Genomic DNA, 141,425 nt, shown 5'->3' on the forward strand with positions numbered 1-141,425 from the left:
ACTGATTCGTATTATTTAAAGAATAATTGACCTATTAATGTTAGATCATACACAAAATATTATAGCAAATATAATTAAATTAAATAAATAAATCTACCGGTCGAATAGAGGAACCGGTCGAATAAAGGGTACTTTACCTTATCATTTTAAGACAAACTATAATTAATGGTCATAATAACGTCGGCATTTGGTCATGTCACTTTCTTCCATTTTGACAGCCGTCAAATTAGTAGAAAGCTAGTCATCCTGATAACGTAGCATTGAAAACTTTATAGTTGCGTCATTCTGACCTAATTTTGTGCCAATGGTCGTGCAGTGCTTCTTGGGTAGGATTAAAATATTGTCGTTTTCATAGCTCGAATTCATCTGAGATCGAGAGGTAGTGCAGTCAAGCATTGGAAAGGTCTTCATTTCAACTACAACATTTCTCGAAAATCGGTTTAAGCGCCCCTATTGGTGGTAACAGAAAGTGACAATGTCTCTCGATGATCATTATTTGAACGCCGCTTATCGTCAAATTAGAAAATTCCAACTCGTCTCCATAGAAGTTCCATGGGACGTCCTGGAATTCTTTATAGGGTTGTATTTTTGCTCTTTCACCCCCTTTTCATTTCCCATCCAGTGCGTCCGCAGGCCCCGTTCCCGAGAGTCGCTGTGCAAAATTAATGCTTTTCAATAAATAAGTAAATACAGCAAACTGACAGTGGCACTTGAGGGTGGGCGTGGGCGGCGCATGAGGTCATCGGTGGGGTTACTGCAAGGGTTTGGGTTAAAGTTCCCTTTTTTTTGGGGGGTATGGTTTGGTGAGTGCGTAAGCATCAGAGAGGCAAACGCACGGAATGTGGGACAAAAGTGGCAGAAAAGAGAGAAAGGGAAAGAGCTTTCAAAGGGAAATTTATTATTCACCTTCTACTCTTCCCTGGGCAAAAGAGGTGCTTGGAAAATTTGGCAGAAGGAAGGGAATGATTTTGCCCGCATTTTGTCCGTCCATGAGCCACCAGCATGAAAATTCCTCGTTGGAACCATATTCGCTTCTGGAAAAAAAAGCTTGCGTTTTCCGCATTCTTGGCGCCTTTTTGCCAAACCCCAAACCCCACGCAAACTTTCACTTTCCTCTCGCTCACCCTGTGACAACCTCAACCCCTTGGGCTTTTGGGTGGGAGGATGATGGGGGTGAGGGGGAGTGAAAAAAGTGGAAGCCCCAGAGTTCTGTGGCATTTTTCTGCACTTTATCATCTTCTCTTCCGCCTGCAGAAGCAAGCATCTGCCCTCTCCTTCGCTCGCTTCGGACGTGCGCAGCAAAAGCTCCCGCAAAAGCCTCACTTTCCTTTTGGTCTTTCTAGCTCGCTGCTTCTCACCCGGGATCACTGCTAATGGAACTGAAGCAGGAACCCAAAACATTGAACATTAAAAGTATTTATCAGCTTTTAATGTTGGATTTAAATGGACATTGATCTTGAAACATTGCTGTTCTGAAAATTTAGAAGTGCCCTAGTCACTTGAATCGGAAATACTGAAAGTAGCAAGTGGGAATGAGAGTCAGCTTACTTATTCTCAAAGATCCTAGGTAAACCTATGACTTAAGCCATGGTACGGCTTAACGTAAAATTGATGAAAATGTAGAATTTTGATTCGAACTGCATTAAGATATCATTCGGCCATTCCAAATAGGATTAGGCCTTCAGTTCTTCAATGCAAATAACATTGTTACGATTATGAGGCAACCCTCATTTGACTCCAATTTATTACCGGTCATGATTTTCGGGAAAATTTTGTACAATGATCTATGAAATTTTGCCAAACTAACAAAGTACTTGTTATTTAGGATTTTGAGACCTATACGAGCTTCAGACTTAAGGCTTAGCCATATGGCTTAACTGCTCTAATTTCTTACCAAATACGATTTTTTGGAAAAATTTAACATAGAATTGGATTATTAAAGATAAATGACCTAATGAGCCCAAACAGAAGTAGATTTTGATTCTCCAATAGTGTCTTGGATAAAAGGTAAATGGAACTCTATTTGCACAAAAAGTCGTTGAAGTTCGAAGAATTCAAGTTCAATTTCGAATTTCCGTACTAAATATTCGAACAAGGTGGTGAAAATTTATGAAATATCACACTAAAAAGCTAGAAAAAGAGTTATTCACTGATTATGGAGTGATTAAATACTGAGGCAAGAACAGTAAACGTCGTTGTTTTCTTTTTTTTCTCACAATATTGTGAAGACCGTCACATTTTGACACTTGAGCTCTTCGAAATTCGAACAGGATGTAACTTCCGCCATCTTGCGAAAGTATTAAGAAGTAAGAAAGTCTCTTTTTTGGATCTTCAAATCGATTTTCGAATTTTTCAAGATGTACTTCTGTACGGAAAGAATAGGTTCTCAAAAAATAATAAATTTGCCCGCTATTTAGGATTTTGAGACCTTCGGGAACTGGGCTAAACCTCTAGTCTGAAGACCGCTCTACGGGAACTAGGCTAAACCTCTAGACTAGATTGACGGTCGATTTATGGCCAAAGGGAAGATGAGATAAACTCCCAGGCCCAGAAAAACACTTTATTTTATTTGGGGAATATTTTAAAAATTTGCGCTGTCTAAGACGTTGTATTTTCCTTATTTCAAAATGAACTTTATTGGTGAAAAACAGAAAAAAGTCAGAAGCATTAGACATTACCACTTTAGGTACTGACTACTGCCCTGAGTCTGCTGATGAATGTATCGTACGTTGACTAAACGTGAGTTTCCGAAATACGAGCCCATTCACGAAGAACGGTTGGCGTCAACTCATCGATAATTAGATATTACCTAGTCCTGATTTTGATCAACGAAATGCCCCTTTCAGAAAAATTTATAGGATTTGCATTCGGTGACTGACATTCGGTAAATGTGTGCTCGAAATGCACAGATCGTTGTTTTTTAGCCAATCTTGTTTCACGCGCGATGTCTGTGGCGGTACCGATTTTTTTTAAACTTCCAAAATATTCATCGATTTTTTTGTATGCCACCGGCTTCAGTGGTCTTTCCAAGATAATATTTCAATACAAATTTTGAATTCTGAAATTTTTTCGTTTAAATTCCATTAAAAATGCGTTTTTGACGAAAATTGTTTCCAAAGTGTAAAGGCTTTAATGCGGTCTTTAGATTTAACCTTTATGGTCTTTATAGCAGTTCCCAGTCGCGGTCCTACTGCATCCCAGTTTTACAGCCTACGTTGGTCGATCCTTCGACACTTCTAGAAGATATTCGTGTTCGATCTCAAGGCATTCCAAGGTAAAGTCCTGAAATTGATTCAGCCACCTTGTCCTAGGTCTACTCAGAGGTCGAGGTCTCCTCATGACCATGTCACATATAAGATTAATATTAAGAGTAATACTTTCTGAACTGTAGGATTGACAGAAAAAAGATAGCAATTGTTTTATCTTGCCTCTCTCTCGCATTTTCCCACTACTTACAAAATTGGCAGAAATACAATCGTTCGAAAACTGACCGAATCACAGTTGTCACGCACGCAAATTGTTCGAATTGCCTGTAATTCGAATCAGAAATCAATTAATACAAGCAATAAGATCTTACTCATCGTATTACTCCGCTACAGTGCATTCTTTCTAACACACGTATTTTACATTTGAAATTTTGCATACTATACACCTCTCTTTCCGTTTTCTCTTACTCTTAGTATTAATCTTATAGGTGACGCCACGGTCACAATGGCCTTGCATAGCTTTTCTAAATAAATAAAAAATTACCGAAATATTTTGTCGTTTTAGAAATTAGAGAAGTCAAGCCAAATAGCCTAACCGACTTTTTAATGGCTCCGCCACAGCTTTTTAGATCAGGAAAATTTTATGGAGTCAAAATTTACATTCCTTTCTTTCTTAAAAACTCTATATGTCTATCCTACTCTTTCGTACTCTTCTTCTTCTTCCTAACATCAAACCAAACTACATTTAGTTCAATCTAATTTTGGGTGAGAAAGAGTGGGATAGAGTTAGGCAAATCTTTTGAGAAACAAAGGGCTGCGAATTTCAATTCCATGAAATTTTATCGATCTGAAAGTTTTACCGGAGGCATATTGGGTCCGCTACATCTTTAAAATCAGGCATGAAGTCGAAATTCTCATCCCTTTCTTTCTTAAACCTATTGCATACGTCTATCTCACTCTTTTGCACTCTTCTTCTTCTTTTAAACGTTACAACAAATTCAATTTAGCTCAATAGAATTTGGAGTGATAAAGAAGGAGAACTTTTCTGATCTAGATCTTGAAGGTGTGCCGTAAGAATCATAATTGCTGTAAGCTTTCCAGAGTTACCCCGGTTCGATTGGATTTTGTGCACCCTCCACAACTCTATATCCAACTCAATATCCTACCTCTCAAGCTCCCTTAGAAACCATCTAGGAGATGGATTTTATTTATTGGGGAGGAGAGCTTTTGCCAACACACATACAAATTCCCCCATTAGAAAAAAAAATTCACGCAAATGCAAAAGCTCCGAAGGTGGCTGAAAGAAGCCGATCAGCCGTGTTATGGCCTTGCTGGTGAAAATGAGCAAAAGTGCGCTGAAATCATCTGTCTCTTTCCATCTAACATCTGAGAATGTGTAGTATGACATCATAATTACAATAATAGCGAAGAAGTGAAGAAAAAAGTCAAGAGGGGCTTTCACAAAAGCATCAGCAGCAGCAAAACGCAATTCGCCGAGCCATGTTGATTTTTTTTTTGCCATACGCGTTCCAAACCTAGGTACACTGCTAGCAACGGTGCGTCGATGCGTGAAGAAAAATCTCCCACCTTTTCGCCGATATGCTCACATATACAGGCTCAGGCGGAAACTTGAACTTCAAGGTTTTTCTTCATCCAATCGTATCCCCAAAAACGATAAGCTTCGATGACGCTGCGACACGTGCAACTAATGCCAATTTGTAACGTCTTGGGAAGAGTAGAGCGAGTAGAGAGCATTATGGTGAGAAACTGTTTTTACGGTGAGAAGAAATAAATGTAAAATGCTCTTGACAGATTATCAGGTAGGTGATAACGAAATTACTGAAGCAAAAATATATTCACATAGGTGTGCATGTCATAGGGAATTTCCCAGGTAAACAAGCGTAAAAGAGTTTCTTCCTGAAAAATGATCAGTTGCGAGGCAAAAATTTTGCAGTGTTTTATCAAAACAACCAAAGCAAAACCAAGTTGAATAGATGAACCAGGGACTAGCAAAAAAAAGCAAGCACCGAATTGAAATAGAGTGGGTTTTAGAGAAAAATTGCAATTGTATGCGTATGACGGGTGAAAAAAACAAGTTCTAATCAAATAAAATCTAACACATCTACGGAATGGTACGATCATAGCCGAAAAATTTTTGGGCAGCATATACGGACACATACATAGGGGGTTTGCGATGTATGGATTTTAGAGTGTTCATGGACATGGTGAGGCAGAGAAGAAGAAGAAAAGTGTTTGACTATGTTTTATGGTTATATGCAATTCATGCTGCTATTGCCGAAATGCCGATCTCAGCGGATAGACAGTCATCTCTGTCAGATTTGGCAATTTGGCGCTGCGAGCGTGAAGGGGATGACATGAGATGTGAAGGAGCAAGAGCATAAAAATCGAGAGCTTCTCTGGGAAACCATCGTATTATAACCATAGTAACCCTGTGCCGAAGCATTAGAAATGGTGTTGTGCATCTTTCTCTAACGCACCTCACCGATTGCCCTAATCGTCCAACACTTCCCCGTTTTTTGGGAATTCGTCTATCTCACTCTGACGCTGGCGCAAGTTTTTTATTTTTCTAGGCACTACTACACTGACGCCAGTAGGCTGCCAAAAAGGCCGAACAACAGCCACGATTCCGAAGAGTTGAAGCATCAAATTTCGGCAACTTGCACTTCATTCGGTGGGGGACTGCACACACATTCACATTCCATCTCTCTCTCACTCCTGCAAATCACTTGCCGAATTTTGCTGCACGCACACTCAGTCGCATTTGTCCAATACATGGCCATGCAGCCACACATACAACCACCCAAACCGAACTTCATCCAGCGAGAAGAGGATGATGAAAAAATTTGTGTTTTCGGCAATCGAAATTTTGGCCGTCTCATTTGTTCCCGTGGACGCATTTCGGTCCCGCACGCAATTTTCAGCAGTGCACACTCTATTGCCATCTCACTCTACTGTTAGCACTTTTTCGTCAATGATTAACCGGGCCACCGAAACGCAACTCTCCAAATTCATGTTTGTCTATTCGGCCCTAGCTTTTGGAGGTGCTCGGAGCGTGCACTCAAAAACAGTGCATTGCTAACTCAAAAATTACATCTTTTCAATCTTTTTCAAAACCCAAAAAAAACAACAAACAATTTTAAAAATTGACTAAATCCAAAAAAATCGAAACAATTTGCAAAAATAATTGAAAAAAAAACAAAACAAAAAATTAATTGTGGAAAATTTTTTGCGAAAACGAAAAATTGAATCAGTGAATTTTGTTTTGAAGAAAAAAAAATGTCACAGAACGAAAAACTTGTGCAAAAGACAGTTTTTTGAAGTTTGAAATCTCGGTGCATTTGCAAAATCAGTTTCTACGGGTAAAAAAAACGTTTAGGGGATTACCACCCACCACCTGACTGGATGCAATTGCAGTTTTTTTTTATTGTTTTAAAATTCCTTCAGTGATCAGCAGTTTGAAAAAGAAAGTTTGTGGTGATCAAATAATTTTATGTTTTTGCTGTGAGTCTTGTGCGGGAGTTTGGAAATAATACAATTTTTTTTATGACGTTTTTGGTGATTGGCGCAAAAAAGAAAAATTGCGGAACATTGGATTTCCTAACTCTGTGCAAGCCGGGAGAGGTTTTCGCGAGTTTAGGCGTGAAGAGAGTTATCTTTGGTGACAATTTCGCAATTTTATCGCGTTCTGCAGCAGGGGATCTGAGAAGATTCAAGTGAAATGATCTGTTTGATGAATTTGTGAGTAAAAGTGCTTGGAAATCCAACAAGGAAGGGTAAAATCGAGGAAAAGCCGAAGAAAAAAGAAACTGACAAGAACAAGAAATTGGTGTAGTTAATGACCTTAAAGTGGAAAAACTAAAAGGAGGAAGAAAAAAAGAGAAAATTGATTTTCTTGTCACTGTTTTTAAAGGCAAGGTGTTCGTGTTGATTGTGTTGCTTTGGGTAGGCCCATGCTGAATGGGCTGAATTGTGGGCGCCAGCGTTGAAAATTTGAGGAAAAAACTTTATCGATTCCTCGTAGAAACCTCATCTGCACAATTACATCCATATATTGCCTAGGAAGGAACATATAATCCTTGTGACAGTTGCAGCGGTGTATGTGGCAAGAGGTAGTAGCCAGGGCAACCCCTTGAGTTCCCAACCCGAAAGGGATGTATTGATTCCACTGCAATCGACTAATATTTTTTGGACATTCAAACCAAACGCTCCTTAACTTTCGGACAATGGAACTTTGGAAGTGAAATTTAAAAAAAACAAAAATTAAGTGAAAATCTAAATTTTTAAAACCAAAAAATACAAAAAAAAAAACAGTTTCGGACATAAAGTGCAAAAAAAAGTGAAGAGGCGCGTTTTTGGAAAGCAGTTTGTAACGGAATACAGGTAAGTCATAGAACAACCTACAACTCCCTACGTCTCCCCTGGAAGTGCCAAACCCTCACGTCGAGGGCGTGAGCTTTCAAAAGCTCTCTCTCTATCGGTTTTGGTCTCCCACACTGAAGTGGTCACCTCGAGACTCACACAGTATCTAACCAAGTGAATCTTCAATTTGACTACCTCGTAGCTCGGCTCTTGCCATCTACAATCTTGCGACACATTCGCTCTGTTTTTTTTTTATATATTTTTATTAACAATTAAATTACAGAGTAGAGGAAAAATGTTGAATTTTTCACAAGTGTTGTAGTTGCGAGAGGAAATTTTAGGCTGACGATGCTTATGTAGTCGAGTGGCCTTCCTCTAGTATCATGTGACACAGACACATACTCGCGAAAATGCTAAAGCGAAAAAGCCTTTTTTTTCAAAAGTGTAATATTGCTTTTGGAGCGCTGACGAATAAAATTGAGCAGCACCGACCAATAGAATTAGTATGGGAGAGAAAGAAAAAAACAGCATATTTTTTAGCCATAGTATTTGAATTAGAGATGGTGTGTGAATATCATTATAGCGCGCGTTTTTTCCGTGCTGGCATTTTTATATACAATTTGCTCAGTTTTTTTTTTGTTCGGTGGGGGCCCTCTCTTACACTCATGCGAAAAGTCAATTGCAGTATTGCGTATTTTGTATTTCGTGGGCAACAGAATGAAGAAAATTATTGGTACTGGTATTTATCGAACCTGAACTAATATTTTTTTTTAATCATATTTAACTCGGCAGAAGTTGATTTTTTTTTCAGCTAGTCTTTAGCTGTACCTCCACATGCCACCAAACACGTAATATTTTGGAAAGATGAAGTGGAAACTGCGATAGCGAGTTTCAGGGGCATTCGGTGTGCCATGTTGTAGTTGAGTGTATAATGTAGGAAACGCATTTGCGACAACTGCGGAATTTTCCAACTTACTGTAAAATCCTAAATCTGAAACAAATGCAATATGCTACAGAAATAATCAATGTAATTGCCGAGTAACATTGGAGAACAAAAAGTTCTAATTTCAATTACAACAGTCTGATGGGATACTACAGCAATTAGTCCGAAAATTATATTAGGAACGTCTGTTGCACTTTGTCACTTCCTAGAACTTCATCTACCATTTCCGTAAAGAATGCTGAGGTTAGAATTTCTTATGCTGAAAATCTATTGCAGTAATCAGTTGTTGTAGAATAAGTTTAAAGATTGTTGTAGTTACTGCAAAACCATCTTACTTAGGCTTAAAGCTTAGAAGAATCTTCAAATTTGAATCTTAGTTCTAAAAACACTCCTCTATCTGAAAAAAGTACTTACTCGGAATACTGGAAGAAACGATTCATATCACCGATTGATATTGATCAGGTTTGAAGATTGTTGTAGATACTGCAAAACCATCTGCCTTAGGCTTAAAGCTTAGAAGAATCTTTAAATTTGAATCTTTGTTCTAAAAACACTTCTCTATCTGAAAAAATACTTACTTGGAATACTGGAAAAATCGGTTCGTACAACCGATTGATGTTGATCAAGTTTGAAGATTGTTGTAGATACTGCAAAACCATCTGCCTTAGGTTTAAAGCTTAGAAGAATCTTTAAATTTGAATCTTAGTTCTAAAAACACTCTTCTATCTGGAAAAAATACTTACTCGGAATACTGGGAAAAATCGGTTCGTACAACCGATTGATGTTGATCAAGTTTGAAGATTGTTGTAGATACTGCACTTAGTTTTAAATGTTAGAGAATCTCCAATTTTTAGACTTAGTTCTGAAAGAAACTCTTCTGATTCTGAAAAAATACCTGCTGCAGTAGTACGTACAATAGGTTGTTGTTGATCAATGTTGAAAATTGTTGTAGATACTGCAAGACCATCTGCTTTGATCTTAAATGTAAGGCGAACCTTTAATTTTGAATCGTACTTCTGTAATAAGACTATTTTCATTTGATAAAAATACTGCAATTGCTCGTACAAGGGATTGTTGTTGATCAAGTTTCAAGATTGTTGTATATACGACAAGAGCATTATGCTTAGGTTGTATGCTTAGAAGAGTCCTTCCAATTTAAAGCTTAGTTCTAGAACAGATTCTCCTCAATCTTAAAAAAGCTATTGCAATTGTTTGTACATGATTGTTGATCAAGTTTCAAAATTGTTGTTGGTACAAAAATAGCGTTTGAGTTAGGTTTTGAGCTTAAGACAGTTTCTTCAGTCCTGAATCTTAGTTCTGAAATAAACACCTCTCATTCTGGAAAAAAAAACAACTGCTGTATTAAACACAATCGGTTGTTGTTAATCAAGTTTGAAAATTGTTGTAGATACTGCAAAACCATCTGCTTTGAGTTTAAACTTTAGGGAAACCTTCAATTTTGAGTCTCAGTCCTGAAATAGATACTTTTGATTCTGAAAAACTATTACTGTTTTTCCTACAGCAGATTGATGTGGATGAAGTTTAAAGATTGTTGTAGGTATAACAAAAGCGTTGGCCATAGATTTTGAGCTGAAGAGAGTCACTTTGATCTTGAATGTTAATCCTGAAATAAATTGTTCTCATTCTGAAAAAACTACTGCAGTTTTTCGTACAATCACGAGTTCAGTTGTTGTTGATGAAGTTGCAAGATCATCTACCTAAATGTTTAAAGATGAGGAAAACCCTAAATTTTTAAGCCTAGTTCTGAAATAGACTCTCCAAAATCCGAAAAAACTATTGCAATTGTTCGTGCAAATAGTTGTTGTTGATCAATGTTGAAGTTTGTTGTAGATACTGAAAGACTATTTGCTTCAGATTTAAAGTTTAAGAGAATTTTGAATCTTGAACCGTCGTTCTGAAATAGACTCTTCTCATTCAGGGCAACTACTGAAGTTCTTATTTCAAAAAGTTGTTCAGGATGTATAGTTTGTAAATTGTTGTAGACATAAACAATACAAGAAGAAGTTCCTTTTTCTGATTAAACTCTGAATGTAATGATTAGAGTCAAACTAGTTAGTTGGTTCTTATATTATATCCTTTCAAGGCGAAAACTTACTGGTGAGATCCATTTTTAACATCCAGTTGTGGATTCAGTTTAAAGAGTTAGAGTTTTTATTTTCAAGCTTGATTGATACTGAAACACTATAAAATCGGTTGATGTAGATCAGATATTCTTTGTAAATTGTTGTAGATAATTCATATATCGGATTTCCCTCTTTTGTTTTGTTTGCAAGCTTTTAAAGAACTTGTAATCTAGTTTTTTTTTAATCATTTGTTAGATTTTCAATCCCGAAACATTCAGAAGACATTCTAAAATTTGTTTGTTGTAAATTGTTGTAGACAAAACAAGATCCCACTCCTTTCGCTTACTTATTGTCAACCTTAAAGAACTTTCTAATCAAATATTTTCGGTCCTGGTGTTAAATCATTTTTTTCTTTAAACATATTAAAAAGTCCAATAACGAATTGTTGTTTTTATAGTTGATAAGTTGATGAGGGGATCCAAGATCTCATTATGTTTTGTTATTCGAAAGCCTATTGAAGAATGCCTTGCAACTGATTGTTGTTGATGTAGGTTATAAATTGTTGTAGGATAGTCTGAAAGAACAGCTGTAATGGATGTTATTATTCTTTCTAATTAATTTTCAGTCGTACTGAAGACTACGACAGCTCTCAAAGAAATTGTATAGTCAAAATTATGTTAAAATTTTCAGAATGAGAATTTGTTGTTGTCGTTCCCAAGATTGGTTGTGGTGATTTCTATCTTCGACTTTTGTTCAAAGAGGTAAAGAGTTGCCAACTTAGTTGTTGTTTAATCTAAAAACGATGAACTTTGAAATGCTGAGAGCAAGTTAAAGTGTTTCGTATGATAGGCTGTTGTGGACAAAGGTTGTTGATGTTGATTATTGTAGGAAAGCCATGGTCGTCTTAGGTCTAGCTTTTGATATATTTTAGAATGTAAGAAGAACTCAGAATTTAGTTTCTTTTAGTTCAGGTATTGAATCTTATCATAAAGCAAACACATTTGTTGTTGATGATAGAAATTGTAGGCTGTTGTCGTTCTAAGTTAGTTTTTTCTAGATTGAGTAGAACCTGAATCTAGTTAACCTAAACTCGGTGTTTGATCGAGCAAGTGAACATGTTGAACTTCTGGTTCGAGGCTCCTAGGAGTGAATGATAAGTTATTCTAGAGCTCCAAACAACAAGTTCAAGATCGCAGATAGCATAGATGATCTAACTTTAACATGCTCTTCAAATCTCTCTTCCAATTCTTGGATATTGATATTCGTTATAGACCGTTACACTGAGAGAAATCCGAAAAAGTTAAAATAACATTCCGGAAATGTTAATTTTACTCTGCAGTATTGATCCGAAATCGGTGTAAATATTACCCTTTTTAGGTGTATTAGGGGTTAAAGGTACCCTTCTTCATGCTAATTTTACCCTTAATAAGGTGTATAATTAACATTAAGAAATATTTTTACACCTAAAAGGTGTTAAATTTCTGAGGAAGAAATGTAAATCACACCCTCTTTTTTTTCTCAGTGTAACAAGATCAGTTGCATTAATTCGTACTAATTCGCTTCCTGGATCAGTTTAAATTATTAAATAATCCTTCAACAGCAATACTGTATCATCACCTTGAATACCTCTAATACTTTACTCACACACTCATAGCCAGTTTAGTATCTCTTACTGCAAAATTTCAATTTAGCCTCTCAGTGGTTTTTTATTCGAATGACGCAAAAATAGTGCCTTTTTGCAACACACTGCGCTATATATTGTCGCATTTGTCGAAAATGTGTTTTTTTCGTCACCTTATCAAATGGCGCTCAAATGTAATTCTCTCTCTACGTTCGCATTGATAACAGAATTGAAAATATTTAGTCCATTTGACACATATTTTATGGTATTTAGACACTGCAGGGTAGGGGTATTAGACGAGGGAGAGAATATGCGAAAATTCTCTGTGCGTGCCGCATAATGCATGAGCTTCATTGGAGCAGTGGAGGCGCCTAGTGGCTCACCCTCAAGAGGGCTTTTAAATGCCACACTGAAGCTTTTTCAGCACAAAATTTGCATAGCGAAAAGCACTTTGAAAGGGAGAAAAACATCGCTATCTCCCCACAAATGGAGCCAAAAATTTTTTTTTCGTGGAAAAAACACCAAAAAAAAACAAGATTTAACCATATGGGCTGGGCGCATTATCAGTTTTGCTGGAAATAAATAAAAAGGGGGAAGGAGTCAAAGTGCATTGCAGTATTTTATGTATTTCATGAGGGTTGGAGTGTGTGAGTTGATTTCTGTTTTTGGCATACAGAACCATTCTGGTAAAAGAGATATTTTCAAAAGAATTGCGACGCATTTATGAATCTCCCCTCGAATGATTCTCATGTCTATAGTTTTCTTCTGTCCAAAATTCACTTTATTCTTACCATCAGCCATTGTGTTAATTTCTTTCTGTTTTTTAACCCATGCACCTCTCATGGTCTTGGTCGATGAATGAGAAATTCTAAAGGGGGAAGTATTTTACTTTAAATTTTGAGATATTGCATTGAGAAATGTTACGATATGTGACTTTCATTCCCAAGTAGCATTTTCTTGCAGACAGAATTTCACTCGACTGAAAATGTAATTTTCTAGTAGAAAAAAATAACGGATAAGGTAAGGTGGGGTAATTTGGAACCATGTCTAATTTGGTACATTTGAGATTTCCTGGCAGTTTTAGATTGAAAAAGTAAGAAACAACAAAGAAGTACTCTCGAATTAAAGTCTTGCACTTCTTCGTGGTTTTCTTTTTCTCTTTGACCACCTAAAGCAGTGCGAAAATCTAAAATTCCAAAATAGACATCATTCGGAATTACCCCATCTTACCCTAATGGGTAATTTTTCCCACAATTTTACTTACCTTACTTACTTAGAAGTCCATTGTATATGCATTCCTCTATTAAAATAGGCCTTTCTTGCTTTGACCAAGTTAATTTATCCAGTGTCCGTCAAATTCTACTTTTCTGAGAAGTTTAGAATTAACTGTCAATATCTGTCAAGAGTTTAGAAATAGTCTGTTAAAATTTTCCAGAGTTAAAACTATTGAAATGTCTAGAATCAACAGCAAAAATATATGAAAGATTAGAATCAGCTGTCAAGAGGCAAGAAACTGTCGGCATGTTTAGAATCAAGAGTAAACTTCCTTGAAAATTTTTGTATCAAAGAGCAAAAGGAGTTTGTAATATGGGAGACCGGGGAGGTTTGGTACACTTTTTCATCCTTTTGACTTTTGAGGCATTATTTCAAAAAGCCAAGAAACTCTTTCATAATTTTCTATGACCCCACAGGTATTGATTTTGGTAAAAGGATTCGACTAAGCTTAGAAAATTAATGGGAGTTTTTAGGAAATCTATCGTTCTGTCCCTATCATCCCGATCCGAGACAAAGTAGGACAAAAACTGTGATGTTTGGGACATGGTTTTTTCTGGGATAGTTCAGTATTTCTAGCTATAATAAGCTTCAGCCCTGGGTCAAGTACTTCCTCCGGAACAATCTCATCCATATATTCCACTCTGAATCCTTTCAGTCGTCTCCCCAGAGACACTTCCCTAACACCATATACCAACTGGAAAACTTTATTGTCTTCCTCGTGCTTTTCAGTCTTCATACCACTTTCTTTTGTGCTGCTCTGTCAAATTTTGCCGAAGATTTTTTTGCCTGTCAAATCTGTCAAATTTTTTGGAAGAAAAAATGACTGTCAAAATTTTCGAACGGTTTAGAATTATATATCAAATTTCTAGAAAAATAAATCTACCGTCAACATTTTTGAAAAATCAAGAATCGACTTTGAAAAGTATGCAGGACTTTCGAATAACTTTTTTAACATTTTCTAAACCGGTTGTTTAGAATTCGAATTCGAGAATGTGGTATTCTTCGAAAGTAGAAAGTTATCCAATTACACAAATCTGGATGACGCAAATAATACAAAATTCTCAATATAATCTTTTAAAGGTTTAAAAGATTTATATCTTTATTTTTTAAAATGTTTAGAATTATCTGTCAAAATTTTTATACGGAAAAATTGTCAAAATTGAAATTTTCAGTGAATGAGGGCTTTTAAAATCACCTATTTATATTTTTTATGGTTTTATAGTCTGTTGTCATGAACTTCCACGTTTTTCCGCCTAATGTAAATGGCGACTACGGTGAAATTTCATTAAATCTGCCATCTCTATTTGTCAAAATAATTTAAAAGTTTAGAATTCGAATTTGATAATTCAGTATTTGATAATTAAGCATCTATTCAATTACGCAAATCTGAAGGTCGTAATTTATTCAAAAATTCTCTTTAAAATATTTTGCAAAGTTTCAAAGATTTTTTTTTTATTCAGCAAGATAACTTCGAAAGGTTTAGAACTATCTGTCAAATTTTCTAGAAGGAAAAATCTACTGTCAAAATGTTTAAAAAGTCTAGAAACGACTTTTTGAATGCAAGAAGATCTTTAGAATCGACTATTCGCATTTTTTTTTAAGGTTTTATGACCTGTAGCTAAAATCTTTGAAAAGTTTAGAATTCGAATTTGAGAATTCAGCATTTGAAGACGAGGAAGATACCTAATTACATAAATCTGGATGTCATAATTTATTCAAATTTCTCAATATAATCTTTCAAAGGTTTAAAAGATTTTTATCTTTATCTCGTAAAATGTTTAGAATTATCTTTCAAAATTTCTTGAAGGAAAAATCCACTGTCAAAATATTTGAAAGGGTTTAGAATAGACTATTCATATATATTTTTTAAGGTTTTATAGCCTGTAGGCAAAATCTTTGAAATGTTTAGAATTCTAATTTGACAATTCTGTGTTCCGAAAATAGAAAGATATCTAATTGCCTAATTCTGGGGGTCATGTTATGTCCGAAAATTCATTTTAAAATATTATTTAGGGTTAATCAGAGTTTTTAATTTAACAAGACAAATACTCTGATCCTTGGGTATAATATACTAATGCTTCTTGGGTACAATTTCACAAATTTTCAAATGTAAAATTTTATAAGGCTTGATATGGTTACAATTTCTCCTCATGTGTCCTTAAAAATCGTGATAAGCCCAAGCATTTCAATTGTGAACTAATTGAGCCAGTCATAACCTAAATCGTTACCAAATGCATTTTTCATGTTTCATTTCGGAATTACTTCTAGATGATCATGAAACCATGAGTTGAAGCATTCAAATCATTCGAATTGAGCATTTCGGGAAAAATATAATGATGATAAAGCCACTCATTTCAAGGTGAATTTTTTGGGCAATTACCGAGTGTGTAAGTATGTGTATGATTCCGCAGCCAGGAAAAAAGGGGGAATTTCTTATCTAGCCATTATTAGTGGCTCCATCGAAATCACCTACATTGCTGTATTATTCGGTTAATGTAGCTCTCTTCTGAGTGCATCACGAAAATTGTTGATCGCATAGAGACAATTTGATGATGGTGTTTTTTTTGTGTTGGCTCTTAAGAACCTTTTTTCGTGCATCATCTCAGAGCTTGGTAATTACGCAACAAAATGTATTTTCGGGAAGTCATAACAATAATCATGTTATTAGCCACAATTATACCAACTTGACTGTAAGATAGTATTTGTGGAATATGATTCTCAGTTCTTAGGTAGAAGAGTTTTTTTTTTAATGTAAAGGCTTAGTACGTTCATGAAGGCGAAAAAACGCATGGAAGTCACTCTAAGTACGTGCTCTAGCAGAAGGCAAATCATAAGGGCAAAAAATGCACAGACTTCCTGGTTTTCAGAAAAACTTGCACGTGTTCCTGTTGTTGTAACAGTTTCAGTGCCAAGTGCAAAGTTCTTGAAGAATTAAATTATATTTGTTTCACTTTTTTTTGTTTTTATCTAATTTATCATAATCCCTTTACTAAGTTCTGTGACTGAAATGGATACAAAATTTCAGTATAATACAAATACTAGGATTTCACAGTGATTTTATTTGTAAAAGACTTATTTAAACGCTTTTGCTACATTTTGTAAAAAAAAATACAAAGTTTTATTACAGAAAACACGTTTTTTTTCAGAATGCTTTGCTTTTTATTGCAATAGACTCAGAATTCACCAAAATAAGATTTTATTTATGGAATTGTTTGTTTTTAAACATTGAATTGTTATTATTGAAGCGTAGTATTCTAGTTAATTACTCTCCTTGTTGACTCAATGTTACATTTTACTGACATTTGTGTAACATATTCCATAATAGTTTGTTTTAAAATTGATTTTTTCATTCAAGTTTTTTTTGATAATCGAAAAATTATCGTCTTTTTACCCGTCTAGTTACAAGAATGCTTATTCTGAGTTTAATTTAGAAAAAATATTCCTTTTAACATCTTTTTAACCAACTGAATCTTTTTAAAATTTTGAAAAAACTATGTTATTTATCAATTTAACAAAACGGTTTCTTATATTTCATAAAGAAAATGGACGGGACGGTCTACCAAAATCGTTTTTTAATGCATTTAATATTCGTAATCTAAAAGTGTCAAAACGTGTAAATTCAAAGTTTGGGCCCGATCTGACGAGATAGAATTTCACCTAGGACCACAGAAGCTAGCTAAGATTGAAAAGAATCTCAGCTAAAAACATCGTTTTGTTAAACTTTTCCCGATACTCAGTTGGTCGTTGCGATTTCACAAAACCTTTCCTAAGGGAGTTTCGTTAAAATGTTTTAGTCTTGCTATTCCATAAATTTAATAAATAATAAAATGGTTTTTATATGAATACAGTTTTTTTTCAAATATTGTTTTCTAATGCGTTATCTTTTAAATGCTAACATTGAAAATTTATAGTTTTCGTTTTCGTTACATCCAAAATGCAAATACAAAATCTCGTTAAGATACTGAAAGGGACGAAATTATATAGAGAACAATGTGCAGATTAATTTCCAAAAAAAAAACAAAAAAAAAACGAAAAATTTCCCTTTTTCCCCAACAAGTGCGTATGCCATCAAGGAAGTAGATACGAAACTTTTAAGAATACAGATTTGTGGTTTTCGATATTTTGGCTCTACAAAGATTTCAACGTTCGGGACTTTGACATTTGGGATTTTGGCTTTTGGGATTCTAGCTTTTCGGGATTGTGACCCATTCAAGAATTTGGCTTTTCGAAATTGTGTCCCATTCGGGATTTTTACTTTCAAGATTTCGTGTTTTCGGGATTTCAGCTTTCGGGGTTTCAGGTTTTCAGGATTGTGACCCATTCTGGATTTTGACTTTCGGGATTTTGACTTTTGAAGCATTTAGCTTGCGGGATTTCGACTTTTCGAAATTGGTACTCATTCGGGATTTCAGGTTTTGAAGATTTTGGCTTTCGGGATTTCCGCTTTTCCGAGTTTTCGGGATTGTGACCCACCCATTCAAAATATTGGCTTCCAAGATTTCGGGTTTTCAAGATTTTGGCTTTTGGAATTTTGGCTTTACGGGATTATGACCCATTCGAGATTTAGGATTTCAAGATTTTGGCTTTCTATATTTTGACACTTTCAGGATTTCAGCATTTTAAGAATTTGGCTTACGGAATTTTGACTTTCCGATATTGTGACGATTGTGACCCATTCTGGATTCTGGCTCTCGGGATTTTGGCTTTTAAAGCATTTGGCTTGCGGCATTTCGACTTTTCGAGATAGTTACGCATTTGGGATTTTAGGTCTTGAAGATTTTGATTTTCGGGATTTCGGCTTTTCGGGATTTTGGCTTTCGGGGTTTCGAGTTTTCGGGATTGTGACCCACCCATTCAAGATATTGGCTTTCGAGATTTCGGCTTTTCAAGATTTTGGCTTTACGGGATTATGACCTATTTGAGATTTAGTATTTCGGGATTTTGATTTTCGTGATTGTGACCTATTCGGGACTTTGGTTTTCGGGGTTGGGACCCATTCGGGATTTTGGCTTTCGAGAAATTTTGACCGGGACTCATTAATATAATGTTTACTTTAAAATTACTACAATAAGTTCACTTTCAATTAAGAAAAATGATGTTTCATATGTATTAGCATTTTCATGCAAAGTTTATTAATCGATTGATTTTTAGAGTGGAGTACTCCTTTGACTTAAATTTTTTTTATTCAAATTTAAAGCTATTAGACTTAAATATTAGGTGATATTCTTAACAATCTCACCTCATATTTTTTATAAAAACGAAAAAAACTTAAAGGATATCGTTGGAAACTTGTACTTTTCTAATCCTATTTATAACTTAGGTGATTTTCTTATTTTTTCGATTGTTTAAATTTGTTTAATTTCTTTTATTGCTAAATACATTATGTCTTTTGACGTAGATCCAGTTTCCTAATTAAATTCCAAGTCCGCTCAAGATTGTTAAATTATATTCAATACTACCGTAGAACCGTAGATGTACTTTGGGTTTGCAGCCCTACTTTTCGTAAGCTTTTCTTTAATTCTGGCCCCTGAGGATGGTTTAAAGGTCATACTGATGTGCTAGAATTAGAGGAAGGCTTAGAAAACGCAGGGATGTAAAATCGCCCGCATCTACGATACCCTTGGACAAGTAATAGCCAGAGTTATTATCTTAGATCTCGCTTTACAAAAACGTTTTTGGATCTTCAAACTTTTTAGTTAAAAAGTTTTTGTTTTGTTAATCAGTAATTTGGTAATCGGTAAGATGGGGTAATACCGAATGTTTTTTATTTTGGAATTTTGAGATTTTCGCACTGCACTGTTTCAGATGGTCAAAGAGAAAAAGTCCTCACGAGGAAGTACAAGACCACAATACAAATTTGTTCCAAATTATCCCATCTTACCCTAATTACTTTTTTATTTATTTATTTTTTTTATTTTTTTTTTATAACGTTTAAGATTTATTGAGTATCATCTAACGATATTTAGTAAATGTAATTGCAATTTTTGCTTTTCTCAGTTGGAATAGGCACTCACTTACCTGTCCAAAACCATGTGAGATACTTTTGATCACCCCTTAGGTCATATATTTTAGAGGTTTATTTTGTTTCTCTCAACAATACAAAAGCAAGATTATATCCACCACAAACAAACTCTGTTGCAGGTGAGTGCGCATCAAAATTTCGGTGGATTCCACGATTTTTTTATTCTGCTTCTTTGTATCTTCCTAAAGAACACCTTCAGAGAGTAAACGTTTTTTCTCTTCTAAATGCGAATCTTCTAGAGAAACTTTTCTAATGATTGCACCGAGGAGGAATTTTTCCCGGGAAGGGTATGTTGTTCTTTTTGATCGGAAGCCCGGTTAAATCAAGAAAAAAACTTAGTATATTTTGCCATGTATTCGTGATTCATCAAAAACACCAAATGGAATCTGTTTCACGCAAATGTGAAGAAGAAAAAAAAAAAGGTTTTTTTTTCGGATAAAAGCCACTCGCAACATATTCTCAATGTCAAAGACGAAAATAATTAACACACGCGTGAAAATATAACCATATTCACACTGTATGCACAACGGTTATGCCATGGTGTTTGTGAAGATTTTGACGAAAAAAAAATGTTTAAATAAACGATTTTTATAAATAACGCTATTCATCGCCAATTCTCATTGGCGGAAGCGCATCATGACCGATGCAAATTTTTGGCGGGAGCCAAAAAAATGACTTTCTGCTTTGTCCCATTGCAGAGAATTTCATGTTAATTTTATTTTGATATTTGGTTTTTTAGCAATTTGGCATGACTTCTACATCGTCAGTGGTTTTGAAGACGTTTTTCGCGACTTCTTTTTTGCTAAGATATTTTTGTGTACTTGTATTGTTAAGTACACAATATTTTTTGGATTGAGGGTCCACTTGCATAATTTTAATGGTCATCACGTGATCGAGTAAGTCCCAATAACCCATTAAGGATCATCGTATGCTATGTTGCACGTTCAATTGTAACGCTTGGTAGATTTTTTTGTAAAATCAATAGCTAAGGTCAGGCTTAAAACGATGTCTTAAAACGAGTGTAAAAAAAATTGGAATGGTATTGTTCTTTTATGAGATGTACTGAAATTGTGGTCTCGAATTTAAATGATCTGTTAAGGACTTAAAGTTTTAACTTAAGCTAAGATTTACTTAAAGAGATTTTCGAAAGACTAAAAGTCTCTATCTCAAAATCGGTCTTCCCCCTGGTCTGAAGACCTTTGGGCTTTTTTCTCCAAATTTTAAATGGAACTGTACCTTACCATGATATAGCTTAGCTCAACAAACTAATTGTGAAGTTAAATTGCATAATGATAAGGCTCAATTCCATTTAAAAATAGGAGAAAAAAGCCTAATTTCTAAGCTGTCCCAATCCAAAGGTGCCCTACTTCCCCTATAGATTCAGTCCGGTTTCCAAAATTCGGAAAATCTTAAATAACAAGCTATTTTATAGGTTTCTCGGAATATAATCAATAATTTATCCTTAATATCCAAATCTATAAGCCAAAATCTTCCAATAAAATCCTGAGCGATTAAAGTTTTGAGAAGTTGAAACTTATAGTAGAGCCTTAGGTCTGAAGTCCGTATAACACTTAGGTCAGTAGACTTTCCAGAAAACACACAATCGGCACAATCAGTTAAGTCAATTCTCCGAAAAAGCTTAATTAAAATTTGAAACTAAATTATAAAATTATTACTAAACCTTGAAATTAATTAGAAATAATAAGAAATGGCAAAGCTTCCCAGCTTTGCGATGTGCTCAAACGTACGAGAGCGAGCAGGGATAGCTATCCGTGTATTATCTATCTGCATGCTTTTTGGGTGCATATCGCTTTACTACCGATCAAATTGATATATAAATTTAAAAGCCAATTCAGAAATAAGGAATTGCTTACGAAAAATTGGTTTCTTAAGCAATTGGTTTTAAAGTTGGTAACGGGTACTATACCGACTCATACCCGATTAAGTCAGGTGCAGTCGGGTTGGAAATTTCAATATCTTTAAAATAAAATTTGGATTTAAGCAAGTCGGTTGACAAATAGGCCCTCCAAAGTGGCTAAACTTTGATCTTCGAAAATTCGATATCGAAATGGTCTTCGAACACAAGTGTCCAAGGACGAAATATTCGCCTTGACTACCTCTAAAACATATTTCAAAATGAAGAAAATCGTGAGAGCCGTTTTCGAAATAAACCAAGTGGAGGGAGGCTTCTTTGAAGACCGAAAATCGATATTTCTTGCAATTTGGCCTCTAGCCGTGTCACAATTAATTATTAGTAGTAATAATAATTAATTGTGCTATAACTTGGTAGAATATATTGAACTTTTAAATTTAAATACTTTTGAGGGATGAAAACTGGAATGGTTTGACACTTTAGCGTTGAAATGAGACACAGGGAGCCCGAAATGCTTCAAATTCATTCAGGAATATAGTCCCTTGCTTGTTAAACCATTGGAGCTTAATCGTAAAGAGACTGAACTCTACTGAGTCTTAGAAGAAGTTAAAATAAATTATTGGTAAATTTAACTAAGAGCACTAAAACACAATTTTTCAAAGATGCACAAACTGAAATTAGGGGAACTGTATCAAATTTCGTCCAGCTTGAAATTTCGCCGACTTTCTTCATTTCTCAAATTTTCAAACATTGTTCGTAACATTATCACTTGACTAGCATTTTTTTCATTCTTTTGAAAAAAAAACATTTGTTCATAGATTTTCCTTTGGCAAACATTTACAAACAAATTACAAAATTTTACGGACATTTTTTGTGTGTTTATTTTGATCTTCAAACTTTTTAGTTAAAAAGTTTTTGTTTTGTTAATCAGTAATTTGGTAATCGGTAAGATGGAGTGAATGATGTTTATTTTGGAATTTTGAGATTTTCGCACTGTTTTTGATGGTCAAAGAGAAAAAGACCCCCACGACGAAGTGCAAGACTACAATCCAAACTTGTTTCAAATTACCCCATCTTACCCTAATTACTTTTTTATTTATTTTTTGTAATTTTCTTCTCAACGTTTAAGATTTATTTAAATTATTTATTTAGCTTGCAATTTCGCCCACTTTCTTCGTTTCGCAAAATTTCAAATATTGTTCGTAACATTATCACTTGAGTATTTTTTTCAATCTTTTGCAAACATTTGTTTATAGATTTTCCTTTGGCAAAAATTTACAAACAAATGTCAAAATTTTACGAATATCTTTTTGTGTGCTTATGAACATTTACAAACAAATGTTTGTTAAATAACAAAAAGTTTTCGTCAAATGATCATGATACGAACAATGTTTGAGAAAAAAGTACAAACTTTTACGAATTTGTTTATATCCAAGTCTCCAATGGGAATTCATTAACATTTACGAACATACATTTCAACCTAGAACTTTATCAACAGTACGGCTATTAATGTATAAGGTTCCCGTCTTTGTTATTTATTGTTTTTCCTCAGTCTCCGCAGATAGTAATTTAATAAATTGGTGATTTTGGTATCTATTTCTTTGTATGTTTTTAATTTTTTAAAGGATTTTCAGCATAGGATACTGGTCAAAATAGGCCTAAAGGTCTAAGACCTTGGTAAGGGGGGTTATGTAAGGGGGGAACAAGAAAAAGAACTTTATCAAACAAAAGCAACTGCCTGCAATATCACCACTTTACCCAATTCTTATGAGAAAATACCCCAAAAGACAGTATAATCATGGGTTAAAATTGCCAAATACCAAACCGACTGATTGAGTTAGAAGACAGTTCAACTGTCGCACCCTTCAATCCCTAAAATAGCTAATTAAAATAGGTCTTCCTCTTCAAATCCTCCAGCGAATAATTCTTTGATGCAATATTTTGCTGCCTTTGATGGTCCATGGAGCATAAGCTTTTGGTATCAACAAAGCCCATGGGAGGGATCTTCGGCATAGAAAACTTCCATTCCTTCAGTTTTTTGGGGATGAAAATTTTCTCATTAGAATAATTGTTCTCAGGGTGGATGGAGAATTGAAAGCAGTGCGGCATGAAAAGAGAAAATTGCATGTTTTCCATGGTGCGTGGTGAGAGAGCAATAGAAGCTCTGGGAGAAAGTGGAAGAAAAGAAACTTTCCCTTTTCACGACATGGTCCTTCGACCCACCCCATCTCAAAACCCATCACCCGCCGCTTTTGGCAAAAGGAGAGCATTTTTCGTGTAGCATCGATCGATAAGTAACATTCCACACTGACTGTATTTTATGGGTTTTCTTTCTCTCCTCGCATAGCTCCTTCCGCCTTTTGTTGCCACCCAAAAGCCACCCCATTGAATGTCTTTGTCGTGTGGTTGCACTGGAAATTTTTTCTCAGGAAATTCCTCATCCCTTTGGCTCGCCCTGTGACTTCTCTTACAGGGTTTTGGTGCAATTATTCCATGGTGGAATAATCGAAAGCACAATTGACAAAAAATGGCAAAGGAGCTTTTTCCACCCCCTCGGTCTCCCCCAAAAACATCTCGGTCAACAGGAAATTTTTCAGTTTGACGCAAAAAACTGAAAAATACTTCCCAGAACACCCCAGGGCCAAGTAATTACACCACCATCTAACACCCCCCGACCCATATATCGATCCACCGTTGAACGTTCTTCCAAAAAAAAAAAGAAAAGTCACAGAGACGCTACGGATATTTGCCGAAGAGGTGTCCCCATGGGCTGGGTAGGGTTTGAGGGGGAAAATGATTGAGGAGGAATAATGTGAAAATTGGCCGCTTCAAGGCCGATTGAACTTCATCGTCATCACTTTACAAACACATCTGGTAAATGAACGCACACCTTAAGAAGACACCAAAAAGGCATAAAAATGGGCCCGTAACACCTCTAACACACCTCAAAGGTAACCTCTCTAAAATGTATTTGTGCAATGAGGGACTCCTAAAATTGCTCTACGCACGGCGACGTCTTTTTATTTCTCATCTTTTAATACACACAATGTGCGTTAATGATGGTGAATGGGTTGTACATCGGGAAGCATTTTACGTGATCACTATCTCAAATTTCATCTGTAGAATTCTCAACTTGGCGGGCTAGTCATTTGACAGAATGCTGTACATTAAGGAATTTTGCGATCAGTGCCTTTAATTTTCCTTCGTTTTTCCTTGTGAAATTTATTTTGAGGTAGTGCTCTTGAACGCATATTTGGCAGGTACTGGGTTTCAAAGAACTCCATGTTTGATTAAAAACGGCCACTGCCGTCTTAGCGTTGATGACCTTACCTCCAGTTTAAAACGGGGTGCATGAAATATCTGTATCATCAAAAACGAGTTTATAAAATTGGAAGGAAAATGAAACGTCGAATAACTTTGAATTAGTTATTCTTTCCATATTTCAATTAGAAGTTTGACTTAATCACAGCGAACAGACTAGGCTTTTTTACATGGTCATTGCTTTTTTACGCCTTCATTGCTTTTTTACACATGGAAAAAATAATCGAAAAATTGCGGTACCAAACCAATTTTTCTACTAATTCGATATTTTTTACGCCTTATGAGACAATATTCTTTGAAAAGAAAATGATACATTAGTAAAATTTTTCGATTATTAGTACCTTGAGAAAAGAGCAAAGAGAAATTGACCGGTCAATTGCTTTTAGCTCTTAATTCGAGGTTTTTAGATTTGACAAATTTTACTAATAAATTATTTGCTTATTAAAGAATATTGTCTCAGAGAACGGAAAATCATCAAATTGGTACAAAAATTGGTTTAGTGCCTTAATTTTTTGAATATTTTTTCCACGTGTAAAAAAGCAATGACCATGTAGAAAAGCCCAGTCTGATCCCTGTGAATAGGTCATTCAATAAGTCAGTAGGATGATGTATATTTGGCGCACTGAAAAAATATTGAACTTGACTTGAATCAGCAGTATTCTAAATGATATGTGTCAAAATTTGACATCAAGCGAACCATATCAACTTTTAACTTACAACGGTTAGAAGTGAATAACTTATTTTTTCTTCAAGTCAATTAAAGGGAGTTAGCTAAGTTTACAAAGACGTCATATGACGTCGTATGATTAACATTTTTCATGATTGGGAATGAAGAAGTTCTACGCATTTGCCGCATTTGCCCAATTTGAACCAAAATCGAAAAACCAAAAATGATGCAGACTACTAAATTAAGTCTAGACTGGTCCTTCAGACACAATAATCGCAAGACCGGAAATCCAGGGAGATTTTCCAAAGAGATAACTTACCGGCTGGCGATTTTACTTAAATTACTGAAATTACTTAAATTACTGATCTAAAAGATAGCTTTGTGTCGCAAAGTTTTTGAAAGAGACCTTTTCGGACAAGATCATTAAAAACGTTATATTGACTTTTATCGTTGTTCTCTTGGTAAATAAAACCGAATTTGACCAAGAGAATTCTTTGGTATTTATTACTAATCATGTTGAGAGCCTCGTGTTGGAAACATCAGTCAATCTTTGGAGATTGTCCAGAAGCACCGATTTAGTTCCGATGAAAACCTGAAATACACGTAAAGGTATCTTCCTTGTTCCATTTTGTTTACTTATCCTATGGACTTATTTCTGATTATTTCTTTTAATTGTCTTGTCATTAACGTTCTTTGCGTTACTCATATCGTTGTTAAAATTTACGTGAAAGATATATTTCCGTATAACGAATTATTAAAATTATCTAGGATAGTATTTTTTCTTTTTTAATTCGCATCCTTTCTTCCACTTCAAAACCATGTTTTTTTTGGATTATTTCGAAAATGTCTCCTACGATTTTTTTCATTTTGGAATATGATTTGAGGGAGTGAAGGCGAATATTTCGTCCTTGGACACCTATGTTCCAAGACCATTTCAATATCGAATTTTCGAAGATCAAAATTTAATCTATTTGGAGGGCTTATTTTTCAACCGATTTGCTTAACACTATACCTACCAAAATCCGATAAAATTGACCGGTTTAAAAAACTTTTTAAAAGTTACACATATTTATACGGTATAATGTCATTATCAAACCTTTTTAATTTGTTAAAATATGCATGTAATATATTTTTCAGTGTTTAAATTTTTTTTTCTTCTTTTAAAAGAAAAAAATGTTGATATTCTACCGCACCGTGGTCTGTTTAGTATTATATATGGATTTTTTTTAAATATCTTGAAATTTCCGATCAGGCTGTATCGGACTTAAACGGTCATGAATCGGTAAAGTACCTATAAATGTATCTTTCTTGAATTTACTTTTTTATTTGTCCATATGCCTCTTATTCATACTAAAATATTCTAAAACCTACTTTTCTTAGGCAATTTCTTATTAGCTGCAACGCTTTGCCAAATTTTTAATCTAAATTATAAATTATCAAAAAACTCATTATTCTTTATTGTTCATGACCACTTTTATATGCATATATTGACTAGTCAAAATTTAAAAAATGCGAAAACCCACTATTTACCCTTGAAATGATATAACTTCAAAATATAAAAAGATTGCGTTGTGTTGCTTGCACGTTTTTGATCATTTTGAGTAACTTTTTTAAATGGGGCAACAAACTTTTGGCGGTTGAAAAAATATTAACTCTTGGAAAAATAAATTATTTTTATATGAAGTAAAATGAATTATTTATTAATAATAATAATAATTAATAATAATAACTTTATTCAACTTCGCATACCCCCCATACCATGCGTCCGCCGCCGTCTTAGCTTTGGTGACCAGCCTCCGAAGACAAACGGCGGAAATGCTTCATCATTGGCTGTATAAGCATTCTTTGGTTTACAAAGACGTTAGAAATATTTTGACTCATAATTTACCAATTATTTATTATTATTATGATTTTTTCTACCTGGTTTCCTGAACATACATGAGGCAAAAAACTTTTGACACCAACGTGCAAACCATAAACCCGATTTTTAGAAAAAAATTAAACATTAATTATTTCAATGATAACACTAAATTTTTCTTTATTTTCACTGTTACACAGTTTAAAAAAAATAAAACTTCGATGAAGAGGTATAAGAATTTTTGCAATGTACAGCCCTTCACAATAGACATTTCTGCTTTGAAATATTGTTTGAAAAGGAGATAGGAAATTTTTTTCCAAGGTTCCACATACCCAAAAAGCCCTCTGTTGACCATGAGGGACGCACCTCGGTGGCAATTTCATCGAAAATAGAGCTATTTGTGCAATATTCCATGAGGAATTCAAAAATCGTGCTATGGCCAAATAAAAACAAACAGCATATTGGACACCCTTAAGCAATATAGTGAAAATATTTGTCTCTCTCCCCTTTCCCATGGATGGATTCCTCTTAAACCATTGCGTACCCCTGAGAGAGATTTTCATCCCCCACAGAAAAAGAGCCCTCCACCAAACCCCCTTAGGATTTTCTCATCTCTTGGGGCAAAAGTGGAGAATTTATTTTAATTTGAGACGTAAAATGGCTGGTGAGGAATCAATAAATGTACAATTTATACCTACAATAATATTGTATATAGTGCCATGGAGAAAATTTCTGTTGGAGTTGCAGGAAAATTTTTGGGGGAATGGATTTTCCTCCTATTCTGCCACTCACAGAATTTTCCTCCTGTGCAAATTCCCATTCCCCCTTGCATCGTCCTCTTTTACTCTGGGCTGTCCCCTTACTATATTGAGTTTTTCGTGGGATTGTGTGTGAGTTCCTGGGAAAAGTCTCTATGTATTGCCATACCTTTTTCCCAAATATTTTCCATCTCACTCATACACATCCCTCAAGTTACAAAATTTCAGTGTAAATCCACCCGGTCACCCCTTTTTCCCTTTTACCATCTCTACAACACAACTCATGTACAGTCCTTTTTCCACGGAGACTAGAAGAGGCCTTTAGTCGCACGCATCCTGGAGGATGCTCTCCAAGTCCTTTGCCATTCATATAGCCACATCTATGTTGTATCACGAATTGTGCGTGTTTGTGCAGCACGCAAGGGAATATATTGCTTTACCATCTACTCCATAGCCTCATTTCTCGACATTCTCTCTCCCATACCTCCCCACAGCCCTACCCCCCATTGGGTGAGAAGTTTTCCTCAGCTTTTCCATCGATCTTACACCCTCTCTCTGTCGCACTAGGACTTTTCCCTTGCACAGAATCGCACACACAAACGCACTGCTGCTCTATAGAAAGTCGCCCAGTTTTTTTTTGCTGTTCCGGGATGGGCGGGGGAGGAGCAGCAAGGTGAGTTATTGATTAGTTTTTCTTTTTTTATGCCTTCCAACCAGGCCCAAAGGAGTGGAGAAAGTTAGGATCCAGGCAGGTGGTGCTTATATTACTAAACTTCAAAGTGTCCTTTAGTCTCCCATCAACTTTAGCATCTGCATTTGACAGATTTTCGTAAAATTAGGGTTTCCTGCCTTAGTATTTCCTTGAGAGATAAAGTATAACATTTCAAAGGTTTACAGCCTTTGTTTTCGATGTAATTGTTATCTGTAAGATTGTTGAATTCACATGAAATAGCTCAATATCAGCAACTGCGCTAACTGCATTTGCCTATTGTCTGCATTTGTTGCAAACTTCATACTTACCGTTGACAGGTTTCCTGAAAACTACCATTTGCCCTTCAAATGACATAACTTCAAAATATAAATGGATGGCATGATGTTGCTTGCAGGTATTTCACCATTTTGAGTAACTTTTTCAAACGGGGCAACAAACTTTTGGCGCATGAAAAATAATTGACTCTGGGAAACAATTGTACTTGACATGGAATAAATTTACTTACAGTAGAGCCCCGCTATAGGCCATCGCTCTATAGTCTACAATTTATCGACCGTTGATTTCAAAACACTGATTTTAAATTAGTTTATGTTTTTTAGTACGCGACATGCAATGTTGTCATAATTATTTTAAAATTTTTTTCAAACTTTATTGAGTAGTTGTGATAATTGTGATCCATAATGAAGAGAGCGAGGACAAGTACCACAATTGCAAAGAAAGTGGAAGCCGTCGAGCAATTTCGATACTAAAAGTTGTTGATAATTTTAAAAAATGACATGGACTATAGTGCGACCCAAGTGTCAAATCTGGAACCAAATATGGACTATAGCGGGGCTCTACTGTATCGTTTTTTAAATACATATTTTTTCTACAATATTTTTCACCTGCTTTCCTAAACATAGAAACTCGAATAGTTCAGTTGCATCAGTTATCAAAAATTCTTAACATTTAAGTATCTAAGTAATGTTTGCAGAATTAAATAATCCCACATTCTGTCCTAAAACAGTCGTACAAATTTGCGAAAAAAAATTATTTCGAGAAAAATGTTTGCTTTTGGGTAAAATCACAGAGAATGAAGGATCTCTTGAGATAAATGTTTAATGCTCTGCAAATACCTCGTGTTTGAACATATTTAAGATTTTTATCAATAACAAAATTATCCCTAGAAAGCATTCCTTAATCACAAAAGTACGATCTCTGATTTATTTGGATGGAAACAAACTACCCATTAAAAGGTTTCTCTATACTTTGAAATTTTACAGAGGAATTAACATAGACATAGTCGAATGAATAAATCAAATAATTTAAAATAATGCAAAGAAACATCTTATTTTAAGGATCACCTTAGATTTTAACTCGCCTTTGATAGGTTTCGTCGGTTTCATTATGTTTCTGCTCAATTGAAAGTAGTTGTACATTAAAAATATTCAGAATATTTAAATATATTTCCTGAAATTAAATGATGACTAATTGCCCTGATTTGTTTAGTTGAAAACTTCCGAGTTAGGGGGCAGGCTATGCAGCCATAGACAGGTTTCTTTATGCTTTAATTTTTTCCAGAATAATTAAATGAACTATTTTGAAGGTTTGCAATCCTTGTTTGTAGAGAAAAAAATCAAATATCCCAAATACTTCAAAATAAACGTTTTAATTGAAGATCCCACCCTAGGTTTTAGCTCACCTTTGATAGGTTTCATTACCCTTTCAGTTATCTGAAAGGAGTTTGACATCCAAAAATCCAGAATAATTAAATATACTTCCAAAATTAAGTAATAATTAATTGCCCTGATTTGTTTAGTTGAGAAATCTAGACCTAGAGGGTAACCTATGCAGCCATTAACAGGTTTCTTGATGCTTTAATATGTCAAAAATCAATTGAATGAAATTCTCATTTTAGAAAACGCATTTCGAAATGTGAAATAACAATCGCTTCCTGTTATTTCGTTTAACTTCAAATGCTTTACTGAAACTACTAGGGGAAACACTCATACTTTGAAGGGTTTCACGCTTCAAAAGTTCGAAAATCATTTCTAAATTTCCTTTCTAGCAAATTTATCTTTACATATTTATTCACATCCTGTTCTCTGCTGTCTGTTTAATTCTGAAACAATGAAAAAGTTTTGACACAACCTTTTTATTAAATAATAAAGAAGCCTTTGAAGGGTTTCTTAATTGTCTTTCTGAATTGTCTTTATTATAAAATGGCAACTTTAAGTAATAAAAAAAATCAATAATACTTTCTTCGGAAATGTATGGGCAAGTTCTAGAATGCCTAGTAGTTTTCTGATTAATTCGAATTATTAGATCTCCTACCTTAAACGATTAGAACAGTTTTGCGTATGGTACCACAAATCGACAAGTTTTCGATTAATTGACGACTTTACATATGATTTAATTTCTAAGGAAATTAAGTCAAAATACTTAAATCCGAAATATATGTATACCCTCATACTTTGCATTAGTTGGGAAATCCTAGGCCCTTACATGGGTACAACAGAGCCTTTGACGGGTTTCTATATTTTTTGCAAGATAATTTTGTAACAGGCGAGATTTTTAGAGCATTTTAAATTTGGGGTAGATGAATTTGGGCAATTGATCATCCAGAATCTAAAAATTTTTTAGTATCGCTATCTGTTCTGAAGTAGGAATCTAGGTGAACTTAAGACTTAAGCCGAGAGATTGCTTAATGTAATTATAATTAAAACAATGATTTGGTTCAAGCCAAGGAACGCCTTAGTTAGAGGGAAGGAATTTAGTTAAATCATTATTTAGGTTATAATTACGTCAATCCATCTTTCGGCTTAATCCGTAAGTGTGTCTAGGGCATTAAGTTTAAACCTGCTGTAACACTTGACGGGCTTCCTATCAGTATTTCAAAAGCTTCACATTTGGTTCCAATTTCACTAAGGGTTTCTCTGGTATTTCCCAAATGTTCAAGTAGTTTTTCACAAACTGAATCATCACAAGTTCCCCTACTTTAGTTGCTAATAGGAAGGACAGAGAATGTTATCGCTGACAAATAAATTGCCTCTATATATTCATGGCGGAAAACTGTGAAGGCATACCAAAATAGTATCGATGATAAAAATGATTGTTCGTCTAGAAATGTATTTTTCCTGGGGGGGATGAGAGGGCATGGAAAACAAGTGATGCAATTATTCATGAAAAATATGGCCTCTGGCGTCTCTTCCACCCACGTCAAAGTACGAAGCTATAAAATTTTCCTCGTTGCACTTTCACTTTCACTCGGGTAAGCTCTCGCTTTCACTCGGTGGCAACATCCCCTTTGGGTGGAAAATGCGCTCTTGAACTCGCTTATAGCATTGGGAAAATGCTGCTGGTCTCTTTCGCCCAAAATCCTTGTGGGGAGATGCTATATAATTTGCTTCCTTTCGCACACTGAAGCTCACTATTGCGTGGAGAAGAAAATAAATGGTTGGTTGCATTTGGTTTAGTTTGGAGGGTTGAAAATTTCACCAATACAGTTTGAATGCTCCACAAATACAGCGGAAATTGTTGGATTTTCCAGCTCCACTCATTGGTTGGATTTTCTGAGTATGAAAGAGGAGCTTTGCCACATGGTAGGGAGCTTTCATGCGCTATGCACATCTCTGTTGCTCTACCATCTTGCAAATGGGTTTCTAGGTGAAGCGAGGGATTTTCAATTCCATGGAAGTGATTCAGCGCAGCTGGCAGTTTTCCCTCCATACCGTAAATCAAGCCACTTTTTTTATCCCACAACCCCCTAGCTTTGGTAGCAATGCCATAAGCTTTTTCCGTTTTCTAACACTCAAAGAAAAAAAGCTCCTCTGCTGCCTTTCATGTGCAACCCCAGCTCAAGGAGGACCTCTTTCCAATTTGATGGAAAAATTAAAGAGAAAATTCTGTGTAAAATGCCTCATGAGATACAGAGGATTGTTGCGAAGGCCAACGCAATTAATACGATGCTCAGAGTCTCCAACGGCGAAAGCTCCGGAACCCCACTACCGACTCCTCACTGTATCAATAAGGGTTTGAGTTGATGAAGCTCTGAACTATGTAGCATGGGGGATGGGAAGGCTAGATTTATGTACAATTTGGGTGGCTGTACATCCACCCTTCGACCATCCAATGGCCCCATTCCATTGACGCCCTCTTGCTGGGAAATGCTATGGGAAAGTACATAAGCGCAGCCGGTAAGCTTTCACTTTCCCATGTAACTCTCGCTTTCAAAGAAAGGTGGGGGTTTGAGATGCGGGTGAAAACTTGGGCTTTTGACTCTATCTCTTTCACTCGTGCTAGTTGATGTTGAGGGGGTGGTTTGGATGAAAATTTTCCATTTTCCACGAGAGCGCATAAATATATGTGTTTTCTATATGCGCACAGGGTTGTACATATATCTCTGCTTCGGCTTTGTTTTCAATGATGGCATTTTGGTCCTTTCTCATTCACTCCCTCCTGACCGGATTCCCACCATCTCGGTCTGGTACATGAGTCCCCCCCCTGCCCTAAGTCTATGACTATTGTCAAGAGCGCAATTTTCTGAGCTTGGAATTCCAGGGAGGCCGAAGGAGTGGGTCATTCCAGGGTACACTCTTGCAGGAAGATGACGATAATGATGATGGCCGGCCTATACGATCTCTTCTGCTTTTGTCATTCCACTCTATAGCCCTACCCAGGGTGGGCCCTTGATGGATAGACCAAGGAAAATGCTGCAGTTGAATATCCGTATATTGTCCTTGGTTTTGGCCTTTTTTTCTTCTCCGTCTTGTCCCAGATGATAGGAAAAATTTAATAACACATCCTTCCGAAACATCTCCTTGGTAGTAACCCTGAGAGCTCCTTTTTTTTCTTTTATCCTCTGTGTAGATTGAAGACCATTCTAGGGGGTATTTTATGCTATAGGAGTGAGATTCTTGGTGGTAATATGAAAACAATATGCGTCGATATATTGATATTAGTAACAAAAAAGAAAATGCTTTCGTATTTCCCATGCGACATACCACATTATCCCTCTTGGTTCAGACATCATATCAAATGACCTTTTCCGTGACCTACGATACATTATGATAATCTATGGGGCTTTGTATCAGAGTGATGAAATTCATCTAAAATGTACATAATTGTCTCAAGGTACCTTTCTTCACTATGCCGCTGTCTTCAATCCCAGAAGGCGTTTTATTGAAGAAAATTCTGTTGTGACTGCAATGATTTTTATGGGAAATAATTAGAATGGGATATAGGGGGAAGTGGGGCACCTTTGAATATTTTTAAATAAAATTGAGCCTTATCTTATAATTTCACTTCGTCGGATTTTCCCCTAGATCGGTAGAGGGGCACCTCTGAATTGGAACACGTTTAAATTGAGCTTTTCCCCTCTTTTTAAATGAAGCCTTACTATAATGCAATTTAGATCCACTTATGATAAGGCTCAGTTCTACTTAAAACAGAAGAAAAAAGCCCAATTTCAAAGATGCCACAATCCAATTATGCCTCATTTACTCCATGGTAAATTTGCTACAAATGCTTTGAACACGGGCACATTGCAGTATATTGTCGGTAAAAAAATATTCTGCTTGAAATGTGCTGCAGTGTAGCCATCGTCTGCCATCATGTCAAAGTTGACAATACATTTCAAAAAGCGAAATTAAGTAATTGATTTTAAAGGACATCATTTCTAAGTGAAATTCTATTTTAAGTTTGGTACAAATGCCAAAAACAAGGACAAATTCTAGTAAAATGTAGGGGAGTGTAGTGCAATGTCACGGAACTGAACTTGATGAAACGAATATGAACTATATTCAAATAAATTATATTTCGTTAGGTACTCTTGAGTATTTGAAAGTATACGGCAGGAGTGAGCAAGAACTGTTCGAAACCGAATAAACGTCAAACTAAGTTTGCCCAGATAGCGTTTTGACCATATTGACGTACAATTTTGATTTGACGTTTGTTCGGTTTCCAAACGGTTTTCAAAAAGAAATTTTCTACGAAAATTGGCTAAAATGTATTGAAACCTGCTTGTATTTATGTCTATACTAGAAATTCATTTAAAGGCACTGACATAAGTGTATAATTTCATAGGGAATCCCTATAAAACGAATACTATATTACCATAAAAAATGCTATAAATACCAGAGGTAAGAACACTTGTTAGAAGACTGTTGTTGTTCACAATCCTTTAAAAAAAAACTTGATTTTAATAAAATTAAATTAAAAATCTAATATCTACAGTGCTTAAGTAAAAAAATAACTTTGCTATAATTTTATAGGAAGTATAATTTATATTAGAAAGCTTCTAAGATCACTATTTGAAATTTATTACTGCCTTTGAGATGCGAATATAAGGAACTTAGAAGATAATTTTTTTTAATACATTAGTAAAATTATTTTTAAATATAATAGCTTCAAAGAAAATGCTTTGGCAACGAGAACGAGACTATTTATTTAAAATTTGCTATAGATGCCATAAACGAAGACTCACTTCATAATCAAAAACTCTTTTCAAGAAGAGTCTAGTCGGTTTTGTCTTTGATTTTTCAAAATAAATTCTGAAGACCTTTTCCAAAATAGTAAGAAAAAACTATAAATTACTTTTGTGACGTTATAGGAAAGCACTGGGGATAAAATACTAGATTAATAATCTAAAATTTGCTATAAATGCTATTAACTTGGAATTATTTCAAATGGTTGCCGACAATAAGAAGCTTGGAGCCTAAACCGAAAAATCTATGCAGAAATTGATGAATTTCTCCTGAATTTTCCTACTATTTCCGGAATCTCCATATAGTTAACTATATAACGTTGGTTTTTTTTACAACAAGAAAATAGTATGCTTTAAATATTTAGCCAATGCAGTGTAATATTTGATTTTTCTCCATATATTCAGAATAACAATTTTCCGTAATCATTAAGAAAACTGTATTTACTTTAGAAATTTTATAGGAAAAAATTGAAGATTTATGACTCATTGATCATCTATAATTTGCTATAAATATCGGAAAAATGTCAAATCTCAAAATGGGTTACCGGTATGAAACTTCAGAAGATAGATTTACCTTGATTTTATATTTTAGGATTTAAAATAGCATTTTTGCCAATAAAACAGGTTCGTTATAGGAATTAAAAATCAAGAGTTTATGTATACTGTTTTCTGGGTATCGTGTGAACAGTAAAAAACAATCTTGCTATGCATTTTCCCAAAAGGCCAATTCTGAAAATTTTCCAGAAAAACTTGAATTTGCTATAACGGATTTATAGGAAATCATTAGTAAAAGATTTACGCAGATTTTCATATTAAATTTTGAGTCTGATGTAATTGTCAAATTCATGGACACATTGAATTATCTGGTTTGCACAATATTTGATAGAATTATTGAGGATCTAATACTACATTGATCATCTATAATTTGCCATAAATATCAAAAGTAATGTCAAATTTCAAAGAGTATTGCTGGTAAAAAGCTTATGGTGATCTAGATTTATTTTGGGTTTATTTTATACCACTTCTGCTAATGTATTTTGGAAATTGAATTTATTATGGTTATTTTATGGTTCTATAAATTAAAAATCGAGAGAATATGTATACTTCTCTCTGGGTATGGTTCGAATAGTAAAAAAAATAAACTTGTGTATAGCTATTGCAGTGCATTTTCTCAAAAGGCTAATTCAACTCATCAGCGAAATTTGAATTTGCTATAACGGCTTTATGGGAAATAATTAGGAAAAGATTTACTTATATTTCCATGGTGAATTTTGGTCTGCTATGGTTGCCAAATTCAAAGACACATTGGGTGTAAACACAAGTAGATTTTGATTCTCCATTAGTGTCTTGGATAAAAGGTAAATGGAACTCTATTTGCATAAAAAGTCGTTGAAGTTCGAAGAATTCAAATTCAATTTCGAATTTTCATACTAAATTTTCGCACAAGGTGGGGAAAATTTATCAAATATCACACTAAAAATCTGGCAAAAGAGTTACTCAGTGATTATGGAGTGATTAAATACTGGAGCAAGAACAATAAACATCGTTGTTCTGTTTTTTCCTAACAAAACCGTCACACTTTGACACTTGAGCACTTCGAAATTCGAACAGGATGAAACTTCCACCACCTTGCGAAAGTATTAAAAAGTAAGAAAGTCTCTTTTCTGGATCATTAAATAGATTTTCGAATTTTTCAAGACCTACTTCTGTACGGAAAGATTGCATTATCTGGCTTGCATATTCTTTGATATAAATGAGCTTTCCTATAATAATTTTATAGTACACAATAACGAAAGAAACTACGTGGAAAATCATCGCAAATTTACAACTGCTACAGATGCCAGATACAAGGATACATTGTTGTGAGTTGTCGATAAAAATTCTTGTGCGCACGATGTGTACCCGGTATAGGCATGATTCTGTCAATACTTCCAATGCATTTCATGTATTTTTTTTATTATTTATTTATTTTCAATATAAAAAGATTTAGTACAATAATGAAAATTTCAAACAACAAACTCCCCAAAAATATCCAAAGTTCGTGTTTTCCCATGAAAACCGCCCCTTTGCGCCAACTGAAAACACTTTGGCCATTGAGGGTATTTTTTTTGGGGGGGGGGGGATAAGGGGTGAAAGAGGGGCCATAAAAGAGCGCACCAAAAACTAATTAAACTTCAAACTGAAAATCTGATTAATCGCGATTTCGACGCTGAGCGGAAAACGCGAATACGAAATCAAGTTCCAAAATGAAAGAGTGAAAAGAGAGTCGAATAGGGCTCCAGTGTCCATTAATTTGGGATATACTCAACCCCTTGGTCCTCCCTTAGTTTGAGTGGCAACAAAACGCCATTTGCATAGGGCGCTATGTGCGCGATATTTTGAATGAGGTTTTGGTTTGGGGGGTGGCGCATTGCATGGCTGTGAATCATTCCGCGGCGTTTTTTACAGCCCTTCCGAGGGCTAGGTCGAGGGGGCTTGATGGGGTGTCTTATATGGTGGTTGATGGCCAAATGGAAAACGAAAGTTCGGGACGGAATCCATTAGGTGGAAAACATGGTATGGATATAAAAAGGAACAGAGAGAAGTATGTTTGCGATTTTGGCTGTGTATATACCCTGAAAAAAAAAAGAATATTGAAATAATAGCGGGAAGAAAGGGGTGGATATAGAAATGGGGAGCGACTAGGCTATAAAGAGACAGTGGGAATTTTTTCGTTGGGTGGTACGGGTTGCCCTTGAAATCTCTGGGTTTGGTATATTCGTGCCCGTAGAAAATTCGCATTTGAGCCTAACCCCCAAAAAAACTACAAGAAAAAAAATAATAAAACAACAACTACATCGCAAAACTTGCCGCATTGCATAGAAAATTCACATTTATGGTATCTCCCTGAAAAACTTCCTCATGCGACATGAGAATCCCAGAAATACTTTTATTGGGGCGTTCCTGGAATTTCGTCTGCTAATTTCAAAACTTATTTCGTGGGAGGTCAAATGAATTCATCGCATTCAATTGAAGTGCAAAGGCTAAAAACTTTACTCTAAAAACGCTATCGCGAAATAAATCGACAAGTTGGGTTTACGGGTGGGTGGGATTCTCATGATAGACATCTTTCAAATGTTTTAATTCTGTTTTTCGTCTTTGCTTTGGGGTTATGTTAGGAAAATTTTTTCCTTTGTTTGGGAAATCAGGCCCTAAATGCTATTCAAAGTAATAAAACCGAACGCTTTATGCTAGATTGACAAGGAAAATGATATATTTTGAATGAAAAAGAAAACATAGAAAAACATAGAAAATATAGAATAACATAGATTTTTGAAAATGATAAGTTGAAGACATTTTTGCAAACTGAACAAGTGTTGGATATTATGGTGGTAATTTCACGTTGATTTGATTTTTGTATGTATGAGGAAAAACATCGAAAATATTGAAATTCGGAATTTTGTACCTATTGTATTACTTTTGTTATCACTAACATGTAAGTCATACACAACAAACCCAAGCAAAAAGATTTTTCTACTTTTATCCCAAAAACATAGAATTGCTCAAAAATTAAACATGATGCGTAAATTGATGTTTTTATATTGAATAAAATGAGTAATTAGGGGAAATTTCCCATGTACGGTCCTAAGCTTCATAATAACTACTTTCTTTCTATGTTTTTTCAATTAATGTGAGTAATCTCATCCACAGCTTAAAATCACATATTCACATTTATTGAATAACATAGTTTAGTCATTATGAAGCTTGGGACCGTGCAAAGCATGGGCGGTTTCCCCTATCTTTTACATTAACGATAATTCTTATTTTTACAGAAAACTTTTGCTATTATATTTTGCTGTTCTCAAAAAATAAAATCAAAACTTATAATATCGCTTAAAACATCGCATAAATATCGGAATGTGGTTTTTAGCAATCATGTGGCAAGTTAATTTTTTTATATGGAGCTATTTGAAGCCAATTCCTAAATTGATCTCGGACTCAGCTCACAGTGCTCCCAGAAAATAAGGATTTAAACAAAAATTTAGTATATTTATCCCTCCATACGGAAAGGTTTCTTATAATACAGAAAAACTTCTCGCTTTTTAAATATTTAGCATAACGGTAGCGAGTGCAAAAAATTCCCATATAAATTTAAATCGAAATATGAGAAAATGGCTTCAAATTTCAGGCAACTTGCCAGGGGCGTGGTTTTTAGAAATTTTATAATATGTTTCTTTTTAATATTCGTTAGTCTACTCCCGATTGCAAACCTATCCTTATTTTAAACTCTTTCCCTATCTTTAATCTTGTATTAGATGTTTTATTGAAAACGAAAACATAGAAATTTCATAGAATATGCAATAGACGTGGAAGGTGCAAGTTTATCAAGTTTCTATTCGACTTACAAAATTGAGGTATTACACATAAGTGAAAAGGTACTTCGTGTATCAAATTAACATTTGCACTAAAAGGTTTCGCAGTTTTATCAAACCTTGAAAGAAAAACATCGCAAAAATATCGAAATATGTGTAATTTGTTTATGATAGTTCAGTGAATAATCCCTTTTGTAAAAAATATCTTAAATGGAATAAGACTGTATGAATCTGAAATATATTGGACGAACACAAAATGTAGAAAAACATCGAAAAATATCGAAATGTGTGCAGTTTATTTATAGTATTTCTGGTAATAGTCACGACGTTGTTAATAATCCCTCATACACACTAAAACTGTATGAATCTGAAATTTATTATACGAAAATAAAACATAGAAAAACATCGAAAATTTTGTAATTTTATATAAATTAAATTCCAAGTGGTGAAAAGTTTCCATGGCAATTATTCATGAATATATCACTCAACTTTTCGAGTGAACTTTTAATTTGAAATGCCTCTACATGTCTAACAATGCTTTTGAAGAAGAAGCTCCTGGTTCAATCGTTGCACTTTCCATTTGAAATATCAGTTGTTAAAAAACTCTTCTTCAAACTTTCTCCATCTGCACTAAATTTTGATGCAATGATTTAAGTTGAAAGGCGGGAAGAGGCGCTGAAGCGATTTTTTTTTTGAAGCACTCCCAAAGTTATTAGATACCATCATTTCTTTTTCTGATGTCCAGTGTACATCATTTGCGCATCTATTTGATGTTATACGTGTCAACAGAATGAAGCATATTTGACCCACTCTGACTGTCCCCTCCTGAGATGTTCTGCCCAATGCGATGTCGTACGAGAAACAATGGAACAATTAGGAAGAACAAGTGCGCCATTTAGAAGCACTGCCACAGTGAATTGTGATGCTGATTTGCATACGAAATTCCTATATTAACCTTCTCAGGGGGGCATAATAGTTTCATTAATCTTTGGAGAGTCTTCAAGAAATTAGAGTACTTTTGGGCATATATTTCTTTTCTATATCTTTCTTTCTTTATTTCACATTTCGAAGGGGGAAAATCTCTACTTCCGACTTTGAATTATGCACTGCTAGGTCTTTGTTTGCGATTGTGAGTGGTACAAGAACAAGAGGAAGAGAAAATCTTGCATGGGGGAAAAGGAAATTAAAGGAAATGGGAAGAATCCTCAAGTGCATTCGATGGAATATCGCATAATAATTTTTTCCATTTGAAGTGATTTTTAAAAAATATTCTATAATATTTTTTGCAGATGGAAAAAGAAGGTTCTTATGCAAAGAATTTCAATTAAAATCGATCATATTTACTCTCCTGACGTCTGCATTGCTGAGTATCTATCATTTAAATTGGGCATGTTTCGGCGTTTCATTGTTTACGTTCGCTCATTGTTGATTGCAGTGGCACAGGTCTTTAAAAGAATTCTGACTTTTCTACGATTTATGATTAAGAAGGTTTCAACACTGAGAGAAATCCGAAAAAGTTAAAATAACATTCCGCAAATGTTTATTTTACCCTGCAGTATTGATCCGAAATCGGTGTAAATATTATGCTTTTTAGGTGTATTAGGGGTTAAAGTTATCCTTTTTCATGTTAATTTTACCCTTAGAAAGGTGTAAAATTAACATTAAAAAATGTTGATATATTTTTACACCTAAAAAGTGTTAAAGTTATGAGGAAAAAAGTTAATCGCACCCCCTTTTTTCTCAGTGAAAATTCTTTTTTTTTATATCATAGATATTTAAATTTTCAAATCCAATTATTAAAACCTGTTAAGTCTTTTTGAAGCGTAAACTTCGGCTTAAGTTGGAAAATATCAATAGATTAGATTACAATGGTGAGTAGTTGCTTCAGAAACCAATACACTCAGGCCCCCTGGGCCCATTATGCATCCCCAATTAAATCAACCTCTTAAGGGCAAGATGGTTCAGACCTGTCTGTCTTACGGATAAACTTACTTAAACATGGCGGCTATCGAACAACACCGCATCAAAAGATGTCACGACGTAATTCAAAATCAGGAGACTATTCTATTCGATATAGTGTATCAGGAGATGGACGAAAACACTGAACATATCTTAATTTTCACCATTTTAATCTTTACTATGTTTTGAGGATGGATGACCTTTTCATATGGTATAGAATATGGTACAAATACCTTATGAAGAGGACATTCATCTTCGACACGTCGCAAGGAACAAAAGAAAATCAAGAGACGTTCACAGTTTGAGCTCATTTCCCGTTAATTCAAATTTGTAAATATTTACCTTTACTTTAAATTAACATTTTTATGTAAAATTTATTTTACTTTTATTTCTGATTTTTTTCCTAGAGGTTGATCATAAACGCTAAGACGGCGGTGTGGCCGCCAAAAACTACAACGCACGCGTTTGCCTCTCTTTTGTTTTGCTCCTAAACAATGTTGATAAATAAAATGTATCTAAATCTATCTAAATGAATTGAATTACAAATATATTTGAAGTGTTTTTGATTCTTACTTGTCTTAGTATTTCTGATAAATCTCTACTGAAAAAAGTAGAAAGACTCTTTACTAAAATGTTTAATAAAATATTTTAAAATTTAAAACCTGCATTTGGACAATTGGTTTATGGAGCTCAATTATATCATGATAAGGTCTAGTTCCATTTAAAAATTGAACGAAAAATGCCCCTATTTTAAAGGTACACCTATTAAAATCTGTCCCACTTTCTCTTACTTTAAAGCCTAAAGATCTAGCCAATCGCATTCTAAAAAGTTAAGTTTTTACTTCCTGTTGTAATTAAAATTTTTAATAATTCTTAATTCATATGGGAATATTCGGAAATCCGGGTAATTCATCCAAAAGTCTAACTATCCGATCATTTGATTTTTAGTACGATTTTTTTAGTACAAAAGAGATAGATAAATTTATTATTAAGCAGTGCATTCGAAGTTCAACTTCGTTTTAATGAGATGCTGTGTAGTTTTCAGCGTCCACCGCTGTCTTGGCATTTGTGTCCAACCTCCAGGGCAAAACGATGTTAATGCTCTTTCTCAGACTCAGAATTCAGGGAAATCAGTTTAACCCTCTAACGGTGTTTTCTATAATATGCGAAAAAAGGTTCTAAAACAATGTTTTCTAGGATAATTATGATCCAATAAAGTCGAAAAACCATCCATTCTTCATTATCTTTTTTAGTTTAGGCGCTAGGTGAGAAAATATAAAAATTTTTTGAAACTCTTTTTGCTTCTAAAATTCACATTTTTAGTTTTTTCCAATTTTTTAAATAAAATGTACAAAGTAGAATGACATATCTTTCAGTAAAAAATAAATTTATTTTAGTCAGATAACTTTAAATCGGTATTTTTATGGAAATTGGAAATGAGTTTTTTTGCACACATATATTTTGTTGCTTTTTCTCTGACCTGTCACACAAAACTGGGAATAGCAACAAAACGAAGAGTCAAAATGAGTTCAAACTTTCAAGAGATGTTTATAAGATTATTACCGAGGACACTATATAGCACTTTTAAATAAATAAACCTTTATTGTCGCTGTAAATGTGATTTTTGTAAAGACCGCCTGGACGCGGTCTTACCCATTAGAGTTCGTAGTTCCTGGATCTTCTGCCAGGTCTTCGTATCACCGTGTGCCCGGTTTTTTCAAATCTTTCTTTGTACTGCATTTCATCCTTTGGAATTCCTTTCATTGGGAACGAGTAGGATAGGCATATGTAAAGCTTTCAAAAAAGAATGGGATGTGAATTTTGACTTTACGAAATTAACTTGATCTAAAAAGTGTGCCAGAGTCATAATGGATCCCGCACAGCTTTTAGATCAGGAAAATTTCAGGAAATTAAAATTCACTTTCCTTTCTTTCTCAAACTTATTGGATATGTCTATTTCACTCCTTCTACCTCTTCTTCTTCTTCTTTCAAACATCATAACAAATTAAATTTAGCTCAGCTGAATTTGGAGTGTGAAAGAGTGAGATAGATATGTGCAAAACCATTGAGAAAGAATGGGATGTGAATTTTGATTTCACGAAACGTGCCTGATCTAAAAGGTGCTGCATGAGCCATGCCATAAAGATGCAACACTGAGAAAAAAAGAGGGTGTGATTAACATTTTTTCCTCATAAATTTAACACTTTTTAGGTGTAAAGATATATCAATATTTTTTAATGTTAATTTTACACCCTATTAAAGGTAAAATTAGCATGAAAAAGGGTACCTTTAACACCTAATGCACCTAAAAAGGGTAATATTTACACCGATTTCGGATCAATACTGCAGAGTAAAATTAACATTTCCGGAATATTATTTTAACTTTTTCGGATTTCTCCCAGTGAAGGGGGAAATTTCTACTTAAACATACTTTGCACGCTTATTGCTACTTTCCTGCAAATTCATGTGCAACTGCAAAAATGTCTTTATGACTTACTTTAAGCCAAAAATGCACTCAAAGTGCCGCGAGGCCAAGTTCGAAATTAATCTCGAGATATGCCAATTGCATTACTAATGAGCGATAGCATAGGGAATTGTGCAACGTCACTGCGCAATGACGGATGAGTATAACGAACGGCTTCGCTGTAGTATGCAAATGAAGATAATGCGTTCTGTATGCAGAGAGTTTTTGGAGTGCGCAAAAGGGATTGTATGAGATTCCAATTGAATAATTATAATTTCTCCCGTAGATCCGAACTCATGGGCAACCGTATGCAAGACAGAGAGATGAATTGTATGGTGCGGATTGTATTGAAGGGGGAATTTCGATGAATGCGTGTATGAATTTGGTAATGTCGAAATAGTGAGAAATCAATAATTCAAATCCCGCAACTCATGAAGAATTGGGTGCAAGTAGCTGTACCGGAAATTTTCAAGCATATTACCTCTTCCAAAAAGTCTTATGCCTCTTTTTTTTCTTCACCTCACCTACCATCGGCATCTCATATGAAATCCATTCGTTTTGGTGCGCTTCACAATTTATTGAACTCTCTTTTTTTTCGAGAATATCTCTTTTGGCTTTGCTAGCCCTCCTCTCCTTGAGTACTTCTTGCACGCCAAATTGTTCAACTGCAGATACAAAAGACTAAACTACAACAAATTTCCTATGGTCGTGGCCGTTTTTTTCTTCTTCTTCTAAGTTTGCAGCATTTCTATTTCTTCGGCTGGTAGAGTTGCTGGTCTTTGTTTCCCGCGCGCATGTTGCGTTTTTCGTCAAATGGATGTACAACTCTTTAATCACCTTTCTCCGGTGCGTCCTCAGCAACATTTGCCGGTCTTTGTCAAGTCTTCCATTATGAACCCAAGATATTTACAGTGTTGCGCAAAATTGTCTATTAGTACTGCATTTCTTGGTGTTATTTAAATTAAACGTAAAATGTGTACAATTCGAAGGCACAGAATATAAAACCACTAAATCATGGATGATCAACTTTAAAAGAGAGCGATTTCTCTATAATTTCGGGAATAATTAACTTTTTGATAGATTCACTGGGAAGCTAGAACACTGAGGAAAAAAAGAGGTTGCGATCAACTTTTTTTTCTAATAACTAGGTGTAAAAATATATCAACATTTTTTAATGTTAATTTTACTCCTTTTTAAGGGTAAAATTAACATGAAAAAGGGTAACTTTAACCCCCAATATACCTAAAAAGGGTAATATTTACACCGATTTTGGATAAATACTGCAGGGTAAAATAAACATTTCCAGAATGTTATTTTAACTTTTTCGGATTTCTCTCAGTGAAAGTGTCAAGGTGTACCTGAAAAACAAAAAAAAACTAATTTTGCGAAAAACCGATTTATTAGATTTACAATCCGACAAGTTGAATTGTTGAATTAATTCACATCCCAACTATACTTGTCCACCTCTGAGCCCAACTCAAAGATAAGAGCATGAAATTGAGTTAAAGTAAAAATTTTCAATCAAAAAATAAATTTTGGTTCATAACCGATTCAATACCGCTTTATAACCGCTGCAAACTACTTCAGATCGATTGGGGATTCAAAGACCTTCACAGTGTATAGAAATTTAGCCAAATCGGTTAAGAAATGCGCTATCTAGATCACTTTAAACATTGACCTTGAAAAACCGTTTTAATAAATTTCACAAGGTCATTGTCATATCATGGCTGAAATTGTAAAATCTCGAATAATTCAGAAGAAAGAAATGCTATTTCAAGAGTTTGTCAACTTTTTGTGAGTTTAATTTAAGCAATTAAAATTATTAAAGGAATTTTAAAAGTAGCTTCAATTTTTAAATTTGAATTGTTTTGAAATTGAAAAATTAATATCTAAACGTTTTCGTAAAACGATCAAATGAAACATAAAGTTTCACAAATAAAATAAAAAAATTGTAAGTAATTTTCTGTAACAAAAACCAGTTTATTTTTATTCAAGTTTCGAAGAATCTTGTACATAATATCACATATAAGGACTTGTAGGGAATTGAGCAGAGACACACACCGTTTAAGCATTACGTCTGCACTACTGAAGAAAATTTTGTTTTCATTTTTCACTGACTGATAGAAAATTTTAAAATATTCAGTGATAATAATGTAGTATATCATCATAAAGAAACATAAATTGTGAAAAAGAATCATTTTTTGTTGGTTAGGCAATTTAGTCAGGACATGTACCATAGAGGGCAGTGACGTGCGCTACGGCTTTTTCTTTATTTTCATTTATTAAAAGTGATAGCATTTCTACACACTGGACGTCACAGAAAAGTGTAAAGAAAACGTCATATGAATTTTGTCTATTTACATTTATCTCTGTAAGAATTGCAGTGAATTGAGCTGAGACATACACCGTTTAAGTAATGTATCAGCGCTACTAAGAAAAGATTTTATTTTTCTCGTAAATTATTAACAATTTTAACATATTCAATGAAAATAAACCATTGACTAATAACAATGAAACAAAAATAGTGAAAAACAATTTGCGATAGTCAATTGAATTTGTCAGGACACCTATTTTATAAAAGAAAATGTGAAGGAAATGTAATGTAAATTTTGTTTAGGTCTATCGGGTTTGTGTCACTGCTGAATGTTTTTTTTTTATTTCCAGTTTTAACGTTCAAAAACGTTTAATCTTGATTCTGGTGTATATCTGAATTTGAATTCCCATTGTAATAATGCTAAAAATCACACAGAACATCAAACTTTAAGAAAATGAGGATAAAAATTAGAAGTGAAGTATATTTAGTTGTCAAACGATACACCCACCAAATACAGTGCCTTCGTTTATGTTTATTTTCGAACGAAAAATAGGTTTTCGTTCTGTACGGAAGCACACGATTTCACTTACTAAGGTAGGACTACGTTCCTTTGAGAGGAAAGGCTTTCGCCACCACCCTTATATTGTCGGCGATCCGGAGGCATCGCCTGCCAGCAATTCTTTAGAGATACCCAGTTTTTTAAAGACATCATCCACTAAGTCTTTCCATCTCCTTCTGGGATGGCTTCTTGACCTTCTCTCTCCGGTTCCAGGTCTACAGGTTCCATAGCTTTCCGGGTAGCTCATCAGGCATCCGGTACACACAAACGATGCAGATCATTTTTCTCGCTTCAATTAATGGTTCATTTTGATTCACAGCTTTACGGTTAAGGACCGTTTGAGGAACCATTTCCTAGGCGCGTTCGGGATAATCCGTCGGACGCCCACCTCTCCATCTATCGGCGATGTAATACTTTCTGAAGTTATTCGTTGTAGCACCCCTCAGTCACCACCCCAACTGATCAATGAGTGGTACCGTTCTACTCTAGACTTCAACAGTCCCACTACAGATTTGCTTTTCAGCTTACTTTGTTCAATTATAGATCTAAACCCAGTCTAAAGTGTAGTAAGCTAGCACGGAGTGTGTAAATTCTACACATGGTGTGTAAAATCAAGCCTAAAATAAAATTTGCAGTAAAATCGTGAGAATTTATTGTAGGGCGTTCCTCACGGGATGAATCTCTTATGGAATAGGTCAAGTTAAACTTTATGGTTGAGACGGAGGTCTGTGAAAGCTATTACTCTTCTTTTATGCATTTTACCACCAATCTGTTAATCCCACTGTAGTCTGTGCAGAGTTTCTATTGTAGAACTACCACATCCACAGAAGAACAGATGAGTTTGAATGGCGTATATGTTATTTTCATGGTAATTCTATTTTATTTCATTATTCTTCCAAAAATTGTAATTACGCCATTATGGGCAGCAGTTGCTTTTGGGGAGATGGGCTACAGCACAAGTGCTTGGCGTGGAAGATGAGGAAGAAAAAAGAACCTCCAACATTAGATCCATCACGCTTGCATGCGCATTGTTGGACCGTTACATGGAGAATAATCTATTAAATGAATCCACGAAATGAGATTTTTTTTTGGTGTTTGATGAGGAGGGAAGGGGGCTACTTTTGGGAATTGCAACCAGAAAAGTCTCACGCAGGCCCCCAACTCCAACCCTGTCCACTTCTCCGTGGAGAGTGCATAATTATTGGTTCATGCGCAATGCTTGGTGCGTGATTGTGAAAATAATAAAATGCGCCTTTCCAGCGCACTTCCTCCCACATCTCTCTTCCTCCCTCGACTCTGGAGAGAGAAAAAAATCCACGAAATTTCATATTGAAATTTCCAGTCATGCACGCAGAGCCTCTCTTTCTGCCTCCACCGTGGGGGCCAAGGGGGCGGCATCGAGAAGAAAAACCTCTCTTTTTGAAGTTTATTTGGAGAAAAAAAAAGCTCTCGACTCTATGGTGCAACATAACACTCCATTTGGATAATGAACAATGTTTTTTGGAGGCACTGTTGAAGTGAAAGAGATAAGAATGGGCAGTTTTGCAACTTCCACACCCGACTAGATGCATAAAATGCGATTTAGTGTTGGATAAGTAATTAAAAGTGCCGAAAATTAAATCGATTGAATGGAGCACAAGGCCCCCATTGGTCACCTCCAAAAAAAAAGCTTGCAGCGAAGGACCCTCCTTCACTGCATGTCTGAATAATATCGATTTCTGCATTCTCAGCCATAAATTTGAATAATTTACCTCTTCTTGATGCACTTCATGAAAGCTTTTATGGGAGCTTTTGACACGTCTATGAAAATTATTCCGCCAAGATTGTCGCACCCAAAAAGAGACACGAAATGCATGCGAAATAGAGCAATAAATCACATTTATTGCCTCAACATTAGATTTTTTCTTAAAGTCAAATGAAGAGAAGATTGTGGACAAAGTTTTACAACTATTAAAAGTTTATTATGCGAAGTTGAAAGATTTTGTTACAGGAGTCAAAACTCTTTAGACTTAATAGTTTTGCGAAGTTTGCAAAATTGAGCATTAATTTACGATATGCATAAAATTAAAGATAGAATGGGGCAGTTTAATGCAGATCAACTTTCTTTCGTGATCCTTTTCCTAATCAATGTATTTATGTTGATTTAGGATGTTCTGTTCAGTTATCGTGGGCAGGAGATACACAAAATTAATAAAATTTATAAAAGCATGGAGAAAAATATTTTGGCCATGTATAAGTGAAACTTATACATGGCCAAACCACATGTTCTTTAACCCTTTAAGGACAATTGGAACACCGGTGTCTCACAAAGAAAATAATTTTTCATGTCTACCCAAAGTTATTTCTTTCTTATGTCTGTACATAATTGTAAAGTAGAAGGTTGAAGGAATCTAGAATATTTTTTGCAAGTATCTAGCTATTATTTATGTAGTAAATATTTAAGCTCAAAAATGGCGAATTTTTAAATTCTCAAATTCATATTTGATTTTATTTATTTTTTATACTTCCAATTTTTTTTAAGCAAAACCCTTTTGGCAATAAAAACTACAATACTCATACGTAATATTTTTCATTAAAGCAAAAAATATTATTCATTGGTATTGTCAGAAAAATTACTTAAATTTTTAGACTATATTCGTTCCTGTCATTCATAGAAGCAAAAAACTTACCGAATTAGATTTTCAGTCCGTAAAAAGTGTCTCGTAGTTAAAGGGTTAAGGAAATTTTGCAGAAGATTATACTCCTTATTTCGATTACTCAGAATAAGAAACGAATAACCCGCAGTAAGTAAATTCTACAGGAGAGCGATTTGAAGCTTAAATTTTACATGCAATGTATGAAATTTTTGAAATTTAAAGTTTCTATAACTTTGAAAATAATTATCTTTTAAGTATAATATTCACAGGACATGAATAAGTATGATATTCACAGAATAAAAAGATTTTTGCTAAAAATCGAGTTGTTCGACTTATATTCTGAGTGGTCGATTTAAAGAAATTGAAAGGTTTTAATTTTAATTGGAAACAATAAGAAAAATTGAATATTACTAGTTCAAGATTTCTTTAAAGAAAAGAATATTAAAAAAAAACTAATACAAAAAATACATTTAAATAATCCATACTTACTTTCTTAATATCAAAGATAAAGTAATTGAATTAGCCATATTAATTTTATTTTTTTCCAATAAAGAATAAATTATACATACTAAAACCATTTTATCAAAACTTTAAAATTTATATCTTACCAAAAACTTACAAAAATTTTACTAAAGATGTGATTTATTTCTTTTAACCACAGTTGGAGTTTAAAAATTCGAAGATCGTTTTCGAAAACCAAGACATACTTCTCGTTTCGTCTGCATGGTGGCTGAAATACTTCCATTTCGAATTTCAAAGTGTTTGGAGAGCCAGTTGCCAATTATAATTCCTCTTTCAATCACTTAATAATTCTTTTAACAGCATCTTAATTCGGAAATGCTTCCCGCGATGTGCAATAATTGAGTTTAAACATTCGAAATTAAATTCGAATTCATTGGGCATTATCGAAACCTTGTGCAAATAGCGTTTCTATTTACTTTTAGGTAAGACACTATTGGAAAAACTCAAATTGTGAATGGGAAGATTGCGAGTTAAATACAGGCATAACTCAAACTTAATTAAGTAGAATATATTTATTCTCCCTTTGCTTTTGTACAAACAAAAAAATTTGTTGTACAAATTTTCATTTTTTCAAAAAAAAAATCTTTTATTATTGTTTCATTAATTTATTTATTTATTTTATTTTTTACGGTGTTATGGTACGTTAGGCTCGAACGTTCTAAAATAATGTAATACACAAACTTTAAAGTAAGGTACAGACTTATTTTTCAACAAACTTTATTATTAATTATTTTAAACTTTATTAAAAGTATAGATAAAAAATAAAAAAAAGAAATTTATTATAAATTTAAAAATAATATTCTGTTGTGGCTTTACTTTAGAGAAAGAAGAGGAATTAAATTATTCCGAAGATGGATAAATGATGTAGGTGGCCCTATCTTTTAAAAGCAAACACGAGTATACAAGTTCTAACCATTTCATATCGTACTACAGCTTTTATTAGAATAAATTACCTAATAAGAATTATTAAATGAACGTCTTAATTGAATGAAGAACAATGAAAAAATCAATTTATAATAGTAGCTATTGGCATGAAAATTCTTTTAGGGGTGCCAGTGGTATCGGTGGTAGCGCTCTCCAACATAGACAAATAGATTAGTCTCAATCTTTACTTGTCTTCACTCGAACCTGTTACACGCCACCCTCGCCGCTCTTCCTGTGTCCCCAGCTGTGATCCCAAATGACCTAGTGTCCTGGTTCACTCCGTTAATCCATTGTAGACTGGGTCAGCCTTGTCTACGCGAAACGTAGAGTCCGTCCCTAAAGACTTTCCAGACTGGATCGCTTTCAGTCTTAGGAATCAGATAACTAGCCTACTAGAGCCTATTGAGCCTAATGAGCTGGCGTCCTGGTCCACGCCGTCGATCTATTGGAACGGTATTGGTATTGGTTCAGAACGAATCGGAAAACTCTTGATGGACTGAGATAGGCCCTATTGGCTTTAAGTAGCTATGCGCGAAGTTCTGTTGAGCTGTTGTTGTCGGCTGTCATTATTGATCCAATAGACAAATGAGTTAACAACTCCAAAGTTGTAGTCCCTCATCGGGAACCTTGTTAGGGTGATGCTCTCCGTAATGTTCCTCGTAGGTATTCCCCGTTAATTTCAAGCAGATGACTGTAATATTTAGGCTTGTCAAATATTTTGCTTCACTAATCCATTAATGCTTTTTTTATGGCATGTTGACGCCATTATGGCAAATTATAGTTTGACAAACTACATGAAAAATTAGTTATAGTATATTTAAGTATTAATTCGATAAAATTAATGATCTTACAAACACCATGGATTCTTCCAAACTTTGTTTACTTCTCGATATCGTTTTGCATCTCGTGCTACAGAAGTCAAATGTCAAATTTTTTTATAGCAAGTCTATTACGTAGCTCCTGAAAATCTTTTCCGATATGAAAACACATGTGGCTTGTCTAATTGGCGCTGTTCTCACTTTCTGCTATAAAAACTTTTAAGTTTATAGCACGACAGCTTTTCTTTAATGCAAAGGTGTGCAAGAACCGTTTAAAACCGAACAAACGTCAAAATAAGTTTCTTCAGGTAGTGTTTTGACCATTGACGTACAAGTTTCATTTGACGTTTGTTCGGTTTCAAACGGTTCTTGCACACCTTGTTAATGACAAAGCTTGAAGCGTTATTCAATAAAAAAGTACCCTGAAAAATTAGTAAATTAGTTTGAAAGAAAAACCATAATCCGATTTCGAAGATACAATCACAGATATATTAGTTCCCATATATTATTATTTTTTTTTAAATAGCCCCAGAGTATAATTAATTTGTTGCAAAGTTTTATTGCATACCTAAAAAAGAAGTATAGGTCCAATTGGGTTGAACTTGACCAGAATTGGTGTTCCATTTGAAACATTTATGCACAAAAACATGTGGTGTTTCCAAGGAATTTTGGGTGTTCTTGCCAAAAGCATTTGTCCTTGAAGATGATTTGGCCACAACAAGACTTGCTATATATGGATTAGAAATGCATATTCAATCCGGCATTTCCGTTTTTGGGCGACTGAATAAAGTCCAAGCAGCACAAAAGCAGCTCAGTTAAAATCTGCTCTTTGCTAGATAATTGTATCGATTTGCATAAATTCGCACGTTTCAAAGCGAAAAGAAAGAAATAAAAGACTAAGCACAAGTCACATTGAGGGTGTCGCAATACTTTAGTATATTTGTGTCCATTTTGGCTGCACAAATGACCTTAATTCGGCCTTTTTTTTTTCTTTGAATGTTGTGCCCTCCTCAAATGCCTAACTTTTATACTATCAACTTGATATTTTAACCATGGTGGTAGTATAAAACTTTCAGTTGGTGCGTTTCAATGCGCTCGGTGCTTTAATGGGTTTTGTTTTTCATAATGACCATTAAATAGTTTTGACCTAAGAGACCGCATTCGGACCTACTTTTTCTGCTGAATAACAAATTGGACAGTCAAATTCTCTCTTTGAGCGCAATATGTGCAACTTTTCATGTGGAGCTCTATTACTTTCGTCATTTTTCGCCTATTTAATCTCTCAATGACTTCTTATTCCACTGATGCGTTTCGCCAAAAAAAAAAAAATGAAATAAGCATAGACACTACTTTCAACGTCTTTTTTTTTCGCTGTAAATTTCTTGGGGCCTTCCTCTGGTGGTGAGCCCAAGTATGTGTGAAGTGTGCAAGAGTGGATATTATGGCTTTTTGAGAGTCGTTTCAATCCAATAAATAATACAAAATAAATAAACTGTTAGTGTTGGAATCACGATGATGGAGCTTTCGACGGTTACTCTTTTCTTTCTTTCTCACAAAGCCACGTGTTGTGTGCATTTGGAGTTAATTTTCGAATACAGCACAATCTGCACATACTTTGCTGTATGCGTGTCGAAATCACACAAATTTTTTACGATGATGATCCCCGCGGTGGGCTCCAAGAGCGATGCACACAATGAGGCAGCATCGGATCAAGGTGCTTTGGCGGCATACGTTTTGCACCACGTGCTTATGCTGCAAGCAAGTGTAATTCAAATTACTGAACACTTTAATTTTCAAGTGCATTATTTAAATTTGGAAAAAAAATAAAAATATGTTTTGATGCTCTGTGGAATCAGGATTCTTCCTGCGATCAAAAATTTAATAAGAATCGACCCTGGCATAATGAAATTCCTCATTATAGCGATCCTGAAAATCTCGGTATTTCGGAAATTCCGGGATTCAAAAACTTGTGGGGCCCTGAAAATTCTTGTATCATGAAAATATAAGGAATCAGGATTCTAAAAATCCGAGGATCCTGAAAATTCATGGCATTACGAAAAGTACGGAGTCTTAAAAGTTCTGAGATCGCAAAAATTTCTGGATTCCAAAAATTACGGGGTCATGAAAATCCTAGTATCTCGAAATCCTGAAGATCCTGAGATTCTAAAATTTGTAGGATCCCTAAAATCATAGAATTTTTAATACTAAAAATTCCGGGTTTCTAAAAATTGGAGGTTCCTGAAAATACAGGTTTTGAAAATCCTGGGATCCCCTAAATCCCGGTGTACCGAAATTTCCGAGATTCCGAGAACTACGTGGTTCTTAAACCAATGGGACTTATAAATCTCGAAAAATCAGGTTTCCGAAAATTGCAGGGTTATGAAAATCCTGGTATCACGAAATGACGATAATCTTGGGATTTCGAAAGTTGTAGGGTCCCAAGAATAATGGTATTTCTAAATTCCAAAAATTCCGAGTTTCCAAAAGTAGTAGAGTTTCTTGAAAATCCTGGGATCTCGTAAATTCCAGTATCTTGAAATTTCTGGGATTCAGAAGTCCTGAAAGTCCTAGAGTTTCTAAATCTTAAAAATCTCAGAAGCCCGAAAATTGCAGGGTCACGAAAATCCTGATCTCACGAAATTCCGAAAACCCGGGATTATGAAAATTGTTGGATCCCTAAAATTATGGTATTTCTAAATCACGAAAATTCCGGGTTTTCAAAAGTATCAGGGTTTCTTGGAAATCCTGAGATCCTGTAAATTCTAATGTTCCGAAATTTCCGGGATTCCGAGAATTGCACGGTATTTAAAACACTGGGACTCAGAAATCTTGAAAAAAACAGGATTCCAAAAATTTTAGGGTCCTGAAAATCCTAGGATTTCTAAATTTCAAAAGTCCTGGGATTCCGAAAATTGCAGGGTCACGAAAATCGTGATATCACGAAATTCCGAAAACCCCGGGATTATTAAATTTGTTAGATCCCTAAAATTATGATGTTTCTAAATCACGAAAATTTCAAGTTTCCAAAAATAGCAGAGTTTCTTGAAAATCCTGGGATCCCGTAAATTCAATTTAATTCAATATCCAGTATTCCGAAATTTCCGGGATTCCGAGAATTGCACGGTCCGCAAAACGCTGAGACTAAGAAATCTCGAAAAAAAAACAGGATTCCAAATATTGCAGGGTCTTGAAAATCCTAGGATTTCTAGATCACAAAAGTTCTGGGATTCCGAAAATTTCAGGGTCACAAAAATCCTGATATTATGAAATTCCGAAGATCCCGAGATTCTGAAAATTGTAGGATCCCTAAAATTATGTTGTTTCTAAATCTCGAAAATTCAGGATTACCAACAACTGGTATTCCGAAAATTGTATGGTCTTGAAAATCCTGGGATCCCATAAATCCCAGAATCTCGAAATTTTCAGGATTCCGAGAATTGCGTGGTTCTTGAAACGATGGGACTTAGAGATCTCGAATAAAACCGGAATTCCAAAAATTGCAAGATCCTGAAACTCCTAGAATATCAAAATCCTTAAAGTTCCGGTATTTCGAAATTTAGAAAATCCCCGAATTTTGGAAACGCTATTAAAAAGGTCATATAAAAGCTTTGCAAAACTCAAAATTTAAAGTGATTCAGAACCACTGCAAATTTATTTTTTTAATTTATTTAGTTTAAAGTGTTTATCTGTGAACTTGCCCTATTGCTATGTTGTATACCTCCAATTTACCTTGTTCCACGGCCAAGAACCATGATGAAGTGATCGATGCCCACGGAAATTCGATCAATCTCATCATACATAGGAATCAGTGTCGGCTTGGACGGAGATTAGGTGGAGAGTGTGAGAAAGATGAGATGGAAAAAGTGAAATTACACCGGGTGTCTTGCACAACATACAGAATACTTAAATGTGAAATGCTTAAGATGCTGTTAAGTTTAGAATTGACGAGAAATTCATTTAATTGAAATGCGATAAAATCCCAATGGAAAAAAAACCTCCAAGCCTTTTCTGAAAAGATTAGATGGTATACTATTTCTAATATTCTCTTGTGGTTTTGAATCATTTAGTCAGCCGGCAAAAAAAAGTGCATTCCCGGAATGAATCGTGATGTGTTTCTCAGTATTTGATTTGATTGAAGTAAGGTGAAAAAGTCGTGCGGGCATGTTCCATGGAACTTTGGGGCAAATTTTAGGGATCAGTTATTTCGGAAAATTATTACTGCCATGTGGGAAGCTTGATTTATGATGTATAAGAGGTACTTAGAAGTCTTTTAAATTGTGACCTTACTTTGACAGCTGTCAGAATCGGTCGAAATTTCATTATTTTTTTTATTTTTTATTTAGGGGTCCATCTGGAAGATGATTGCCCCGAAATTTCATTATTCGATGATCTTTTCATTTAGAAATTTAACCCGATCGATGAAATATTTATTTTTTGGTTCCATTTTGAACTATTCATCATAATGACTTCAAAAATTTAATCTGTTCAATATTAGATGAATAGAAAATTTATTTTGACATTTGTCAAAGTAGTATTCGAAAAACAATTTACTACTAAATTTTACACTTATTGGTGCATTTTTCTCTATGTTTAGTGGAAATATTCAACGTTGAAAAGCTCGAATAGTTCTATGGATTATAGAAAACTATCTTAAAATGACAGCTGTCAAAAGCGTAAAATTCGAAATCTTTTCGAAATTCAAATTTCTATATTTATTCCTTTTCGTTTGCTTTTCTTAACGATTTTTAAATAAGTACTGAAAGATAAATCGTTAAGTTTCCGAACTATTGACTATAAAAATTTTATATTGATGACTCTGTTAAACTATACTTTTCGAAAATATTTTAAAACCGAAACTGTGAGAGTTGGAATGATTGAAACTTTTTACTAGTTCTTTACTGAATTATTAGTCAAACTAAAGGTGAACAAAAAATCACAAACCGATGAACATTAGAGAATTTAGCAATATAGAAATTCCAATTCGATTTTTTTTCAAATTATAAGATTCGAAGATATGAAAAATTCGATATTTAAAATTTGATATTACTGTACAAATTTGTCTAGTGTTCTAGGATAATTGCTATTAGATGTCTTTCGACAGTAATTCTCAATTTTATTTTGACAGCTGTCATAATTATAATATTCGAAAATCTTTATTTCGAAATTGCGTTATGGTAAGATGGGGTAATTTTGGATCATATCTAATTTGGAAATTTAAGAAGATTTAAGATTTCCCAACAGTTTTAGACGACAAAAAGACGAAAAAAGCAACGAAGAAGTGTTTTCGAATGTAAAGTCTTGTACTTCTTTTTGGTCTTCTTTTTCTCTTTGACCATTTGAGACAGTGAGAAAATTCCAAAATTTTAAAATAGACATCATTCCAAATTACCCCATTTTACCTTAGGGCTTCTAAACAAGCTTATAATGCTTTATGATTAAACTTTTTAATGTCTTATGAATTGAGCCCTATAGGGCTCCTGAAGAACTTGTTACTAAATTCGGAAATAAAGTCCGTATAGAAGCCATAAAAGGGCTTTTTTAACGAACCTAATAAAGCTTTTCGCAACCAACCATACAGGTCTTATTAAATAATCTCAAGTCTCATTTTATCGTACTTGCAATTTAATTATATTCCTTATTGAACTATTGTCATTTCCGAAAGTTTCTGATACTTTTCTGACAAATTCATAGATTTCATTGCAAAGTAACTATTGGCAATGGCTGAAGAATTAGATGAGGCGTGATCAAATTGCCTTCAACGAATTCAATCGTGCGCTCCAAAAATGATAAATGCACTTCCAGGGAATCTGACACTATGACGGGTGGGCATAAAAGAGATCTCTAATAAGCTTCTCTTTTTCACTTTTGCAGATCATCGCCATGGATCCACATCAGCAATTTTGTCTCAAGTGGAACAGCTACTCGTCCAATTTGGCGCTTACCTTCTCGAATTACTTCAAATCCGAGAGTTTGGCCGATGTGACGCTTTTCTGTGGAGGTGAGTTTTATGCCTTTTAGATTAAGGATAATGTCCAACTTGCCAAGCCGGGTAGTCTGCACAGACCGCAACTTTTTCACGGGAAATGACATTTCCGTGATGTTTATTGTGGTTTTTGGGGAAAATCTCTCCACCGAGGTGGGCAGAAAAGGTTATTTATGGGTGTTGGAGGAATTCCGAAATGAAAGGCGATTAGGAGATACAATACCTGCCGTAAAATTGTAGACAAAGTTGGTGGATGAGGGTGGATTATAGACAACGAATTGAATACCTGTCATGCGAGATGAAAATTGAATTTCCTCTGTTTGGACCATTGTGTCGTGGGATGTCGGGAAATTGAAATGGTCAATGGAAAAGAAATCACTGAAAGAGAATTCGAGGAAGAGATACGTTTTTAGAATTTCAAAAGTCTCAAGCTGCGAGCGTAGTTGCTCCCTGAAATAAAAAAAAAAATTTGAATATCAAGTCGCAAAAGTCTTTCACAGATTTTCAATATCTGATAGGTACGGACTATCATTGGTTGTCTCGAGACAGCATAGCAAACTCCAAAATAGGATGAGGGGAAGTGGGGCTACTTTTCATCTGTTTGGCTACATTGGTATACGATTTTTTCGCATAGTTCTAAACGAAACTGAATTTTAACATAATGAAATTTCAGTATACAGTATACAGTATATAAGTATACAATATACAGTGTACAGTATTATAAAAAAATAAAATAATAGTACATTTTAGTACATGAATGTACTAAATTCCGAAGGCAAAAGGGATAAGTTAATACATTTTACTACTAGCCAAAATTATGCTAAAAAATCACTCTGCCTCTTTTTAGAATATTTTATGTTTTTAGTACAAATATTCAATGTACTAAATATTTAGTACTCAATAGTTCTAGATTTTGTCTGTAAAAATCTGATGTTAAAAGCATTAGAAAAGTGCAAAAACAATTTTTAAAATCGTAAAATCCTTTATGATTAGTTAGGAGAAAATCACTGTACTAAAATATTTTTTAATAATTTTTTAATAGATTAAATTTTTAGAACAAAATGAAAGATAGAAAATACATATAAAGAAATGAAAATTAAGCAATGATAAATACCTGAGCTGACCGGATCTACTATATTTCTGAACCTATATGAAATTTAGTACAAGTGGAAGGTTGCGTTAATATTTTGTTGGAGATTTTTTGTAAAATCTTTTAGGTCAATCTTTATTGATAATAAAATAGTCATCATTTTGCTATTTCATCCTTGATTTTTAACTGTATCATCTTAAAACCTTTTTTCGACATTAGATAATTTAGTACATGCATGTGCTAAATGTTAAATTAGTACCAAAATATTGCAAAGCACATTCGAATACAGTTTTCATTAAGTATTGTATTTGATTTTTGTAACAATAGGGTAAGTGTACCAAATTTTGGCCAGCTTACAATTCCGGCCACATTTTTTGTTCCTCAAATTTCCATGAGTTTTTAGTTTTTGCATTTTAGTTAGTTTAATTTAGTTTAATTTAATTTAGTTTTAAAAGCAAATAGAAGAGCAGAAGTTTATAAAATTTAACTGATAAGAAATTATTTCATTCTCTTTCAAACTCATTAGATTTTTTTTACTGATTTTTCAATTACTTAAAATGTCCAGTAATATTTAAGTGTTGAGAATACGATTTTGTTTTCGAATACTTTTAAAATAAAATTACTTGTAAAATGTTTTATAAAGTTGAAGAATTCTTTTAAAAAGTTTTGAATTATTTGCAAATATATATTTTTTTCAATTTTTTCTTATTTAGGGGAAAGTGGTCTGCCTTTAAACGCGACAGCTTTTGAATGTTTAAATTTTTCTCTTATTTCCCAAAGCGAAAATTCTATTTTGTGAACTAGGGTAGAGTCAGTACTTTTTCGCCAGTAAGCACTTTTTCGCCACCTACAAATAAAATCACTTTTTCAGGGAATTATGAGCTTATGGAACTACGAAATGACTATTACTTCGTAACCTCTAGTCCAACGGATCAGAAAACCATAACTGGTGCTCCACCGACTAAATTATTTGCAAGTTAATTGAAGAAATTGTCGACAAGGTGAACAGTCACCAAAAAAAATATGGAGTTCTTAATAAACTTGTCAACGCTCAGACAAATTGTCTTGCAATATTTTATGTTTTTCCAGTACAGTATTTGATATTTTTTCACTGAAAGTCACTTTGTTATTAACTAAGCTTCGCTCTAATATCATTATTTAATAATGTTTCCCAAAAAAATAAAGAAATACGGATGTGGTGAAATAGGGCTTACTTTTTTCGGTTGTGTAAGTACTTTTCGCCACTCATTTTTCCAAGCATTTTACAAGTGGCACACCTCGCGGAATTTAGTTGAAACAGACGTAATTGTCAATTAATTTTTGTCGCAAACAAAAAATGTGCAAAAAATCATTCGAAATACTCTAATAATTGTCTAATATAGGTGTCTAATATAAGAAAAGTACTGTGCAATGTACTTTTGCGGGTTTTCGAAAGCTGCTATTTCTTAAAAATCAATTAAAAACAAGTGGCGAAAAAGTGCTTACACAGTGGCGGAAAAGTGTTTACAAAGTGGCGAAAAGTACTGAAACATGCATTGTTACAGGAAATGTATTTTTTCAACTAGATACCCAAAAATTCCCGGAAAGTCTCCTGGTTCATTAGAGAGACAATGCTTCAAAGCCCTTGTACAGAAAATTTCTTTTTATTTCGACAAAAATTGTAAGAATTACAAGGGTACAAAACCTTAAGGTGGCGAAAAGGGCTTACTCTACCCTATGTAAATACACATAACTATTTTCTATTAATTTCGATTAACAAAATGGAATTTTAGCTTTGGGAAATGAAAGAAAAAATGAAGCATTCAAAGGCAGGTCACTTTCCCCTATTTATTTATTTATTTTTAAATGTTTTAAATTATATTCACGTCTGGAACAGAATTTACAAAACGAATGTATTTTTTGTTTCTTTTTTTAAAGAAAATAATACAATTCTGAAAAGAAATTAAAATTACAAAGAAGGTTAATTTTTTGCTTTGCACAAAAAATAGGTTTATTGGTTTTTGGCCGGCAAATCAGGAGATTAATTAATCGAAATCTGTCAAAATAAATGTTCGATTTCGGTTACTAAAATCTAAACTTGATCGTATATCCCGTTTATTAGGTTACCAAGATAGTTAATAATTTCTTAATTTTTCTTTGTCAGGAAGTTTTCACAGTTTTTAAGCATTAAACATTTTTAAATCTCTTAAATTTTCGAATTTCATTCTAAAATTTTAGGGTCCGGCGAACACCGAATGCTAAGCGATTTTTATACAGCTGAAAATATATTTTCAGCCGAATTCTGCCAGCCTTACTGTGTTATCACACTTGCACATTAAAATTTTAATATGATTCACATTAATTGTCGCTGGTGAGAGTCTAAATGTATAATTTGTGTGTTTGAATCATTTTATATTCAAAATTTGATCTATTTGTTGATAAAAAGGCAGACTTGGCCCGCAATATTTGATATAAATTGATTTATAGCATTAATGCGAAAAATTAATGCGATTTTCTCTTTAATTTTTTAATGTGAAAAATATTTATGCTTTAGGTAAATATAAACTTATTTTTGCAGGTCAAGTCCACTTCTTTATCAATGAATAGAAAAACCCCAAATATTAAGTGACTCAAAGACACAAATAACATATTTGGACGCTCACAAGCGACAATTAATGTGATTCACATTAAAATTTTAATGTGCAAGTTGGATACCGCCGTTAAAATGACACTTGCGTGGTAGTGTCGTTTCCATATACTTGGTCAGCACTTTTTGTCCGAGAACTGCTGACAGGTCTGCGGTCAGTATATTTTTGCTAATCGATTCAGCAAAAATATGCTGAAAACGCTGTTTGATGCAGCGAACTGTGCTCACTGGGTAATCAAGTTTTATAAAGGTGGAATAGGCTCTAGTTATAGTTTTTTTTTTTTTAAATATTTGAAGAGGTATCCTAAAGTCAATTTATAAAAAAAAGTACCTGAAATGGACTTAAACATCCCTGGTTTTCTTGAATAATTTCGTCTTTAGAGTTTATGCTCTTCATGCCGAAAGCCAAGTCAAAAAACATTCGGTTTTTTGTCTTTTTACATTGCCTCCAGGTATGGTTGGTACAAGAATCATAGATAATTCCAACTTTTAATCCTCTGCCAATGGATTTTCCTTTTCCGACAAGGCTCATCTCGGTGTTTTGACGCGTCGTCTGACAGAAATTTCGGAAGCTCTTTACCAAAACATGAATTGGTCCTCGACTCTCATCACTGAATTCCGTCAAGCTATCGTCTGACCGGATTCAGAGGAATATCGATGAGGAGGAAGTTCTCGGCTCTGCCGACACGTGAGTGCTTTGCCGGATTCCGGTCCCTTTTCTCGTGATTTTGATGGGGGGGAGTGGGTGGATATACCCACCCAATATCTGACTGAGCACAAATTCGAATTTGCGTCTCGTCTAAGCTGAATCCGGAGGGTTTTCCTTTTTTATCTTTTTGGTTTTCTGGTGGATCCCTCTCCAATGTTGGGGTCTGGGGATCCTCCGCCGTCAGTCAGTCGCGTATGTTTCCCATACCAATTCTTGCTATTTCCCGCGCGACTCAAATCCACCCTCCATCATCATTTTCCCCATGGGATGTGTCTGTATATGTAGAGCACCCAGTTTTCCCTCATCATCGTTACTTTTTCTTTCGCACAGACACATGGCACAGAGGCAGTGAAAATTCTTCTGGGTGTCAGAGAGATTTTCTTTTCCAAAACCGAAAGTGTGAGTGCGAGTGAGAGGAAAAAATATTATTTTCTATGTATATTTTCGGCAGCACGTAAAAGACTTTTATGTATTAAAATACTCATACAGACGTCGAAAGAAGTGGCAGAAAAAGAAAAAAAAGGGCCGATAAGATTTCTGGCAAGACTGTGTGGGTGTTTTCTTGAGCCAGGTCCGGGATAATGCGGGATGCTGTGCGAGAAGAGAGCAAAAGAGCTTTTTTTTTTGGTTTGGGGGGTTTGGGTTTTTATTTGACTGAATATGGTGATGCCTGTTTATTATATTCGGATGAAGATGTGGTTTGGGGGTAGACCAAGAAAAATACACACAGATGATTTATGGGTGGCGGTAAACTGAGGACTTGTCTCTGCCTTTTTAAAGCTTTTCCCATGAGGATCTTCTTAAAGCTCCAACCAAGATACGATTTTCCAAAATATTTTCATTTTATCTACTCATCCTTCTCTCCAACTCATTCACACTCGGAGAAAACGGATTAGGGTAAGATGGGGTAATTCGGAATGGTGTGTATTTTGGAATTTTGAGATTTTTTCACTGTTCTCAGAGGGTCAAAGAGAAAAGAAATGTGAAAAAGAGTTAGGGATTCTCATAATTCCAAATTAGACATTCGACAATTAGACAATCGTGTTGAAGCTTAAAATTAAGTTTGTTTTGCCCAAAAAGGGGCCATGGCAATAGCCAGCGGACTTGCCATCATCAAAACCCCTACTTCGCATGAGGCAGGGGACAATGGTATTCTCGTGTTCTTTCGACACTCAATTAGACATGATTCCAAATTACCCCATATTACCCTATTGATGTCATATTTTATTGAATGGTAAGAACAATGAGTGCATGATGAGCATGATAATCCAAATGATGATGTCAAGAATATTCGAACCTGCTCATTTGGCTTCTTAAAGCTAAGATCATATTACTTAACTCACTGAATACCTTTAACAAAAACCGAAAAGATCAAGATCAAAATCCAAAAAAAAACAGTTCTAGAAAATATGAATTTATGGAGGTGTCACCGACGATGTGAAGATGATATCTGTTACCGTTTAGCTTCTAACAAAAGAAAAGAATGAATAGATTTCATTCAGCGGTCTAAGCAATGCAAACCTCATTAGAGGAGTCATAATCTAATGACCCTTAAGAAATTACTCAATAGCGATACCCCGTGCAATACAAATTTCTATGAAAATTTAGCGTATTCCTTTAGAAAGTTTATAAAAATCGATAATTAAGAAAAAGCATCGAACAACTCACAAATGGTTAACTTCACAAGAGAGCGATTTCATTTGATTTTTGCAGAGTACATTAAGAAAAGCCTATAACTTTGAGAATAATTAACTTAAGGTGCAATATTCACTGGAATGTCAAAGAGTATCAAGGTGTACTCAAAAGAAAAAAGTGTTTATTTTTATTTTGAAAATTCGGATTTTTCGAGTCTTATGCGCAACGCACAATAACTTATGTTTAGTAAACATGTTTTTGATATTTCAATGAGAGTGAGTGAGATCTAGATCTAGTCATCTCGCTCACTCTCATAGAAAATTTTGAAAACATATTTACAAACAAAAGTTATTGTGCGTTGGGAATTATGCCCAACGTACAATAACTTTTGTTTGTAAACATGTTTCCAAAATATCCTATGAGAGAGAGCGAGATGACCAGTTCTCTGTTTCATTCACTCTCATTGAAATGTCGAAAACATATTTACAAAACAAAATTAATTGTGCGTTGGACATTATGCTCAGCGCACAATAACTTTTGTTTTTTAAACATGTTTTTGACATTTCAATGAGAGTGAGTAAAACGGAGATCGAGTCATCTTGCTCTCTTTCATATGAAATTTTGAAAACATGTTCACAAACAAAATTAATTGTGCGTTGGGCATTATTCTGTGCAATTAAAAATTTCCTTAGTTAATACCCAAGTAGTAAAAACTAGTTTTTAAGGAAGAGCTTGTTTTTTTCTCGAAGAAAACTCGCAAGGTCGTTTTTGACAGCTTGAGCAGAATCCATATTTTTGCACACCAAAATATTCTGCAGAGTTTGGAACAAATGATGTCTGAAGAATATTCCAGCTTCTGGAGAATTTCCTATTGCATCTCTTGTAATTTTAGCAGCGTCTGTTATTAGTCGCACGATTTAGTGTTGTCATTTTGGAAAATCATGCCCTTTCTTTTGACCAAAATCGGATGTTTTTATTAAGCAAGTGCATTGAATCTAACGAATTAGGCACAGCGCTTATCTTCTATGATTGTTTCATCGCATGGGAGTAGCTCAAAGAGATTAATTTCCCTGGAATTCCATCAAATTCACAATTTTTGCAAGAAGGTTGGCTGTTTCTTTCAAGACTTTTTCCGCTGCATATTGTTCTATTAGATCTATTTCTCATCACTTTTCACCAATCGATTCAGAAAAATTTCTTCATTGCAGCATATCAGTAGAGAAATAGCTACATTCCCTAAATTCATACGGTTCCCTTTATTCCTTTCAGTAAAAAAATGGAGCACCCATGTATCGCGCTTTTAAACGCATCAAAGCTTTTCTAAATAGCGAAATACGATGAAATTATTGTTGTGCAACATTTTAGCAATCTCTTCAATTGTTATCCACAAATTTTCTTCCACTAGGAAACTCACAATATTTCCATCAATGTTAGAGACCGTTTAAAATGAAGTCGATGTTTTGAAAGATAAATCCCTATTTTGGAATTTTCCAAAATACCTTTTAATCATTCTAAGAGCAAGAGCATGATCTATATAAATGCCCAAAATGCTTTTTCCGTTGAAGTACATCACTTGGACCTTTCCAAAATTCGCTTAAAATTAAATGCTAAAATGTAGAACTTTTTTGTTTTACATCTGGAACAAAATAGAAAATGTAGAACATAAATGTAGAATCTAAATGTAGAACTTTTTTGTTTTACATTTTGGAAAAGTACTCCAAAAGCCATATCGACCTATTTGAAGAATACTTGGCATTTGTAAATTTAATTTAAGGTAAGACACTATAGTCTTTCCAGTACAAGCAAAAAAGTAAACATGAATGGTGGAGGTAAGCTACGAGATACCCTTTAACGACCTGCGTGAAAAAGTCCCACGAACTTATGCAATCATCTAATAGCTAAAAGAGGCAAGTGCCGTGCCGCAGATCCTATGCCCTGTGAACTAAGGATACCTACAACATAGCAGGTTATATAACCTACAACATTTGGCCACTGAGGAAGGCTTAGAGTCTGAGCCAAAAGCTTTGGGAATTTTTTTTTTCATAGCTGCCCCATCCCCCGACGCTGACCGGAATTAATAATACTTGAATCAACCGTCGGAAAACACCAATAAAGTAATTCTCTGACATCCAGATTGGTAACACGTTATTTATTGAATATTCTGTTCATGTTTCAACTTAATTTCATTACGTACATAATTTGTGGTCGCCATGACGTTGTCGCTTCCACATCAAATTGACATTCATTTTGATTTCTGTCAAACTGGTAATATTTTAGTCATTCTACAGACGTGGCATTAAAGATGGTCAAAACGAAGTTTTCATTCTCTAATGTTGTGCCTCTAGTCATGCGATGACTTGAGTGTTGACAATCTCTATATCAAAGTTTATATTACTCATCCGAAATTACATTAAAAAAATTAATTTCAGTAATTAATGAAAATCTTCTTAAATTATTTTCGCCATAAATATGCAAAAATTTCAATAAACTATAAGTTCAATTTGTTGTTAATACCATAAAATTCAATATTAAGTGACACTTAATAACATTACCACAGAGAAGAGATAATATTTAGAATGAAAAATAACGAGTAGTAACTTGTAAAATTCAGATTTTGCTGAATGGGTAGAGAGATCCTATCAGGTAGATGGGAAAAATGTATTGGAACTTGAATCACGCATTTCACCTGGTGTTTATGTCCCCTTTTCTCTGCGAGGGTGGATTTTCTCGTGCTTTTTTCCCTCACTGTAGGCTGATTGGATTTGAAGGTGGTAGGCTCATCCCTTGCACCCTCTCCTCAAAAACACTGTGCAGAGAATGCGAAATTGAAAGGATTAAAGAATGGTTGAGGACAACTCCCAGCTCCGAGGTACATTGGAGTGGCTTGAAGCTTTCCCGCCATTCTATCATCATCCTGACAGGATTTGCTGGGGAGGAAAGATGAGGGCGAAAAATAGCAATGGGTGCGTCTCCATCAAAGGCTGTACATTAGCAAAATGCTGGAATAACGTGTACTGGATGGGGACTTTTTGTGTTATTTGTTTTTATCGCAGAGACACATTCAAATACACTGTGAATTTTTTTTCTCTGCACAAACTTTTCATTTTCATTTCCCCAACTGGAGGAAATTCATCAAATTGGCTGCGCTGTTGATGCTTTCAAATCGCATTTAATTCCTCCAGAAATACTCCCATTCGCAATTCAGCCCATTTCCCTCTGTCGATCACTCTCCAGGATATTTTTTTGTGGCATCAGAAAGGATAAGGGACACATGAAGCTCGTCTGCTCTGTTGGATTCTATTTGTTGATGCTTCCGCTTGAATTTGTTTTTTGGAAGCTTTTTTTTTTTAATTATTTTAAATGAAAATTCAATGGGAATTTGAATATGAAGTACCTAAAGAATCATGTGGAATGGAAATGTGCAAATAAAAATTAATTATACCAGAATTATTAATAATGATGAGACATTTTACAGAGCTAAAATTAGAAGAGTTGGAAGTTTTTTTTTAAATAGGCTTTTCAGATGATACAATTCGAATATGTTAATAATTTTGAATAAGATTTTTACATAAGGCAAAGTATTTTTCAAAGTTAATTTTTTTAAAGTTCTCCTAAAAGAAATGCTATAAATTTTGACAACGCATAAAGTAAATACATTTTTTTTTAGTAAATTTGTGTATTTTTTAGTATTTTTTTTAAACTTTTAATGAAACGCGAAATTTACGACTAAAACAATATAATTGACAATATAATTGTTTTTATTTATAGATCTTAGTTTATTGAATTAATTTTAAGAAGCTTTTGAAAATCCGAGTATTTAAAAAAATTATAAAAATCAGAAAAAACTTCTCTGCGCGTTGTGGTGAATAACAAAAAAAATGGCATGGTGCAGCCTTAACATTAAGCAGTTTATTAAGGCCTTTGTAAATGTCTATAATTAAGCAGTTTGTATTAAGTACTTGAAAAAGTATTTTTATTTAGAACGTAATTAAGGATTTTCGACTAAGCACTTTTTAAGTAGTTGCTCTAAATGCATTAGAAAACATTTTTAAATTTATCATAATTTGTTTTATTTGTTCCTCTAAGTTGTGTTGTACCGGAAAAATTCAAGATAATGGTTAAAGGATTTAAAAAGAATATAAAAAATCTGGTGAGGTTATGCCCTAGACTACTTACGACTTAAGCTAACAGACAGTTTTACGTAATTATAATCAGAATAATGATTTTTTAAATTCCCATAATTTTCCTACTAACTAAGTCGTGTCTCAGCTTAGTCTGTGCTGGATTAGTAATACTTTTTTGAACACCGTTTCAGACGATTTCTGAGAAATGTCACACTGACTGTTTGTCCTTCTGTCCACCTGTCCATACGGCTGTCTCCAACTTTAGAGGCCCCATTTCGCCCCTTTCCGTAATTTTACCGTATTTTTTGGAATTACTCGAAAACGCGTCGTGCATTTTTTTTATTTTTGGATATGTAGGGTAGAGTCAGTACTTTTCGCCACCATTAGGCTTTAGGGGCCTCGTAATTTGTAATATTTTTGTCAGACTAAAATGAATTTTTGTATAAGGATACTTTGAAGCAATATCTATCTATATATCTAGGATACGTCTCGAGAATTTTAGAAAATCTCATTGAAAAATATGCATTTTGCCCAATTATGCTTGTTTCAGTACTTTTCGCCACCTGTTTTAAAACGAATTTCAATTAATTAAGAGACGTAATAACGTATTGGGATATTAGAACAGAACATATTATGAGTGTTAAAATGCTACTTATTCTTGAATGCCTTAAATTAATTGTTTTATATTAGGTGGCGAAAAAGTGCTTACATGGCGAAAAGGGCTGACTCTACCCTATCAGAGATTACCTAATCATTTCGTCTTTTGAAATTCCGTTGAATCTGGTTGAATCATTTCTAATAACGGATTTTCAATGTCAAATGTTAAAACGGCTCTAAAGTGCGTATTTCTCATCCGAATGGTATCATATTTGGGCTCGTTAGAAAGGCCTTGGAATTTCCGATAAAACTGAAAGTGTTCTAATTAATTAATCGATTTTGAACCGGTTCATAATCGATAACAAAATTTTATACGAAATTTAATTATGTTGGTCTTGAGGTACATTTTAGACAATGTTTGAAGTCAAGTGCCTGGCAAGTTGGCCTTTTTATATGGCGATATTTGAAGCCAATTCCTAAATTGGGATCGGACTCAGCTCACAGTGCTCCAAGGAAAAAAATTATTTACACAAAATTTTAGTATATTTATCCCTCCATACGGAAAGGTATCTTATAATACGGAAAAACTTCTCACTTTTTAAATATTTAGCATAACGATTACGAGTGCAGAAAAATTCCCATACGCATTTGTATGTGAAAGTAAGAAAGTGGCTTCAACTTTGAAGGACACTCGCCGGGGACTAGTTTAAAGTGATTTATAAATCGGTTCAAATCGGTTCTGAACCGGTAATGAAGCGGTTTTTCACTGATAAGTAATCCTTGACCGAAAATCAATTGCATTATTCTTAAAACTATTTTGGTGGATCTTTTGAGTGGTTTATGAAACGGATTCAATCCGTTACCAGTAAATTCGAGTTCGTGCATTTCGCAAAGTCTGAGACGCTTTGTTACCCTTTTTTTAATGTGTTTCAAATGAATTTGGCAAATTTTCAGAAGAAAGCTAATCTTTTATTAACATAGAAAAAAACTGAGTTGTTCGAAGCTTAAGCTGTTCAAAGATAGGGTGGTTTTCCCTATATGTTACATACAATTTCTTCAAGAAAACCATAAATTGTTCAATATTCTTAAAGTACTAATGTGATACTTTAAGAGGTATTATGTTTCGTCTGAAAATTTCAAATTTTGAAAAACTAGTTTGAGCCGAGATATATATCATAGAAGCTAGATTTTTTGTGTTCAAAAAAGAAATACTATTTTACTAAGAATTTTACGTAACTTAAAAATCTAATGAACCTTTTATACCTTCTTAATTTCTTCCCATTTGGTAGATCATTCAAATCGATATCTTTCACTAATAAAATTTTCAAAGCGGAAATTTTTCCACCAATTAGTGCAATTGGTTTATTACCCTACCCTACCATTGCGATCTTTCGTTCCAAATTGCAATCAAGATAGCAAAATTCCTACGTAGATGAAAATTAATTTTTATTTATGGCTTTAAGAGAATAGATAACATACGGAATAACACCTTTTCACTGTGAATTATTCATTTTGAATTCTGTTTAAGGTTACAAGTGAAGCTTTCAAGCTGAAAATAATTCAATGTCACAATGCAGCATATGCTTTTTGCCACGATGTATCGCATTTTGCGTAAATGTGCGACTTCTTCAGCACAATTTATTTTATGTTTAAAGAATAAGAAAAAAATGTGCTCACTTGTACAAATATCTTGTGCGAGAAATTATTTATCGCGTGTATTTCATGGAACACACATTCTAGCGATTTAAAGGGTGTAGCTTTTTGAGATAAACTCAACAAAAAATTCTTCTTAACAATGTGCTCCAAGACTTTTTAATCAGAAAATAAATAGTTTTTATTTATTGTTTTATGAATTATGTTTATTTGAGACACTTCTAATGCATTCACAGTTTTTTTTTTGCTTACATAATCAACGATATCCTAAGCTGATAGTGACTTTTTGAGGAAAATATAGCATTTGATGTGTGAAAAGATTAAAATGCAGTATATATGTTCTTGGTAAAGAGATCAGGGGAAGAATGAGGTCTGTGCGCAATCGATGATTATTCTGGGAATCCTAAAATTGGGCAGGAGGAAAAATATCCGCAATGTTCTAACATCAGCAAAAAAAAAGCTGCGATGTGCGTCTTTTTTCTTTGGTGAAGCTTAGAAGAAAAAAATGGGTAATGGGCAAATCATTCATTGCCATTGCGTTTTATTTTTACCACTTTGGTATTTTTGTTAGTATTCCTCTCTCGCATACTGATGCATTTTTTGGGGGGGACCCCCATTTTAGAGGAGACGCACCTCCTTCCCGTTTGGCCCGCCGACCACCCATTGGGTGGCTCTCTAATCTCCTCTGAATAATCATTTTTAATAATAGCGCGCATTTTTTTTTCACGAACCAAGAGGCGCACCAAACATTATCAATGTGAGTGTGACACAGTTTTTTTCTCCGTCGCGGAATTAGGTCACACACATGAGAAATTGCATCAAACGCGCGTCGCTTTATATTTTTTTTTAGCTGAGAAACACCCAAAAAATCCACGCACACGCACTCACATTTGCGCCCCCATAGACACTATAATAGCAATTTGGTGAGAAATCTTGGAGCATTCGTCCCCCCCGTGTTCTATCTCAAAATTCTGCTATGTAGGGTAAGGTGGGGTAATTTGTAACAATGTCTAATTTGGAACACTTAGGATTTCCTAACAATTCTAGATGGCAAAGAAAATAACAACGAAGGCCTTCCTTTCCTCCTTGGCCATCTGATACCGTATCAAAATCTCAAAATCGTTCCAGAATGCCCCATCTTACCGTACATGCATATGCTGCTCTCCGTATGCTCGACACACTCAAGCACCGCGAGGAGGCAAGGCGCGAAAAGAAGAGTAGGACTGTGCATGGGCCATGGGGAGATGGGGCAGAGGAAGAAAAATACACACAGAATTGTTGGTGAAAAAAAAATGAGGCCTATCTTTGACACAGTGCTCATGAATTGTTTATCGCAATTGCATAACACATGGTACATACTCCAAATGACTCGCAATTTGGCTGTTAAGCATGCTCCACTGAAGCATTCCTTTGGTCATTAGTACTGCCCGTGGTCGTATTGATTTTGGAGATGGCTCATTTGTAATCGCATTCTCTCGCATTTATCAATGGTATCTGTTTCAATTGAATAAAATTGATCAGAGGCAAATTTGTAAGAGGCTGTGGGCAAAAATGTAAATTCAATCGAGATTAGGGTGACGACAGGAAAACTTTCAATGAAATTTTGGAGAGATTTTGAAATTTTCCACGCAGTTGCATCGATCACAATCGGTCGCTGAAATAAATCCGAAAAAGTTAAAATAACATTCGGGAAATGTTAATTTTAAATAAATAAGTAAATATTACCCTTTTTAGTTGTATTGGGGGTTAAAGTTACCCTTTTTAATGATAATTTTACCATTAAAAATGTGTAAAATTAACATTAAAAAATGTTGATATATTTTTACACTTCAAAAGTGTTTAAGTTATGAGGAAAAAAAGTTAATTGCACCCTCTTTTTTCTCTCAGTGGTAATGAATCGGTTAAGTACCCATAAATGACCTATATCACGTACAGTAGAGTCTCGCTATAGTCAATATTTGGTTCCAGATTTGACACTTGGGTCGCACTACTGTCCATGTCATTTTTTTAAATTATCAATGACTTTTAGTAGTGAAATTGCTCGACGGCTTCCACTTTCTTTGCGATTGTGGTACTTGTCCTCGCTCTCTTCATTCTGGATCACAAATATCACTACCACTCAATTAAGTTTGCCAAAAATATTAAAATAATTATGACAACATTGCATGTCGTGTACTAAAAAACATAACCTAACTTAAAACCAGTATTTTGAAATCAACGGTCGATAAATTCTGGACTATATAGCGATGGCCTATAGCGAGGCTCTACTGTATATTTTTTTTTAAATATCTCTTCTTTTCTGTTCGTAAAACTTATTACTCATCTAGAGGCCAAATAGTAAGAGATAGAAACTTCTGGTCTTCGGTGAACTCCCTTCCTCCCCATAAAAGTCGATTCAAGGATCATCATTATTTGAAATTTATTTAACAAAAATCCTTTGGTTATGGAACTTCTTTTAAGAGGACCTCAGCGGATTTCGGGCTTAGCTGCTTTTAAGTTACAGTAGACTGTCTCAAATTCAGGCATTTGGTACCGAAATGTCACCCAAATTAGAGAGAAATTCATTTTCAACAATTTTTGCATCTTTACGAACATTTAAGTACAAATGTTTGTAGAAATACAAAAAAACGCTCGTCAAGTGATCATGTTACGAACAATGTTTGTGAAAAAGTACAAACTTTTACGAACCTGTTTGTGGGTTATACGATTTACAAACATTTACGAATATTTTTACAAAATAATTTTATCTGTGTACGTTCTGCAAGAGATACCCTGATCTTTTCGGTTCGAAGGTTTTCCCGGAATACGGATTATTGTTACAATGAGCACCAGATCCTAATGGAGCTAGAGCGAAGAGGAACTTATTGAACCAAGAACGGTAGTTGCACTGTTCAGAGATAGCTTATCTAGGGCCGGCTACTACTGTCCCTGACTTTAATAAATGGATCAGTGCCTCATGACCGACACACAATTGTGTTTCAGGCCGAGGTTACTGCATTAGTATGATCCGAGGAAGGAAAATGCAAATTATTTCCGAAGGAAAGGCCGCTAAAGAGAAAAGCTTCTATTGGAAACATATTAATCCAAATGGAGACAAGGGAAAGTTTCTAATTGGAGACAAACAGTGTAAGTGAAACCGCGACGAAAGGCTTCCAAAACCTTGTTGAGTTTCTTCTGAGTGAAGGATTCGTTCTTATTCCTGGTCTTTTCTCCTTTTCCATCTAAAACAATAAGAAAATCTCTCCAAAAAAATCACATTTCCGGGGTTTCCTATTGCAGCATCTGCAGACACTTCAGAAAAATCTTTTTTATTCACGAAATAGGTAATTATTTCATTTGAAAACTTCACGTACCGTTAACAATAAAGATTAGCACTTAATTTAAGTAAAATTAGCCAGAAATATGACGTAAATGTTAAACAAAAGGAATAAACAACAGTCACTTCATTGTGTTTTTCATTGGAAAACATGGTCGATCGATGAAAAACTCGATGGTGAAAAGGTACACTTTTAATTTTTCTCAGAAATTAAGAAATTAAAATTGGTGAATATGAATGGATTTTCGCTTTATTTGGAGCTAAATTAACTAAATAATTATTATTATTATTAATCGTATCGAGATATTTATTACAAGGTAATCATTTTTTTTTTTTTTTTTTTTTTTACAATGCGTTATATCCCGTGTTGGAAGAATCTGCGAAGTCCATTGTAGACCGCCCAGGAGCGCCTTCCCGTAGTATGGTGAATGCTTCTTCCATGCTCCCGGAGTTGTTGGGCGAGGCGGTGCATTTTTATTACGTTATATCACAGTGAAAATGTCTTTTTCTAAACATTCAGATCTTTGCACCGGGCGGGGCTCGAACTCACAACAGTGAATCGAGCCAGGGAATCGATCCGCCCAAGAGTCAACGGTCTTGCCTATTGCGCCACTGATTCCCCAAACTAAATAATGAAACTGTGGTATAGAAAATATATAAATATAATAATTTAATACTATTATTACCATGAGAAGAATGACGTTTCCATTTGAAGTAGCGAAAAATTTCCATTTGGAGCAGGTTTTGAATTAGCTTAATTCACCCTAATGCATTACAGGATTGCGATTAATTCTCTGTTAGAGATATTTCGTCAATAAATGCACATGGAAAAAGCAGAACTTCGTACAAGATCACTTTCAATTGAATTACAGCAAAAAAAGTCCATTTAAACCTTAATGAGTTTAGTAATAAATCGTCGGTTGCGTCTACATCTATCGTATCTGCATTTCTTTTGTGTCAGCATTTCACGCAAGAGGGGACGTCTGTATTGTAGCTTACACCAAATGCAGATACAAAACAAATGCAGATACGACAGAGGTAGACGCAACCGACGAAATTTTAACCCTTTAAGGACGATTGGGTCACCCGTGACCCATAGAGAAAATTAATTTTCCTGACTACCCAAAGTTCTATCTTTCTAATGTTTGAACGTAATCGTGAAGTAGAAGGTTGTAGGAATCTAGGTTATTTTTGCAAATCTCCAACTATTTGCTGTTAGTAAATATTTAAGCTCAAATGTGATAATTTTTCAATTGACCGCACAGATAAATGATTTTTATTATTTTTCTATATTTCCAATTTTTTTAAGCAAAACCGTTTCGGGAATAGAAAGTACCACTACTTATACATAATATTTTTCATTATAGTAAAAATTATCATTCACTGGTGTCGTTAAAAAAATTACTTAAATATTTAGGCTATTTTTATCCCTATCGTTGATAGAAGAAAAAAATATACCGAATCAGACTCTGTTGGATTGTCCAAGGCCAGGGAGGTGACATTAGCTCTGAAAAATGCGACTGATTTTAGTGTAAATTTTTCCCTGTTTTCGTACACATTTCACGAGATGTCTCCAAAACTACGTAGGTTGCAAATTTAAGGTTTTCGGTTGCCTCTTCGTTATTAAATTGGCTTTTATCTTGTATTAGTATTTTTTGCTAATTCATTCTACAATGACAGAAAACAGCTAATAAACTCAAAAGTTTTTTCGGCTCACTAGAAACATAAGGGAAACATAGGAAATGTCATACCCCTAGTTCTTTATGTAAAACATTTAATTAATTTTGTTTATTAGTTTCTTATTGATTTTGGATCAGAAAAAAGCGTCTCGTCCTTAAAAGGTTAAAAAAGTAATTTGAAGATTTATTTTTATGCAATTTAAACTTCTTGAAGACTTCAAGTGGATTACGTGCCAAGTACCAAAAGCAAGAAGATAAATTTCACGATCTCGTGTAAGCCTAATCTCTCTCGTTAATCTGCCCAGATGGTTTTTTTTGTTCATCTCCACAAATTAATATATCAGAATTGATGTGGCGCCCACCCAAAAACTCTGTGCAACGTATCACGTTGACGCTGTAGGCGATATTTGTCCCACTGGGCTGTGAATTTGGCAATTTTCTAATGACTCGCCACATTGTCCGGTGTGCGATAGATTGGCCCCCTTTATCAGCATTCCATGCGATATCAAGTGAATTGTTTTTTTCTCTTGTTGCAGGCACAATTTTCAAGGCTCACAAATTGATTCTTGCTGCATGCTCGAAGCACTTTGCCGACCTCTTCCAGACAGCCCCCATTAATGGGTCATGCTGTGTGATCCTGGAAGCTACATCGGCGGAGAATATGTCAGCTCTGCTGGAGTTTATGTACAAAGGGGAGGTGCACGTGTCACAGGAATCACTCAATAGCTTCCTGAAGGCGGCCGAGAGTCTACAGGTGAAGGGCCTGTCCACAGAACATGGCAGATTGGCGGCAGCGCCGTCAGGTGGGGTGCACGATGTACCCCTAGAATCACCTTCGGGTAGTACTAGTCGACGACAGGGTAGAGGAAGCTTGAGCGGATCTGGGAGTCTGGGACACACAGGGATTAAACAGGAATGCGACTCACTTATGCATCCCAGTAGTGCAGGTCAGTATCTCATGTGCCCCCCATATGCCCCTATGAACTGTCCAGATGACAGAAGTTTTTTAGAGTTGATGGCAAATCTCGGTCTTGCAGGTTTAGCGGGATTCCATTCCTACATCTCACCCATGTACCGTCCTCTGCCATATGACCCACCTCGGAAGAGACCCCTGCGAAGTCCCTTCATCGAGCAAGAGACACGAGGTAGTGTCCTCAGGGACGGCTCTAAGGGCAGTGCTGGCAATGCCAGTCCCATAAGCAAGGGATACAGGTAAATATCAGAGAATTCCCCTTCCTAAAATCCATTCACTAAATATTCCCCTTTGTACCTGGACCAGACCTGGAAGTAGTGCTTCATCATCGGCCCCAACTGAAGCTGATGCTCTGCAGGCAGAGAGAACATCACCGCAGCAATCAAGGTGAGTCTCTCATGTTCCTTTCTTTCAGAACAATCTCAATGTAATTCTTCGCTTTGATGGAGGGTTCTCGAATTGCCTTTTTTTGCCAAAGTTCAATTTGCAAAGAAATCCAAATGAGAATTATGATTCTATTGATGACGTAGAACTTCTATAGAGTCACGAAAAAGTTTCTTGTTATTTTGGTTTGCGATAAAAACTCCATTTTGGGGAAATCCAATTTTGTAATCTTTGGTAATAATGGAAAAGTTGCCATGTCATAATAATTCAATTCTGTGACTTGATTTGTAAAGAGTTCTGAGGAGAATTCTATGCATTTCCGGAAGTAAATGCTAAGATCGTTAATATTTGTAATATTTTTCCTTTGTGAATTTTTCTTGACCGCCAAAATGATCTTGTTAGCCATCTCAATTGTCGGAGAGGTTATTTTGTAAAGTGTTAGGTTAACCCTAACCTATAAAATCTTAAAAACTTACATGATGCGGTGTTTCATCTACTCTAAAAAAAAATGTTTTGTCAAATTAACAAGACAAGTTTGTAAAAATGATGTTCTTTCATTCAGAATATGGAAAAAAGTTTTTTTCAAATTGGTAAATAAAAATATTTTGACAAAATTTCAACAAAATCCATTTGTTTGTTTAACAAGACTTTTAAAAGTATAAATTTTGTATTCAAAATAGTAATTAAACATCTTGGCATGATTTTCCTACAATTCTTTAGGTATTTTTTTTAAATTCATATATGCATCTTAACCTTAAAAATTTAACCTAACCTTGAAATTTTAACGATTTTTTTAGCCATACATTTTTAAGGAATGTAAGAATAAGTACTTTGTATCATCTAAAGAAACAATAACCTCTGAAAACATTTTGAATTCTTAGGTTTTAGGATTACTCAACGATTTACTTACACTTATATTTTACTTTACTTACACTTTTTTTAAAAGAATTTTTAGGCTTTTTATTTGAAAAATAAGAGAGCCTAATTTTGAGAAAAATTCAAATAAATTTCAAAACCTGTTTTAAAGTTTCTGTAGCAATTTGAAAATATTTATTTTACTATCAATATCATCGTAAAAATTGCCTTTTTAAGAATTTAATCTAAAGGCTTAACTGTGCACGAAATAGTGAGAAACAACAAAATCACAATATAGATAATACCTCACTAATAGTTCAAAATATACGGAGATTTATATAAAAAATAGAAAAAAAGTTTTGTCTAAATCAATCGACAAATATACTTGAAAAAAGACAAATCTTAATTGTAAAAAACAATTAAAAAAATTAATAGAGCTTCCGGTATAGGAACCAGGCCTTCTTGAGAGCAAACTTTCTAGATACGCGGTCAAGAAAAAGTCAGCAGAACACCTTTTCAATAACACAAAATTCAAATTGATAAGGTAAGGGTACCAGGGATCTATGGATCCAGGTAGTTCCCTAAATTAATATTCAGAGCATTGCCAATAAAAAATAAAATGATCTTTTCAAAGATATTTAAAGACAATGAAGACTGTTTAGAAAGAAATTCAGGTCATAACCGATTTTTCTAAAAACCGGATCAAGGCAGTTTTTCAAAAATCGAATAATTCAAAAAGTTGCAAATCAGTTTGTTTATTAATCAGTTTGTAAGTCTAAAAACGAATTAAAAATTACTATTTGGAGAAACAGCCTAATTTTCCGAACATACGAAGCAAAGCCGAATTTATATTTAAAGAAAAAACCCTTTATTTCGATTATGATAAAGTTTTTTTTCCATTAAACATTGCGTAAATACAAGTTTATATGTTTTTTTTTTTAAATACTTCTTAAGATTTTTTTTTGAAACCAGACACCTGGGAAATATTCCATGCTACATCCAGTCAAATCAGATCTTGACAGTTCGTTATGTTCGAATTTAGGTTTAATCAAAGCACATTGTACGATAAAATTCGAATTTAATTTAAAGTTTGGATAGCTCTTCAAAGATAAGCAGATAAAAAATGGTCAGATAAAAAAAGGCTATTCTTGGATAATCACTAAAATGAGTTTTAGATTATCGGGTTCCGGTCAAAATCCGGAAAGCAAAACCCCAAAAGCCAAAATCCAGAAAGTCGAAATTCCGAATTCTTGAAAGTGTTCGTATAATTTCGCCCCCTTCAGGATTATGACCGTTTGGGACTTGGGTTTTTCCTGGTTTTACCTTTTTAGGACTTGAGGTTTTCGGGATTTTGGATTTACAGGATTTTGGATTTACGGGATTTGAACTTTTTAGGATTTTGTGTTCTGGATTTTGGCGTTCCGGATTTGCCATTGGGATTTTAGTGCTCTAGATTTTGCCTTTTGAGATTTTAGTGTTCCGTTCTGGATTCTGGTTTTTAGGAATTTTGGTGTTCTGGATTCTGGCTTTTCGGATTTTTTCTTTCCGGGATATGAACTTTCCGAGATTTTAGAGTTCTAGATTTTGGCCTTCCGTATACTAGCTTTTCGGGATTTTGGCTTTGCGGGATTTGAACTTTTTAGGATTTTGGTGTTCTGGATTTTGGCTTTTCGGGATTTTGGCGTTCCGGATTTGTCTTTGGGATCTTGGCGTTCTAGATTTTACCTTTTGGGATTTTGGTGTTCCGGATTCTGGTTTTTAGGGATTTTGGCGTTCTGGATTCTGGTTTTTTGGGATTTTTTCTTTCCGGGATATGTACTTTCCGAGATTTGAACTCTCCGGGATTTTAGCGTTCCAGATTTTGCCTTTTGAGATTTTGGCCTTCCGTATAGCTTTTCGGGATTTTGGCTTTGCTGGAGTTCGTCGTACCGGGCTCTGCCTCTCTGGGATTTTGGTTTTATAGGGATTTTAATTTTTTGGAATTTTGGCTTTTCGGGATTTTGGCGTTATAGATTTTTCCTTTTGGAATTTTAACGTTCTGAATTCTGGTTTTTATGGATTTTGTCTTTGCGGGATTTTGGCGTTATGGATTCTGGCTTTTCGGATTTTGGCTTTTCAGTATTTGAACTTTCCGGGATTTTGGCGTTATAGATTTTGCCTTTTGGGATTTTGGCCTTCCGTATACTAGCTTTTCGGGAATTTATCGTACCGGATTCTGATTCTCTTAGATCTTGGCTTATCGGGATTTTAATTTTTTGGGATTTTGGCTCTTCGGGATTGTGGCGTTCTGGATGCTAGCTTTCGGGATTTTGGCTTTACGGGATTTTTGGCGTTCTGGTTTATGGCTTTCCGGATTTTGACTTTTCGGGATTTGATTTTTTATTTGTTATTTTGGCTTTTCGGGATTTTGGCTTTCAAGATTTCAATTATCATACTTCAAACTTCCAAATTATTTTGTCCGAGACGCGGCGTTGTTTCGGATTATACATTTTATCCTTCTTTCTGTGAATATTAGATCTATCTCAAGCTATCAATCTTAAGCAAGCAATTAAAAGTTTAATGATTTATAAAAATAAATAACAGCCAAAAGATTGCGTATTTGCAGAATATTTTCTTCTCCGTAGAATATTAAGAAAAACCTTTTTTCGAGGAGAAACTCCGGTAACTTATTCCCATTTTTACTGACAAGGGTTTCTGGTTTCTTGACTCATCTCTTGGTAGTTTTAATTTTGAAAAAAAAAACATCTTTGACAAATCTATTTTATATTTAATTAATATTAATTAAATATAATTTAATCTATATTTAAGTAATTGCAATGATTAGTTAATTTGAACTACAAGGGCTTCAGATAACCCTGATAACGCCATATTCTGGATTTGAAATGAGAACAATTCAGCGTAACAGATTAATAGAAATTCAATCAAATCTGAAGAATTTTTTAGAAGAAAGCAACCCTTCTTGAGTACAAACCCAAATTCAAGAAACTTTTCACGTTTATGGTGTTCAACAGTAGTAGAAAATGCCATTCCTGCGTAGGTGATGTGTTTTTGGGGCATTGTACTACTTTGGGGATGAGTAATGGGGTTGAAGGAAGAAATGGGGAGAATATTAATGGTGTAAAAATGTTCACATGTGCGTGCACAGCAGATACGAGAATCACAGCCCACCAAGCACAACAGCAGGAAACGGAAACACCCCAACGGCGATTGCTGACCGGAGTGAGAGGAGTGAACGGAATGGAGGAAATGTGACGGACCCCATCGATGATGATAAGGATGAACGAGATTCGAACTATGTGAGTTGTGAATTTTAATTTTATACCACGCACACATCCACAAAACCAGTCGCTGGATTTTAAGCCCTACCCTCCCTCCCGAAGCCCCTACCCCGGGGGATGGTGGAGTGCTCAGGGTCTGGTGACAGTTTGAGTGGTTTGCATTGTCTGTCGGTTCAATAATGGGTGGGATATGTTTTTGTTGTGTACCCAGGCCGGTGCTGAGGATTTGAGGGTAAAAAATGAAATTGACTACTCACCCCCGCCGCCAACGCTCAGCACAAATGCCCCGCCGACGCCCACAACTCCGGTGTCCTTCGTAAGCGGAAAGGGTGCCACTGAGACCATCGACGGAGGACTGCCCGGTGGACTGGCTACGCAGATCGCCACCGCAGACATGCTCAATGTTTGGACGGCCTCGAAGCTGGCCAACAAGGGAGGAAGTGTCAATACGGCCGACGGTAAGACCCAACCCCCTACTCATCATTTCTTTGTCACTCAACCGATTTTAAGCTCGGACGGATTAGGATATGATTTTAAAATAATCAGGTCTGGATTTTACGATAAAGGGCCAAATTGTTAAACAAACAATTAATAAATACACCGAAATTTAGCATATTGAATCCCAACTTATTGATTTTCTGGATTTAGAGCATTTTAGAATCTTCAAGCTTTAATTTTATTTCGAACCTTCTGACTGTGTTATCAAACTTGCACATTAAAATTTTAATATGATTCACATTAATTGTCGCTGGTGAGAGTCCAAATGTGTAATTTGTGTGTTTGAATCATTTTATATTCAAAATTTGATCTATTTGTTGATAAAAAGGCAGACTTGGCCCGCAAAATTTGATATAAATTGATTTATAGCATTAATGCGAAAAATTAATGCGATTTTCTCTTTAATTTTTTAATGTGAAAAATATTTATGCTTTAGGCAAATTTCAACTTATTTTTACAGGCCAAGTCCATTTCTTTATTAATAAATAGAAAAACCCCAAATATTAAGTGACTCAAAGACACAAATAACATATTTGGACGCTCGCAAGCGACAATTAATGTGAATCACATTAAAATTTCTATGTACAAGTGTGATAACGCCCTGAGAGAGTGAAAGATTAAAAACTTAAATTAAATATTTAGTTTAAAAATTAAAGATTAATCTTTGGGAAAGGGTTTACAGTGCTTCATACTTCATACGTATTTAATAACGCCTTGACTGAGAACTTAACGAAACAATAAAGAGTTAAAGAAGTTTTAAATATTTACAGAGCACAAAGATTAACATTTTAATAGCAATTCTTAATAAGAATTTATGATAATATAAGCTTTGATAACTTTATTCAAATCATAGACAAAATGTACTTCTAGATTTTTTCGGATGATCCGATTTTATGAGAAAAGATATATTCTTCCAGTTTTAAGAAATCCAGGAAAATTCATAACCTTTTGAAGCAATTTTTTTGTTTTTTTATGATGGTATTTTTCATGATTTTATAAAAAGACCCTATCTACCAATTATCGACAACGAAAACTGCCAGCACGTGAAAACTCTTTCTTGAAGCATTACATGTAGATGAGCTTGATTAAAAAGCCTTCACTGGGAAAAATAAAAGGATCAAATTGATCCAAATTTGATCCTTTCGGAAAGGATGGATCAAATTTCGAATTTTGAATACACATTTATCACAATAGAATATGTTAATTTGATCCACCCTTTGCAAAAGGATCAAATTCGGATCAATTTGATCCTTTTATTTTTACCAGTGTTGTAGAGCCTTCTTAAAAAGCTCACTTGGGATTATTTAAGAAGCCCTATTTGGCTTAATATAAAAAGCCTTATGGGGATTGTTAAAAAAAAAGCCTATATAGATTGGTTAAGGAAACGTGCTGAAGAACAAGGTCTTCATGTGCCTCATAGGGCTCAATTCATGATATGTTAAAAAATGTAATAGTAAAGAGGTCTTACGGGACTTGAAAATTAAGCCATATCGGCTTTCTTAAAGAAGCTGTATGGGTCTTGATAGGTAAGCTAAATATGGCTAATTAAAGGAGTTTTATAGGACTTCTTTCAGAAACCGTATAAGGCTTGTTTAAGAAGCTCTACAGGGCTTATTTATGGAGCTTTATATGGCTTATTTTAGAACTCTTTTAGAACTTGTTTATGTAGCTCTATAAGACTTATTTGGAAAACTCCTATCGAGCGTATTTATGTAACTCTTTAGGACTTATTTAAAAAGCTCAATATGATTTGTTTGAATGTTCATTAGAGTTTGTTTAGAAAGCCCTATTAGGCTTTCTGAAAAAGAGCCTTGAAGGCTTTTTCTTAAAGAAACTTTATAGGCCTTCTTCAAGAAATGTTATAGGGCTACATTGAAAAGCTAAATTTACCTTTCTTTGAGAAGTATTTCAGAACGTTTTTCAGGACTATTATAGCTTGCTAGTGGAGTTTTTCCGGGAATATAATTTCAATTAAGTGCCCTATAAAACAGGTTTATTCAAAAACCATAAAAAAAAACTTTAGACTCCTTATTGGCTTGATTCAAAAACTCAATATAGCATAAATTCAAGGGCCTTACAGCAATTTATTTAAATAGCTCTGTCAGCCCTAAGAGATTTGATTATTATTATTATTTTTTTATAAATTAGAGGCCCTGAAGAACTTTTCTATAAACACAAAGCTCAACTTTAAGGCCCTTTTGATTTATTTTACAAACTCCTTAAAGCTAAATTCAATAGCCCTATAGCGATTTATTCAGAAGCTTTAGGGATCAATTTGGCTCAATTCATGAGGCGTTAAAAAGTGTAATTGTAAGGCATTATAAAGTCCTTTAAAGCCATACTGGGCTCGTAAAGGGATTCGTAAATAAAGCTCTATTGTATTTGTTAAAGAAGCTTTACAGAGTTTGATAGATAAGCCCTATATGGCTAATTAAAGGAATTTTATAGGGATTGTTTCAGAAACCATATGGGGCTGTTTAAAAGGCTGTACAGGACTTAATCGAGATTCTTTTAAAGCTGGTTCATGAAGCCCTATATGGCTTATTTTAGGCCCTGCATAAATTTTTTATAAAGCTTCTTAAAGGCTTTATTTAAAAGGATCTGACAAGATTTGTTTTTAAAAGCGCATTAGAGATCGTTTAGAAAGTCCTAAAAGGTTTGCTTGAAAATATCTATAATGGTTTCTTGAAAAGCTCTATTGGATATGTTCAAGACATTTTACAGGGCTCGATTGAAATGCCTAATTTGGTTTCTATGAGGAGCTCTTTAGCAATTCATTCAGGAATCCCATTAGGGCTAGTTATAGCAGGGGCCTCTCGACATTAAATTTTTCCATATGTATTGTTATAGAGGCACTGAAGACTATTGGCAAGTTTTTTCCTGAAGAGAATTGGCCGAAATAATACAACAGCTACGAGCAAATTTGTTTAAGTCGCGGTGCAATATCTGCAAAATTTTCACAAGGAAAAGTGGAAAATAGTTTCACTTTTATTAGGCTTGATAGGCCCCTGCTTTTAGAGTTTTTCCGAGTTTCATAATGAAATTTCTAAATAGTTTTAATTAGGATCTCTATAGAGGCTTATTCAAAAACTGTAAAAGAGCATTTTGGCCTGATTCAGGTTCTCAAAATAACATAATTGAAGGTCCTTACAGCTATTTATTTAGTAGCCCTATCACAGCCCTGTTAAAAAGTCTTGCCGTCCTTGATAGAGGTTCTATAAAAGCATTATAGAACTTGGATTGAGGACCCTTAGGGCCCAAATAGATCCAGGCTGATCCTCGAAAATATTTAGGCTGTAAAATTTGACAGTAAAGATTTGATTTATCCCAAACTGTCGTATACTGAGGGATTTAGAACATCAATTAGAAGCTCTTTGCATAAATTTCCTTTACCTTATCCTTTACTATCATATTCTATAGGCTTAATATTCTCGAGGATCAGCCTGAGTCTATTTAAGCCCTTACAAGGTTTGATTTAGAAGATTTTCACATATTTAGCAAGAGGTCTATTGCAAGAAGATCAAAAACCTTACATAATGAGCCCTACAGGGCTCAATTCAAAGACATTAAAAGGTTTTATCATAAAACATTATCGGACTGGGTTGCCAAAGGCTTCATGATTTGATTCTGAAACACATTAAGCATTCCATCATGAGTTTTTAATTGTTTTTTAAGGATCGGCTTTGCTATTGACCATAGGGATTCATTTAAGAACCTTACATGGTAATCCTAAAATTGTTTCCCCATCCACAATTTGACGGATAAAGATTTCAATTACAGTAGACTCTCGCTTAATTGGCTGTTTCTCAATCGGGCGAAAAATTTTGTTGACGATTTTCACGTTCAATTGTGAAGCTAACTTGCTCAAATTCGCTGTAGTTCTTCCTATTTCATCGTGATTCTTTATAATTGAGCGCTTTTTGTGGAATTTACAAAGGCTTTGACGCCCAAATCTATCGATAAACCGGATGACATTTTGCCCTAAATGCCCAATTGAGAGAGAGTCTACTGTAATAGCAAAAGACTTAATTATCTGTCTAACTCTACCCCTGACTAGTTTTGCCCCAATCTTATCTACCTTAGCTTTGACGACGACAAATCGAGCGACTTTATGATAGACTGTCGATCGACATTTTCAACAAGTTTAAGAATTGGTTTTACAGATTTTCAATTTGGATATCCACAGGCAAGAAGCTAAAGTGTCCATTCTGCGAACGACTCTATGGCTACGAGACAAACCTGCGAGCTCACATCCGGCAACGCCATCAAGGTATCCGTGTTCCCTGTCCCTACTGCACGCGAACCTTTACGCGAAACAACACGGTGCGAAGACATATCGCCCGAGAGCACAAGCTTGAACAGTACAACATCAACAGCATAAAGTGCGAGCAGCACCAAATGAGTCAGCTGCAGAGTCACAGTCAGTAGACAGAGAGACACTGTCTCACCAACATTATGCACCCTCTGAACCCAAGGCAATGAGGCTCCCACGTGGTGTTCCTGCATACCCGAAGGTAGGGTGAGTGGCTGTAGAAAGTGTTGAGGGTTGTTGACCAAGAAACAAAACTCTCTTGATGTGATTCCTTGCTGAGATTCTCGCGTGAGACGGACTTTTTTCTTCCATTCATTTATTTACCCCACAATCACCAAAATGCAAAGTTACCCTTCTCATAAACATGATCCCAAAAAAAGCAAAAGAAACCACAAAGAAAAAAAATCATAGAGTTACCCTTCTCGTGAAACAAAAAGAAAAACTCGAGAAACCGCATAAAAGACATGATTTATACGAGATCAAATCCATATGATCACCGCAAGTGTCGTTAATGAAGAGACAAATTGAATGAAGTAAAAGAAAAAAAATAAGAATATTTTTTATTGAATCATAAAATCAATTTGTGTACATAGTTGTACAATTTTATATAAATGAAGATGAAATCATAGATACTGTAATTTTGCAATAATTAATTGATATATACATAGAGAACAGCGTTAATAAATTATTCTAATAATAAAATTAATATATTGATATAAATTGATAGTAATATATTACTACTTATTGAACTCAGAGTACCTGCTACAAAACCAATTTTTAATTAACCTCTTATTTGTCTAGTTTCTGTCTAATTCTTCTTATTTACAGAAGACTTCTCTATTTTGCCGACTTTAATGAGAATTTACATTTTTTATTGAATACAAATGCAACATAGCCAAAATATTAAAAAAGAAAAAGTCTAGACCAAGGTTATTAAACAAGGAACCGCTGTCACTAATTACACTGAAGAGGTTATGTTGGAATGTGAGGTTATGTCAGGGATAACCTAAAAAATCGTCTGATTCACAGAGTTGCAAATGCATCTGGAACACTTTTTAGATCAAGAAAATTTCATTAAATCAATGATTTCTCAAACTTTTTACAAATGACTTTTTCATTCTGTTGCACTCAAAATTCGATCGATCTAAATTGAATTTGCTGTGACATTCAAAAGAAAAAGAAACGTTAGATAGAGTGGTATAGTCACATGCAAAACGTTTGAGAAAGAAAGATTCTAACATAAAAATTGAGAGCAAGAAACGGTTGAAAAGTTTTTTCTTATAGCAAACTTGAACGTTTTTGAAAGCAAATTAATGGCGAACGTTTTCGACCATGAATATCCAATGCAGAATTTATCTACGTTTTTTTTTTACTTTCAAAATGATCTTCAGATTGAAAGTTCGAAAATATCAATAGCTGTGTTCGAGCAAATAGCTTCAGCATTTTTTGAAAAGAAAATACAGAGAATTATATTTTTCGAAAATCGAATATAATTCGAAAAACTCGAAAGAAAATATTTCTTCGAAAGACGGAAAAAAACTGTAACATTTTGACAGATGGAACATTTATTTCGCATTTAACAGGTATTTTATCCAGATCGGGTAACACGAACTATTCACTTTATTTTTTTAATACAAAAAAAAACGTAGATTTGTCAAAGTGACGCTTCATGCCGATTTGAATGTCTAATTTTTCAATATTTTTGGAAATTTCACAAAAGAAACTAATTCATACAAGTTTTTTTCAATTTTTTTTACAAAAGAAATAATAAAAGAAATAATAACAAACAATTTTATTGGTTTTTCAAAAAATAATGGATTATTTGTCTTTAATATCCAATGCTAAGCAAGAATTTCCTGAAATATCTTGCCGGATTAGAGGAATTCAGTCATATGGCTAAGCCTCAGGTCTGAAGCCCGTATAACTAAGACGTTTAGCGGCTTAACCTGAGGAATACTTGAATTAAATCTTTTTCCGGGAGGCATTTCAACTTCATAAACCATTTAACAGTTATTTAAAAGTGCTTGAAGTTGATTGGTCTCATTTGACAGATCAGATTAATTTCGTTTTTAGGTTAGGTCTCCGTCACATTTGACGTATCGTAGGTGCGCGTGGCTTTGCACCTATGCTTTCGTTAAGCTTTTCTTTAATTCTAGCACTTAGGGAAGGTCCTTAGAAGATGTTAAAGTGCTAGAATTAGGGAAGAGTTTACGAAAAGCAAGAGTGTAAGGTTATTCCTAAACCCGCATCTACGGTAACCTATGATTCCGAATACTTTCTTCGGAAATTTAATGAATCAGCGAGTGACTGCACCTATTCTTCTCTTAAGCTTTTCTTTAATTCTAGCAGTTGCGGAAGGTCTTTATATGATCTTTAAGTGCTACAATTAAGGAAGAGATTATGAAAAGCAGGGTTACAAGGTTATCTCTAGACCCGCATTTACGGTAACCTATGATTCCGAAAACCTTCTTCGGAAATCCAGTGAATCAGCGAGTGACTTCGCATCTATTTTTTCCTTAAGCTTTCTTATATTCTAGCACTTAAGAAAGGTCTTGAAATTATCTTTAAGTGCTAGAATTAAAGATGAGCTTACGAAAAGCAGTGTTGCAAGGTTATCTCTAGACCCGCATTTACGGTAACCCATGATTTATTTCTTCGGAAATTCAATGAATCAGCGAGTGACTTTGCACCTGTTCTTTGCTTAAGCTTTTCCTTAATTCTAGCAGTTACGGAAGGTCTTTAGATGATCTTTAACTACTACAATTAAGGAAAAGATTACGAGAAGCAGGCTTGCAAGATCATACCCGGAATGCAATGTCACCCTCATCTACGGTAACCTATCATTCCGAATACCTTCTTCGGAAATTTAGTGAATCAGCGGTATAGGTTGTTGGCTTGCAATCAATTTACTGAAGAAAAGCTTGCTTGAATTTGAATTTTTCTCAACGTAGATTGATTAAGAGAGAGCCTTAACCTCAAATATTTTAAAAACCTTGGTTCCAGTTAACAATTTTAATGATCAACACTGAATTGCTTTTGTTCCGTAAACATTTATTTGACATTTGACGTTTGCTAAACAAAAGCAACTCTACGTTAATCATAACTTTCTTAATTCCGAAGTATAAATTTCGTTTGAAGAGAAATGAAGTGAAAACAATTCAATGTACAAATCATAATCAATCAAGTGCTTTTATCTGAGCCATATTTCAATGGGAAATTACCTTTTTTTGAAATATTTTATAGCAAAAAACAAGAAACAATAGATCATAAGGTAATAGAAAAAAAGGTGAAATAGAGCCACATAACCACAAATAGCAACTGCAGAATCAAACAAGAGAAAAAAAACTTCCTTTTTCCGGATGATAGAGGCAACTATAGGAGACTTCTTGACTGCCAATATCTCAGTGAGACAATTTTTTAAAATGCAATATACGTACAGTTTTTTAAATTAAAGAAATAAAGAAAAAAAAACATAGAAGATTTTTAAATAGAATGATGAAACAAACCGGTGCCTCCCAGAAACAATTTTTATAATTATTAAATTTAAATAGAGAACTTGTAATATGCAAAACTTACCTGAAATAGTCTTGAAGGAATCTCAGCAAATTTTACATCAAGAGAGGGAGATTTTGTTGTCTTGAAATGAAAAATTATGAAATGAAGTAATGAATTTTTTGATAATAAAATTATCAGTGAAAAATTGAGCTGTTGGGGGCAATACTGCCCACAAAAGTATAACTTAGTACTGTAATGATCGATTGATCATCTCTAAGAGATCTCTTATTTTAAGAGACAAATAAGAGATCGAAGGGATGATTGCAAAAAAAAAAGATTTTTTAAAGAAATCTACCACGCAATTCTTGCTAGTAAAGAAAGTTACCGAGTTTTATATTTTTTTTCTTTAAGATTGTAGAAATGAAGGATGAAGAATTTTTCTTTTGAAAGAAGAAAAAATGGTAAAAAATATTAAGAGAACCAGAAATATAGTGTTATGCAAGAATAAAAAAAGAAAAATGAACAGTAATTGCAATAGTTACAAACAATTTAAAGAAAAAAATACATGGATACATGAACAGGGTGATAATTTATTGAAATAAAACGTGAAGAAAATGTTAATTTATTGAAAAAAAAGATAAAAGATACTTTTACTATTAATTATAATTATTATTTAATACAATAGTGGTGAAAATTATGCAACAAACTTGACAAGTTTTTTGTTCTAACTTCCCCCTCCCCAAAAAAAAGTGCATAATACACGATGAATTTCCACAGCTCACAATTTGTGTAACAAGAAAAAAATATTTAAAAAAAAGCAACATCGATTTCGAAAAGTCAAAAGAGAAGTAACGAAATCGATTATAAAAAAACAATATAAAAAAAAATATCCCAGTAAATTTCTGTGATCTTAGACGCTACCACTGAAGTACTTTAAAAGTGTTTAACATTTTTAAAAGTACGGAGCGTCGATACTTCTATTTAATTGCTACAATTTATTTTTTATTTTTTTTTGTGTCAATTAAGAAATAATTAAAGAAAAATATTAATTATGAAATATTTAATTGAACGATAGTGTATATAAATTGATTTTGGGACTTTCTGATGCAATTCTCATCTGTTTATTGTCAATGTCTATCCCTTCTTGTACCAAGTACAAGATGCATCAGAACTCTTAAATCAATTTATTTGTATGATTTGATTTTTTTTTTTGAGATAAATCTTTTAACAGGATACAACAAATGACTCAAATACCTCAAATATAAGACGCTGTAACGATAAAATAGATTTTTTTTATGTTCTCAGTTTTGAAGAACATTTTATTTACCAACTACCTCATTTTTAAGTGTTTTCAACTAAGACATTTTTTTTAAATGTTTCTTTTTACCAAAATGCAACAATCTACCTTCAAAATATGCAATAGACATTTAAGATAAGGAAATAGAGGTTTTCGGTGATGACACGATCGTGGTTATTTGATTTTTCGGAAATTAAATACGGCATCTTTGCTTTGTTTATTTCGAAAATCCGAATTCCCTGCATTTACACGTCACTTTTCGATTTTGAAAGCTTTCTGTGGCTGAGATTTCGGTATTCTATTCGAAAATGACTCGCAGAAAGATTTAAAAACAAGAACCGTTAGAAGTTCGAAAGTTTGAATTAACGAGAATTACAGGTTAACGTCTCTGGACAATACACGCTATTCCATCATAATTACTATTTTATTAATCAAAAATATCTAAGCTCAGGAAATAATTAAGGTCCTACAAAAAATACCTTACACTTGGACATCCTTATAGTTTGTAATCATCCACAAGAATCGGATTTTTATCAGTTCTGAATATTTAAAAAAACATTGTTTTTCATAGAATAGTCATTTTATTCTTTGGGTACTCAGAGTCCCAAAAGAGACGAAAGAGTTAAGTCCTCTACACATTGGGAAAAGTTTTCGTCAAAAATTGCATTTTTGACAGAATTTTGACGTTTCCACTTACAAGTGATGACAATTTCCTTCTAAAAACGCAATTTTTGACGAAAATTGTATCTAATGGTCTTTACACATAAGAAAGCAATTTTAGACGAAAATTGCTCCGAATGCCTAGAAATCAAGCTTGATTTTTCAAATAAAAATTAACTAAAATTTAGAAAAATCAGATCAGAGATGTCACAGCTGTCGAAATTATCCAAGTCCGAAAAATAAACTTTTGGAATTATTAGGACAAGGTCAGGGGGATAAACTTCGTAAAGTACTAAAAGTAAATTTACGTACCCTTGAAGCATACAAAATCTAATAAAAGCTTGGAATGCTTCTCAAGATTACTTTTTTGAAGCGTTATCTTTACGTCAAAAACAATTGAAATTTTTAAAATTTTCAGCATTTGGCGCTTTTTGACATTTCTAATAAGAGGAAAATTTTAATGTTCTTGGAAGAATTACATGAATGTCAATTTTACTGTAAAGTAAAGAACTTTTGAATGAATTTGAGTGAAATACGCAGCACGCCATCTATACTAGGACCTTAGATATTCGACTAATTGGAAATGACAGATAAAAACCCATGACAGAGGGATTTTTAGACTTTTTCGAATATTAGACAGCTGTCGCCTGAATATCGAACAGCCGAATATCCACGAATATCGGAAAGCTTGACGTATACGTCAAACAGGTTGCTTTCAGTACTCGATTGAAGAAATTCATACTTTTGTATTTTTGTTTACTTTATCAAGAGTGTTTTTAGGGGAAAGTAGGTCACCTTTGCATAGGGACAGCTTTGGAAATTGATTTTTTCTTTTATTTTTAAATGGAATTGAGCCTTATCAATCACGATCTAATTTAGCATCGCAATTGGTTTGTTGAGTTAAATTTTATCATGATACTTTCCAGTTTCATTAAACTAGGATAAGAAAGCCCAATTTCAAAGGTTCCTCATTTGAAAAGTATCTACTTCAGTATACTCTGTTCTCAGAAATTTACGTGACAGCTGTCAAACGCACGAGAAAGTCAAAAAGAAGTTGCTTTTCTGGCATGGGTTTTCCTCTGTCATTTTTAGTTCCAATAAACCGAATATCGAAGAGCCCAGTGTAGATGGCGCGTTGTATAACTGTCAAAGTCCTTGAACGCTTTCTAAAGTGATAAATCATTTAAAATTTCTTCTTTTTTTAAGTAAAATTAGCACTAAAGTCGTTTAACTAGTGTGCAATTTAAAGAGAGGCTTTTTTTTAACCCTTTAAGGACGATTGGGTCACTGGTGACCCAAAAATGAAATTTTTAATACGGTCATCTAAAGTTGTGTATTGCTCTAAAAACTCAGGAAAGTGATTTTTCTGACCTCCGATTTTTGACCTTCTCGTCCTTAAAGGGTTAAAGAAAATTTTCCTCATTATTGTAGGCAGAAACGTCAAAATTTCTCTAAAAGAGCAATTTTTTACGAAAATTATTTCTAGTGTATAGACGCCATAATACAAATTTTCAAGTTTTCTATGTTTCCTATTTTTTCAATGTTTGGAAACCTTGTCTGACATTTCTTAAGTGAAAATTGTGAAAAGAAGAGAAAAACTGGCGTCTGAAAGAAACGTGTTAGGATGTGATTTTGAGAATTTTCCTTATATCATGTATTGATTATAAGGTCCTACTATCAAAAGTTTGTAAAGTTACAAGAATAATTCTGGAGTCTATAATTTTGGACATAGAATTTATTAGCACTTTTTTTATTTATAAAAATCGATTATTCGAGCAGAAATGGCTACTCTAGCGGCTAGTATTCAAACTTAACTATCTTCGATTAATTTTCGAAAAGAATTCCGAAAGCTCTTGGAATTTCGATTCCTTTCATGTGAACGCATGGACTGCGTTCTGTGTCTCATCCGAAGACCTTGCCATAAGACAGTAAAATTTTTTCTATAATTTAATAACCTAAAAAAATAGTGCATTTCTATGGTACTGTGAGTGTATAAGGATAAAGTCATTTATGAAATGGAATTTTTTATTTTCTCATGCAGTTAGGAAAGCAAAAATTAAAATCAGTGGAAAATTCTTTTGGGATATAAAAACAGTGAAAAAAAACTCGGTAAGAAAATTAAGTGTAAACAAATTTAAAAAGAAAAAGATAAGAGCCAAAAAAGATTATGGCACTATGTGAGATGAGAAAAATTATAACGAAATGGTGACAAGTTAAAATTACCACAGAAAAAAAAATGACATGAGAAAAATTATTGAGAAATAAAATGTAAATAGAAATAAAAAAAGAGTAAAAATTAATGGAAAAATTTAGGCTAAAAGTATGGGCGTAATGGATTAATAGCTAGGCATTTGTATTAAAAGATGATTGAAAAAAAAACAGAAGAAAATCTAGCATTATGTCCGGAAAAATGTTTGGAAGATAAAGAAATAAGAAAAAAATGTTTAGGCTAAAAATTTCTAGGTAAAAAAAAACATAGTTTATTCCATAGTGAGCACACAGTTCTCTATAATTATTTTTTGGTTTAAAAAAAAAATTAACTATCTTTAAAAGAAACATGCTTATCGTTTTTCGGAAATTGTGTCGCCATTTTGCTTTTTAATTTCGAAAGAAGAGATAACAAGGATGAAAAAAAAGTGAAAACATAATAAATTAGACTAATTGAGAAATATTAAATTTAGAATGAGAAAATACACGAAGAAATATTCCACTTAAGAAAATTTATCTAATAACGAATTTGTTTAATGTGCTTCTAACTTTATTTCCCATTAAGTTTCATTGTTTTTTCTTTTTTCTTTAATTTTCTTTCAATATTATTTCTTCTAATCTATTTAATTTTGTCCACCGTAGAGACAAAATTAGAAATGTGAATTGTTATTTCCTTGTTGCTTTGCAAAGTTATGTTGAATTTTTGCAATTATCTAAATTATCCAAAAAAAATTAACTTTCGGATTTTATTTTTAAAATGGAATGAATGGTGAAAAAAATGAATGTTTGGTTGAGAGAAATTTATAAAAAAAAAATAGAAAATTCAAAATTTGGCAATTATTCTTTTCAACAGCATTTTCTTTTGGAAATCCATAATAATTCAATTTATTTTATTTTTCTTTTTAAATTTTTATTTTGCCTTTAGAACTTAACAGTACATTTGACATGCTTCTTCCACATATTGCGTTGCAACATAACCTCAAATCCCCTTTCTCAGTAATTAACATAATCGTATGATAAGAGGAATATAAATATAAAACTCAACTAGTCACATGTGCAACACACTCAGGTACAATACAAAAAAGATAATTCTGTTTTATTTCTTTTTTTTATTTAAGAGACAAAAGAAAAAAATATCAAAAAAATATGGTAATTTAATTCAAATCAGAAATTAACACAGACATATTTGGTAAGTCAAAAAATTAGAAAATAGCGATAAAAGAAAAATATCGAGTAATTATTTAAAATATTATCTAAAAAACTATCCCTAATCTCTAACATACAATCTAACGATTTAATTTAAGATCCATACTAAACCCTTTCGGTTTTGTCAAAACATCTAACCACACTTTTTTTCGGAATACGGCAAATTTGACTTTTAACTGTCATAATTTAAATTTGAAAATGACATCCGTTAATGACACTGTCATTCATCTCTGTGCCAAAAACCATCCCCATAGCAAATAAACCTCCTGTTTCGTTTTACATTGCAGCAAGAACCTAAACCTATATAGCCCCTTCGATTCTGTATCCTAAGCCCCCTATTATAGACCAATCGCAGTGATTGAAATATTGTTTGATTTTCCTAAAAGATGGCACTTGCAGTGGCAATAGAATCTCATTTTTATACTTAAGAACTCAATAGACTTCCTCCATAAAAAAAACAACTTTAATAAACTTCCACAATGTGAAATAGCTAAAAATAGAAATCCAAAAAAAAATCATAGTTACAGTTGCTGTTATCTTTTTTGATATATTAAAAATAGAATTTTAAAACGTTGTTGATAGTATTGTATAAATATGAATATTCTATTAATTGTTCAGCATATTTTGCAATCGTCTCTTCCTTTCTTTCATTTTTTTTTGACTGCTGCACAAATACACCCCTAAGAATGTTATTTTATTGGTGATCACTCAATAGGCATTGTATGTAAATAGGAAAAGCCAAATATTTCCACTGTAAGTTGCCTCTTTAGTAACACACGTTCAATTTAATCACAAAACAATAGTCAAATTAGCAATAGTTTGTTGACAGATATCCATTGAGTGAGATTTTGCAAAATAATCAATATTTTCGGAAAGATCCGAATTCGATTTTCGAAAAATTGAATTTTGATTTTTTTGTGAAAACTTCACTGCCAAGCATTTCCCAAATCCTAAAAAATCTCATTCTGAAAAGACAAACGAATTGGGGATAAAACACATTGAATGTCAAAAGTGCAAATAGTGGTATTCAGACTAGAAGGTTTAGCCCAGAACGAGAAGGTCTCAAAATATAATAGATCATTGGCCTGTAATGATCTCAACCTAAGTCTAGGGTTTCCAAAAAATAGTGGAATTAAAAAAAAATTGAAGAAGTTAAGAACCTAAGTCCTAAGGTCTGAATTTCGTATAAATCAGCTGGGAATACAGAAATAAAGTTAGTAAAACACTACTTTTTCGCACTAAGCTGAGACACACACCAAAGGCTCTGATTGTGTTTATACCAACGGAATGACTTTAGATTCTCACTGATGGATTTATAAAGGCTTTGAATTTGAAAACATTTCGAAGTTCAGCGAATCAGGAGGGGAATTCTGTAACGCTCTGGCAATGCCATATGACAAATTGGGTTCGAATCTTAAGAGAGCTTTTTCGAAAATGCGATTCTGTAGTCGTGACATTGTCAGAAGTCACATATTTGAGATATATTTCATAAAATCATCAAGTAAAGGGATTTAATTAAAAAATCAAAGAATTGCATTTTCGAACTCATACGATGTGACAAAAAAGCTTGATTGGCATTGTCAGGTTTCGAACTCACGCGTGACAATGCCACGAAAATTACAGAATTCCCCTACATGAACAGGGATGCAATGCGATAATGAAACAAGTGTCATTAAATCTTCAAAACAATTTAAAAAAATATATATAAAAATTGACTCAAGGAAAGTTTTTCGCTGAAAGCTTGAAAAAGCACAAGTCGAATTTAAATTGAAAGAAATAGCAAACAAAAATACATCATTGAAATTTTCACAGTAAGCTGAGACACCCACCGGAGGCACTGGTAGTCTGTGCTAACAAAAAACATAATTTTCTCTCTGGATGTAGAATAGTTCAGACTGGTTTTTTTTATGAAAATACAAGAAACCCCAAAGAAAATGATATTTGAGAGCTCTTCTAAATAAAATCATCACGATGTTATACAAAATTAGGTGTGTGTCTTTGCTGATGTAATTTTTATGATCACAGGATTTTGAACCAAATATTTTCTTAATCGGTTATGAAACTCCTTTCATTGTGCTAAATACTACATTTTAGAAAGAAAATTATCTGTTTTTTAAACAGTTATTAAAACGATAAATATTGCTAAGTAGAACACTTTTTTAAAGTGAAGATCCACACCATACAATCTATTATAGTGCGTTTAGGATGAGAATTTCACTTTCTCCACAAATTAAAAGTCTTTCTTAGCAATCGACGCAGGATTTATAAAAGAAAAATACAGAAAAAAGGACTTTGAATATGAAAGCCGAAAGCTTCAAAGAAATTTAACAAAATTTTGAAGAGATCTACAAAAAAATGATTTTTATGATAACCCGAGATGCAAACCTGTAAATTTCTGACTTCCTGACTGCTAAATTCGGCGGTCATTTGACTATTTCACATTCTTTAATGATACTTATTCATTCATAGGGGTAGCCTACCCCTGTGTGATATGCTGGGACAACATCCATGGTATGACTACGCATGCATACGTATTTTAGGGTTTTACGACTGGCCTTTAGCGGCGATCGCTATTAGTTAGTTAAAGTGTTCGGTTAGCTAAAACCGAATTAGTTATGTCGACAAGTAAGAACTTACGCTCGTGTAGACCAGAGGGAGGATCTAGTTGAAAGAAGGGAATGGGTAGTAGGTTTAAATCTTGTCCTTCGTAACATACCTAGGAACCTCAAAATATTCGCTTCTGTAAATTAAGTAATTTAAATTCACTTACATATTTCACCTAATCCGATTCTACATCGATAAAATTCGATATCGATTTGAAATTCGAATAACGGATCATATAGGACCGTGCTTTTAGCATGTTTTCGGACAAGGAATTGGATTCAGTAGATGTATATACGATGGTGACCTTTGTAGATTTCCGCCTTCTCAGGTATGGAAAATTCGAGAAAAATGTTACAACTATTCGATACTACAACTTGCACTACATCCGTTTCAGAAACGTATAGGACCGTTTTGAGTGACATTTTCCAAACCGCAAAACCTCGTGAATTCAATCCAGTGACACTAAAATTTGCATAAACTCAGGAGATATATTTGGAATAAATTACGGAAACGCCGTAATTAGGCAAAATCTTTAGTGTCAATTTGTCTAGGGTCTTTTAATAATTGTTGTATAAATTAGCTCCTATAAGTAGGCAATTTATGTGAAAATTTATTCATTTCGTAGTCACTCAAAACGAAACTCCCTGTAGGTAAGAGTATACCACATTTACGCACGCCTTACTTTCAAAATTCCAGATTTTTAGGATAATAGATGAAGATCTAGGAATTGTACAAGATATTTTTAGACAGCCGATATCTAAGTGAAATTAATGGGGTTTCACTCTTTGAATATGGTGCATATTCGTTTGGAAAATGAGTCTTGAAAAAAAGTTTAACTGCTTGAAATTACCATACCTTTCACTAAAGGAGGGTGGGGCAATTTCGCACACTTGAAGTATTTTTCAAGACTCGTTTTCCAAACATTTATGAACTATGTTCAAATTGACTAATCCCATATAGTTCCTCTTTGATATTGGCTTAATTGAAAATATGCTGCTCATTCCCCAGATATTAATTTATTTTATATCTCGAAATTTTGTATTTTCCAAAATCTTGTCAAAATTACTATGGTTTTTGATGATTTTAATATGGGAAGCGAAGACACACACCTAGGAAAACTAGCAGTCTCGACTGAAATGCAAATGAATTTTGGAGTAGGACTTATTAAAGCATGAAGTTACTAGGTTCTTTAGCAAAAGAAAATTAATATTTGAATATACGGCTAAACGCTACTACCTGACTGTCATCTGAGATCCACACCACACGCATCAAGCCTGTGAGACTCCTACTACGTGTTTGTGTCTCGGCTAACTATTTCCCATTTTTGACAATCAATGTGTTTTATCCCTAAAGAAGTGAGATTAACACCGGTTTTGTATACACCTTAAATACCCATTCAGTATTTATTTTGTTGCGTTTAACCTTTTTTTTCAAAATATTTCTGTTTAAAAAGAAAAAGAACACAACACACAACAAATCTGATAAAAAAAACAATCCCAATAGTCTGTTTACGGTGCCGGATATCCATTGATGTCCAAAATAATTAACCTCATTAACCTCAAGAACGTTTTTATAACTTCTTAGGATTACAAGATAAAAAAAAATGAATGCAATAGGAACTGATTTCAATACCACCCTCGCCGTTTTTTTTTAAACTAATGATAAAAAAATAGACATAAAAGGAAGAATAATTAAAGGAAATGGATTTAGAAATTTTTTTCTATTAAAATAAAAGTGAAAAAAAACATTTTTTAAAAATGATTAAAAAAAACTTATTACCAATTATATACAAGTAAAATACTATTAACTACTTATATTGCATATTACCGTATACTGAATCTATACTTTTATTAATTGTAATATTGTAATTATATAAATATTTACTCTATTTAAAAAAAAAAAGGAAATATATGACGAGATAATTGAAAAAAAGGAAACAAAAATAAAAATAAATTGAATATATTGTGGAAGAGAATATCTTAATGATGAAAAAGCCCATTTAAATGAAAATAGCCACATAATAGAAATAGATTTAAAAAAAAAGAGATATTTTTTACAAACTATATTTTTTCAGTACCCATTTACAGTACTGTGACGGTTTTATTTGTCGTTATTTTCTTTTTCCATGGTTGTTCTTCTTTTTAGTAATAGCCCCCTCATCAATGCAGTTGAACATTTTCTTTTGAGGTCGCTTTTGAAAAAAGCGATTTTGAAAGTAAAATAGAACAAAAAATAGTAAATATATTTTTTTTATTTTTTCAATAGCAGTTATTTACAAAAGACGTTACATCAAACTATTCTCTTTTGCAGTGTAAATAGATCTGACTTTTTCTTTGATAAAAAAATAAACTAAATAAAATGAAAAGATAGTTGCAATATACATACATTAATGCCTAAATAAAATTTTGTAAAGAGAAAATGAATATAAGACAAACAAGTTTAATGAAAAAAAAGTGAATATTTCTTCCATTTAAAAAAAAAGAAGCGGATAAAACATGAAAAGAATGTTGCTGAAAATAAACTTTGTACATTTTCTCAAAATGTATAAAATTAAAAAAAAACACCAGACGCAATAGGTTAATAGTACAATAGATTTTTTTTAAACAAACAATATTTGTAAAATAGATTATTGTATATGTTTAGAAAAAAACAGAATATCTTAAATGAGGCTTCATACAACTGGAGCTTAGAAAAAAAAGTGTTGGACACTTCTAAATTGTGTTTTGAGTTGAGCCAAATTTATTTTTTTTGATTAAATCACAAAAATGTTTAAAAAAAAAGGTGAAACTTTAATTTTTGGTTTAAGTTTAGAAATTATTTTGTCGGAATGACACTAAAAATTTTCTTTTGGTTCTTTATTTTTTTTTGTATTTAGGATGACGAGTTAATTCGAAATTAAGTGATGACCAAATTGTCATAAAAATTTAAAAAATTAGCATTAAGGCTAATTAAAAAAAAACGAATTGAATTCATTAAAACAAAGATTAGGATTAGAAAAACGATGGAAAATTTTTATTTGGACTATCTATAACCATTTTCAAACAGCAATACATATTTTTCATCAGCTCAGGGATTAAAATAGGAAAATTGCAATAGTATTATAAAAATAACATTTCAAGAAATATTCTGACTTAAAAAAACACAAACTACCTCAAAGCACATAAATTTTTTTATTAAAAACAGAAATAAAACTCGGAGGAGTATAAAGCTCAAGAAAAAAAGTATACCTTTTTATTTTTTTTTTAAATATTTAAAAGAAAAATCAATGATTTTACCATGAAAAAATATTTATATGTGAATGTGAACAGAAACTGTAATTTACAATATTTCTTTTTTTTTAAATAATTAAAAAAGAAAACTTGAAAAAATGTGAAAACAAGAATTACAATTATGAATTTTTAGTTAGTTGACGTTTGAAAGAAGTAATGTTTTAAATTTTTTTTGAGGATTTTATTATATTATTATGATTTATTTTATGTTGTTCTCTAGGAATTGTATCATTATTGTGAAAGCTATGTTTATAATTTTCTCTATCCTTTAAAAATTTATTAGAAATGAAGAAGAAGAAATAATAAGAAATAACAAATTCGAAATTATTCTTTTTATTTTATTTTTTTTTTAATCGATTTTCTGGTTTATGGGGTTCGCACAGCTGAGAACGTTCTATTTTCTTTTGAAAACATTTTGTTTTGAATTTCGAATTTTTTGAAATGAAAGCAGTTATGCGATGCACTTAATTTCTGTTTTTAAAACTGTTTTTTTTTTATCAGTAAGGCTATTTACGTCTTAACTTTAGAGCCTTCACATGCCTGAGGATTAGCTGAGAAACGAAGTAGCGCAAAGCGCAATTATATTTGAAAATAATGGTTAAACTACTTTTCCATAATTTTCCACTAAGGTGTATCGGCTTAAGTCATAGGTCTGTCAAGGACCTTAGATTGAGGTTTATTTTAATTTTTTCAATGTAAACAGCAAATCTAATATGACCTTGATAGGATTAAAATTTGTTTACGAAGTTAAAGTAGTTGCAATTATCCCAGTGTATATTTCGGAAATTGATATTTGAGAGAATAAGACCGTCTGCAGACTAGAGGTTTAGCCCAGTTCCCGAGGGTCTCAAAACCTTAAACAGCAACCGATTTTATTGATTTTTCAAAATGTAATAGGTCATTTGCCATTAATAATCCAATCCTAAGTCAAAGTTTTCCAAAAAATCTTGACTGATAAGACATTAGAGAAGTTAAGCCATATGGCTAAGCCTTAGGTCTGAAGCTCGTATAAGAGACCTAGAACAAAGTTTACTTCTTTATTTTATCAGAATAATGTTCACAAATGTAAAACAGTTGTGATGTCCTCATTAGAGGTATCGTTCAATCGGTTATATTTCGTGAACGGATTACAATACGTATCGTAGATGCAGGTGACTTTGCATTTCAACCCCTTGCTTTTTGTAAGCTTTTCTTTAAGTTTAGCACTTAAGAATGATCTTCACTGGTTCGATTTTAGTAATTCGAATCGCTGTAGACCATCCTCAAGTGTTAGCATTACGGAGTTAAAAAATTACGAAAAACAGGGGTGCAAAGTCACTCTCATCTACGGTAAGCAAACTTACAATTTTTTATGCGAGAGCGAGAGATCTTGAAATAAACTGTCAGTTCAAGCATGATACGATTGTCTTTGAACACAGAAAAATGGAAAATTCTTAAACAAAACACCCAGGAATTTAATTCCAAATCCCATCTAATGAATGCCAATGCCCTAATACTGAATCCTTGATCATTTAGTTTTAGTTTCAATTTGCAAATCTGTAGACATTTTTCATTTTCCAGCTAATGCTGAACTTAAGTTCCCGATCTCTTAACTTGAAAGAGCTAGGGATTCTAGCCCATTTCTTTCGCTCAGAGCATCTAAACTTAAACGCCTCGGGTATTCACGTCCAATTTAAATTCCCGGAGTCTTATATATTCTTAAATTTAGAGTCAAAATTTTTCTGTGTGTGTTTTTTTATTTATTTTTGTTTTTTGTGAAATTAATTTACAAGAGCCGACAAATATTTTTCTCATATTAGAACCGGTGAGTGTTAGGGGTGTAGGGTAGCTTAGAAAAACAGATTTTTCCAAAGCTTTCGGCTCGGACTCCAAGCCTTCCACATTTTCAGTCCTCGAATCCCAAGCCCTGTGAACCTCCAGACATCTTAAAAAAGTAATTCTGAAGTTTTGAGTAAATTATAAAAGTTATAATATTATACAGAACAAAGAATGAAACAGGCTCTTTCCCGTCCAGCCACTCAGGAAGGCTTGGAGTCCGAACCGAAAACTTTGGAAAAAATCTGTGTTTTGTCATCCTTGAGATATTTTCGTCTTAGGATTGGGTATCACAAATAAATGATTCATTATAATTAAAAAATCAAATAAATATTGTACTATTCTTGACTTTGCAAAATTAGGCTAAGCATCGAGTTAGAACACTGTGTTCTTGATACAGATTTAACTTAGTTTTCTAAAGCGATCTTCAGAATAGAGGTGTAGTCCAGTTCCCGAAGGTCTCAAAATTTTAAATAGAAATTAATTATATTGATTTCTCAGAATGTAATTGATCATTTGCCCTTAATAATCGAATCTTAAGTCCAATTTTTCCAAAAATTCTTTACCGATAAGAAATTAAAGAAGTGAAGCCATACTGCTAAGCTTTAGGTCTGAAGCCCGTACAAGAGGAACTTTAGGAAACTAAGGTTTTCCTATCGAAACATAAGGCAATTGGTGCGATATTAAAAAAATATATAGATTAATCCCCCTTAAAATTAAAAATCTTAATTTTAATTTTTTTTTTAATATCTATTAAACTTCAGTTTCATACCTATATACTGCAAAGTTGTACTTTGGAATTTCCTATTTCTTGGGCCGAGATAGGCGCTATTTGTTTCTGTAAGAGTGTCTCCTGGCACTGCATTGCAATGCCTTCTTTTTGATGGTCTTCATTCTCCTAGATCCCCTACCAAACCACAGCCCCCAATCCTAGCCTTTGGGTCTGGGCACAACACAACACATTAATGTGACAAGACAGCACAAACACGCTAAAATCGTATTACAGGCCGTCGTATCACAGATCTTATAGTACTAAATAAATAAATAGAACGTCCCTAGTAAATTATGGAAATTATGTTGAAATTTCCGGTTAAAAGACAGGGCAAACACATAACATACAGGACGCCATAAGGGGCCGAGGTCAGGTCTCTCTCGGCCTAGGTCGCCCTCCGCACTCCATGAATCGATAATACAACTCAATGCAGCAACGGATCGCGGTCACGCAGATAGTGGTTTCGAGCTTCCGGGTGTAAACACCCTGGCGATTTAGACCCGCCACTGTCCCTGAGGCATTGATTTCAGTGCTCGTGAATAGTGGGTAACAGGGGCGTGTTTTTAGTGACCTTGTCTTCCTCTTCCCTAGCAAGTCTGTCCCCATCCTCGTGGCGGACTGTTACATCAACCTGTTTTTGAATAAGTTGGTGTAACAGTCTAGTAAAAACTGTGGAAAACTTTTTCTCAGGTTGTCTGAGCCATCTGCATTATCCAAAAAGAGTTCACAAACTTTAAGTAAAATTTTATAAAAATATTGTGTTTTGTTATAAAAAAGGGAAACTTTAAGTTCGAACATCGTATTTTTAAAGAAATTTGAAGAAAAGAAAAATAGTTATGATAGCTCCATTGTAAGCATTACGTATTGCCCTACTAATAGGGCTTGGCAACAGGGCTTAATAAACAAGGCTACCATTATCACTTTTGCTTTCGTAAACACTTTTTATCAACTTTAAATGAAATAAATATATTTGAAGCTCGATTTAAAGCTCTCGATGAATTCTTAAAAATATTTTCAAGATTTTCAAGATTTTCAAGAGAAGAAAAGCGCGACCGAGTTTAATTCCTTTAATTTTATCAGTTGTGCGGACCCCATTACTTCTTCTTCAGGAGTCTGACGAAAAACTTTATGGTCTCCTCAATTTTTCCGGTGTTCGTAAGAAAAGTATTTGTCTTTAGAATTTCAAGAATCAGGTTTTTCTTTAAATTTGAAAGAGGAATAGTTTTCTGTCGAACATCGGAAGAATTGAGAAGAGCGGACCCCATTACTTTTCATTTTTCAAGTGTGAATTTTTATTTTTCAGTTCAATCGGTAAGTTTTGTTTTTATTTTTTATTATTTTATATATTATTTTTTTATTATTATTTTCTTCAAAGCCAGGGTAGGTATAAATGGAACTTTGAAAATATTTTAAATCAGTTTAGAGGTGTCCTAACATTTCTTACATCTTTACCATGTACATTTTACTAAACACTAACATATTTTCTGTACAGTATGACACGTATGTATGGAGTGTGAATGATTTTTCTACAAAAAAATAAACTGTAACATAATTTTTTTGAAGCATTTCAACATTACAATGTCTTCACTGAAATTGTTAACCGTCCATCCAGCATCTTATTTCATAATTTATTGTCAAAATAATCTACCAATTATTCAAAATTTCAATTATACTTAACAACTTTTGGCATTGAATAGAACAAATTGATTTTGAAAATGAGAAGAAAATTAATAAAAAAAAATTTAGATTCAAATGATACGATAGCTAATAAACATTTATATATACTAGATGAGAAAGAAAAATGAGCTGTTTAAGAAGATAATTCTAAGTAAATTGAAAGATGAGAGGAAAAAAGTAACAATTAATTAAATATTAGGAAGAATCACACTTGTAAAATTTCAATATTTATATTAAAAAAACAAAAAAAAGGAATGAAATTGACTTAAAGTTAATGGATTTTTTTTTCTAAATTGAAGTATGAACATAGATGAATAATGGAAATCATGAAAAAATGGCAGAGCACTAAAAAAATACTAACAAATTTCATTGAGTAAAAGAAAAACTTAAAAAAAATTATATAAAAAATTTAATTATAAAATTGAGGACATGAAGAGAATGTGAAAAAAAATCTAGTGTACTTTAAATGTTAATAAAAGTGAAGATGGAATGATAATGAATTGAAATTATGTAATGAATATACAGAGAAGAAGAAATTGTGACAATTTTTTTGGAGAAGAAAAATAAAATGAAGAATAAAATATTGAAAAAATAAAAGAAAAATAGTGAATTTTGATTGAAAAGAACCTAAAATAAGAATTAGAGATCATTTTTCTATTGTTTTTAGTGACTTTAAAGGTAAAACAACTGAATAAAAATAGTCTAGAGAGAAAGATGATAGAGAATGTGAGGTGAAAAATGGAAAATTTTAAATTAAAAAAAAACGTATGGAAAGATTGAAGGACATTTTGGAGGAGAAGAGGTAAAAAGTGGTGAAATAAACGTATACTGAACACGAAAATATAATAATTAAATAATATATTTATCATTAAAAACATAAAAAAAAGTAATGGATTGTATGTAAAATTTAGATGTTTGTCATAGAAATTACACAAAATTCTCACTAAATGAGAACACTCATCACAATTCCCTTCACATCATTCAGCAAATCGTTCTAAATAGTTTTTCTAAAAAAAACAACCAAAAAAAAATAGTGAGCAAAAATTTCCCGTGACTTTTCTTTCAGAAAATTAAAAAATAACTGGTAAAAAATTCCCAGTGAAATAAAATCTTGAATATATCTAAAAAAAAAGTGAATTGAGTACAAAGAAAAATCTATATTTACCACAATAAAAAGTAATAAAGAAAAATTGAGAAAAATTTTTTAAAATAAGAGAAAATAATGATGAAAATTAAAGGAATAAACACATATAATCGGAAGTACAAAATTTCAGGGCTTACAAATCAAATAACAAAAAAAAGAGATGAAGAAAAACTCAAGATAGAACAAAGAAGAAATTATATAGAAAGCTAATGAAGAAGAAAAAAAAATTGAATAAGAAGTTAAGTAAATTTAATGACTAGCGATAACAAAAAAATATACGTAATTATTTGGAATTTTGCATGTTTAAGGAAAAAAAGAGAAACATTTTACACATAAAATGGAAATCATTAACGAAAAGTGAAAGGCAAGGAAAGGAAATCCTTTGTAATCTTTGTGAGTAAATTCTTCAGTAGCGAATTGTACGTAAAAGGTGCATTTAAATTTGAAAAAATAAAATCTTGACTGAAGGTTCATGAATAAAAAATCAAGAAAACAAATTTAAATGCACGAAAAAGTCGGAAAATTTCTTAGAAAAGACACATTCATGACATTTTGAAGCAACGACTTAAAATTAAAAAAAAAATAAAAGATTTAAAAAAAATCGTAGGGAAAGCATACACGAGGAAATGAAAGAAAATATACGAAGGGAATGTAAGAAAGACAAGAATGGATGTGTAATTTTTTTGAATATCTAATTTCAATGTAAGAAAAACAAATCTCTTATAGTAAATTCTTGTTGAAATTAAAAATTTCTACTAATATTGGATTTGCTCTGATTCTTTCTCCTAAACTCTGTTCTTATTCTCAATTCTTCGTATCATAATTCATCAAGTTTCTTTTCACACCAATAGACAGAAGAACAAAAGACGGAGAAGCATGGAAAATTTCACATTTAAATAAACAAAAAAAACAAGATGTAGAATTTAAAATGGTCAGTGTAAGCATATTAGAATATTATGTCTGTGATTTCAATTTATTAATAATATTTAAAAACATATATTTATATGAAGATGATAAAAATATGGCAAGAAACTTTTTTTTTATTTTTCTTTTTCAACCAAAAACATCATTTTCTCAAAGGCTATATTTGAAAAGAACACTTGAAAAAAAATTAATAAGATTTAAAAATAAACCATTGAGAAGATGACTCAGCTACAATTCACTTTGTATAATTGAAAAATAAACTTTACCAATTTATTTATTAACGAAAATCCAAGAGAATATTGCCGAAAAAAACAATTTTAATTTATTAACCACAGTACGATGAAAGGAGAGAAAATGTGAAGAGAATGTGAAAAAAAATAATAATATTGTGGATGGAAATACTGTGAAAGCCAGAAATTATACCGAAAATTTCAATAAAAAGAAGTAAACAACTGATAGGATAACTAGTTAAAGGAAATAAAAGGAAGCATAAATTATGTATAATCCGATTTATTTAATAAAAAAAGGAATAATTAATGAAAAAAAGAATAAAACACAAGATTGATGGAATTCACAAGAGTATAAATAAAATGAATTTGTTGCTATAAATTGCTGTTTTACTGGATTACAAAAGATTTACTCTCAGCTCTACCAGACGTTTGAAGTGTTTCGTGTTCGAATTTCGAAGTTCCTTGGGTGTTAAAATGACTCCGTTTAGTAACAATCTTTCGAAGAGGCATAAAAGCCACTCCAAAGCCAAGCTAAAGCTATTCGAGAACTAGGGGAAGCCTAGATTTTCGAATTTCGGTATTCTTGACACTTCAATAAGTCAACAACAAATATGCGTTAACGTTCGTGAAATTAGATTAGATCAGGGGAAAAAGCGCTACCTTCGGACGATTTATGCTTCGCACTAATCATTTTTTTCAAAGTGTTATAAATGAATTTGGGCAATTCTAATATTATATTTTAATAGGTAGTCCAATACCTCAAATTTTCAGAAAAGAGCTATACGTGAAATCCATAAGGAACATAGAGAAAAAATTGAATTATCCGAAGCATGAGTCGTCCGAAGGTAGTGCGCTTTCCCCTACTAAATGAAGGGAATCTTCCCATTCCTTACATACAATGTGATCAATAATAACCTTCCCATGTCAGATTTCGAAATTTCGGTCTAAAAAAACTTTCTTGCTCTTCTTTATGTTTTTATTGGCCGACGTTTCGATCCTTGGTTGGGACCTTCTTCAAGGCATCAAAAACTGGGAAAACAATTGTAAACATAAATGCAACATCATCAACTTTTACTGTAGTGTATAAAGAAGAGCAAGAAATTTTTTTTAGACCGAAATTCCGAAATCTGACTTAGGTCCTTGACACATTTAGAACTTAAGCCGTGAGACGACTTAGTGGAAAATGATAGAAATATGGTTTAACCCTTATTTCGAATAAAATTACTCTAAGCCGTCTCTCGGTTAATCCTCAGGTCTGTCAAGGCCCTTACATCATCCTAACGGTCGACTCTCAACATTGAATAACTTTCCTAATTACAGAACTCTCTCCGGTTGAGGTGTATACTGAATTCATATAGGTTATATCAGAGAAACACAGGACATTTATTTCAATAAAATTAAAATTCAAACATTCTGCCATCGTGACGTTGTCGTCGATTGAAGTGTCAAGAATACCGAAATTCGAAACAGAAGACCAGCCAGGACTAAAGCGGTGAATATGTGAACTTACTCTTTAGAAGACGTTTGGTGGATTTTCGAATAGGTTTGGCTTGGCTTTGGAGTGACTTCGTTTCTTGGAAAGGTTATTACTAAGCTCAGCGATTCATATTTTTAGTAGAATACTGACGTTAGCAATAGCACAAATAAATCAAGAAGATGAACTTTTTCCGGATGCGGGGAATTTTATCCGAAATCTATCCACTAGGGTAAGATGGGGTAATTCGGAATCATGTCTATTTTCGTAATTTGAGATTTTCACTTTGTTTCATAACTTAACGTTAACATAAACATAACTTTACATTCAAGAGGACTTCTTCAGTTCTTTTTCTTTTTGCTATCTAAAAAGGAGAAAACCTCAATGTTTCAAATTAGAAATGATTCCAAATTACCCCATCTTACCCTACTCCAAGGGATTTACATTTGATTAACGATAGATTAAAGAAGATTAAAGATACACGATTTACATTTGATATATTTGATTAAAGGCGTGTTGAACCACCGAAAGCTTTGGCAAAGAATTTTGTATTTGACTGTCCTGAAAAGATTGCATCCCCTGGCGCATTCGAAGAGAATTCATCTCCTTGATTTACTTAAGGGGTTACATGGGTCTCTCATGTCAAAAAAATCAAGTTATTTTTTTTTTTATTTTTTATTTTATAGTATAACATTTGAAAAATATTCTCAGAAAATTTCAAGTCAATCGGAGTAAAACTCTCAAAGGTAGAGCAGTTTTACTTATTCATTCCGCCCGCGCGCGCATATTGTTGTAAAACTTTAAAACGCGTTTTTCTCAAAACACCATTTTACAATGCGGTAGTCAAGATTACTCAGAGTCTACTGAACCGATCTTTCTGAAATTTTGCATACTTTTTTTCAGAAGTATTATCTACTATTTGAACGAAAGATTGATTTGCACTTCCTTTAATCAGAACCATTTTTACAATACAGAATGTGTTGAAAAATAGGGTAAAATTGATACTTACAAAAACTTTTGCCAAAAATCCAATTTTTTTTCAAAAATCCTTCGTTCATACGGGTCCAACTAATCTTCTAACAGAGTATATTTGGTTTTTTGATTTCAGATGATCCAACTTTCACATCCCGAAAGTTTGAATTTCTAAAATATTTTCAACACAATAAATTATTATCAGAAAAAAGGCCTATTTTTTGACCTGAGAAACCCATATAACCCCTTAAGAAATTCATAGCTTAATTTTTTTTGCCCAAGAGAACAGACATTCGAAGATCGGTTTGGATAGTCAAATAAAAAATATATTTACCCTTCATTTCATCCGCGGTCTCTGTGATAACTGAAGTATTTCAAGTTCGAATTTCGAAGTGCAGTGCTATATTGAGAAAGAATTTATATAATAGCCGAAGTCAAATTGGGAAATTCGGTCTACTTTTTGTTCTTCAATTTTACTTTATTTTGCCAACGTTTCGATCCTGGATGGGATCTTCTTCAGGGCATCATAGTGCTTAACATATTGCAACACGGGGTGCACGCATTTCCAGGTCACCTGTAAAGAATCTCAGCTACTATAAGCTTATCTGGGCTTATCACTAGTCATTTTCTATTTTAAATTGTCTGGGTTGTAAGGGTCGGGGCACAGTGGATTGGGGTAGGAACCGATGGGATCCACCATTGGAAAGGTCTCAATTTTAGATACAATATACTAAAATTTCATCGAAATCGCTTTATAAACACCGAAAAAACAGTCCGGTCATGACATTTTTGATTTATAGCTCGGATCAGGGAACATCGAGAAAGGAGTGCGATCCACTGGTGGAAAGGTCTCGACCTCAGCTACAACATATTAAAATTTGAAGAAAAAGAATCGTTTAGTCTTCGATATATTCGAAATTACGGTAGAGCCTTCTTAATTCGAACGCTCAGGGGGTTCTTTTGATATTTCTCAACTGCCAAAAACGAACGATTTTTTTCACAATTTAAGATATTAAGAATTTAGAATTAAAAATTATTTATTAATTTTTTTCTTTTTTATTTTGAAAAAGAAATTAATTATGAAAGGGATGACAAAGCGTCCCAGGTTTTGCAAAGTGCTCGAACTCGTGACTTGGATGCTATACCTCAAAAGTATATTCGCATCAATTACCGTTTATCGGTTCTTAACCGATTTGAACCGATTTATGAATACTTTTTCTCGACCTAATAATAAAAATGACTCCTAAAATACAGTAAGTTAAAATTTTTATTATTTATTAATTTCGTAATTTATTATTTAATATTTCAAACAAAATAAAATTCTGAATCTATAGAAATATTTTACTATATATATAAAATTTGGACAGGGCTTTTTGTCTTGATAAATTTAGTACTTCATTTTTATTTGTATATTTTTAATTCATTAGTTTTATAATTTGGTTCCTTGTGCTTAAAAACGAATTTTGTACTATATTTATCAAGAAAAAAGCCATGTCCAACTTGTACCGGCGAATTGTACAACTTGTAACACTAATTCCAAATTATATCACTTTACCCTACTGCATAAACTTTTTTACTATTTTAAATATTGCAATGTAAATTTTATGTAAAAGAGCATGGGTTTTTTTCAATATTTTTTTTAAATAATAGATTTTTTTTATTCTACGATTGTTTTTACATTCTAATATTTTTTTTAAACAGAATAGCATGAATAGCATTGAAAATAAGTAAAAGAGATTTTGTTGAAATTTAATTTATACAAAATTTTAAATATCCAAACATTATTCATGATAACATAACTTTTTATCGTGCACAGATAGGATTAAAGCGATTTTTTCACGGAGAGCTACAAAAAGGCAGCATTGTTGTCTCTTCACGGTTCAGATTGAATCCTTTGAGAGCTGATAAATACTATCCATATGGTAACATAATATAAAAGTAAATAGGTTTAGTTTCGTAATAAAATTTTCATAAAAAAACATAAAGAACCGAATTGAACAATCCGGCCCTGGTGTTGAATTTCAAATAAGCAGAGATGGTAAAACAGATTCCTCAGCAGAGCTTTGAACCATGTTAACGACATTCCCCGTCAATGGATGAGAAGCAATCACATCAATTCTTCATCTCTTATGTGCTTGTTCTTCCATATGGAACGTCCTGAAAAATGAGCACAATGATAACATAAAAAGAAAAAACCCTAATCCACAAATCCTGATTAATATATCCTTTGGATTAGGTGAACTAAGTGAACCACAATAATACCAAGGAGCCAAAAGATATGGAAATGTAAATTGTTTATGGAAAAACCAGGAGATTCAGGAAGAAATTTTAATTTAAATCATTGAGATGGAGGAATGGAAATTCGAACAAAGCAATAAAGCTCGTAATTAACCAGCCAACCCTTATTTATTCATTTTCATTCTAATACATATTTAATATGATGACAATTAATACAAAGTATCTAACAATCATTCTGTTTAGTTGTAACATTTCAAGTAGAATTCTGATTGAGAGCTTTTCTATGACACTAAAACGGAAAACAATTATAGAATACAAAATAAAATTTCATGTTTTGAAATTGAGAGCTTCAATATTGAATTCAGTCCGATAATTCCTCATCTCAATTAGCATCTGTACAGCTTGCCTGATGCACTTGAACTCTCTCGGTATCCAGGAGCGACAGGAGTGTGCTCTTGACCCCCTGACAATGCGACAACTATGATATAAGTGGAGCAGGGAGTGAGGAAATGTGCAAATGATGCAATAGAACTTGTATAACCCCTTATCGAGCAGTTAATCTTCCCGGAAGCTCATTCATTCCCCTTCGAGAGAAGAGTTTATTATGGATTTTCTGAGTGGAAGCATGCGAGTGGGTCGCTTCCGTACTTTTCCGACAAGGGAATTTCCTTCCCGAAAATCTCGCACACATTCACCAATCCCTTTTTAAGTATTGGTTTACAAGATTCAGGAAAATTATTGGGATTTCCGAGAGAGAGGGAGAGCGAAAGCGCAGAAGGTGAGATAACAAGAAGAAAATTGAGAGGTTCGAGTGGAAAGCTCAAGAGATTCTAGTAGAGTTGAATGGAGATAAGATTGGATTATCCTTCTTGACGATAAGGCTAATTGAGCCATTCAATGCCATAATGATCATCATAAGGACGAGTAGACAATTAATGACCGATGGACATGGCCGATATTATAATTAGTGGTTTTGCAGGAAACTCCGAAAGGCTCAATTAATCCTAAATCGAATTACATACACAAGTTTGTCAATCAATGGACAAATGGATAAAATATGATTATTATAATTAGTTTTTGTTGAAGTGGGGGAATATAATCTTTATTTAGAGTTATTCTTCTCAAAAGTTCTTTGTATTGCCGATTTATATTATCAAACTACCAAAAATCATAAAGCTTTATTAGACTTTTAAAACTTCGAGTTTGGATTTAGAGACTGGTTTCAATAGAACTTTATCTCTTAGGACTAAAATAGACTCACGTGGATCCAGACTCACGTAGGTACCATAAATTTATGTAAAGGACCTCTGGTCGATGATCCTAAAGCCCTAGATACACTTACGACTTAACCCAAGAGACGGCTTAACGTAATTATAATCAAAATAATGATTTGACTAAATTCCAATCAGCTTCTCATAAACTTAGCCCTTTCTCTGCTTAAACCGAAAGACGGCTTATTCAGAAACCGATGGAAATGTAACCTATTTTGGTTATAACGCCAAGCCTAACACTTCTCTCGGCTTAATTTGTAAGTCTGTCTAGGGCACAAGCCTTTATGAATGACAGTTTGGGATAGATCTTTATTGTCGAATTTTGTGGGTGAAATGTCCTTGAGGGTCAGTCTGAGTCTATTTGTAACCTTATGTACAAGGAAGACCTAGGCAGACGAATTAATGTAATTAGAATCATAATAATGATTAGGTTATATTCCCGTCGTTTTCCCATTAAGCCTTCTCCTGGCTTAAGCCGTAAGTCTGTTTATGGCATTAGACTTTATGGGTTAATTAATTGAGTATTCCCCTTACAAGAGGACATAACCTAAGCCATTAGTTGATTTCATATTGAATACATTAAGATTTTCGAATACTTTCCTTTAACAATTTTTCCTCATTTTATTTTTTTTACGGTAAAGAAAGACAGAAAGAAATTTTCTAGGGCCTTTTACCAAAAATAAGCTTTTAAGTAGACTTATACTGAATACTGGAGCTACCAAATTACTAAAATTACTTAATTGAAACTTAGATCAGTTCCCGAAGGTCTGGTAATACCGAGAAACAAGCACTTTTAGTAGCTTTTTAAAATGAAGGTAATAGATCATTTAAGCTTAATAGCCAGTCCTAAGTTAAAATTTTCTTCAAAAACTTGAAAGACGAGAAGTTCGACAAGCTAAAGCATTATAGGTTAAACCTTACGACTAAAGACCGTCTAAAGAGCATAAGCAGGGCTTAAATATCAGTATTTGAGCAATGTAACCGAGAAGCAATTTTTCCTTATATAGTCTTGTAGAATTCCCCAAGTAAGGCATTATAGAACCAAAAATCTTTTTATTTGCTTATAACGCTCTTGATTCTATCACTGAGATTACTATGAGATCTTAAGAACTTCTACAGGAATTTCAACGGAAAATTCTCACTTTAAGTCTTTTAAAAGTGCACTAAAAGACTTGTCTAATACTCGGTTCTATAAGGTAGCTATTTTGTTTTTTGGGTAGTGTTCAATAATGTCAAAATTATTACCTACAAGTCCTCTAACTTGAGCTGTTTACATTGGTCATAAAAACCTTAAAATTGGCCATTATTAGGTGAGATTCTTAACAATCTCACCTACTATAATCCTAACAAAATTTCATGTCGTCCGATCGACCTCAAACTTGGCCAAAATGTGTTTCAGCACTTCCTGATCACGAATATATGGGGGGCTAAGTTACGTTACCGGCCGGCCGGCCGTCCGGCCGCTCTTTGGAGCTTAATAGCTCCTAAACTAAAAAAGATATCGACTTGCGGTTTTCGGCAAAGGTTATATATCGGGTGAAAATTGCAACTTGGTGCATTGACCCCCCACCCCCCACCCCTCCTTCCGCCATTTTGAAGACCCCCCTTTTTTTGTTTTCTCAATAGTTCCGCCCCTATGGAATCGAGCGGGCTTAAATTTTAGTATGTTATAGCTGGGCCTTAGAGCTTTCCATCAATACCAAACTTAAGGTCCCCCGACCCCCCTGACCCGAGCTATAAGGGTCTAAAAAAAATTTCTTAAAATGGCCATAACTCCGGTTCTAATTGTCAGAATTTAAAAAGTGAGGGCTTTTTGGAAAGCTCTCGTGAAATGCCACCTCCCCTTTTAACATCGCAAGTTCATAAAACCACCGCTAGGGGCGCTATTTTTAAAAAGAAAATTTTTAAATCTTATAAGTTAAATAACTCAAAAATTCCATTGTGCATCGGGCTGAAAATTTAGTATGTTGTAGCCGTTGATTATACCTATCAAACAAAAAAAACCTTAAGTCGATCCATAACCCCTGACCCGAGCTATAAGGGGTCAAAGTTCGAACATTGACCGGCCTCTAGCTCCGGTTCTAATTAACATAGCGACCTAAATTTTACCTTTTTGGTTTCGTCTCGATGAGCACTTTCAGATGGAAGTTCAAAAAGTCACCATAGGTGGCGCTGTGATAGCGTCAAAATTCATCGAAATTCAAAGTCACTTTTCTCAAAAACGGCATTGTGCAAGTTAATGAAATTTTAGTATGTTGTAGTCCAGTCTAGGACGTTTCCAAAATGGTGCGTATGTGCGCTGTGGTTAAAACAGAACCGGAGATATGAGGGGTCAAAGTTCACAAAATTCAAAAAATCATATCTCCGGTTCTATGTGACCGATTTTGATGAATGAGGGCTCAAACGAAAGATCTCACCAAATACTACAACTTTCTAAAATATTTGAACTTCGTGGGACCAACACCAGGGGCGCCACAGTCGAAAAACCAATTTCAATATCACATAACCTCAATTATCTCGACTGTCGCTAAACCGATTTTGATGATTACTTCGACATAATTGTAGAGGACATTTGTCTCTATATTTCGTTCATACATCATTTTCCGATCAGACTACGCTATCACTCCGATTTTTCCGTTTAAGCGTGAAAAAATTGATTTTTCCCATAATAGCGCTTTAAAATCACTCAGATGCCAATTTGACTGCCTCTACTCCACCAAGACACTTAAAATATGGTTTTAAATGGAAAGTCCCACAAAAGACAACAATTCTTTGATATAGTTAAAGTTCAACAAATGACTACTTGGGGAACTCTGGATGAAAAAACGAGTTAAGAAACAAAAAACCTCGCTTATCTTGGCTTCTGAGTAATCGATGAGATCATGTTCTATGGGAAAATTATAGAGAACATTCTGGTCTACATTTCACCCATATATTACTTTTGTGCCAGTTCATCCAAATCCTTGATATTTTGGTTTAAATACAAAATTTGTATAATTTCACGAATTTGATTCAAGATAACTGAATGGCGTCTCCCAACTTCAGCTCTAAATCGAATTTGCATGCACTCCGAGTTAGCTCACGTTAAGAATCTCACCTACATAAGCCGGTTAGGATTATCTGTCCCTTTTGGTTCTAATTATCTAAATATTTGTTTCTAAAACGACGTTATTAAATTTTTTTGATCTCTTAAGCTTCTTTTTGTTAAATAATTAATAATTATAATACTTTTATAATAATAATTATTATACTTTTACTTTTATAAACTTTAGACTTCACTCTACATCTCTGTACCTTTACGCTAGTTCGAAATCAATTATTATTTGGTGAATAAGTCTTTCGAATCGACGTGACTTTTGGTTTCAGAGACTAGTTACTAACACTGAGAGGGCGGCGGATACATGGTAAATGGGATTATGCGAGATTGAATAAATTATTATTGTTATTAATTGTCATTTTTATTATTAATTAATTATTAAATATTTTTAATGTTTTAACCATTTACATAAATCGGTTGTCACAGCCTGGGTGTTCTATATTTAAAATACTTCTAATAGCATTCGTAACAGACATCAAATATCTGTAAATGTTGTATAGGGTCAATGAATGGGTCAAATGGATTGTATAGTAATTCAAAAATTACTTATTGGTTCATGACCAGTTCAGTATCCGTTCATAACCAAATTCAACTGATTAAAAATTGTTGGAAATTCTAAGACTTTTATAACAAGTTCAAACATAACTGCCTTCGGTTGATAAATACGGTCTCGAGAGCTTTTTAACCTTTGACCTTGAAAATGCGATATTGGGATTGATTCAACGGTATTTTCGTATAAGGAAGTAGGAAATGTTGGCCTAGGTAAATTCTATAAAAAGTCTTAACAGTAAGTAAAAATTCAAACAAAACCCGTGATAAAATTCTATAGAATATCTGAACCTATATTTTTCTAAGAAAGTATTTTTTCCGAAAAAATAAATATATTTCATAAAAAAAAATCAGGATAACTAGAACATTTCGTCTTCCAACTTCAACTTTAAATCGAATCTGCTATTTGCTTGTGTTTCATATTGATTTTCATTAAGAATCTCACTTGAAATAAGTATATCCAGCCTTATCACTAACTTTAAATTTATCATTTTTATATCACACCCAAGAGCATATTAAGTGCCATTAAGCTGAAGCAACAGTTTTCTTTTTAAGATGCTCCTCCTTAGGTTCTCTCGGTTAGAAATTGCTGTATTAAATTTGCTAAACACAAAATTTCGTGTAGGGAATAACTTTCCCAGAACTCCACATTCCTTCATTCAAAACTTTGGTTTGAGGAATGTCTTGAAACACTTTGAAAATGTATTATAGTTTTCTCTTGGGAGTTTGACAGGCAAATTCCTTTCGATATTGCAATTGTATGGGAGCGAGAATATGTTATCAGTTGCTCTACAACCTCCCTGGGAAATCAGCTGATAAATCTTATTCCACGAACTTCAACCCCTTCAACTCTAAAACGACTGAATTTCTCTCTGGTTTCTCTTTCACGGTGGCGAGAGTTACATGGATAAATCGGGTAAATCTCAAATCTATGACGAAATCAAATCTGCGTGAACGTGTGCTGCGGTATCCAAGAAAATTCCTCTGGGGAGCTGAGATGCAGCACATGCTGACTGAACCCCCCGCACTGCGCATCCCATCATCCCGGTGCAAATTCAAAATTCTAATTCACTCCCGGCAAACGGCGTCAAAGTCGAGCGACGGCGCCTCAGTTGAACCCGTGCCACGGCCGAGATCGGATTTCCCCCAAAAAGCTCCGTTCGACGTTCTGTAAAAGCTGCGCCAGAGCAGCGCACGTGATTGCTAAAAGCTCCTCCGCAAAGGTCGTGCTTTCCCACACGTCGCTATCACCAGCTCCCCACGGGAGCTCTTAAACACTTTTGCATCAATTTATATGTTGCGGGTTAGAAAATAAAACTAGACAGCGGTACGCTTTTTTTATTCGGTGTGGCTCTGTGCTTTTGACAAGTGAGTGAAATTTCACGGGGAAAGGATCCCTACTCCCAATCCAAAAAAAAACAACATTTTCATTGGGGATTCACCATACATAGTTTAACTGTGAGGAATACCTGAACCTGAATAAAATACCATTGAGACATTCCCCGGTTTTGTCATCCTCATACAAAAGTGCCACAATTGGGCAGAGTATTTGTACCATGTCAATCATTTTCCTGCGGAATATACCTCAATGAATGGTGAGTGAATTGCACAATTGTTGCCATTCTTTTCATTTTTCACGTGTTTCCCCAAGGCAAGTGAATAACACTGGGGAAAGGCGCGTTAAGCTGTAGAATTTATGAGAAAGATGATTAATTTGTTAGCCCTACAACTCTTGTGAACTACGATGGGAAAATTCATTTATTTTTATTAGAACACTGTTGGGATCAATCTCTAATTTCTTAATAGAAATTGGCAGAAAAGAACTGCTTAAAAACAGACAAAAAGTCGACTTGGTTGACATGATTTAGATTTAATTTATTGTCATTCTTGTTGTCACCTCTGTATTGATCCGATCTCTAGTAGGACCACCGCCGTCTTAGCGCCGATTTTTTTCCTTCATGGAAAAATGAAGGAAAGAACTTTTACTGGTTGTATATTTCAAAATCATTACATACAAAAGTGTAGAAGGGTAGGGGAGGGCCTTCAGGCTTCGCACATGCTCTGGCTCCGAGTACTTCATATTTTTCCGAAATTCCTTTAACGAATCTGGCCTATCTATGGCAATATTGAAATCACCTGTAAAGAATCTCAGCTACTATAAGCTTATATGGGCTTATCACTGGTCATTTTCGATTTTAAACAGTCTGAACTGGAAAAGCCAACGAAATAAAAAAAATCATTGAAATCGGTTAATAAACATTAGAGATAGAGTCCGGTCCATATGGATATAGTAAGGGCCTTGACAGACCTGAGGATTAGCCTAGAGACGGCTTAGCGTAATTATATTAAAAATAATAGTTAAACTACATTTCCATCATTTTCTACTAAGTCGTCTCTTGGCTTAAGTCGTAAGTGTGTCTAGGGCATAAGGGTCGGGGTACAGTGAGTTGGAGTAGGGACCGATGGGATCCACCATTAGAAAGGTCTCGATTTTAGATACTCATCGAGATTAAATTTCATCGAAATTGCTTTATGAACACCGAAAATGCAGTCCGGCCAAGACATTTTGATTATAGTTCGGGTCAGGGAACATCGAAGGAGGAGTGGGATCCACCGTTAGAAAGGTCTTGACCTCAGCTACAACTTATTAAAATTTTAAGAAAAAGCATTGTCTAGTTTTTGAAATATTCGAAATCGGAATTTCGAAAATCGATTTTTCGATTAAGGGCAGAATCACATTGACAGTATAATGCTCACCGTATTTCGTTAATTTACGCATTTTCATTGCAAATTCTTAATCAAAATCTCGATTACTGTATTACCTTATCTCATATTTGGTGGCTCTAGGTGAAAATAATATAAGAAAATTGAGGAAATAAAACGAAAATGCGATAAAAGGTAAGCAAAATAAAACCGTATGATTAATTTCTCTAACAGTTTTTTTTGCTCACCGTTTATCGAATTTTCGTTTTATTTCTTCAATTTTCTTATTTTATTTTTACCTAGTGCCACCGAGTATGAGATAATGTAATACGGTAATCGAGAATTTGCGTAAGTATTGCAATGAAAATGCATAAATTAACGAAATACGGTGAGGCTACGGCGAGCATTTTATTATCAATGTGATTCTGCCCTAATCGGACCTTCGATTAAATCGGAATGAAATTGGGATGACACAAGGGTTATAGTACTCAATGAGAGCTTTCTAAAACACTCAGCTTTTAAATATTGCTATTGTTTATTTTTTATTTGCTATAAATCTAATTTTATTATAATCTATTAATTGAAGAGAATTTTTGTTTTTGAGAAAAGAAAAAAAATAAATAAAGGCTTACGAAATTCGCAGGTTGGCCACCTTCCCCTACAAATTAATACTGTGCTTAAGTTTACCTTATTTGAAATTTAATTAGCTTTTCCAAGATTAAGTAGAGCATTGTACAAAAACTCCTTACTAAATTCCGGAATTAGATTCAGTGTGAATATTTTCTCAGAAATTAACTTTATTTTTTTTTAATCTCTAACTTATTATTGAACATTTAGTATTTTATTGCATTAAATCACTATATAACAGCTACGGGTAATTAATTATTTAATCCCATAAAGTACTTTAATTCTGTTGTGTTTTCTAATCGATTAAAGCTGCAATGCTTTTAAAGTTTTAACTCAGAAAAGGCAGCGATTTGACTTGGATTAAATATTCATGTTCTCAGTTTTTATGTCTTTAATTTTAAATATGTCTAATATATACTCTGCAAAAATTCAGACAGAATGGCTCAAGGGAAGGGGTTATTTGGAAGGGGATACTGATCAAATTCTTATACGGAAACTGCGCCAAATTTCGGTCAGTTTGCAATTCCGGACAGTTTGCAATTTTGGCCACTTCCCTTGTGTCTCAAAATTCAATAAAAATATTTTTTCCATAAATCGTTTTACAATGCACAAAAAAACAGAGAAAAGTATTGTCTCTACGAACGATATGATGTGAGAAAAGCCTTGAAGAGTTCCAGAGAGGCAAGGAACCAAGAGAATCAGAGTGTCCGAAATAATACCCAAAATGTCATTGGACCGCTCAAAGACTCCAATATTTTGTCCACTCCTTGACTCCAATATTTTGGAACACGATTTTCGAAAATTCGATGTCGAATAGGGTAAATGTCTTAATTCAAAACCTTTTCCAGACGCTTTAACTTAGACAGGAGATTCAACACAATAAGTTCATATTTTTTCTGAAGAGAATTACATAAATTTGCTCCTTGACTCTTCTAGAATGTTACTGTTTAGAGAAAATTCTTTAAATATAATTTGAAAACTCTTCAAATACAAGAAAAATACGCGAATGTAAAATGCTTCTATTGGAAACATATTAATCCAAATGGAGACAAGGGAAAGTTTCTAATTGGAGACAAACAGTGTAAGTGAAACCGCGACTAAAGGCTTCCAAAACCTTGTTGGCTTACTCCTGAGTGCAGGATTTGTTCTTATTTCTGGGCTTTTCTCCTTTTCCATCTAAAAACAATAAGAAAATCTCTCCAAAAAAATCATATTTCCGGGGTTTCCTATTGAAGCATCTGCAGGCACTTTAGAAAAACCCTTTTTGTTCACGAAATAGGTAATTATTTCATTTGAAAACTTCACGTACCGTTAACAATAAAGATTAGCAGTTAATTTAACAAAAATTATCCAGAAATATGACATAAATGTTAAACAAAACGAATAAACAACAATCACCTCATTGTGTTTTTCATTGGAAAACATGGTCGATCTATGAAAAATTCAATGGTGAAAAGGTGCACTGTTAATTTTTCTGAGAAATTAACAAATTAAAATTTGTGAATATGAATGGATTTTCGCTTTATTTGGAGCAAAATTAACTAAATAATGAAACTGTCTGTGGTATAGAAAATATATAAATAATATAATTTAGTACTGTATTTATTATAAGAAGATTGACGTTTCCATTTGGAGTAGTGAAAACTTTCCATTTGGAGCAGGTTTTGAATTAGCTTAATTTACCCTATGACTTGTTTATGAATTTGAAAACATTTAGTCGTAATTTTAAGAAGAAATATCAATATATTAACTGAAATTTATCAAATAAAATGCATTATTCATATTAATAGAAAATAACTGATATTTTTTGTACAATTTTTAGTTAAGGTATTTTTCTGGTATGTATCGCCTATAATTTTCAGTTAACCCTTTAACGACGAGACAGTTTTAGCGAACCGAAAATCAGCAATAAAAATGATACCGATAAACAAAATCAGTAAAAGGTCTTGCATCTAACCTAAAAAATCTAAAAGAGTCTTTTTCGGTGTATTCTTTTCCTCCATGAGCGATAGGAGCAAAAATAGCCCAAAAATTTAAGTAATTTTTCTGATAATGCCAATGAATGATAATTTCCACTCTGTTGAAAAATATTGTGTTTGAGTATTGTAGTTTTAATTCTCAAAAGGGTTTTGCTTAAAAAAAATTGGAAGTATAAAAAATAATTAAAATTAAGTTTCATTATGAGAATTTAAAAATTCGTCATTTTTGAGCTTGAAAATTTACTATAAAGCAAAAAGCTGGAGACTTGCAAAAAACATCCTATATTCCTTCAACCTTCTACTTTGCAAAAACGTAAAACATAAAGAAAAAATAATTTTAGGTAGTCAGGAAAAATTATTTTCCTTATGGGACACCGGTGTTCCAATCGTCCTTAAAGGGTTAATATACTTCCATCATGTTCAATTCATACGTAATATTAGGTGAGATTCTTAACAATCTCACCTACTATAATCCTAACAAAATTTCATGTCGTCCGATCGCGCTCAAACTTGGCCAAAATGTGTTTCGCCACTTCCTGATCACGAATATATGGGGGGCTAAGTTACGTTCCCGGCCGGCCGGCCGGCCGTCCGGCCGCTCTTTGGAGCTTAATAGCTCCTAAACTAAAAAAGATATCGACTTGCGGTTTTCGGCAAAGGTTAAATATCGTATGAAAATTGCAACTTGGTGCATTGACCCCCCACCCCCCACCCCTCCTTCCGCCATTTTGAAGACCCCCCTTTTTTTGTTTTCTCAATAGCTCCGCCCCTATGGCATCGAGCGGGCTCAAATTTTAGTATGTTATAGCTGGGCCTTAGAGCTTTCCATCAGTACCAAACTTAAGGTCCCCCGACCCCCCTGACCCGAGCTATAAGGGTCCAGAAAAAATTTCTTAAAATGGCCATAACTCCGGTTCTAATTGTCAGAATTTAAAAAGTGAGGGCTTTTTGGAAAGCTCTCGTGAAATGCCACTTCCCCTTCTAACATCGCAAGTTCATAAAACCACCGCTAGGGGCGCTTTTTTTAAAAAGAAAATTTTTAAATCTTAAAAGTTAAATAACTCAAAAATTCCTTATGCAATCGGGCTGAAATTTTAGTATGTTGTAGCCGTTGATTATACCTATCAAACAAAAAAAACCTTAAGTCGATCCATAATCCCTGACCCGAGCTATAAAGGGTCAAAGTTCGAACATTGACCGGCCTCTATCTCCGGTTCTAATTAACATAGCGGCCTAAATTTTACCTTTTTGGTTTCGTCTCGATGAGCACTTTCAGATGGAAGTTCAAAAAGTCAGCATAGGTGGCGCTGTGATAGCGTCAAAATTCATCGAAATTCAAAGTCACTTTTCTCAAAAACGGCATTGTGCAAGTTAATGAAATTTTAGTATGTTGTAGTCCAGTCTAGGACGTTTCCAAAATGGTGCGTATGCGCGCTGTGGTTTCAATAGAACCGGAGATATGAGGGGTCAAATTTCACAACATTCAAAAAATCATATCTCCGGTTCTATGTGACCGATTTTGATGAATGAGGGCTTAAACGAAAGATCTCACCAAATGCTACAACTTTCTAGAATATTTGAACTTCGTGGGACCAACACCAGGGGCGCCACAGTCGAAAAACCAATTTCAATATCACATAACCTCAATTATCTCGACTGTCGCTGAACCGATTTTGATGATTACTTCGACATAATTGTAGAGCACATTTGTCTCTACATTTCGTCCATACATCATTTTCCGATCAGACTACGCTATCACTCCGATTTTGCCGTTTAAGTGTGAAAAAATTGATTTTTCCTATAATAACGCTTTGAAATCACTCAGATGCCAATTTGACTGCCTCTACTCCACCAAGACACTTAAAATAGGGGTTTAAATGGAAAGTCCCGCAAAATACAACAATTCTTTGATATAGTTGAAGTTCAACAAATGACTACTTGGGGAACTCTGGATGAAAAAATGAGTTAAGAAACAAAAAACCTCGCTTATCTTGGCTTCTGAGTAATCGATGAGATCATGTTCTATGAGAAAATTATAGAGAACATTCTGGTCTACATTTCACCCATATATCACTTTTGTGTCAGTTCATCCAAATCCTTGATATTTTGGTTTAAATACAAAATTTGTATAATTTCACGAATTTTATTCAAGATAACTGAATGGCGTCTCCCAACTTCAGCTCTAAATCGAATTTGCATGCACTCCGAGTTAGCTCACGTTAAGAATCTCACCTACATAAGCCGGTTAGGATTATCTGTCCCTTTTTTTTAGAAGTAGCTTGATTACGTTGAAAATATGTTGGTTACATTTGTGATATACATTATTTGGATATCAAATGCCGCTTGGGTTACAGGTGACCTCGAAATGTGTGCAACTCGGGGTGTTTACAACTTAGAATGCGTACAAATTTGGCTATGAGTTAGACTTTAGGAGTACAGAATCACGTCGAGTTGCACATATTGCGAGGTCTCCTATAAAGAATTTTAGCTACCATATGCTTATTTGGACTTATCACTGATTTTCTTACGACTAACTTATTGTCGTCTGTAGTATTTAAATTTCGTAAAGTACTTGTGGGCACTCAATGGCTCAAATGGTAGAGCACTCGCTATGTGATGCAAGTGTCCCGGGTTCGAATCCCCTTTAGGTTACCAGGAAATTTTCTGGCATTAAAGGTGTTCGGATTGCAGACAGTGACCTTCACTGCACTTGATTCCACGGGCATGAGACTGACAACCTCATCCCGTACAAGAAAAAATAATAATGCATGTCTAGAAATCCCCTTGCGGGAAGGCCTTGTTCCTTCATGGAATTTTGTACCAGTATTATTATTATTATTATTATTATTATTATTATTATTATTATTATTATTATTATTATTATTAATTTAGTACTTGTGGGTAAATATTGTAAGGACAGGGGGGTCATCGAAGACTCATGGTCAATATCTCTAAACATTTGTCTTATATTAGTATTTCGAAGCGAGAGTAGCCTGATACTTGTACATTATTTTAACATTTTCTTTTCACTTGCTTGTGTTTGGCCTCTTGGACGTCTTGTGTAAGCCACTCCTAAGAATAATTTTAAGCAACGCCCCAATACCTTCTTATTGGGAGTAAGAATTCAGTTCCTTAGATGACTTACGTGTTTTCTGAGTGGAGAGTAATAAGTCAATATTAGTATTTTATTCAAATTTGATGACCTACAATATAGATTTATTTGGCATATTGATATAACCCGCCCCCTTTGGGGTAACATGAGAATATGTTTACACATTCAATAGCTTCAGATTTCTCCAAAGGTCGATAATATTTTCAAAAGGATTTTCATTTCATAAAAATACCTTCTTTACTTTGTTTTCACACATGATAAACTCATATGGAGCTGAATTTGAATTTAATGTAATAGAAAATATTTACTTAATTTTTGGAAACTGCAATAACAATTCGAAAGCTTATGCGGAAGCTTCTCAACTAAAACCACTGACCAAATATAAAATTCCATGGGGAAAAAAAGTGCATAAAAGAGAGATAGAATTTCGTAAAATTGCTATTTGAGTAATATTTGAGAGAATATTACATTTATATGATATGTTAACCGCAACAGCGAACATGATTCGTGTAACATTAAATTCGTCCATTTTCCGTGAATTGGCTACAGAAATGACAAAAGGGAGAAACATTCTCCAAATTCTATGAACGTAGAAATTGAAAATTCTCCCATATTAGATTTTAATTTCAGAACATTCCATATAAAAGTTTCTCTTGCCAATCACTCTTTCCCCTTGACACCAATCGTGAAAATCTCGCCGAAGACGCTATAAAAAATCAATGAAAAACGTGCAAGAACTCTTCACACGCATCAAATCAGGAGAAAAGAATAAACAGTAAATTCCACAGCTTACAGAAGGTATGAATTTTTATGGTTAAAGCGCGGTTTTAGAAGTACAAAAGCTCACCCATTTACCTGTATTGCCATAAAATTTAGCAACAAATCCTTCCAAATGGGTATTCAAGAGGGAAAAAAAATTGAACACTCTGGCGTCACTGGTTCCCCCCAAAGTTACTCTATAGTTGAGCTTATATTACGTAGACTTAATTGAAAATTACCAAAAGCTCAGCATGAATTTAATTAAATGACATACAAGTTGGATTTGTGCAGTGTGTGTCTTATAAGGTTTGATTGAAATTTCTAACAATTCGTCTCTGCTATTGAATGTTTTTCAGGAAAATTTTGGGAATTGTGGAAAAGTTTCGTGACTTTGATGAGATGTTATTGTTTCTCCAATGAATTAATATGCAGAATGTGATTCAAATTGAGTGACAAATTCAATATTTCCATTTAATTGCTCCGAAGAGCGTCGTTTGGGGTGCAATTTGTGGAGCTTTGCATCTTGGGAAAATGAATTATTTCACATTGAGTGCGAAAGCCCTCGAAGGCGGTGCTGTATTTTCCAAGCGCCTCTATTCAGAAAATATCAAGAGGGAAAATTGATTGTTATTAATTTAGCCCATTAGTATAGGGTTTCCCTGGCAAACATTCACAGGTATTGCAATTAGGAAAAGTTTACCAGTAATTTGTGTGACTTCAGAATTTATCATTAACATGGTTTCTTCCTTCAAACTTTCTTGATTATTAATTTATAAATTTTCCATGATACCACTGACAAGGATAATCTTATAATATTGTAATCTACAAAGTTATAAATTCAAAATTGCCAGAATTACTGCTATAGTCCAATATGAATGCTTGAAAAGTCAATGTCCAAAAGATGATGGATTTATTTGCATATATTCTACGCGAAAGTTCTTCAACATTTCTTCTTATTGCAACTCCCAAAGAGCTCAACTTTCAATTTTGGAAGACTTCCAACTGGATCATGTTACTTGCAATCCTTGCAAAATTTCACACCGCATCCCATTTCATTGTTCTCCTCATCATAAAGTTGAGGGATTGGAAGCTAATGTGCCCCTTTTTGGGTCCTTAACTTTATCTTCAGACCAAAATTTGCAATTAACACTAATCACACTAAACTTTTATGAAGACATTCACATAATAACTTAGAATTCCTCCCTAAACATTAAAATGATTTAAAGATACACAGTAAAAAAATTAACACTATTATAGTGTGTAATCTTTCACTCCACTATTATAGTGTTACGGCGATATCACACTTGCACATTAAAATTTTAATGTGATTCACATTAATTGTCGCTTGTGAGCGTCCAAATATGTTAATTGTATCTTTGAGTCACTTAATATTTGGGGTTTTTCTATTTATTGATAAAGAAGTCGACTTGTCCTCCAAAAATATGTTTAAATTTACCTAAAGCATAAATATTTTTCACATTAAAAAATTAAAGAGAAAATCGCATTAATTTTTCGCATTAATGCTATAAATCAATTTATATCAAATTTTGCGGGCCAAGTCTACCTTTTTATCAACAAATAGATCAAATTTTGAATATAAAATGATTCAAACACACAAACTACACATTTGGACGCTCACAAGCGACAATTAATGTGAATCATATTAAAATTTTAATGTGCAATTGTGATAACACAGTTAAATTTGGTAAAAAATATTTAATTTAAAATTATTTAATTTAAAATTTTCTAATTTAAAGTTGTTGAATTTAAAAAAAATTGAATTTTTGTGTGTAAACTCAAAAATTGTTGAACTTTAATTTCATTTCGTTTATTTTAGTTTTTTTGCCTTTTTATACATTTGTAATGGTTTTTTCCTGTACTCGGGGTCCCCCCTAATGCGAGATAATTACATCTGATGCTAGGATCTTCATGATACACTTATTATGCATATAAATACTTGATGTTCTATATGACTTTTGCCCCATGAAAAGCATCTCGACTGAAGTATATGTCTTAAATGGAAATTCAACAATTTTTACACCACTTTTGTTTAAAAATTCAACAACTTTTGTCTGATAATTCAACAACTTTTGTTTAAAAAATCAACAACTTTGGTTTAAATGTGAAATACACAAGGCTTCACTATAATAGAGTGAAAATTTATGATCAAACGAAATTATGAATGAAATAGTGTCAATTTTTGATCATATGACAAAAAAACCAAAAAGTTGTGTATTTTTTCACACTATAATAATGTGAAAAACTATTATCATACTATAATAGTGTTAATTTTTAGAATTTTTCAACAGTTTTAAATTACAAAACATTGTTGAAAATTCTTTTTGACTTATAAAAGTGAGAAATTTGACACAGATTGCAATTAAATAATTAATTTATCCGATTTCACACTATTATAGTGTTAAAATTTTACACATTTTTAAATTAAACAATGTTGTTGAAAATTTTTAACTATAATAGTGGTAATTTTCAATCACTTGATAATAAATTACCAAACTATTGTGCATATTTTAAACAGCTTTAAATTAAACAACTAAAATGGTCGATTTCGCACTATTATAGTACTTAAATTTTACACATTTATTTACTGTGTACACAAAAAAAAATATTTCGTAAAATAATTCGTAAATATTTGTGAATTCCGATTGGGGACTTATGAAATGCTCGTAAAACGTGTAACCCACAAACAAGTTCGCAAAACTTTGTACTTTTTTTCACAAAAGTTTATTCGTAAATGTTAGTAAACACACAGAAAAAATGTTCGTAAAATTTTATCATTTGTTCGTATATTTTTGCCAGACAAACAAAAAATAAAATACTCGTCAAGTGATCATATTACGAACAATATTTGCGAAAAAGTACAAACTTTTACGAACTTCTTTGTGCACAGTAAGAAATTTTTGGTTGCTTTACAATAATTTTCATTGTAAATTTTACATTAAACATGTAATCGTGTGTACTAATACACATTTGTGTAAATTGTACACATTTTGTCTGTAAACTGTGTAATTTGTACACCTTTTATTTGAAAACTGTGTAATTTTACACGAAATATGTAAGAAAATATACAAAAGTGTGTAATCATTCCCAGTTGATTACACGGTTTACAATTACATAAAAATTAAAATACACATTTTCAGATTACACGTTTTGTTGAAATACATAATTTGTGTAACTTTACATGAATAATCGTGGTAAAAACGCAAACCAACGATTATCCTTGTAAATTTTTTTTACTGTGTTGGTTATATGATTTACGAGAATTTCGTAAGTCCCCAATCGGAATTCACAAACATTTACGAATAATTTTGCAAAATATTTTTTTTATGTAGAGAATTAAACACAGAGTTTTTTTTTAATTCAGTAAAAGGTATAAAATTTGGAAAGGCGTTCATTTAAGAAATAACACAACAATGCAATGTGATGGTTATTTAGTTTCGCTTGTTCGATTTCTAAATTTGAAACCTGTGTATCACAATCAATTAATTTCCCTTATTCCATTGCCATTGTGTGTTTTTTCCTGGCTAAATTCATGTTCATTTTGTCACATGAATACCTTAACCCGGACTAAAGTTGATAACGAGCTGTGGACAGTGTGACATCACAAATTGATTGCCCTGTGGGTGAGCTTTTGTGATGGCAGCAAAGTGGTGCTTTAGCATTTTCCTGATGTTGCGACTTGCTGGATTTTCACTTTATTTTTGGGTTTTTCACTCCATCCTGCTTCCTCGGCTTAAAATCGATTAAAAGTGGTCCTCATCGCTCAATATAAACACCCCCTCAGAAAACTTTTCATCCTCGAATGTCTACCAAAAGGAGAACTTCATGCAGCAGAAATTATACTACATGGGAAATTCAACGTCATCTGGCTTTTTCTATTTAGTTTTTCTTTTGCTTCGTTGAAGGGATTGTTTAATTAATTAGCAAAAAAGAATTCGGCTGAAATACTATGGCTTTCCGTGAGAATATTCTATAAATAAATTCACAAATTTTACATGCAAAATGGGGATAAATATTTTGATATAGACGCAAAAAGTGAAGCGCCATTGTTTTTCTGTTTAAACTGCAACTTTTCTAGTGAAACTTCCAGTTAAAGTAGTGCTATGTCAGTATTCGGAATTCAAGATAAAGGATTCTTAATTAAATTCAGCCTCTACTAGACCGACGAATGAAAAGTTCCTCTGTAAAGTATTCAATAGAATGAACTATATCAGATGGGATCCTTTGTAATCTAACTCCTGTGGTAGTCAAAGAATTTAATTTTAATCAATTGAGCTCGAACTTTCGTGAAGTGTCGCAGTAGCACCCCTTATACTAACAATTTAAACGACTGAAAATCCCCTCCGGCAGGTCCGATTTTAAAATATAACTACAAAATGAGAACGAGATGAGATAAAACAGTAACAAAACATTTTTTTTGTAGTTTTCTTACATTAAGAATCTTACGTATACCTTAATCTAGTCCGTAGCTTTTGTTTCCCAGGACAATGCTGTGTACAATTCTAAAGATCAAAGGATAAAAAGCAATTGATTCATATTCAGGAAACTGAAGAGCTTTCTTTCTAAACTTGTATGAAATAGTGAGAATGGAAAGGGAAAAATCGGAAAATGGAATGATGATTTGTGCCTCAAGTTGTTGATTGACTTGGGGAGCCTTTGGCTGTATCTCCGTCGTAGCCACAAATATGCGACTTCCGTTCACGGCGGGTAAACAGACTTTTTTTTTGTGCTTTTGGGGTAAACCACTTCACCGGAAGAAACGTACAATACATAGCAAGGGGCAGAATAGCTTTTGTAGACAGTATGAGGAACCGCAGAGAATCAAAGTCAATTCACAAAATCAAATTTTACTGACTGTGTAATGCTCGGAGGATGAGACAGGAAGCGAACTTTTTCACAGAAATATCACAATTTCACGTTATCGCCCACTTTAGAACTCCAAAAATCTATCACAGTGAAATTCAGCATAGAAGAGGCTTTTCACTCTGTTTTGTTGATTCTTCCTTCTCAAGATGCTTTGTGGCATTTACGGATTTCTACAGCTTATGTAATCGGCAAAATCGATATTAATGGTGCTATATCAATGAAAAATGAACATGTTTTAGCACTTTACTGTCCAAGAGCTTCTATTTTTAGTACAGTCATGTGCTAATTTTGTTAGAACTCAAAAGCTTTTTCTCTGTGTAATATTTCCATAAGCCGTATAAATTGAATACATTTTTTAAATTTATTGTTTATATGAAAAATAAACATGTTTTTAGTACTTTCACTGAGAGAAATCCGGGAAAGTTAAAATAACATTCCAGAAATGTTAATTTTGCCCTGCATTACTGATCCGAAATCGGTGTAAATATTACCTTTTTTTGGGTGTATTAGGGGTTAAATTAACCCTTTTTCATGTTAATTTTACCCTTAAAAAGGTGTAAAATTAACATTAAAAAATGTTGATATATTTTTACACTTAAAAAGTGTTAAAGTTGCAAGGAAAAAAAGTTAATCGCACCCTCTTTTTTTCTCAGTGTTACTGTTCTAAAGTGCTTTTGCATTATCGATTTTTCATTGTGTTGATTTCTGTCACGACATTTCTGTGGTTTTAGAAGACGACGAGAACTGGGAAAAAGAGTCGAGACAGGAACCAACCCAAAGAAAAGTCAATAATGCAGAACTACTTTAGAACTGTAATGTGCTAAAAACAATAACTAGATTATTTTTCATTTAGAAAATACATTTAAAACTCGTATTCAATTCAAATATATGGCTTAAGGAAATATTACACAGAAAAAAGTGTTTGAATTCCAACAAAATTAGCACATGGTTGTACTAAAAATGAAAGTTTCGCTGATTTTGTCTAAATTTGAGAAAAAATTTACAAATCGAAATATTATAAAACCACCAAACATTATGAATTGTCCTTGTACGGTCATGTGTTGTTAGAACTCATAAGTATTTTTATTTTGTCTTCATAAGCAATTCATGTATCTGACATGTAATGAATCTTCATATTAATTTCATAAAAACATTACAGGAAAGTACATCCCAATTTACTTTGCATAAAAAGGCTATGATCCAATTCCAATAAGGTATATAGTTCAGTATTCTCACAAACTATCGTCCATGTTCATATACTTCAGTATTTTATAAGGATATTGTATTAAGAATAAAACCTGTTGGTACTAATAAATTAGAACATGGCTGTACTAATTCAATTTGTAATTTAGTTTAATTTGAGGATTAGAATAAAAAAATTATAAAATGAAACATGTACTGAAACATCTTGTGTGTTCTAAAAAAATTGAACATTACTGCTTAATGCCAGTTTTAAAAAATTGTTACGCTTCGTTGAATTTTGGGAAAAAAATCCTACAAATTGCAATAATATAAAATCAACAAGCTTGTCAAATATGCTTTGTTTCATCAGGTGTTGTGTTTTTTTCAAATATTAATATTCTGTACTAGTAATCTTTATAAGGAATATTCTATTGAAAAAAATATAGTGGGTACTAAAATATTAGCACATGGCTCTACATTTGTAAAGTTTGTGGGTTTTTCATGGCTTTGAAGAAAACCTTTTGCATTGAAGAAATTCAAAATTAGAACACTTTACAAATCAGGTTAGTAGACTCAAGTACTAATTTTTTAGAACTCCTAAGTTATATTAATTTTATTACCATCATACGTAATTCACCTTACTAAGCGATATTATAATAATAAAAAAAGTTTAAGAGTTTTTAAAAATTAGATCATGTCAGTGCTAAACCATCTAGTAAAATTTGTTTGATCACATTTTTTGGATATAAAGAAATTTTTTAAGCATATTATATGAAGCATATGAGAGCGGATTTTTCATAATCATTTCTAATTAACAGGGTTGATTGTATTTCTGGGAACCGTAGAAATGCATGAAAAATTGTGAGTATTTTTTTCTATTTTAGTTTGTTGACCTTACATTCCCTTTCCTTTAATTTAATTAATTTTTCTCAAGATCTTATTCGTAATAAACAACATATATTGATGAGTACTAAAAATTAAAAATTCAACATTAATTTTAGTACTTCATGGAATTTAATCTCTTTCTTTTTTCCTTAAAAGCTATTATTCGGGATTTGAAAAATAGCTATTTTGTGCATTTTCTTCTTTTTTTTATAAATAGCAATATAATATTATTTGTACTAAATTTAAAGCAACATATAAGAAAAATTAAAGAATTGCCCTCAAAAATTATTATTATGCGAAAATGAAAAGCGGTAAACAATGAGTTACTTTCAAAATAGTTTAATGTTAAAGCAGCAGTATATTTTTTGTTTTTTTTAGTACTACACTGTACTAAAAACAATAAAAATCTTTAATCTGTCAGATATCACAATGTAATCTACTAAAATATTATTAAGTACTTAAGAACTCTTCCAGTTTTCTTTGTACTAAAGTGCCTCAAAAGAAAGAAATCTTTAAAGTAGGACATATGCTAACAATTAAGGAAAATTATAACAAACTGAAGATTAAATTTAAGTCAAATTAAATCTTCATATTCTGCGAAATTTAAATTTGCATTTCATTTTTAGTACTGAAGAAAAATGTTTTAATATTTTAGATTCTCTCATCTCAAGTATGATAAGCACATATCCAATGAGAGGAAATTCGAATTTTATAATTCAGTACAGATTTAGAAAACATTTTAGTACAGATCAGTTACTAGGAAGCAAGGCTCAATTATTTTCAACTAAACTTTTTAATAATGTAAAATTATACTTATTCAATTGATCATTTCTTCCCTGCATTTCTATGCAGAAATTGCAAAGTTTATGCAAATTTTGTTTTAGAACAAGCATGTTCTAAATATTCATTGTGCCTCTGGAACATCTTTTAAATCAGGAAACTTTCGTGAAACTAAAATCAACATCCTGTTCATGGGCACTTTCCCCTAGCCTTTTAACTAAAGACCAACCTCGAAAAAATCATACCCCTTGTACCATATTGAAGCCTTATCTCCAGCAATTTTTATTCACTGAGAATCTTTTCAAATAACAGTCCACACTTAGAATTTCAATTGGGTGACCTATTTGCTGGATGCTGCCAAAATCTCGTGCCAAAAGCCTTCCGTCAAGAAATCCTCAGCAGGGCCTTTAATTTTTGCGCCAAAGCAGACTGATGAATATTTATTGCATACTTTTTTTTCATCCAATGTAAGCTCTTCTCGCAATTCACCCTTCATTGTGTGAATTTACAAGTCATCGGTTAAATATGAGATTTAGCTTCAATCCGAAATTTAAATCTGGCGAGAATATTGGGCTAAATCTCGCAAAATCGATGGTATTTGAATAATAAACAGCATGTAAGGCTCTACCATAAACCCTCATAACTCGACAATACTGAATGATTATGCTTCATTTTATTGACCTAGAGTTTATTTAATACACTTCTGGACTATATGGTATGTCGCTATTTGAACGTAGGAAATCCATTTAAATCAGGACGAATATTTTGTACCCTTTTTGACCATGTTCGGTGAAATTGAATATATTTTATCGATAAACTTTCCCACAATTTTGTTTTGAACATTTACTAATAAAATAGAGAAAAATATGTTTGGTTTATTCTTTTAGAGTGAGCTCAGGCACATAAATAACAACGAATAAATAGATTTACTGGACTTTGCTCTACAAAATTCACAAGATAAAATAGTTTTATTTTTTGCAAATTCCTTCCAATTCTAACAAATTATTTTTAGTTTTTTTTTAAATAGTTTCTGTTATAAATCATTTAACAAACGAACCATTATTTTTCAAATTGATTTTAAACTTTGCATTAAAGTAACAAAATTTAATTTTAAATAGATTAGAGTCTTCCATAATTATAATGTAAGCGAAAATTGAGTTAAAACGGTATCACTTCCCTGAAATTACCGGTGAAAGACTGAATGCTAAATTTTGGATTGAATATAATTAATTTCATAATTTTGTAAAATTCTGGTTTTTGAATTATTAAAATGTATTTTCTATCACTCAAATTTAATTGTAAGCCCATTAAGTTAAATTTCTGCTAATTATTTGTTTTTTGCATTTTTTCCTATAATTATATTAGTTTTAGCGATATACATGTCTAAATCAAGATTGTGTATAATTATTGGTCAAGGAGTAGATAAATTGTGCTGATTTGCTGATTTCGCATAAATTTGTCGATCTCGTACCGGTATGCCGATTCGGTAGAAATTTCCTCATATATTCCGCGACATTTCGCGACGAGTGTAAATTGGAAATAATGATGATTTCTCAACGGCCTGTAAAATGCATTCTACATTCTAGTGGAGTCTCAAAGACATAGGTGGAGAAGTTCAAGTATGCCGGGGTATTATTCACGAGTGATGAGGTTTCACATCGAACTATCGTCGTGAATCGGTCAAGCTTCTGCAGTAATGGTCTTGGCATAAGCGTGGTGAGGAAAGCTAAGCTTAGCCGTTTGGCTAAGTTATCGGTTTTTAAAGCTGTGTTCATTCCTAATCTCACCTATTGTCATGAGATTTGGGTAATGACCGGAAGTATAAGATAGCGAGTGCAAGTTGCCGAGAAGAGGTACCTCCGGGCAGTTAAGGGAATCACTCGTCGAGATCGAGTGAGAAACGTAGCTGTTCGTGAGGAGCTATGAAAGTCGAGGATCCAAGCAGCACATCTTGGTTATTTAACTGTTGGATAACGTTTTTATAACATGTTTAGTTGAAATAACTGTATTTTAACGTTGGCACAACTATAATATTTGGTTAAGTTATTTTGTGCTGCTTGGAGAGTTGCTTCTTCGTGTTAAGAGATCGATGGTATAGTCATGTTCAGTGCATAAATAAAGAAAGATTCCCTAGAATCTTTCTTCATTCCTTGTTGACTTCAGATTAATGTCCAAGAATGAATACCCGCGACAAATTCCCAAGTTTCCCTGTAAATCCTCATTTGGAGTAGTGGACAGATATTGCGGACAAAATTTCAGAGACAAATCACAGATTTGACCACTGAGGAAGACGCGTTGAAGCGTTGAAAGCTTTGGCAATGAATTTTGTGTTTGCCTGTCCTGAAAGAATTGCACCCCCTGACGCATCCGGAGGGAGTACATCTCCTTGACCTTTTTATACAAATTGTTGTCAGTAATCTACCAAAACTTCCCTTGAAAAGCTATTATGAGGAGGCGTTGAGCTCGTGGTAGACCTAGGACAAGATGGCTGCATTAAATTCAGAATCTGGTCTTGGAGCGCATTGGGATCGTACCTGAAATTTCAAATTTCAAATTTCTACCTCTTCTCAGAGAGGAGTTATAAGGCAAAATAATCTCATTTTGTATGGGTCATATCAAAATGGGGCAAGGAGGGAGGCAGCGGTATGCATGAATAAAAAGTTTAAGTCATAAAACTGACCCTAAATCCCCTACACCGAATTTCATGAAGGTCGCTTTAGCCGTTCTTGCACAATTCGTTATGAAAACAGCGGTTTTTCGGAAGGACAAAGGCTTTTTTACAAGGACTCCCACAGTTTATTGTCCTAGGTTCTGGCCATTTTTTAATCTTACTGTGTTATCACACTTGCACATTAAAATTTTAATATGATTCACATTAATTGTCGCTGGTGAGAGTCCAAATATGTAATTTGTGTGTTTGTATCATTTTATATTCAAAATTTGATCTATTTGTTGATAAAAAGGTAGACTTGGTCCGCAAAATTTGATATAAATTGATTTATAGCATTAATGAGAAAAATTAATGCGATTTTCTCTTTAATTTTTTAATGTAAAAAATATTTATGCTTTAGGTAAATTTGAACTTATTTTTGCAGGCCAAGTCCACCTCTTTATCAATAAATAGAAAAACCCCAAATATTAAGTGACTCAAAGACACAAATAATAACATATTTGGACACTCACAAGCGACAATTAATGTGAATCACATTAAAATTTTAATGTGCAAGTGTGATAACGCCGTTATATCAGTACCTGCGTATCTGTAAAATGCATCTACTCTATGCTGGCGCTTCTGGAACCAGCGCCCATATAGTTTTGTACATTCTCTTTTACTGCGAAGTCGCATTTATTTAGTAACATTGGAAAAATTTAGTCATTATGAAGCTTGGGATCGTACGAAGAATGAGCCCTTTCCTCTAGAAATAGAAATGAATTGTCAAAATTGTACATGTGAGAAATTAATATAATTATATCTGATTTTAACTTATTTATATTAGAAAATTCAATGTAATATGTGAAAGACGCAAAATTATTTTTCTCAGTCTACTGCAGCTGTGTTAGAAAATCTCGAAAATGAGATGTTCCTGTAGGATCAGAATTTTCATACTTGTAAAGAGTTTACAGAAAACAGAAGTATATATTTCTTACCATTTATCTTATAACTTTTGTTGACAGACATACAGAATAATAATACTGTTTCTATTCAATGGCATTTTGTAACCAGAATTTACTAAAATTTTTAAGAAAAGATTTTAAAGGAAGGTCAGATAAAATCAAATACGAAGAAAATTAAACTTTTCATCAAAAAGGAACCTTTTTTAGGGTAAAGTGGTACAAGTTGGACAGAGCTTTTTTTCTTGATAAATTTAGTACTTCATTTTTATTTGCATATTTTTAATGCTTTAGTTTTATAACTTGGTTCCTTGTGCTTAAAAACAAATTTTGTACTGTATTTATCAAGAAAAAATCCCTATCCAACTTGTACCGGCGAATTGTCCAACTTGTAACACTATGTCCATGTCCAACTTATATCACTTTACCCTACTTCTTATAAAAGCCAATGCCATTTAAACTTAAATCTCTGTCACATAATTTGCCATTCTATAACGTCTCTTGCTACTTTCTATTTAATATTCGATGAGTTATGAAAGTATCAAATTGATATTTAAAAACTTTTGCGCAATTCTCCAGCGCTAATCCAATTTAAACTTTAATAGTAATTGATTAGAGTGCTGAAAGAAATTGTGTTAATTAAACCGGAGACTGTTCGCAACTCTTATCTTCAATCTGAAATGAGATAATTAAGAAATTCTAGATATACTTGACGCAATTCTCATGACAATACGTGGCGAAACTCATGTTCTTTTGTACCATCTCTAATGTATTCAGTGTGGTACAAGATAGACTCAATTGATTCAGTGAAATATATTGAACTCATGAGAAATTTTATTATGCTCAATCGTCTACAAATTTTCAAGATTTTTTCCTTACCAGTATCCTTGTCTGCTTTTTGACTTCAAATAAATTGAAGGCTTGTCAGAGATTAATCGCTGACGTTTCCATGAGATACATCTATTTTATCTCTGAAGATTTGCATTGATTTTTTTTGTAGACAATGCTTGAAAAAGTAGCTTGGAAAGAGCATTGAAAAGTTATAAGGGTACGTGAACTTAATATTATTCCATTTAACAGAATAATGCGATCAAAAATGACATTTTGTGACATCTATGACAATAATTTAGGTTAGGTTGAACTTATAAGCATAAAATTCGTTTATTTTAGCCGAGACACAAACATTTCTCACCGTTTGACCGTGTTTTTTACCTCATATCTTCTATAATTTTCATCCAATTTAGAATATTACAATAAAATAGTTTGTAATTCTAAATTTAATAAAAATTTGCGATAGAAAAACTTTAATTTGTAACCAGAAAGATCAAATAATAAAGAAATTTATTTGCTTAGCCGAGACATAAACTTTTTCCTACTGTATAATATATTACTTTTTATTATACACCTTTTTTTTAATACGCTTGCTTTATTGATTTTCCAATTGAATTTTTAGATGAGAAGCTTGAAAAACTGTAACAACTTTATTGTAATTCTGAGAAAATTATGCTCAAAGTGATTCTATTTTTATCTGAGACACAAACCATTGCAATTATTTTTATAAAGTTTTTTTTTTATTAAAATTATTTCTAAATATGGAATAGATAGGTTGAGAAATTGGAAATTTTCTTGAAACTTGCAAAAAAAGACGTGACTAAATCAAGAAGAAAAAACTACTTCAGAATATGACGGATAGTGTGAACCTACCTTTAAGCTTTTCTTTTGACCGAAGCTATTTCTCAAAGTTTTATGATTTGTTTTAGATTTCCACTGACTCAGGTTTCTTTTTAAATAATACCAATACATTGTCTGCAAACTGCCAAGGAATAACAATTTGTTTTCTATCCCATGTCAGATGTTTTGAGTAATTCTTTAAGATTTTTGTGAAATCCACTAAGTCAGCGGTACAATAGGAAATGCTATACTCCCTAAAGCCCCGATGTATTTCCACAATCGATACCATGCCATTCGGTTTTGAAAGAAGACACAAAATCTATAAAGAAAGTTGAAACAATTTATTTGCAATGTCTTATGTACAGAAGTGGCATTGAAGTTGCTGCGCACATGATGTGGCCTGACCACGGAGGCGGGTCGGAAGTTTCGAGAGGACGAAAGGTGGAAGGTCACGAAGTAGAGTGAGATCCAGTCGACTTGCAACGAAATCTCTCAGGACGGATTAGTGGTGCAGGTAAGCAGCTGAGTACACGGGAGCGTGGGAGATGAGGGCTGGTGCATGATGAGCTACAATTGGTGCAGCTACGTGGTGCGCGAAGACACTTGGAGCGTGATGGACAACAGCTGGAGAGGAGTAATAGGCTGGGGCAGCGTGAGTCACAATCGCTGGTGCAGAATGGGCAACAGCGACTGGAGCATGGGCTACGGCAATGGGAGCATGGGCTACAGCAACGGGAGCATGGGCTACAGCTACTGGGGCATGGGCGACCGCGACAGCTGGGGCAACGGCTTTCACAACGTGCTCTCCAGCTGTTTTAGTTACCACTGCATTGAATCCATTGACTGGATCAGCTGGTTGAATTTAAAAAAAAGAACATTAATATGAGGACACTGAAAACAATCAAAAGTTTAATTGATTTGGAGAAGGTTAGTCAGAGAGACCTGTAGAGGAATTCTGTAATTTTCGTGGCATTGTCACGCGTGAGTTCGAAACCTGGCAATGCCAATCGAGCTTTTTTTGTCATATCATATGAGTTCGAAAATGCAATTCATTGAATTTTTAATGAAATTCCTTTACTTGATGATTTTATGAAAATACAGTACGTCTTGGTTGATTTGTTTAACAAAATTCATTGTCATTTTAATTGCCAGAAATCTCAAATATGTGACTTCTGACAATGTTACGTGAGCTGAAATGGTAATGCCACGGCTACAGAATCGCATTTTCGAAAAATCTCATCTAAGTTTCGAACCCAATTTGTCATATGGCATTGCCAGAGCGTTACAGAATTCCCCTCCTGGTCGAAGAGGAAAGAATGCACAGTAGGGGAATTCTGTAACGATATGACAATGTCATATGACAAAATGTCGTGACAAATTTGTGAACAGGAGGGGAATTCTGTGACGCTTTGGCAATGTCATATGACAAATTGGGTTTGAGTCTCAGGAGAGCTTTTTCTAAAATGCGATTCTGTAGCCGTGGCATTGCCATTTCAGCTCACGTGACATTGTCAGAAGTCACATATTTGAGATTTCTGGTAATTAAAATGACAATGAATGTCGTTAAACAAATCAACTAAGACAGACTGTATTTGCATAATATTACTAAGTAAAAGTATTTTACTAAAAAATCAGTGAATTGCATTTTTGAACTCATAGATATGACAATAAAAAAGCTCGATTGGCATTGTCAGGTTTCGAACTCACGCGTGACAATGCCACGAAAATTACAGAATTCCCCTATAGGACAGTATTAAAGTCTAGTCTGCATCTAGAAGTTCTATGGAGCTCTTAATAACTGATATGAATCTGTCTTTCGTTTTATTTTTTCGGTACGTGAAATTTTCAAATGAAACAATTACCTATTTCGTGAACAAAAAGGGTTTTTCTGAAGTGTCTGCAAATGCTTCAGAAGGAAACTCCGGAGATATGATTTTTTGGAGAGATTTTCTTATTGTTTTAGATGGGAAAGGAGAAAAGACCAGGAATAAGAACAAATCCTGCACTCAGGAGCAACTCAACAAGGTTTTGGAAGTGTTTCGTCGCGGTTTCACTTACACTGTTTGTCTCCAATTAGAAACCTTCCCTTGTCTCCATTTGGATTAATATGTTTCCAATAGAAGCGTTTTACGCTCGCGTCTTTTTCTTGAATTTAAAAAGTTTTCAAATTATATTTAAAGAATTTTTAGTTTCAAAAATATATTTAAGAATTCGTTTTGTGACTTTTTGCCCCAGTCTCTCCTACTGTTTGAATGAGAATGAAAAGGGGAAATAGTTGAAGTTTTCTTTTTTTCTTTGGTTCCTGTCATGACTGTTTGGAGTTTTTGAGACACAACGAGATCTGGGGATAATAGACGAGATAGGAACCAATACAGAAATAAGTCGATAATGCAGAAGCACTTGAGAACAGTCATATGTGATAAAAATAATATTCAGGACATTCATTATTAAGGATTTCAAATATTAAAATCGCTCTCCTGTAAAGTTGGCCATTCGCGAGTTATTCGTTTTATGTTTTGAGCTGTCGAATTGTGAAGCTAAATTGCATTAAGATAAGCAACAATTCACTTTAAAAAGATCGTAAGAGATAATGTCTACCGTTTGACTTCTAGCTTAAGAACAAACTTAAGGTCAAAAAAAAAAATTAAAAATTAAAAAATCGGTACTTAACCGGTTCATTACCGATAAATACTGATGCAGGCGTGTTCAGAATTTCAATACCTTTCCAAAAAATCCAAATTTAACCAAATCTGTTAATAAATTGGCCTTCAAAAAGCCCTCCCTTTGACCTTCAAAATAAAAATGGCGAATTTTCCGACGAAATGTCGCCTGAACTACCTTTAAAACATATCCGAAAATTATTAAAAAAAAAAAAACTGGACGAAT

The 141,425-nt window shown here is 33.6% G+C and overlaps 3 protein-coding genes across 6 annotated transcripts in view; 2 read left to right on the top strand and 1 right to left on the bottom strand.

The window, feature by feature from the left end:
- Window positions 1–4,970: 4,970 nt before the first annotated feature.
- On the top strand, window positions 4,971–89,581 carry LOC129806013 (zinc finger protein chinmo). Of its 4 annotated transcripts, none has more exons than XR_008752140.1 (10): window positions 4,971–5,026; window positions 5,086–7,607; window positions 57,603–57,729; window positions 75,680–76,090; window positions 76,181–76,355; window positions 76,423–76,503; window positions 80,501–80,651; window positions 80,845–81,091; window positions 85,318–85,650; window positions 89,350–89,581. XR_008752140.1 is itself a non-coding variant. In XM_055854304.1 (9 exons), the coding sequence occupies exons 3-9, from the start codon at window positions 57,612–57,614 to the stop codon at window positions 85,557–85,559; spliced, it is 1,425 nt and encodes a 474-aa protein (XP_055710279.1). In that variant the 5' UTR covers window positions 4,971–5,026; window positions 5,086–7,607; window positions 57,603–57,611; the 3' UTR covers window positions 85,560–89,581. The 4 variants fall into 4 exon arrangements, 2 of the variants coding, with proteins under 2 accessions (XP_055710279.1, XP_055710280.1); XR_008752141.1 differs by having other exon boundaries at window positions 85,318–85,645; XM_055854304.1 differs by having other exon boundaries at window positions 85,318–89,581.
- Window positions 89,582–117,455: 27,874 nt separating this feature from the next.
- The window catches only part of LOC129806015 (dual specificity calcium/calmodulin-dependent 3',5'-cyclic nucleotide phosphodiesterase 1-like), a 455,456-nt gene continuing 431,486 nt past the window's right edge, over window positions 117,456–141,425 (top strand). Inside the window, exon 1 of the mRNA XM_055854306.1 lies at window positions 117,456–117,940. The gene's annotated coding sequence lies outside the window, so the exon portion shown is untranslated. The remainder of the gene's footprint in view (window positions 117,941–141,425) is intronic.
- LOC129806020 (larval cuticle protein A3A-like) overlaps window positions 138,860–141,425 on the bottom strand; it is a 12,512-nt gene continuing 9,946 nt past the window's right edge. The window contains exon 4 of the mRNA XM_055854315.1: window positions 138,860–139,391. Coding sequence (XP_055710290.1) covers window positions 139,042–139,391 — 350 coding nt within the window. The 3' untranslated portion in view covers window positions 138,860–139,041. The remainder of the gene's footprint in view (window positions 139,392–141,425) is intronic.

Source organism: Phlebotomus papatasi, chromosome 3, assembly GCF_024763615.1.
Source record: "Phlebotomus papatasi isolate M1 chromosome 3, Ppap_2.1, whole genome shotgun sequence".
NCBI classification, from domain to species: Eukaryota; Metazoa; Arthropoda; class Insecta; order Diptera; family Psychodidae; genus Phlebotomus; species Phlebotomus papatasi.

What these genes read in the sequence shown, in the direction of transcription:
- LOC129806013 (XM_055854304.1), top strand. Translation starts at nt 57,612, where the DNA reads ATGGATCCACATCAGCAATTTTGTCTCAAGTGGAACAGCTACTCGTCC. An exon ending in ACATCACCGCAGCAATCAAG is followed by an intron (nt 76,504 to 80,500) that starts GTGAGTCTCTCA and finishes GTGCGTGCACAG; the next exon opens with CAGATACGAGAATCACAGCC. An exon ending in AAGTGTCAATACGGCCGACG is followed by an intron (nt 81,092 to 85,317) that starts GTAAGACCCAAC and finishes GGATATCCACAG; the next exon opens with GCAAGAAGCTAAAGTGTCCA.